The sequence below is a fragment of the Capricornis sumatraensis genome, chromosome 9 (genome assembly GCF_032405125.1).
Source record: "Capricornis sumatraensis isolate serow.1 chromosome 9, serow.2, whole genome shotgun sequence".
NCBI classification, from domain to species: Eukaryota; Metazoa; Chordata; class Mammalia; order Artiodactyla; family Bovidae; genus Capricornis; species Capricornis sumatraensis.
Window position 1 is genome coordinate 9,382,430 of NC_091077.1, and position 144,179 is coordinate 9,526,608.

Genomic DNA, 144,179 nt, shown 5'->3' on the forward strand with positions numbered 1-144,179 from the left:
TCCTTGGCACCCCAGTGGTTAAGATTACATGCTTTCAATGCAGAGGGTGTGAGATTAATCCCTGGTTTGTGCCATGGCCAAAAAAAATTGTTTTTAAAAAAGGAATGAAATACTACAACGTGAATGAACTTTGAAAACAGGCTAAGTGAAAGGAGTCAAACACAAAAGATCACATATTGTATGATTCCATTTATATGAAATGTACAGAATAAGTAAATCCATAGAGATAGATCTAGGAGCTGGAGGAGGAAACAGAGTGTGACTGCTAATGGGTACAGGTCTCATTTTCAGATAACAAAAATACCTTTGAACTAGATAGAGGACAGGTGGTGGTTGCACAGCACTATGAATGTACTAGAGGCATGGATTTGAACACTTATAATGCTACGGAAAACATCTATTTCTGCTTTATTGACTATGCCAAAGCCTTTGACTGTGTGGATCACAATAAACTGTGGAAAATTCTGAAAGAGATGGGAATACCAGACCACCTGACCTGCCTCTTGGGAAATCTATATGCAGGTCAGGAAGCAACAGTTAGAACTGGACATGGAACAATAGACCGGTTCCAAGTAGGAAAAGGAGTATATCAAGGCTGTATATTGTCACCCTGCTTATTTAACTTCTATGCAGAGTACATCATGAGAAACACTGGGCTGGAAGAAGCACAAGCTGGAATCAAGATTGCTGGGAGAAATATCAATAACCTCAGATATGCAGATGACACCATCCTTATGGCAGAAAGTGAAGAGGAACTAAAAAGCCTCTTGATGAAAGTGAAAGTGGAGAATGAAAAAAGTTGGCTTAAAGCTCAACATTCAGCAAATGAAGATCATGGCATCTGGTCCCATCATTTCATGACAAATAGATGGAGAAACAGTGTCAGCCTTCATTTTGGAGGGGGGGGCTCCAAAATCACTGCAGATGGTGAGTGTAGCCATGAAATTAAAAGACTTTTACTCCTTGGAAGGAAAGTTATGACCAATCGGGATAGCATATTAAAAAGCAGAGATACTGCTTTGCCAACAAAGGTCCGTCTAGTCAAGGCTATGGTTTTTCCAGTGGTTATGAATGGATGTGAGAGTTGGACTGTGAAGAAAGCTGAGCACCGAAGAATTGATGTTTTGAACTGTGGTGCTGGAGAAGACTCTTGTGGGTCCCTTGGACTGCAAGGAGATCCAACCAGTCCATCCTAAAGGAGATCAGTCCCGGGTGTTCATTGAAAAGACTGATGCTGAAGCTGAAGCTCCAATACTTTGGCCACCTCATGAGAAGAGCTGACTCATTGGAAAAGACCCTGATGCTGGGAGATATTGGGGGCAGGAGGAGAAGGGGACAACAGAGGATGAGATGGCTGGATGGCATCACCAACTCGATGGACATGAGTTTAGGCGAACTCCAGGAGTTGGTGATGGACAAGGAGGCCTGGTGTGCTGCGATTCCTGGGGTCACAAAGAGTCAGACATGACTGAGTGACTGAACTGAACTAAACTGAACTGAATGTCATGAATTTTGTGAATGTATGAATTTTATGTAAGTTTACCTCAACCAAAAATGCTATTTTATCTTCCATTTATCTTGTAATCTGGATTTTTCATATACTGATATATCATGAACATCTTTCCACGATATACAGTCATCATATTGGTGGTCTTTAAAATCTTTAAATGTTAAATATTCAAGCCATTCTTTATTTTTTTATCTCTTTATGAATTCTCTTAATGCACTTTGATGGCTTGACATATCACTACCAATTGTAAATTGAGTTACTCTTAATCACATAGCTTTTGGTGTAGAAATTTTATTTCTGTAGCAATATTTGCACATATATTCATGTAAGATGTGGATGTGTTTAAGCACTTTTCATACAGCATGTAAGGCTTGGTGACTCCACAGACATTGATGTTTTGGGTCCTATTAAAGAAGTAGACCGCTGAAAGGCAGAAGGCAACAACACTTCATCTTCCCCAGGTAAACACCAATTTCACCTCACATCAGTCTTATGGATTGGAGAGATTAAATCATTAGCTCAAGGTCATTCAGTTGATGGGTGACCTTATAGGTGAAGGGTACGTTCAGTCAGCTTGGCTTCAAATGTCATGCCTCACCTCCCAAGGAAGTGATTTTCAAGGTGTCTCAGCTCCACATGCATCAGGTCACCTGGAGAACACCTGTAGGCTTATCAGATGAGACTCTTTGCTGGGTAGTGCCTAACTTTTTTAATGCAATATTATTGACAGGGAATTCATTCACTCGTGTAGAAAATAAGATGCTCAGTGAAATATATTGGTCTTCCATCTGATGTTCATTTTCCCAGTTTTTTCATCTACACATTTTGTATATCATTTCATAGTGCATGCATGCATGCTCAGTCGCTTTAGTCATGTCTGATTCTTTCCAACCCCAAGGACTGTAGCCACCAGGCTCCTCTGTCCCTGGGATTTTCTGGGCAAGAATGGGTTGCCATTTCCTCCTCCAGGGCATCTTCCCAACCCAGGGGTTGAACTCAAGTCTCCTGCATTGGCAAGCAGATTCTTTACCCACTGAGCCACCTGGAAAGCCCATCACTTCACAGTATATTTATGCGAATAATATATATGCTTAGTTACCCTCAGCTTCTCTCAAAATTGTATGTAAATTTACAAAATTTACAAAAAGTAAAGTGTCAGTAATGTTTGCTCTATTTGGTGTACAATTCGGTGTTTTGAAATGTCTAGAGTCCTATAACCACCACTAATATGGTTAAAAATCTTTTTACCCAAACTCCTGCCAAATATATAGGACAATCTAGGAGCCGTGTCCAGTCATTTTGGGGCATATTGTGTCATGCTGAGGTGTGTCTAAGCTCATAAGGTGGTATCTGTGGGCTCTGCCTTTGCTTTATTCTGTCTTGCAGCCTGGTCTTATCCTCCCTCCTCCCTTTACCCTTCTTTCTAGTTTCCTGTGCTCTTAACCCCATTCCTGCCATGCTGGGCTTGGAGGGGGAATGCAGACTCCTGGCTGGGAGCCTCCAAGCAGCACTAAAATTCCCTCCCCTCCCCCTCTCTCTGGCCCTTGATTATTTTCATTCATGTCAGCTGCCATCACACCAAAGGACATGCTTTTCTACAACACTCTGAAGCCCTGGCTGGGTGAGTAATTGTGATTGAAGGGGGTTGGGGGTGACCCTGGGGACCCAGGAGAAGGTCTTCCTTTGCCCACTCCCTGTGGCTGTCTGTGCTAGGGGATGGGCTCCTGCTGAGCAGCCACCACCGCATGTTGACACCCGCCTTCCACTTCAACATCCTGAAGCCCTATATGAAGATTTTCACCAAGAGCACAGACATCATGCACGTGAGTCTCTTGAACCCAGGGTTCCAGCTGGAGTCTTAGGGATAATGAGGACTCAACAATGTCTTGTCTGGAATCTGACTATTGTGGGGTCTTTAAGGCCATGGCTCTTTCTTTCTGAGCCTTGGTTTCCACAGTTGAAAAATGAGGATTATGTGATCCCTCATTTTTGAGTGGCCAAGATGATGTAATGGGGTCATGTTCCTGGCACACAGTAGGTGCTCAGAAGGTGTTAGTTTCTATGTTTCCCTCACAGGAGGCTTGAAACCTTGAGACATGGTTGATGATAATGATGAATATCAGGCAGTCATTATTCCAGAGTAACAAATCACTTGAAAACAATAAGTGCTTAGTATTGACAAGTTTGTGAGTCAGTAGGCTGGTTCTTCTGGACATGGATGGGGCCACTCGTGTATCTGTGATCAGCTGGGGTGATCAGGTGGTCTGGTGGAGGTCAGATAGGAAGACTTACTGATCTGAGGTCAGTCCTCTCTCATCTCTGTGGCTTGGCTGACTGCAGGTTAATCTCAGATGACCTCAGCTGAGACAACTAGATGTCCCTTCATGTGATTCTCTCCCTTTAGAGACATCTCAGGCTTGCTCACATGGCAGAAGCAAGATTCCAACAGACTGAAAGGAAGCTGCAATTCTGCTTGGGGTCTAGGTTTGGGATGACCACTTCATCATTTTCATCAGTTTATTAGCCAAAGCAGGTCCAGAAGCAGCTCAGAATCAAAAGATAGTGAAAGAGGCCCCCACCTCCTAAGAGAAGTTACTGAAAACTTACACTGCAAAGGGTTTGGATATATATGTGGGAATGAAGAACTGGAGGCCAGGCTTTTGTGAAGTGCCTGGGATTTTTTCCACACCTGCAAGGTGATGAGAGAGCTTATTACTGTTTCATGGACTCTTCCAGGAGACATGAAACTCCTGGGTGAGAGACAAAGGGCAATTTATTACCCTCAGAAGGCAACAAAATGTGCTTTTTGTTGGTTTGCATTCTTCTTCCAAGTCACTAAATCACATGAGGGTGACAGAGGTGGGCTTTGATATATGACTGCTCATGTAGTATGCTGATGTATATGCCTGCTATTGTATTATGGTTGTGGGGGGGAGGTCAAGAGACTCTGTGACTTTTATAGCAATTAGAAGCAATTGCCCCTAATACCTGTCGAGGAGGAGAGATTACCTCACTCCTCAAGGTTGTTTGCTAAAAACACAACTCTGAGAAATGGCCCAGGTAAAGAATATCAGAGTCTTGCTTTTTTTTTTTTTTTTTGGCATATGAAGCAAGAAAGTACAAATGTACGCAGGACCCATGGAGGACTACCTCTCTCAACATAGGGGACCTTTCCCTCAATAATTTCTAACAATGAAGATGATGAGATCTGACATTTGCTGTACTTGTACTTGTTACTTTATGCAGTAAGCTGACCAACAGTGCACAAAAAGTAGTGGGAGGAACCAAAGTTATATTAATAGCAGGTCTCCTGACTCCCAGGCTGGGGACTTCATGGCTTAATGTAACAACTTCCACTCCCACTCAAGCCTGGTCATCTGTGAAGATCGGTGCCTAGGACCAGGAGGCAGGGTCTGGGGAGTGCGTCTTGGTGTTTGGGGTTAGGGAAGAGGCAGTTTCCAGCCTCAGCCATGTCCCCTTCTCTGTTCAGCCCAAGTGACAGCACCTGATTAAAAAGGGCCACACCCATCTGGACATGTTTGAACGCATCAGCCTCATGACCCTGGACAGTCTGCAGAAAGGTGTCTTCAGTTTCAACAGTAACTGCCAGGAGTGAATGCTCAGCCCAGGGCCTGGGAAGATGAGCCCTAGACCCAAAGGTGTAAATGAGTGAGACTGAGGTGGACAATCAGAAAGGTCTTCCTGGAGGAGATGGGTCAAACTGGACATTGAAAGACAGGAAAAGGGAAAGAGAAACAGCAAAGCTTACAGGCAGGCAGAACTGTTTAATAAATGCTAGGAGGTTAGAATGAGCAAAGTATGTGCAACACTAAGGAGACAACTTGGGTATGGGGTGGAAGGAATGTCTTAAGGACATTCTGAAGTCAGACAGAGGATATGAACTATATCTGAGGTTTCCTAGGAGCCGTAGAAGGTGTATGAGCAGATGAGGGTCGAGGTCAAAGCCGAGCTTGGACATCTGACTGGAGAGAAGACTGACCACAATGTAGACACTGGATGATGTTGACAACTGGATGTAAGGAGACTAGGGAAGCCATTGTCCTCATTAACCAGCTGGGAAAGGATAAGGTCTGAGCCAAGTGGACAGTATGGGGAAGGAGAAGCAGACAGATACTAGGAGAGAAAGAAAGGAGAGAAGCCTGATGTCTAAGCTGTGCTCTAGGTGCCTGGAGAATAGAGTCAGTTCATGAAGATGGGATGTGCGTTGAGAATAGTTTGAAGAGTCACATCCCCTGGCTCATCCCCACACTGTATCTGTGAACCATCTGTTTCTGGAGCCTCAGCTTCCTGAAAGGAGGTAGGCCCCCAGCTTCTGGGCTTCCGGTGTTTTAAGTGGTGGCTTCCCTTCATGCTCTCATCCTTCAGGAAGCCCAGTGAATATATTGCCGCCTTCTTGGAGCTCAGTGCGCTTGTGGCAAAGCGGAACCAGCAGGTCTTCCTGCACATGGACTTCCTGGGCTTCCTCACCCCAGACGGGCTGTGCTTCTGCAGGACTTGCCCTTGTGCACGGCTGCACAGATGTGGTCATCCAGAAGCAGCGCTGGCCCCTCCTCAGTGAGAGTATTGATGACTTCCTCAAGGTCAAGGTGAAGACCAAGACTTTGGACTTCATTGATGTGCTCCTGCTGACCAAGGTAAGCTGCTGTGGGATCTGAGTTCAAGAAGTAGAAATAACTTCGAACTGATCAGAGATCTTGGATGGGATGCATAGGGTACTGGAGAGCCAAAGGAAGTGTTGAGGAAGGGAGGAATGGGTCATGGATAAGTTTTAGACATGACCATGTGAAAATGGTCTGCAGGAGAGTGCTAAGTCTGAAATTGAGAAGGTCTGAGATTTTACTCTACTCCCAAGCTAATAAGTTATCTACCACAGAGGTAGACTGTATATATACATATACACATACATGCATACATGGTCTTCCCACATGGCTCAGTGGTAAAGAATCCACCTGCAATGCAGGAGCTGCAGGAGGCGTGGGTTCAATCCCTGGGTCAGGAAGATCCCCTGGAGGAGGAAATGGCAACCCACTCCAGTATTCTTGCCAGGATAATCCCATGGACAGAGGAGCCTGGTGGGCTACAGTGCATGGGGTCACAAAGAGTTGAACATGACTGTGTGACTGAGCATGCATGAGTGAGTGAGTGAGTGAAGTCGCTCAGTCGTGTCTGACTCTTTGCGACCCCATGGACTACCAGGCTCCTCTGTCCATGGGATTCTCCAGGCAAAAATACTGGAGTGGATTACCATTTCCTTCTCCAGGGGATCTTCCCGACCCAGGGATCGAACCTGGGTCTCTTGCATTGGAGGCAGACGCTTTAACCTCTGAGCCACCAGGGAAGACCGACTGAGCATGCATGCATACATATATATACACATATATGGGTGTGTACACACACATGCACACACATAGAGAGAAGGAAGCCTGGATCAGAGCAGCACATTTATTTCTCATAGTAGAAACAGTAGTCAGAGTAGAGTTGTAGCTCTGGTTCCATCCCCAAATTCCTTTGAGGGCACCATGATGCTTTTACCTGTACATGCAACCATGATTGCATCACAGAACAGGTACCTCTGGATTTTGAAATTTGGAACTTATATAGAACAGCTGATATATCTTCTCCTTCTTCCCTTCATCCCCTTTCCCTTCACCCTAGCGGGTGAGGGGCTTCCCTTGTGGCTCAGCTGGTAAAGAATCTGCCTGAAATGTGGGAGACCCAGGGTTCGATCCCTGGGTTAGGAAGTTCCCCTAGAGAAGGGAAAGGCTACCCACTCCAGTATTCTGGCCTGGAGAATTCCATGGACTGTATAGTCCATGGGGTTGCAAAGAGTTGGACATGACTGAGTGACTTTCACTTTCACTTTAGGGAGTGAGGGGAAAGGAAAGAGAGAAAGGGGAGAGAGAAATGGAGAGAGAGGAATGGGAGGGGAGGGAGGGAGAGAGGTTGTTCTAGAACTTAAACAAATCCTTATCAGTGAGAAGACAAAGTTTATAGGTTCTATAGGTTTCTAATCCATCCCTTATCTCCAAGAGACTAAAGAATCTCTGGATTTACTATCCTAGCCTGTGAGCAAATGGCTTTGGGACAATGTTTAAACTCTAGCTTCCGTGGCAAGTTGTCATTTAATCATCCTGTAACCTAGGTTGCATTATGTATAAACATCAAAATTTCTATGAATCTTTGATTCTCTTTACCATGGATGACATAGGAGGCAAGGAGGTCAAGGAGGAGATCTCTGGATGGGGCCTCTGGTGATAGAGTGAACAGGCAATCTAGCATTTCAGAGTTTCTGTATGGATAATGGAGTTTCAGAGATCGTCTCAGTTTAGGCTTAGGGACCCTCAGAACTAGTGTGAATCTGGGGATCTTGCTTTCTCTCCAGGATGAAGATGGGAAAGGACTGTCAGATGAAGATATCTGAGCTGAAGCTGATACCTTCATGTTTGAGAGTGAGGGTCCTAGTGTGGGACTACAGAGGGGAGCGTGGGTCCCTCCATTGCAGGGACTAGGTGTGGAGACCCTGAACCATCCCCCATGCCTTTCCATCCTCCCCATGGTCCTTTCTGTTAGGGTGCTGTCCACCCTCTGGTGCTGAAGTAGCCCAGGGACCCAACCGTGTCTGGCTACCCCTCAGGCCATGACACCATAGCCAGCGGCCTCTTCTGAATCCTGTACAACCTTGCAAAGTGCCCAGAACATCGGGAGCGTTGCTGGCAGAAGGTGCAAGAGCTCCTGAAGGACCATGAGCCTAAAGAGATTGAATGGTGAATTCAAGTCCTCATGGCATTTTTCTGAGTCCCTCTCTCTGGCTCTGCTCCCTGGCTGGGGAAGAGAAAAAATCTTTTTGTGGACTCTGTCATTATTTCTTCGTGGGAAGACCCAGAGACAAGGTCTGGTACACAGCATGTATAGAATGAGGAAGTTTGCAGGCTTTTGAAACAGAAAGACCTGGATTTCTGAAGTAATCAGTGACAATGTGTGAGGGTAGATGATACCACTTAGCACATATTCACTAAGTGAAATTTCCCTCTACTCTCTTACTTTTCTCTCTAAAATTACATGTTTTCAAACATCTCCACTCCCTGAGTGTTTCTTCATATCCTGCTCCTTAATTCCTCATATTATTTAGTCCAGGTTTCACATGGAACTCTTAGGAACTAAAGTCATTCAAAACCTGTCCAGGAATACCTGCATCTTCCTCCATCCAGTCCCCATTCAACAAACACTTCTTCCCTCTTCTCAGTTCTGTGACATCTCCAATTCTTCTCAGCCATTCTGTGTCCTGGAGACTCAGGAATAACCTAGAGCTGGCCTTTGCCTTCCAGGATCTCCTAGTCTCATGGAGGAATAGTCAAAAAATTTCCTGTATAAATGGGCAGAGCTAGAGTCAAGAAACTCCCTGTATACATGGACAAAGCTTCAGTTTAGAGTAAGACAGACAAAGTAGAGGGTAGGAAAAAATGCCTCATCTCAGACCCTGAAAGTTGATCAGTAGAGAGGTGGGTGCATTTGAGTTAAGGACAAAAAGGTAGCTGGTCAAAAATGAAGAGATGGAGGCAGAGAGGGAGAGAGACAGAGAGATAAAGGAGGAAAGGAGGGGGTTGATATATGATTGACCTATGGAGCATGGATTACTTCATAATGTTAATACACTGTCCCAGAGTGTGAAGCAGATATCCAATTCTGGATAGTAAAATAATACTTGGTCTTTTAGTAGAGTCTACAATTCTAGCATAGAGATCTTGAGCAGCTTTTGCTAAATAAACCCTTAGGTACTCTTGTTGCTATGGTGAATAATATACTCTATCTGGATTGAGAAACATTTACAAGTTCATTTTGAATACAGACATTCACATTTCTTGTTAAATTTAATCCATGTATTTTATATCATCATCTTTTCTATTTTTTCTAATAGAAAAATTAATAATTTATGGATATCAATTTCTTACTCAGTGAACTTAGTAACTGATAAATATGGAGTCCTATATCAATAGGAGAAATAAAGATCATCTTAATAATATAAACTTTTGCAATAACAGGGAAATTACATGGATAAAAAGTTAATTCAACCTGCTTCTCACGTCTGCCAAGAAAACAACATCTACACAAATCAAAGACTTAAAATATATAATAAGGGAGTCTTAAAGGCTCTATTTTGGGTGGCTCCAAAATCACTGCAGATGGTGATTGAAGCCACGAAATTAAAAGACGCTTACTCCTTGGAAGGAAAGTTATGACCAACCTAGATAGTGCATTAAAAAGCAGAGACATTACTTTGCCAAGAAAGGTCCGTCTAATCAAGGCTATGGTTTTTCCAGTGGTCATGTATGAATGTGAGAGTTGGACTGTGAAGAGAGCTGAGCACCAAAAAACTGAAGCTTTTGAACTGTGGTGTTGGAGAAGACTCTTGAGAGTCCCTTGGACTGCAAGGAGATACAACCAGTCCACCCTAAAGGAGATCAGTCCTGGGTGTTCATTGGAAGGACTGATGTTGAAGCTGAAACTTCAGTACTTTGGCCACATCACGCAAAGAGTTGACTCATTGGAAAAGACCCTGATGCTGGGAGGGATTGGGGGCAGGAAGAGAAGGGGATGACAGAGGATGAGATGGCTGGATGGCATCACTGCCTCAATGGACTTGAGTTTGGCTGAACTCCAGGAGTTGGTGATGGACAGGGAGGCCTGGCATGCTGCAGTTCATGGGGTCACAGGGAGTCGGACACGACTGAGTGACTGAACTGAACTGAACTGAAAGGCTCTAGAGGAAACTAGAGGAAGTTATATTACAGCTCCACAATAAGAAGGCTGTATCATGTCATAAATCCAAGAGGGTGTACAATAAGACATTGATATGCTATATAGTATAGAGTATGCTACTATATAATTTTTAATGAAACAGAGTTTTTGATATATACAATGGAGTATTACTCAGCCATTAAAAAGAGTAAAAAATGCCATTTGCAGCAACATGGATGGACCTAGAGATTGTCATACTGACAAAAGTAAGTCAGACAAAAGGAGAAATATATGACATCCTTTATATGTGGAATCTAAAAAGAAATTATATAAGTGAGTTTAATTACAAAACAAAAATAGACTCACAGACTTAAAGGATGAACTTATGGTTGCCAGGGGGAAGGATGGGGGAGAAGGATAGTTAGGGAGTTTAAGATGGACATGTACACACTACCATGTTTAAAATGGACAATACACAATGGTCTACTGTGTAGCACATGCAACTCTCCTCAATGTTATGTGACAGCCTGGATGGGAGGGGAATTTGGGGGAGAATTGATGCATGAATATGTATGGCTGAGTCCCTTTGCTGTACACCTGAAACTATCACAACATTGTTCACAGCTATACCCCAATGCAAAATACCCTAATGCCTCTAGGAAGATACATAACAATAACCACTAGGCAAACTGTGAGGAGAAATGAGTGCTGTTGGGCCATAGGGGTGATGTTTTGCATTGTTCCAACTTTGAACTATGTTAACTGTATCATCTATTTAAATCACCACACAAAAAGAAAGAAATTTTTTAAAAAAAGAATTCATCCCCGTTACTGGATCTTACCTTCAATGTTTATGAAAGTTTTCCAGTGATTTCTCTTCTCTTCTAAGTATAAAACCACTATGTGTGAAAAATGACACATTTTCCCCATGTTTCAAATGATATTACTCTTTTCCCCCTGTCTAATTGCATTAGCTAGTATGTCTAGTGCCATAACAAATGAAAATAAATATTGAATCTGCTTCTTTTATTTCTTATGCATTTGCCTTTTGATTTTGCAGTCTTGCCACACAGAATGTTTTGATTTTATACAATTTTGTAAATATTTTTATTGTTGGATTTTTGTAGTTTTTCTCAGAAAGGCTTCTAAAAATATGTAAGTAAATTTTGTCTGGTACTTCTGTGACACTACTTTTCTTTCTTTTTAAGAACCATTTTACTGAAGTGTGATAGACAAAGAAAAGGCTGTACATATTTAATGTGTACAACATAATGAGTTTGGAGCTATTTGGTCCATCTGTTATTTTGTTATAGGCAAAGGGGATCTTATAGGGCAGTAGGAAGGTTGGAGGGCCTCTGTTTTTGCTCCCTGGATGTCATATGGTTTCCTTAGGGATGGCCTTACCCTGCTGCCCTTCCTGACCATGTGCATCAAGGAGAGTCTGCGGCTGCATCCCCCAGTCACGGTCATCTCCTGCCGCTGTACCCAGGACATTGTGTTCCAGATGGCTGGGTCATCCCCAAAGGTACCCTAATGACTAGGGGAAGAGGTTCCTGGTGAGAAAGAGGGGCTCATCAGCAGGTTAGACTTAGTCCTAACTGGCCCCTCTTCTTCCACAGGTGTTATCTGTTTCATCAATATTTTCAGGACCCACCATAACCCATCTGTGTGGCCAGACCCTGAGGTGCTGCCCCCCTCTCCCCATGGGGGATGCAAGGAAGGGCAAAGAGTTCTGACTTGCATAGCAGACATCACCTCCCTCCATTATACACACATCTGCCTCTCTAAGGATGGACAGCCTGGGAGATCCCACACAGTAGCCCTGTCTTTTCTTGTCCCCAGGTCTATGGCCCCTTCTGCTTCATGCCAGAAAACAGTAAGGGGAGGTCACCTCTGGCCTTTGGTCCCTTCTTTTCAGGGCCCAGGTGAGGGTAGTGGGCATCTGAGGTAAGGATTTGGGGGGGGGGGTGCGGATCTGGGACTTACATTCCTGGCATAACTGTGGGGCAGAGAAGTGGGAAAAACAAAGATAGAGTTCTGGCTCTCCCCCTTCCACTCCCCTGGACATAATGGGTAAGAGTCTGGGAATGGTGGTGGGCCCAAAGAGGCTGTGTGGTGTGCTGAGAGCCCCATTTCCCTGTTCGCTGGTCTGAGTTCAGGACCAGAGCAGCGGCCAGGTTCATATTCAAGCCCACGGAGTGATCCCGGGCACAACTGGGCTCTACTTCTGCAGTCATGGAGGGGGGGTTGCAGGCCAGATTCCAGGTGCAATGAGGCCGGAATGATGGTGCAGTCAGAGCCCCCACCCTCACCCACAGGAACTGCATCAAGCAGACATTCACCATGACCGAGATGAGGGTGGTCCTGGCGCTCACCCTGCTGTGCTTGCGCGTCCTGCCGGACAAGGAGTCACTCAAGAAACCAGAGCTGATCCTGACAGCTGAGGGTGGACTCTGGCTGTGGGTGGAGCCACTGAGCACAAGCCAGTAGTGACCCAACTTCTTCTGGCCTGGTATCCAACAAAGGATATAGGGAGACCAATATTTTTCACTGAGCATCTTATTTTCTACATGAGTGAATGAATTCCTTGTCAAAAATATTAAATTTAAAACTTTAGACACCACTCATCAAAGAGTCTCATCTTGTAAGCCTGCACATGTTCTCCGGGTAATATGACACAACTGGGGCTGAGACACAGTAAAAATCACTTCACTTCCTTAGGAGGCTAGGCATGACCACTGAAGCCAGGCTGATAAAATGTACCCTCACTCCACCACTCATCAATCGAGTGACCTTGAGCAAGTGAGTTAATTTCTCCTATCCATAAGACTGGTGTGAGGATGAAATCAGTGTTCACCTGGGGGAGCTGAAGTGTCATCACCTTCTTCCTTCCAGTGGTCCACCTCTGTTAATAGGACCAAAAACATCAGTGTCTGTAGTGTTATGAAGCCCCCTATGTGTTGCATAAAAAGTGTTTAACCACACCAACATAAATGTATGTGTATCTATTGCTAAACAATAAAATTTCTACACTCAAAATTTTGTGATTAAGAGTAACTCAATATGTAATTGGTAGTGATATTTCAAGTCATCAAGGTGCATAAAGAGAATTCTTATAAAGTGAGACAAACTAAATTATTTTCTAACATAATGCCATTTACAAAAATAAACAATGGCTTAAACACTTAACACTTAAAGATTCTAAAGACCCCCAAGATGATGACTGTATGTTGTGGAAGGATGTTCACAATATATTATTATATGAAAAGTCCAGATTAACAAGAGAAATGTATAGTATAATAGCATTTTTTTCTTGTGGCAAAATTCACACTGCATAAAATTTACCATTGTGACCATTATAAAGTGTTTTGAGTCCATGCATCTAGTACATTCACAATGTTGTGCAGTCAACACTTCTACTAGTTCCAAGATATTTTTGTCATCTGAAAAAGAAACTTTATACCTAGTAGCAGTCACTCTCCATTTTCTCCTCCACCCTCCAGCTCCTGGATCTATCTCTATGGATTTACCCATTCTTCACATTTCATATACATGGAATTATACAATAGATGACATTTTGTATCCAGTTCCTTTCATTTAGCATAATGTTTTCAAAGTTCATTCATGTTGTAGCATGTATCAGTGCTTCATTCCTTTTTATGACCCAATAGTATTCCTTGTTATGGATACACCTCATTTTATTTATTTATCCATCTGTTAATGTATACTTGAGTTGTTTCCCAAATATCCAACTTTTGGCAGTTGTGGATAGTGCCACTACAGAGAGTCATGTAGAAGTTTTTTGTTTGAACACATTTTCAAGTCTTTGTGCATACCTAGGCATGAGATGGCTGAATCATATGATAATTGTAGGTTTAATTTACTGAGGAAAAATAAAATAAGAAAAAAAAGAAAAAAAATTTACTGAGGAAATACCATGCTGTTTTCCGCAGTGGTTGCACCATTTTACATTCTCAGCAACAATGAATGAGGTTTCCAATTACCCCACATCTTCACCAACACTTGTCTTCCATTTTTTTATATTCTTACCATCCTATTAGGACTTGTCTGGTAGCTCAGATGGTAAAGAATCTGCCTGCAAGGCATGAGATCCCGGTTCGATCCCTGGACCAGGAAGATCCTCTGGGAAAGGTTATGGCAACCCACTCCAGTATTCTTGCCTGGGAAATTCCATGAACAGAGATTACAGCCTATGGGGTCACAAAGAGTCAGACATGACTGAGTGACTAATGCTTTTACTTGCACCATTCTATTGGGTGTGAAGTGGTATCCCACTGTAGCATTGACTTGCATTTCCCTAATGACTAATGAAGTTTAACATATTTCCATGTTCTTGTTAGTAAAATAGCATTTTAAAAGGATATTACATGTAAATGTAATACACTTATATGTAAAATCAAACTTTACTTGTATAATTATTACATATAAAACTAAATTTGGCAGTATATGTGAGAGAATATAAATGGTGATTACTTTGACACTTTTCAGTTATAGATAAGACTTTTAATTCTTATTTTTTATTTTCTTCAATGACAAGGTATCATTTGGGGGGGAGAAAAACATTTTAAATAAGAGCTCTGAAGGCAAAGAAAAACGTATGCAATTTTCAGCTTAAAATATATTAAATATTTACTCATTTCATGTTACAGGATTTCTTTCTTACTTTGCCACCAGTAAGTCGTCTGGTCCCTGAAAGACTCTGAGAGTAGGACTCTATCCCAGAAACCCCTGCAGCCTCAGTGGGGCAAGTCTGCGGCAGCCACTGTCCCAGGTGCTGAATCAAGTGGCCCCCACTGCTGCCCCCTCCACCTCCTCTTATTATTGAGGACCCTCTTGATCTACATTTCCTAGAACATTTAGGTGAAAATGAAGCCCTGGATAATATCTTTTAGAGGGAAAAAAATTTTTTTTGGTTCCTAGCTTCAGACCAGCTTAACATCAGAGCCCCTTGTAATTATGTAATAGATGTAACTATGGAGACTTTGAATTTACTGAATATTTTAATGACAATTTTCTTCAGCAGTATTTCCACGTGTCTCAAATCTTTAAATATATCTTTTATGATTTTAAAACATTTTAAATTTGAGAAAGTGATGCAAAAAGAAGAGAGGAAATGAACCCTTATTGAGTACTGATGCTTACCAAATATCGTCAGTCATTTCACACATGCTTGCTTACAAATCTTCACAACATCGCAATTAAGAGGCTACTATTATGTAATAAAAGAAAATAAACGATTTTCCCCAAACCAAACAACTAGTCAACAGCAGACTAGGATGGCGACCTTTGCAGTGGGAGAGCAGTGGATCAGTGGGTCATCTGACCCTTATTGCATCTATCTCTCTGCTCCACCCTTCGCTAAAGAGTAGTCTTGTCCTCACGATCCAAGACGGATCTCCAGGTATCATACCAATATCCGCCTCCAAGCCCCCTCCCTCACCTTCCATCCCACCTCCCACGTTCACAGCCACCCCCACCCGCCTGGGTCCTCCCAGGGCCCAAGAGCCCCCTGCTGGCTCTCGATGAGACTGGGACAGACTCGACAGCACAATTTTATTCCTGGGGATCTGCAGTGAGGTGTCTGTGGTCAGGATGGATCCCAGGATAGAAGGTGATGATGGGTCATTACTGGCCTGTGTTCAGTGGCTCCACCTGCAGCCAAAGTCCGCCCTCCGCGCGCAGGATCAGCTCTGGCTTCCTGCGTGGCTCCTCCTCATCCGGCAGGATGCGGAACCGCAGTAGGGTGAGCGCCAGCGCCACCTTCATCTCGTTCATGGCAAATGTCTGCCCGATGCAGTTCCTGTGGGCGTTAAGTGAGGGCTCCGACTGTGCTGGGAAACCCTATCATGTTCCACCATGCCCAGAAACTAACTGGGACACCCCTCCCCTCTTCAGGGATGGACAGGGAGGCTAACGGTGTCTGAGACACCCCCTCCACGTGGGCTTGCATGTTCCCTGAGCCCCTGCACCATCCTCAAACCATCCCTACCTCACACACCAGCTGGCCTTACCTGGGCCCTGCTGAAAAGGGAATGAAAGCCAGAGGTGATCTCTTCTGGGGGGCTTCTGGATCAAAGCGGAAGGGGTTGAATACCTGGAGGACAGAGAGAGGCAGGGCTACTGGGTGGGACATCTAAGGATACCTGGACACCCCCAGATGTGAACAGAGTGGAGGAGTGTTTGATTTTCCCAGTGGAGGGCAGCACCTCAGGGTCTGGCCAGACCGATGGGTTGTGATGAATTCCAAAGATGCTGATGACGCAGATGTTCCCTATGGCAGAGGAGAGAGTGGTCAGGTCAAGGTCTCAGCTGATGGGACCACCAGCCTCCCTCACACCCATTGTTTTGAGCACCTTTGGGGATGACTCGGCCGTCTGGGAGCGCAACGTCTTGGGTACAGCGGCGAGAGATGACCGCTACTGGGGGGTGCAAACGCAGACTCTCCTTGATGCACATGGTCAGGAAGGGCAACTGGGCCAGGTCGTCCCTAAGGAAACCCCAGACAATTATCCAGGGAGTAAAAACAGAGACAAACCCCTAGCCCTCTTACTGCCCTAAAGACCCTCTTTCCACCTTCCTCTGACTCTCACTGCTATAACAAAATTAATTCCAGATGAACCAAAGATTTAAGACTAAGGATATCAATATTTCAAGTTACTATTAATAAAAGAAAACAGCCTGATATTTTTAGAAGAATTTCTGAGCAAAGCACAACACTCCCAATATACCCTTTAAAGTGTTAATGTATTAGCATTTTAAAGCTTTTTGAAGTTTATAATTAGTTTACAATGCAAAAAAAGTCTCTGTAATGGATTTATAAGTTTATTTGAGTAAGTTCTACTCCACGCTGTATAGTGAGACAACCTAATATTATTAAGGTGTCAAATCTTTCTAAATTAGTCAGCATATTCAATGTAATTAAATAAAAATCTAGTTGGTTGGGGGGGCACTTGGTAATCTTCAATTTGAAAGAATTGGAGTTCATCAAGAGCTAGGTCAATTTGAAAACAGAAGATCGATATGGGATCTAGGGGGCTTCCCAGGTGGTGCTAGTGATAAAGAACCCTCCTGCCAATGCAAGAGACATAAGAGACTCAGGTTCAATCCCTGGGTCTGGAAGATCCTCTGGAGGAGGGCATGGCAACCGACTCCAGTATTCTTGCCTGGAGAATCCCATGGACAGAGGAGCCTAGTGGGCTACAGTCCAAAGGGTCGCAAAGGGCCAGACACGACCGAAGTAACTTAGCATGCACGCGTGCATGCATAAAAATGGTACTGATTAGCCTATTTGCAGGGCCGGAATAGAGATGCAGATATAGGGGATGGACTTGTAGACACAGTGGGGCAAGGAGAGGATGGGAAGAATTGAGAGAGTAGCACTGACACACATACAGTACCCTGGGTAAAATAGATAGCCATTGGGAAGCTGCTGTATAACACAAGGAGTCCAGCCTGACGCTCTGTGCTGACCTAGGAGGGGTGGGATCGGGGGGTGGGAGGGAGGGGGGATATATATATATATATATATATATATACACACATATATATATGATTCACATTGTTGTACAGCAGAAACCAACACAACATTGTAAAGCAACTATCTGCCTATTTAATTTTTTTTTAAAGAGAAGAAAATAAAAGATAATAGAAGAACCCAAGGTTTCCCAGGTGGTGCTAGTGATAAAGAACCTGTCTGCCAATAAAGGAAACCTAAGAGACGTGGGTTCAACGCCTAGGTTGGGAAGGTCCCCTAGAGGCAGATATGGCAATCCACTTCAGTATTCCTGCCTGGAGAATCCCATAGACAGAGGAGGCTGGCAGGCTGCAGTCCATAGAGTCACAAAGAGTCAGACATGACTGAACCAACTGAACACACAGAAGAACCCAACCTATCAGATATTAAGAACTATTACAAAAATGTAGTAATTTTTAAAAAGTGTGGTATTGTTGCAAGAACAGTAAAACAGACTCATGGAACAGAATAGAGAACTTGGAGATCAACATGAGTTGGTGAAAACAGTATCTAGAAAGGAGGCCCTGTAAACCCCTGAGCAGTGGATGGGATCATTGGTAGAAGGTATTCAGACAAGTGGTGATGTAGGAACAGACCTAAATCCTCGGGAATTTCCTGGCAGTGTAGTGCTTAGGACTCTGCACTTGCACTGCAGGGGGCCTGAGTTCAAACCCTGGTCCAGGAACTGAGACAAGCCCTTGTGGGACAAGCCCTGTGGCCCTACCAAAAAAAAAAAAAAATTTAAGAACTAAGTCCTCATCTACTCAATATACAGAGTGGGGACTTCCCTGGTGGTCCAGTGGTTAAGAATCCACTTTGCAATGCAGGGGATGTGGGTTCACTTCCTAATTGGAGAACTAAGATTCTGTGTGCTGAAACTAAGACCCAACACAGCCATATAAATAAATAAATTTTTAAATATATACATGACAATATAGGAGATATCTTCATGATCTAGGCGTAGGAAAGAATTCTTAAAATCCCAAAAGTACAAACTGGAAGACAAAAGGAAATGGATAAATATGCACAGAATTAAGGAGCTCTTCTAGTTAATAAAACATACCAGGGGACCAAATTAACATTTATCACAGATGAGATATCTGCAATAAATATATAGGCCTAGAAAAATATCTTGAATATACACGGAATTCCCACAAATCGACAAGAGAGGTGGCAGGGTTCTGGGAGAAAAATAAGCAGAGGACATGATCTAGGAATTCATGGAATTTCAAACACTGAGATTTCAAACGAAGAGATGCTCAAAATAACTGGTATCAGAAAAAGGGCAATTATATAGCAAATAGATGTTCAGTTCAGTTCAGTTGCTCAGTTGTGTCCGACTCTTTGTGACCCCGTGGACTGCAACACACCAGGCTTCCCTGTCCAGCACCAGCTCCTGGAGTTCACTCAAACTCGTGTCCATCGAGTCGGTGATGGCATCCAACCATCTCATCCTCTGTCATCCCCTTCTCCTCCCACCTTCAATCTTTCCCAGCATCAGGGTATTTTCAAATGAGTCAGTTCTTTGCATCAGGTGGCCAAAGTATAGGAGTTTCAGCTTCAGCATCAGTCCTTCCAATGAATATTCAGGACTGATTTCCTTTAGGATGGACTTGTTGGATCTCCTTGCTGTCCAAGGGACTCTCAAGAGTCTTCTCCAACACCACAGTTCAAAAGCATCAATTCTTCAGTGCTCAGCTTTCTTTATGACTACTGGAAAAACCATAGCTTTGACTAGACCTTTATTGGCAAAGTAATGTCTCTGCTTTTTAATATGCTGTCTAGGTTGGTCATAACTTTCCTTCCAAGGAGCAAGCGTCTTTTAATGTCAAACTTCACATCTATTTGAGGCAAGAATTCACAGGGTGGGTAATGGTAAGGAGTGGCTGAGGTTGTGCGGGTAGAGTGCTGGGCACTGAAATGTGGAGGTGTGGACAGAGACCACCAAGCAGAGGGCATCAGCATTGTCAAGGAAAGGCAATGTGTCTTTTACAGCCCAGCAAGCTGGCTCCTGGGTAGATTCAGAGAGCTTCTAAGACAGGTAAATAAAGACACATACACAAAGATGTTTGTTGAGTAATGTGATGGGAACATCCTGGATATGCAGTACAAAGGGCTATTCTGGCCAACTGTGTTAACCAGATCTTCATTACTTTGAAATTCCACAAAATGAGGAATATTTGTATTCTTGCATGTGCGTTTTAGAGGTTTTGTTAATTATATAAAAAAATAAATGTATTCTTTGATATATTTGGTTGATGAATATTAATCTGAAGTTTTTCACGTTCTTTGCTATTTTGAGTTCCATTATAGATTCATGAATAAAGTCATTAGCAGAGGAAAAAGAAAAACAAATAAACGTAGGGACAGACTGAACAATGCCCGGAAGGACACAGGAAACCACTGAAGGATGGTATGGGATTGGAACACTGGCATATGACAGAGGTTTATATGAGGTGGTGGATGTGTTAACTACCCTATTGTAATCATTTTGCAATGTATACATACATCAGGTCATGTTGTGCACCTAAAATGTACATAATGTTATACATTGATTACGTCTCAATAAAGCTAGGGGTGGGGCTGATGGGAGGCTTAAGTTCATTGTAAATCTTTTCATGCCTGCTGTTTGGATTTTAACCAAGTGCATAATTTTTTGAAGTTGGGGGAAGCGCAAAAACATTTTTCCACCTTACAGGACTGCTATGCTGAGCAAAACCTTGAAGTTGAGGGCATGACCTCCTTTCTCTAGTCCTACACTTCCTCTCCATCCTTCAGTCCTTGGCCCAGAATCTTCCCCTGGACCCCCAGACTACAGCTCACCCCTTCCAGTTTGCCCCTGTAGCTGCAAAGAGATATTTCTTTCTATTTAAAAAAGATTTATTTTTGGCTGCATTGACCTCGTGGCACATGGGATCTTAGTTCCCTGACCAGGGATCAAACCCATGTCCCTTGCATTGGAAGGTGGATTCTTAACCACCGGACCACCAAAAAAGTCCCTACTAAGAGATATTTCTAATACTCATATCTGACCTGCCCCTCCCCTGCTCAAATATCTCCCAAGGCTCCCCATTGCCCTTCTGCATTAGTCATGGATCTCCCTTCAAGAAAGAACCTGCTGGAGAGCTATAAGGAGAGCTGTCAGCTGACAGCCTCCAGCTATATGGTCTCTGGGCTCTGCTGTAGCATTCAAGCCAAGTTCACACTTTCCTAGGCAGCTCACAGTCAATGACTGAGCACACTAGTGCCTGACTGACCATTTCTGCCCAACTTGACTTTTCCTTAATTGTGGCATACCTGCCCATTTCTATCTTTTATCCAATATTGGCTCCCTAAAGGACTTAAACTGATCCCTTAAAAATTCTTAACATGACTTTCAAAACACTTAAAGAAGAGCTTCCATTACAAATTCCAGCCTTACTGGGAGCCCCTTTGATACTCACACTGTATATTTCACAACTATCAAGCACTTTTACTTCCAAACTCAGGCTCACTCCTGGCCTTTGCACAAGATACCTCCTTGGCCTGGCACTGCCCACTACCTACACCCAGAGTGGTGAATTCATATTCACTGTTTTACTATCAAGCCTTACCTACTTTCCTCTCTGCCCCAGCAGAAAAATCCCTCAACTAAGATGGCGGAGGAATAGGACAAGGAGACCACTTTCTCCCCCACAAATTCATCGAAAGAACATTTGAACGCTGAGAAAATTCCACAAAACAACTTCTGAACGCTGGCAGAGAACACCAGGCACCCAGAAAGGCAGCTCAATTGTCTTCAAAAGGAGGTAGGACAAAATATAGACGATGAAGAGACAAAAGAGTTAGGGACAGAGATCCGTCCCGGGGAGGGAGTCATAAAAGAGAAGTTTCCAAACACCAGGAAACCCTCTCACTAGCGGGTCTGTGAGGAGTTTTGGAATCTCAGAGGGAAACATAACTGGGAGGGAAAATTAAATAAATAACAAACCCACAGATTATGTGCCTAATGGCAACTCCCAGCAGAGATGTAGCCCAGACTCTCGCATCCGCCACCAGCAAGTGGGGGCTGAACAGGGAGGTGCGGGCTGCATTGCTTAGGGTAAGGACTGGGCCTGAATACCCTGAGGGCAATCTGAGGGAGCTAATATGAGATAGCAACCCAAACTGTGGGATAGCCAGAGAGAGAGAGAGAGAGAAAGAGAGAGAGAACTTTCCCGCGAAAAGCCCTAACCTAAGGCACTGCCAGGCCGCTCACACAACAAAGGACTGAGCAAATACCAGAGGAGAGCTAGCCGCCAGCAGAACAGCCCATCCCCCACCGGAGGCAGGGAGGCAGGCAGGCGGCGGCCAGAGCCGGAAAGGGGCAAACTCAGCCCCAGAGATGGCATCCCCTACCAAACTGCGAACAGGCTCCCAGTTGCCAACCAAGTCTTCCTGGGATCCTGGACAGTTGACATCCATCAGGAGGGTCGCAGCCAGAGATCAGCTCCCCAGAAGAGACACACAGCACACCTGAGAGGGTGCTCCCACTGCGAACCCAGGAAACCAGGCATCTGGGATGGGGGAGGTGATAAGACACACCGCCCACCTAAGGAGAGTGCGCTCACCAAGCACCTGTCACCCGAGCTGCTCGGACCTGGGAAGGGCACAAAATGCAGGCCCAACCAAGTCTGTGTCTTTGTGGAGTACTCAAGAACCTGAACCTGAGCGGCTTAGACCTGGGAACTGCACGCAACCCAGGGCCTGCTTTAGAATGCAGAATTCCAAAGAACAGCAAGAAGAGATAAGAAGGCCTTCCTCAGTGATCAATGCAAAGAAATAGAGGAAAACAACAGAATGGGAAAGACTAGAAATCTCTTCAAGAAAATTAGAGATACCAAGGGAACATTTTATGCAAAGATAGGCTCGATAAAGGACAGAATGGTATGGACCGAACAGAAGCAGAAGATATTAAGAAGAGGTGACAAGAATACACAGAAGAACTGTACAAAAGAGAGCTTCACGACCAAGATAATCACGATGGTATGATCACTCACCTAGAGCCAGACATCCTGGAATGTGAAGTCAAGTGGGCCTTAGCATCACTATGGGGCAGCGGTCCTAAGATGGCAGAGGAATAGGACGGGGAGACCACTTTCTCCCTCACAAATTCATCGAAAGAACATTTCAACGCTGAGTAAGTTTCACAAAACAACTTCTGAATGCTGGCAGAGGACATCAGGCACCCAGAAAAGCAGATCATTGTCTTCAAAAACAGGTAGGAAAAAATATGAAAGATGAGAAAAGAGACAAAAGAGATAGGGAGGGAGCTCTGTCCCGGGAAGGGAGTCTTAAAAAGAGAGAAGTTTCCAAACACCAGGAAACACTCTTGCTGCCGAGTCTGTGGTGAGCCTTGGAAGCACAGAGGGCAACAGAACAGGGAGGAAAAATAAATAAATAATTAAAACCAACAGATTACGAGCCCAACGGTAACTCCCCCAGCGGAGAAGCAGTGCAGATGCCTGCACCTGCCACTAGCAAACGGGGGCTGGGCAGGGAGGCACGGGCTGCAGTGCTTTTTAAGAATTGGGCCGGAATGCCCTGAGTGTAACCAGAGCAAACTAACTTGGGCTAGCAAACCAGACTGTGGGATAGCTACCACGTGAAAAGCTCGAACAGAAGACACCACCAGGACCGCGCACAGAACAAAGGACAGAACAGAATTAGCCAGCTACAGACCATCCCCCTCCAGTGACAGGCAGCCAGAGCCGGAAGGGCTGGAAGGGGGCAATCACAGCCCCAGAGAGACATTAACTACCAAACTGCAAGCAAGCTTCTTTGCTAACTAAGACTTCTTGGGGTTCTGGACAGTCACCATCTGCCTAAGAAGGGGCGCCAGGCAGCCAGAGCCGGAAGAGCCGGAAGGGGTCAATCACAGCCCCAGAGAGACATTAACTACCAAACTGCAAGCAAGCTTCTTTGCTAACTAAGACTTCTTGGGGTTCTGGACAGCCACCATCTGCCTAAGAAGGGGCGCCAGGCAGCCAGAGCCGGAAGAGCCAGAAGGGGTCAATCACAGCCCCAGAGAGACATTAACTACCAAACTGCAAGCAAGCTTCTTTGCTAACTAAGACTTCTTGGGGTTCTGGACAGTCACCATCCGCCTAAGAAGAGGCGCCAGTTGTATACCCAGAAAACTGAGCAGCAGGGACGGGAAAGATGATAAGTCACAGCGACCACTCTCGCCAAACACCCGAGCTACTCAGACCTGGGAAGGGCACAAAATGCAGGCCCAGCCGAGTCTGCACCTCTGAGGACTACCTGAGTGCCTGAGCCTGAGCGGCTTAGACCTGGGAGGTGCATGCAGCCCAGGGCCGGCCTCAGACGGTTCCTGGCAGAGCAACCTAGAGCCTGAGCAGTGTGTGCCTTGATCGGGGGCAGGCCCAGCGTGGCTGAGACACTGTGAGGACATGCCAGTGTTATTTGTTTGCAGCAGCCCTCCCTCCCCACAGCACGACTGAACAAGTGAGCCTAAAAAAAGTGTCCACCACCGCCCCCCTTGTGTCAGGGCGGAAAACAGACACTGAAGAGACCAGCAAACAGAAGAAGCTAAAACAGAGGGTACCGCCTTGGAAATGACAGGTGCAATAGATTAAAACCCTGTTGGTACCGACTACATAGGAAGGGGCCTATAGATCTTGGGAAATATAAGCCAGACCAAGGAACTATCCGAAAATGAACTGACCCCACACTGTCCACAACACCACCAGAGAAAGTCCCAGATATACCTTTACTAATTTTATGATCATTCTTTTTGTTTGTTTGTTTGTTTTTTCTTCTTTTCTTTTTCTTCTTTTCTTTAACATTTTTTAATTTTTAAGTCCTCTATTTCTCCTTTAACTTTTATTTTTATAACCTACTATTAGTTTTCAAAAAAAAAGACCTATTTTTAAAGCAAACGCCATATTTTTTTTTGAGGTTGTTGTTGTTTAATAATTCTTGTGACTTTGTTTTTTTTTTTTCTCCTTCTTCTTCTTTTCTTTAATATTATATTTTTGAAAATCCAACCTCTACTCTAGATTTTTAATCTTTGTTTTTGGTATTTGTTATCAATTTTGTACCTTTAAAAACCCAATCTTCAGTACCCATTTTTACTTGAGAGTGAGATTACTGGCTTGACCGCTCTCTCCTCCTTTGGATTCTCCTTTTTCTCCACCAAGTTGCCTCTGTCTCCTCCCTTCCCCTTCTCTTCTCTTCTCTACCCAACTCTGTGAATTTCTGTGGGTTCCAGATGGTGGCGAACACTTAGGGAACTGGTTACTGGCTGGATCTGTCTCTCTCCTTTTCATTTCCCTCTTTTATCCTCCTGGCCACCTCTGTCTCCTTCCTCCCTCTCCTCTTCTCTGTATAACTCCGTGAACATCTCTGAGTGGTCTGGACAGCGGAGTGCACATAAGGAAGTGATTACTGGATAGCTTGCTCTCTCCTCTTTTGATTCCACCTCATCTCATTTCAGTCACTTCTAACTACCCCCTCCCTCTTCTCTTCTCCATGTAACTCAGTGAACTTCTCTGGGTGTCCCTCAATGTGGAGAAACTTTTCATCTTTAACCTAGATGTTTTATCATTGGTGCTGTATAGATGGAGAAGTCTTGAGGCTACTATAAAAATAAAACTGAAAACCAGAAGCAGGAGGCTTAAGTCCAAATCCTGAGAACATCAGAGAACTCCCGACTCCAGGGAACATAAATCTATAGGAGCTCATCAAATGCCTCCATACCTACACTGAAACCAAGCACCACCCAAGGGCCAACAAGTTCCAGAGAAAGACATACCATGCAAATTCTCCAGCAACACAGGAACACACGCCTGAGCTTCAATATACAGGCAGCTCAAAGTTACTCCAAAACCATTGACTTCTCATAACTCATTACTGGACACTTTATTGCTCTCCAGAGAGAAGAAATCCAGCTCCACCCACCAGAACTCTGACACAAGCTTCCCTAACCAAGAAACCTTGACAAGCCACTGATACAACCCCACCCACAGTGAGGAAACTCCATAATAAAGAGAACTCCACAAACTGCCAGAATACAGAAAGGCCATCACAAACGCAGCAATATAAACAAGATGAAGAGACAGAGGAATACCCAGCAGGTAAAGGAACAAGAGAAATGCCCACCAAACCAAACAAGAGGACAAGATAGGGAATCTACCTGATAAAGATTTCTGAATAATGATAGTGAAAATGATCCAAAATCTTGAAATCAAAATGGAATCACAGATAAATAGCCTGGAGACAACGATTGAGAAGATGCAAGAATGGTTTAACAAGGACCTAGAAGAAATAAAAAAGAGTCAATATATAATGAATAATGCAATAAATGAGATCAGAAACACTCTGGAGGCAACAAACAGTAGAATAACGGAGGCAGAAGATAAGATTAGAAGATAGAATGGTAGAAATAAATGAATCAGAGAGGAAAAAAGAAAAATGAATTAAAAGAAATGAGGACAATCTCAGAGACCTCCAGGACAATATGAAACGCTCCAACATTAGAATTATAGAAGTCCCAGAAGAAGAAGACAAAAAGAAAGACCATGAAAAAAATACTTGAGGAGATAATAGTTAAAACTTCCCTAAAATGGGGAAGGAAATAGCCACCTAAATCCAAGAAACCCAGAGAGTCCCAAACAGGATAAACCCAAGGTGAAACACCCCAAGACACATATTAATCAAATTAACAAAGATCAAACACAAAGAACAAATATTAAAAGCAGCAGGGGAAAAACAACAAATAATACACAAGGGGATTCCCATAAGGATAACAGCTGATCTTTCGATAGAAACTCTTCAGGCCACAAGGGAATGGCAGGACATAATTAAAGTGATGAAACAAAATAAATTACAGCCCAGATTACTGTACCCAGCAATGATCTCATTCAACTATGAAGGAGAAATCAAAAGCTTTACAGACAAGCAAAAACTGAGGGAATTCAGCACCACCAAACCAGCTCTCCAACAAATGCTAAAGGATCTTCTCTAGACAGGAAACACAAAAAGGGTGTATAAACCCGAACCCAAAACAATAAAGTAAGTGGCAAAGGCATCATACTTATCAATAATTGTCTTAAATGTAAATGGGTTGAATGCCCCAACCAAAAGACAAAGACTGGCTGAATGGATACAAAAACAAGACCCCTATATATATTGTCTACAAGAGACCCACCTCAAAACAAGGGACACATACAGACTGAAAGTGAAGGGCTGGGAAAAGATATTCCATGCAAGTAGAGACCAAAAGAAAGCAGGAGTAGCAATACTCATATCAGATAAAATAGACTTTAAAACAAAGGCTGTGAAAAGTGAAAGAAGGCCACTACATAATGATCAAAGGATCAATCCAAGAAGAAGATATAACAATTATAAATATACATGCACCCAACATAGGAGCACCGCAATATATAAGACAAATGCTAACAAGTATGAAAGGGGAAATTAACAATAACACAATAATAGTGGGAGACTTTAATACCCCACTCACACCTATGGACAGATCAACTAAACATTAAATTAGCAAAGAAACACAAGCTTTAAATGATGCAATAGACCAGTTAGAACTAATTGATCTCTATAGGACATTTCACCCCAAAACAATGAATTTCACCTTTTTCTCAAGTGCTCACAGAAACTTCTCCAGGATAGATCACATCCTGGGCCATAAACCTAACCTTGATAAATTCAAAAAAAAAAAATTGAAATCATTCCAAGCATCCTTTCTGACCATAATGCATTAAGATTAGATCTCGATTACAGGAGAAAAACTATTAAAAATTCCAACATATGGAGGCTGAATAACACGCTTCTGAATAACCAACAAATCACAGAATAAATCAAAAAAGAAATCAAAATATGCATAGAAACGAATGAAAATTAAAACACAACAACCCAAAACCTGTGGGACACTATAAAAGCAGTGCTAAGAGGAAAGTTCATAGCATTACAGGCATACCTCAAGAAACAAGAAAAAAGTCAAATAAATAACCTAACTTCACACCTAAAGCAACTAGAAAAGGAAGAAATGGAAAACCTCAGGATTGGTAGAAGGAAAGAAATCTTAAAAATCAGGGCAGAAATAAATGCAAAAGAAACAAAAGAGACCATAGCAAAAATCAACAAAGTCAAAAGCTGGTTCTTTGAAAGGATAAATAAAATTGACAAACCATTAGCCAGACTCATCAAGAAACAAAGGGAGAAAAATCAAATCAATAAAATTAGAAATGAAAATGGAGAGATCACAACAGACAACACAGAAATACAAAGGATCATAAGAGACTACTATCAGCAATTATATGCCAATAAAATGGACAACATGGAAGAAATGGACAAATTCTTAGAAAAGTACAACTTTCCAAAACTGAACCAGAAAGAAATAGAAAATCTTAACAGACCCATCACAAGCATGGAAATTAAAACTGTAATCAGAAATCTTCCAGCAAACAAAAGCCCAGGACCAGATGGCTTCACAGCTGAATTCCACCAAAAATTTAGAGAAGAGCTAACACCTATCCTACTCAAACTCTTCCAGAAAATTGCAGAGGAAGGTAAACTTCCAAACTCATTCTATGAGGCCACCATCACCCTAATACCAAAACCTGACAAAGATGCCACAAAAAAAGAAAACTACAGGCCAATATCACTGATGAACATAGATGCAAAAATTCTTTACAAAATTCTAGCAATCAGAATCCAACAACACATTAAAAAGATCATACACCATCACCAAGTGGGCTTTATCCCAGGGATGCAAGGATTCTTCAATATCTGCAAATCAATCAATGTAATTCACCACATTAACAAATTGAAAAATAAAAGCCATATGATTATCTCAATAGATGCAGAGAAGGCCTTTGACAAAATTCAACATCCATTTATGCTAAAAACTCTCCAGAAAGCAGGAATAGAAGGAACATACCTCAACATAATAAAAGCTATATATGACAAACCCTCAGCAAACATTATCCTCAATGGTGAAAAGTTGAAAGCAGTTCCCCTAAAGTCAGGAACAAGACAAGGGTCCCCACTCTCACCACTACTATTCAACATAGTTCTGGAAGTTTTGGCCACAGCAATCAGAGAAGAAAAAGAAATAAATGGAATCCAAATTGGAAATGAAGTCAAACTCTCACTGTTTGCAGATGACATATCCTCTACACAGAAAACCCTAAAGACTCCACCAGAAAATTACTAGAGCTAATCAATGAATATAGTAAAGTTGTGGGATATAAAATCAACACACAGAAATCCCTTGCATTCCTATACACTAACAATGAGAAAACAGAAAAAGAAATTAAGGAAACAATTCCATTCACCATTGCATCCAGATATATTTAGGAATATATCTACCTAAAGAAACAAAAACCCTATATATAGAAAACAATAAAACACTGATGAAAGAAATCAAAGAGGACACTAATAGAAGGAGAAATATACCATATTCATGGATTGGAAGAATCAATATAGTGAAAATGAGTATACTACCCAAAGCAATCTACAGATTCAATGCAATCCCTATCAAGCTACCAGCGGTATTTTTCACAGAGCTAGAATAAATAATTTCACCATTTGTATGAAAATACAAAAAACCTCGAATAGCCAAAGCAATCTTGAGAAAGGAGAATGGAACTGGAGGAATCAACCTGCCTGACTTCAGGCTCTACTACAAAGCCACAGTCATCAAGACAGTATGGTACTGGCACAAAGACAGAAATATAGATCAAGAGAACAAAATAGAAAGCCCAGAGATAAATCCACACACCTATGGACACCTTATCTTCGACAAAGGAGGCAAGAATATACAATGGATTAAAGACAATCTCTTTAAAAACTGGTGCTGGGAAAACTGGTCAACCACTTGTAAAAGAATGAAACTAGATCACTTTCTAACACCATACACAAAAATAAACACAAAATGGATTAAAGATCTAAACGTAAGACCAGAAACTATAAAACTCCTAGAGGAGAACATAGGCAAAACACTCTCCCACATAAATCACAGCAGGATCCTCTATGATCCACCTCCCAGAATACTGGAAACAAAAGCAAAAATAAACAAATGGGATCAAATTAAAATTAAAAGCTTCTGCACAACAAAGGAAACTATAAGCAAGGTGAAAAGACAGCCTTCAGAATGGGAGAAAGTAATAGCAAATGAAGCAACTGACAAACAACTAATCTCAAAAATATACAAGCAACTTATGCAGCTCAATTCCAGAAAAATAAGTGACCCAATCAAAAAATGAGCCAAAGAACTAAATAGACATTTCTCCAAAGAAGACATACAGATGGCTGACAAACACATGAAAAGATGCTCAACATCACTCATTATCAGAGAAATGCAAATCAAGACCACAATGAGGTACCATTTCACACCAGTCAGAATGGCTGCTATCCAAAAGTCTACAAGCAATAAATGCTGGAGAGGGTGTGGAGAAAAGGGAACCCTCTTACACTGTTGGTGGGAATGCAAACTAGTACAGCCACTATGGAGAACAGTGTGGAGATTCCTTAAAAAACTGGAAACAGAACTGCTTATGACCCAGCAATCCCACTCCTAGGCATACACACTGAGGAAACCAGAATTGAAAGAGACACGTGTACCCCAGTGTTCATCGCAGCACTGTTTATAATAGCCAGGACATTGAAGCAACCTAGAATGCCCATCAGCAGATGAATGGATAAGAAAGCTGTGGTACAAATACACAATGGAGTACTACTCAGCCATTAAAAAGGATACATTTGAATCAGTTCTAATGAGGTGGATGAAACTGGAGTCTATTATACAGAGTGAAGTAAGCCAGGAAAAAAAAAATAACACCAACACAGTATACTAACACATATATATGGAATTTAGAAAGATGGTAATGATGACCCTGTCTGGGAGACAGCAAAAGAGACACAGGTGTATAGAACAGTCTTTTGGACTCTGTGGGAGAGGGTGGGATGATTTGGGAGAATGGCATTGAAACATATATACTATCATGTAAGAAATGAATCACCAGTCTAGGTTCAATACAGGATATAGGATGCTTGGGGCTGGTGCACTGGGATGACCCAGAGAGATGATATGGGGAGGGTGGTGGGAGGGGGGTTCAGGATAGGGAACTCATGTACACCTGTGGCAGATTCATGTCAATGTATGGCAAAACCAATACAGTATTGTAAAGTAAAAAATAAAGAGCAAAAAAAAAGAAAGAAAGAAAGAAAGCATCATTATGAATAAAGCTAGTGGAGGTGATGGAATTCCAGTTGAGCTATTTCAAATCCTGAAAGATGATGCTGTGAAAGTGCTGCACTCAATATACCAACAAATTTGGAAAACTCAGCAGTGGCCACAGGACTGGAAAAGGTCAGTTTTCATTCCAATCCCAAAGAAAGGCAATGCCAAAGAATGCTCAAACTACCACACAATTGCACTCATCTCACACGCTAGTAAAGTAATGCTCAAAATTCTCCAAGCCAGGCTTCAGCAATACGTGAACCGTGAACTTCCAGATGTTCAAGCTGGTTTTATAAAGGCAGAGGAACCAGAGATCAAATTGCCAACATCCACTAGGTCATAGGAAAAGCAAGAGACTTCCAGAAAAGCATCTATTTCTGCTTTATTGACTATGCCAAAGCCTTTGACTGTGTGGATCACAACAAACTGTGGAAAATTCTGAAAGAGATGGGAATACCAGACCACCTGACCTGCCTCTTGAGAAATCTGTATGCAGGTCAGGAAGCAACAGTTAAAACTGGACATGGAACAACAGACTGGTTCCAAATAGGAAAAGGAGTACATCAAGGCTGTATATTGTCACCCTGCTTATTTAACTTATATGCAGAGTATATCATGAAAAACACTGGGCTAGAGGAAGCACAAGCTGGAATCAAGATTGCTGGGAGAAATATCAATAACCTCAGATATGCAGATGACACCACCCTTATAGCAGAAAGCAAAGAGGAACTAAAAAGCCTCTTGATGAAAGTGAAAGAGGAGAGTGAAAAAGTTGGCTTAAAGCTCAACATTCAGAAAATGAAGATCATGGCATCTGGTCCCATCACTTCATGGCAAATAGATGGGGAAACAGTGGAAACAGTGTCAGACTTTATTTTTTTGGGCTCCAAAATCACTGCAGATGGTGACTGCAGCCATGAAATTAAAAGACGCTTACTCCTTGGAAGGAAAGTTATGACCAAGCTAGATAGCATATTGAAAAGCAGAGGTATTACTTTGCCAACAAAGTTCCATCTAGTCAAGGCTATGGTTTTTCCTGTGGTCATGTATAGATGTGAGAGTTGTACTGTGAAGAAAGCTGAGCGCCGAAAAATTGATGCTTTTGAACTGTGGTGTTGGAGAAGACTCTTGAGAGTCCCTTAGACTGCAAGGACATCCAATCAGTCCATCCTAAAGGAAATCAGTCCTGGGTGTTCTTTGGAAGGACTGATGCTAAAGCTGAAACTCCAATACTTTGGCCACCTCATGTGAAGAGTTGACTCATTGGAAAAGACCCTGATGCTGGGAGGGATTGGGGGCAGGAGGTAAAGGGGACGACAGAGGATGAGATGGCTGAATGGCATCACCGACTCGATGGACATGAGTCTGAGCAAGCTGCGGGAGTTGGTGATGGACAGGGAGGCCTAGCGTGCTGCGATTCATAGGGTCACAAAGAGTTGGACACGACTGAGTGACTGAACTGAACTTTAGAGCAACCTGGAGCCTGAGCAGTGTATACTGGGAGGGCACACACACTGTGAGCAGGGGCAAACCCAGTGTGGCTCAGACACTGCAAGCATGCCCCACACATGCCAGTGATATTTGTTTGCAGTGTTCCTCCCCACAGCACAACTGAACAAGTGAGCCTAAAGAAGTGACCACCTTCGCCCCCTTGTGTCAGGGTGGAAATTAGACACTGAAGAGACTTGCAAATAGAAGAAGCCAAAATAAACAGAGGGAACCGCTTTAGAAGTGACAGGTGCGAAAGATGGCGGAGGAATAGGACGGGAAGACCACTTTCTCCCTCACAAATTCCTCAAAAGAACATTTCAACGCTGAGCAAACTCCACAAAACAACCTCTGTAGGCTGGCAGAGGACAGCAGGCAACCAGAAAAGCAGACCATTGTCTTCAAAAACAGGTAGGAAAAAATATAAACGACGAAAAAGGAGACAAAGGAGGTGGGGAGGGAACTCCGTCCCGGGAAGGGAAGCCCGTCCCAGGAAGGGAATTTTAAGAAGAGAGGTTTCCAAACACCAGGAAACACTCTCCCTGCCGAGTCTGTGGCGAGTCTTGGAAACCCAGAGGGCAACATAACAGGAAGGAAAAATAAAGAAATAATTAAAACCAAGAGATTACAAGCCCAACAGTAACTCCCCCAGCGGAAAAGCAGCACAGACGCCTGCATCCGCCATTGGGAAGTGGGGGCAGGGCAGGGACGCGCGGGAGGCGCGGGCTGCAGTGCTTTGTAAGAATCGGGCAGGAACGCCCCACGCGCAACCAGAACGATCTAACTTGCGCTAGCAAACCAGACTGTGTGATAGCTACCGCACGAAAAGCTCGAACATAAGACACCGCCAGGACCGAGCACAGAACAAAGGACGGAACGGAAAAAGCCGGCTGCAGACCATCCCCCGCCGGGGACAGGCAGCCAGAGCCGTAAGGACTGGAAAGGGGCAATTGCAGTACCGGAGAGACTTTACTTACCTAACTGCAAGCGGGCTTCTTTGCTAAGACTTCTGGGGGTGCTGAACAGTCACAATCTGCCTCACGGGGGACGCCAGCGGTCCACCCAGAAAGTTGAGCAGCAGCGACAGAAAAGGTGACAAGCCGCGGCGATCACGCTCGCCAAACTCCTGAGCTACTCGGACCTGGGAAGGGCACAAAGCGCAGTCCCAGCCGAATCTGTGCCTCTGAGGGCTGCCTGAGCGCCAAACCTGAGCGGCTTGGACCGGGAAGTGCACGCAGCCTAGGGCCGGCCCCAGACGGTTCCCGGCTGTGCATCGTAGAGCCGGAGCGGTTTGTGCGCCGCGAGAAGGGACAGGTCAAGCGGGGCTGTGACACTGTGAGCACACGACAGCGCTATTTGTTTGCGGCATTCCCCCTCCCCACAGCGCGACTGAACTAGTGAGCCTGAAAAACCAGCAAACGGAAGAAGTTAAACAGAGGGAACCACCTTGGAAGTGATCCCACACGGCCCAAAACATCAGAGAAGAGCCAGATATATTTTTACTATTTTAAAAATCATTCCTTTTTTTTTTTCTTTTTTTTTCTAACCTTTTTTTTTAATTGTTAAATCTTCTATTTCTCCTCTAATTTTTATTACTATAACCTATTATTACTATTTTTTAAAAAAAAGACTTTTTTTTTTTTAAGGCAAACACCATATATAGCCTTTGGATGGTTGTTGGTGGGTTTTTTTTGTTTGTTTGTTTTGTTTTTTTTGTTTGCTTGTTTTTTTTAATAATTCTTGGTTTTTTTTCTCGCTTTCTTTCCTGCTTTTTCCTTCTGCTTCTTTTCTTTAATATTGTATTTTTGAAAATCCAACCTCTACTCTAGATTTTTAACCTTTGCTCTTAGGTTTTTGTTGTCAATTATGTTCATTTAAAAACCCAAACTTCACTACCCAAGTTTACCTGAGAGCGAGATTACTGGCTTGACCACTCTCTTCTCCTATGGACTCTCCTTTTTCTCCACCAGGTGGCCTCTGTCTCTTTTCTCCCCCATCTCTTCTCTATCCAACTCTGTGAATCTCTGTGTGTTCCAGACAGTGGAGAACACCTAAGGAACCGGTTACTGGCAGGATTTGTCTCTCTCCTTCTCATTCCTCTCTCTTATCCTCCTGGTCACCTCTGTCTACTTCCTCCCTCTCCTCTTCCCTGTATAACTCCGTAAATACCTGAGCGGGCCAGACTATAGAGCGCACATAAGGAAGTGACTACTGCCTAGCTTGCTCTCTCCTCTTTTGATCTCACCGCATCTCATTCCAGTTACCTCTAACTACCCCCTCCATCTTCTCTTCTCCTTGTAACTCAGTGAACCTCTCTGAATGTCCCTCAATGTGGAGAAACTTTTCATCTTTAACCTAGATGTTTTATCATCGGTGCTGTATAGATGGAGAAGTCTAGAGGCTACTGTAAAAACTGAGGACCAGAAGCAGGAGGCTTAAATACAAAACCTGAAAACATTAGAGAACTCTTGAATTCAGGGAACATTAAGCAATAGGAGCTCATCAAATGCCTTCATACTTACACTGAAACCAAGCTCCACCCAAGGGCCAACAAGTTCCAAAACAAGACATATCACTCAAATTCTCCAGCAACACAGGAACACTCCCCTGAACTTGAATATACAGGCAGCTCAAAATTATTCCAAAACCTTTGATGTCTCATAACCCATCACTGGTCACTCCACTGCACTCCAGAGAGAAGAAACCCAGCTCCACCCACCAGAACTCCAACACAAGCCTCCCTAACCAGGAAACCTTGACAAGCCACTGATAGAACCCCACCCACAGTGAGGAAGCTCCATAATAAAGAGAACTCCACAAATTACCAGAATATAAAAAGACCACCCCAAACGCAGCAATATAACCAAGATGAAGAGACAGAGGAATACTCAGCAGGTAAAGGAACAGGAGAGTTGCCCACCAAACCAAACAAAAGAGGAAGAAGTAGGGAATCTACCTGAGAAGGAATTCCGAATATTGATAGTGAAAATGATCCAAAATCTTGAAATCAAAATGGAATCACAGATAAATAGCCTAGAGACAAGGATTGAGAAGATGCAAGAAAGGTTTAACAAGGACCTAGAAGAAATAAAAAAGAGTCAAAATATAATGAATAATGCAATAAATGAGATCAGAAACACTCTGGAGGCAACAAATAGTAGAATAACGGAGGCAGAAGATAGGATTAGTGAAATAGAAGATAGAATGGTAGAAATAAATGAATCAGAGAGGAAACAAGAAATACGAATTAAAAGAAACGAGGACAATCTTAGAGACCTCCAGGACAATATGAAACGCTCCAACATTCGAATTATAGGAGTCCCAGAAGAAGAAGACAGAAAGAAAGATCATGAGAAAATCCTTGAGGAGATAATAGTTGAAAACTTCCCTAAAATGGGGAAGGAAATAATCACCCAAGTCCAAGAAACACAGAGAGTTCCAAATAGGATAAACCCAAGGCGAAACACCCCAAGACACATATTAATTAAATTAACAAAGGTCAAACACAAAGAACAAATATTAAAAGCAGCAAGGGAAAAACAACAAATAACACACAAGGGGATTCCCATAAGGATAACAGCTGATCTTTCGATAGAAACTCTTCAGGCCAGGAGGGAATGGCAAGACATACTTAAAGTGATGAAAGACAATAACCTACAGCCCAGATTACTGTACCCAGCAAGGATCTCATTCAAATACGAAGGAGAAATCAAAAGCTTTACAGACAAGCAAAAGCTGAGAGAATTCAGCACCACCAAACCAGCTCTCCAACAAATTCTAAAGGATATTCTCTAGACAGGAAACCGAAAAGGGTGTATAAACCCGAACCCAAAACAATAAAGTAAATGGTAACGGAATCATACTTATCAATAATTACCTTAAACGTAAATGGGTTGAACGCCCCAACCAAAAGGCAAAGACTGGCCGAATGGATACAAAAACAAGACCCCTCTATATGCTGCTTACAAGAGACCCACCTCAAAACAAGGGACACATATAGACTGAAAGTGAAGGGCTGGAATAAGATATACCACGCAAATAGAGACCAAAAGAAAGCAGGAGTGGCAATACTCATATCTGATAAAATAGACTTTAAAACAAAGGCTGTGAAAAGAGACAAAGAAGGCCACTACATAATGATCAAAGGATCAATCCAAGAAGAAGATATAACAATTATAAATATATATGCACCCAATATAGGAGCACCGCAATATGTAAGACAAATGCTAACAAGTATGAAAGGGGAAATCAACAATAACACAATAATAGTGGGAGACTTTAATACCCCACTCACACCTATGGACAGATCAACTAAACAGAAAATTAACAAAGAAACGCAAACTTTAAATGATACATTAGATCAATTAGACCTAATTGATATCTATAGGACATTTCACCCCAAAACAATGAATTTCACCTTTTTTTCAAGTGCTCATGGAACATTCTCCAGGATAGATCACATCCTGGGCCATAAATCTAAACTTGATAAATTCAAAAAAATCGAAATCATTCCAAGCATCTTTTCTGACCATAATGCATTAAGATTAGATCTCAATTACAGGAGAAAAACTACTAAAAATTCCAACATATGGAGGTTGAACAACACACTTCTGAATAACCAACAAATCACAGAAGAAATCAAAAAAGAAATCAAAATATGCATAGAAACTAATGAAAATGAAAACACAACAACCCAAAACCTGTGGGACACTATAAAAGCAGTGCTAAGAGGAAAGTTCATAGCAATACAGGCATACCTCAAGAAACAAGAAAAAAGTCAAATAAATAACCTAACTCTACAACTAAAGCAACTAGAAAAGGAAGAATTGGAGAACCCCAGAGTTAGTAGAAGGAAAGAAATCTTAAAAATTAGGGCAGAAATAAATGCTAAAGAAACAAAAGAGACCATAGCAAAAATCAACAAGGCCAAAAGCTGGTTCTTTGAAAGGATAAATAAAATTGACAAACCACTAGCCAGACTCATCAAGAAGCAAAGAGAGAAAAATCAAATCAATAAAATTAGAAATGAAAATGGAGAGATCACAACAGACAACACAGAAATACAAAAGATCATAAGAGACTACTATCAGCAGTTGTATGCCAATAAAATGGACAATGTGGAAGAAAAGGACAAATTCTTAGAAAAGTACAATTTTCCAAAACTGAACCAGGAAGAAATAGAAAATCTTAACAGACCCATCACCAGCACGGAAATTGAAACTGTAATCAGAAATCTTCCAGCAAACAAAAGCCCAGGTCCAGACGGCTTCACAGCTGAATTCTACCAAAAATTTCGAGAAGAGCTAACACCTATCCTACTCAAACTCTTCCAGAAAATTGCAGAGGAAGGTAAACTTCCAAACTCATTCTATGAGGCCACCATCACCCTAATACCAAAACCTGACAAAGATGCCACAAAAAAAGAAAACTACAGGCCAATATCACTGATGAACATAGATGCAAAAATCCTCAACAAAATTCTAGCAATCAGAATCCAACAACATATTAAAAAGATCATACACCATGACCAAGTGGGCTTTATCCCAGGGATGCAAGGATTCTTCAATATCCGCAAATCAATCAATGTAATTCACCACATTAACAAATTGAAAAATAAAAACCATATGATTATCTCAATAGATGCAGAGAAGGCCTTTGACAAAATTCAACATCCATTTATGATTAAAACTCTCCAGAAAGCAGGAATAGAAGGAACATACCTCAACATAATAAAAGCTATATATGACAAACCCACAGCAAACATTATCCTTAATGGTGAAAAATTGAAAGCATTTCCCCTAAAGTCAGGAACAAGACAAGGGTGTCCACTTTCACCGCTACTATTCAACATAGTTCTAGAAGTTTTGGCCACAGCAATCAGAGCAGAAAAAGAAATAAAAGGAATCCAAATTGGAAAAGAAGAAGTAAAACTCTCACTGTTTGCAGATGACATGATCCTCTACATGGAAAACCCTAAAGACTCCACCAGAAAATTACTAGAGCTCATCAATGAATATAGTAAAGTTGCAGGATATGAAATCAACACACAGAAATCCCTTGCATTCCTATACACTAATAATGAGAAAGTAGGAAAAGAAATTAAGGAAACAATTCCATTCACCATTGCAACAAAAAGAATAAAATACTTAGGAATATATCTACCCAAAGAAACTAAAGACCTATATATAGAAAACTATAAAACACTGATGAAAGAAATCAAAGAGGACACTAATAGATGGAGAAATATACCATGTTCATGGATTGGAAGAATCAATATAGTGAAAATGAGTATACTACCCAAAGCAATTTACAAATTCAACGCAATCCCTATCAAGCTACCAGCCATATTTTTCACAGAACTAGAACAAATAATTTCAAGATTTGTATGGAAATACAAAAAACCTCGAATAGCCAAAGCAATCTTGAGAAAGAAGAATGGAACTGGAGGAATCAACTTGCCTGACTTCAGGCTCTACTACAAAGCCACAGTCATCAAAACAGTATGGTACTGGCACAAAGACAGACATATAGATCAATGGAACAAAATAGAAAGCCCAGAGATAAATCCACACACATATGGACACCTTATCTTTGACAAAGGAGGCAAGAATATACAATGGAGTAAAGACAATCTCTTTAACAAGTGGTGTTGGGAAAACTGGTCAACCACTTGTAAAAGAATGAAACTAGATCACTTTCTAACACCGCACACAAAAATAAACTCAAAATGGATTAAAGATCTAAATGTAAGACCAGAAACTATAAAACTCCTAGAGGAGAATATAGGCAAAACACTCTCAGACATAAATCACTGCAGGATCCTCTATGATCCACCTCCCAGAATTCTGGAAATAAAAGCAAAAATAAACAAATGGGATCTAATTAAAATTAAAAGCTTCTGCACAACAAAGGAAAATATAAGCAAGGTGAAAAGACAGCCTTCTGAATGGGAGAAAATAATAGCAAATGAAGCAACTGACAAACAACTAATCTCAAAAATATACAAGCAACTTATGCAGCTCAATTCCAGAAAAATAAACGACCCAATCAAAAAATGGGCCAAAGAACTAAATAGACATTTCTCCAAAGACGACATACGGATGGCTAACAAACACATGAAAAGATGCTCAACATCACTCATTATCAGAGAAATGCAAATCAAAACCACAATGAGGTACCACTTCACACCAGTCAGAATGGCTGCGATCCAAAAATCTGCAAGCAATAAATGCTGGAGAGGGTGTGGAGAAAAGGGAACCCTCCTACACTGTTGGTGGGAATGCAAACTAGTACAGCCACTATGGAGAACAGTGTGGAGATTCCTTAAAAAATTGCAAATAGAACTACCTTATGACCCAGCAATCCCACTGCTGGGTATACACACCGAGGAAACCAGAATTGAAAGAGACACATGTACCCCAATGTTCATCGCAGCACTGTTTATAATAGCCAGGACATGGAAACAACCTAGATGTCCATCAGCAGATGAATGGATAAGAAAGCTTTGGTACATGTACACAATGGAGTATTACTCAGCCGTTAAAAAGAATTCATTTGAATCAGTTCTGATGAGATGGATGAAACTGGAGCCGATTATACAGAGTGAAGTAAGCCAGAAAGAAAAACACCAATACAGTATACTAACACATATATATGGAATTTAGAAAGATGGCAATGACGACCCTGTATGCAAGACAGGAAAAAAGACACAGATGTGTATAACGGACTTTTGGACTCAGAGAGAGAGGGAAAGGGCGGGATGATTTGGGAGAATGGCATTCTATCATGTATACTATCATGTAAGAATTGAATCGCCAGTCTATGTCTGACGCAGGATACAGCATGCTTGGGGCTGGTGCATGGGGATCACCCACAGAGATGTTATGGGGAGGGAGGTGGGAGGGGGTTTCATGTTTGGGAACACATGTAAGAATTAAAGATTTTAAAATTTAATTAAAAAAAAATAAAAAAAAAAAAAAAAAAAGAAGTGACAGGTGCAACAGATTAAAACACTGTAGTTAGCACCAACTACATTGGAAGGGGCCTACAGATGTTGAGAAGTATAAGCAGAAACAAAGAACTATCTGAAAGTGAACTAACCCTACACTGCCCAACTCCAGAGAAATTCCTAGATATATTTTTACTATTATCATTTTTTAATTTTTTTATTTTTAAATCCTCTATTATGCCTTTAATTTTCATTTTTATAACCTTGCAAAAATAGACCCTATTTTTAAAGTAAACTTCATATATATTTTTTATAATCTTTGTGATTTTGTTTTGTTTGTTTTTTTAATATTGTATTTTTGACAGTCTAACCTCTCTAGATTTTTAAACTTTGTTTTTTGATATTTGTTATCAATTTTGTACCTTTAAGAACCCAATCTTCAGTACCCATTTTTACTTAGGAGTGTGATTACTGGCTTGATTGCCCTCTCCCCCTTTTGACATTCCTTTCATTCCCCTAGATCACCTCTATCTCCTCCCTCCCCCTTCTCTTCTCTACCCAACTCTGTGAATCTCTTTGGATATTCCGTGCTGTGGAGAACACTTAAGGAACTGATTACTGGCAAGATTTGTCTCTCTCCTTTTGACCCCTCTCTCTCCTCCTGATCATCTCTATATTCTTCCTCCCTCTTCTCTTCTCTATGTATCTCTGTGAACCTCTCTGGCTGTTCCAGGCTGTGGAGAGCACACAGAGATTTGATTACTGGCTAGATTGCTCTCTCCCCACTTTTGACTCCCCCTCTTCTCCTCCTGGTCACCTCTATCTCCCTCCTCTCTCTTCTCTTCTCCATGTAACCCAGCATACCTTTCTAAGTGTCCCTCATTGTGCAGAATCTTTTCTCCATTAACCTAAATGTTTTATCATCAGTGCTGTATGGATGGAGAAGTCTTGAGGCTACTAAAAGAATAAGACTGAAACCAGACGGGAGGCTTAAATACAAAACCTGAGTACACCAGAAAACTCCTGACTCCAGGGAACATTAATCAATAAGAGCTCATCCAAAAGCCTCCATACCTACACTGAAACCAAGCTCCACCCAAGAGCAAACAAGTTCCAGAGCAAGACATACCACTCTAATTCTCCAGCAAAGCAGGAATATAACCCTGAGCTTTAATATACAGGCTGCCCAAAGTCACACCAAACCCATAGACATCTCAAAACTCACTACTGGACACTTCATTGCACTCCGTAGACAAGAAATCCAGCTCCACCAACCCGAACACCAACACAAGCTTCCCTAACCAGGCAACTTGACAAGCTACTCATCCAACCCCACCCACAGGGAGGAACCTCCACAATAGAGAGGAACCACAAACTGCCAGAATACAGAAAGGCCACCCCAAACACAGCAATCTAAACAAGATGGAAAGGCGGAGAAATATTCAGCAGGTAAAGGAACATGATAAATGCCCACCAAACCAAGCAAAAGAGGAATAGGTAGGGAGTCTACCTGAAAAAGAATTCAGAATAATGATAGCAAAAATAATCCCAAATCTTGAAAACAAAATGGAGTTACAGATAAATAGCCTAGAGACAAGGATTGAGAAGATGCAAGAAATGTTTAACAAGGACCTAGAAGAAATAAAAAGAGTCAATATATAATGAATAATGCAATAAATGAGATCAAAAACACTCTGGAGGGAACCAACAGTAGAATAACTGAGGCAGAAAATAGGATAAGTGAGGTAGAAGACAGAACGGTGGAAATAAATGAAGCAGAGAGGAAAAGAGAAAGAAGAATGAAAAGAAAGGAGAACAACCTCAGAGACCTCTGGGACAATGTCAAACACCCCAACCTTCGAATCATAGGAGTCCCAGAAGACAAAAAAAAAGGCCATGAGAAAATACTTGAGGAGATAATAGTTGAAAACTTCCCTAAAATGAGGAAGGAAATAGTTACACAAGTCCAAGAACCCAGAGAGTCCCAAACAGGATAAACCCAAGGCAAAACACCCCAAGACACATATTAATCAAATTAACAAAGATCAAACACAAAGCAGCAAGGGAAAAACAACAAATAACACACAAGGAGATTCCCATAAGGATAACAGCTGATCTTTCAATAGAAACTGTTCAGGCCAGAAGGGATTGGCAGGACATACTTAAAGTGATGAAAGAGGAAAAACCCACAACCCAGATTACTGTACCCAGCAAGGAGCTCATTCAAATATGAAGGGGAAATCAAAAACTTTACAGACAAGAAAAGGCTGAGGGAATTCAGCACCACCAAACTAGCTCTTCAACAAATGCTAAAGGATCTTCTCTAGGCAGGAAACACAGAAAAGGTGTATAAACTCAAACCCAAAATGACAAAGTAAATGGCAATGGGATAATACTTATCAATAATTACCTTAAATGTAAATGGGTTGAATGCCCCAACCAAAAGACAAAGACTGGCTGAATGGATACAAAAACAAGACCCCTATATATATATTGTCTACAAGAGACCCACCTCGAAACAAGAGACACATACAGACTGAAAGTGAAGGGCTGGAAAAAGATATTCCATGCAAGTAGAGAACAAAAGAAAGCAGGAGTAGCAATATTCACATCAGATAAAATAGACTTTGAAATAAAGACTGTGAAAAGAGACAAAGAAGAACACTACATAATGATCACGGGATCAATCCAAGAAAAAGATATAACAATTATAAATATATATGCACCCAACATAGGAGCACCGCAATATGTAAGGCAAATGCTAACAAGTATGAAAGGGGAAGTTAACAGTAGCACAATAAAAGTGGGAGACTTTAATATGCCACTCACACCTATGGAGAGATTAATTAAACAGAAAATTAGCAGGGAAACACAAACTGTAAATGATACAATAGACCAGTTAGAACTAATTGATATTTATAGGACATTTCACCCCCAAAACAATGAATTTTACCTTTTTCTCAAGTGCACATGGAACGTTCTCCAGGATAGATCACATCGTGAGCCATATATCTACCCCTGATAAATTCAAAAAACTTAAAATCATTTCAAGTATCTTTTCTAATCACAATGCAGTAAGATTAGAAGTCAATTACAGGAAAAAAAAACTATTAAAAATTCAAACATATGGAGGCTAAACAACATGCTGCTGTATAACCAACAAATCACAGAAGAAATCAAAAAAGGAGTCAAAATATGCATAGAAACGAATGAAAATGAAACCACAACAACCCAAAACCTATGGGACACTGTCAAAGCATGCCAAGGTGAAGGTTCATAGCAATACAGGCTTATCTCAAGAAACAAGAAAAAAGTCAAATAAATAACCTAACTCTACACCTAAAGTAACTAGAAAAGGAAGAAATGAAGAACCTCAGGGCTAGTAGAAGGAAATAAATCTTTAAAATTAAGGCAGAAATAAATGCAAAAGAAACAAAAGAGATCATAGCAAAAATCAACAAAGCTAAAAGCTGGTTCTTTGAGAAGATAAATAAAATTGACAAACCATTAGCCAGATTCATCAAGAAACAAGGGACAAGAATCAAATCAACAAAATTAGAAATTAAAATGGAGAAATCACAACAGTCAACACAGAAATACAAAGGATCATAAGAGACTACTATCAGCAACTATATGCCAATAAAATGGACAACTTGGAAGAAGTGGACAAATTCTTAGAAAAGCATAAGTTTCCAAAACTGAACCAGGAAGAAATAGAAAATCTTAGCAGACCCATCACAAGCATGGAAATCGAAACTGTAATCAGAAATCTTCCAGCAAACAAAAGCCCAGGACCAGACGGCTTCACAGCTGAATTCTACCAAAAATTTAGAGAAGAGCTAACACCTATCCTACTCAAACTCTTCCAGAAAATTGCAGAGGAAGGTAAGCTGCCAAACTCATTCTATGAGGCCATCGTCTTCTTAATACCAAAACCAGACAAATATGCCACACACAAAAAAAACTACAAGCCAATATCACTGATGAACATAGATGCAAAAATTCTTAACAAAATCCTAGCAAACAAAATCCAACAACATATAAAGAAGATCATACATCATGACCAAGTGTTCTTTATCCCAGGGATGCAAGGATTCTTTGATATCTGCAAATCAATTAATGTAATACACCACCTTAACAAATTAAAAGATAAAAACCATATGATTATCTCAATAGATGCAGAGAAAGCCTTTGACAAAATTCAACATCCATTTATGCTAAAAACCCTCCAGAAAGCAAGAATAGAAGGAACATACCTCAACATAATAAAAGCAATATATGACAAACCCTCAGCAAACATTATTCTCAAGGGTGAAAAATTGAAAGCATTTCCCTTAAAGTCAGGAACAAGACAAGGGTGCCCACTCTCACCACTACTATTCAACATAGTTTTGGAAGTTTTAGCCACAGCAATCAGAGAAGAAAAAGAAATAAAAGGAATCCAAATTGGAAAAGAAGAAGTAAAACTTTCACTGTTTGCAGATGACATGATCCTCTATATAGAAAACCTAAAGACTCCACCAGAAAATTACTAGAGCTAATCAATGAATATAGTAAAGTTGCAGGATATAAAATTAACACAGAAATCCCCTGCATTCCTATACAGTACAACGAGAAAACAGAAAGAGAAATTAAGGAAATAATTCCATTCACCATTGCAATGAAAAGAATAACATGCTTAGGAATAAATCTACCTAAGGAAACAAAAGACCTATATATAGAAAACTATAAAACACTGATGAAAGAAATCAAAGAGGACACAAATAGATGGAGAAATATAACATGTTCACGTGGACTGTAGCCCACCAGGCTCCTCCATCCATGGAATTCTCCAGGCAAGAATACTGGAGTGGGTTGCCATTTCCTTCTCCAGGGGATCTTCCCGACCCAGGGATCAAACTCAGGTCTCCCACGTTGCAGGCAGACGCTTTAACCTCTGAGCCACCAGGGAAGCCCATGAAGAATTAGTATAGTGAAAAGTGAGTACACTAGTCAAAGCAATCTATAGATTCAATGCAATTCCTATCAAGATACCAACAGTATTTTTCACAGAACTAGAACAAATAATTTCACCATTTGTATGGAAATACAAAAAACCTTGAATAGCCAAAGCAATCTTGAGAAAGAAGAATGGACCTGGAGGAATCAGCCTGCCTGACTTCAGGCTATACTACAAAGCTGCAGTCATTAAGACAGTACGGTACTGGCACAAAGACAGAAATATAGATCAACTGACCAAAATAGAAAGCCCAGAGATAAATCCACATACCTACAGACACCTTATCTTCAACAAAGGAGACAAGAATATACAATGGATTAAAGACAATCTCTTTAACAAGTGGTGCTGGGAAAACTGGTCAACCACTTGTAAAAGAATGAAACTAGATCACTTTCTAACACCATACACAAAGTAAATTCAAAATGGATTAAAGATCTAGACATAAGACCAGAGATTTTAAAACTCCTAGAGGAAAACATAGGCAAAACACTCTTTGACATAAATCACAACAGGATCCTCTATGACCCACCTCACAGAATATTGGAAATAAAAGCAAAAATAAACAAATGGGGCATCAGTTCAGTTCAATTCAGTTCAGGCTCTCAGTTGTGTCTGACTCTTTGAGACCCCATGAATTGCACCACACCAGGCCTCCCTGTCCATCACCAACTCCTGGAGTTCACTCAAACTCATGTCCATCAAGTCGGCAATGCCATCCAGCCATCTCATCCTCTGTCGTCCCCTTTTCCTCCTGCCCCCAATCCCTCCCAGCATCAGAGTTGTTGCCAATGAGTCAACTCTTCACATGAGGTGGCCAAAGTATTGGAGTTTCAGCTTTAGCATCATTTCTTCCAAAGAACACCCAGGACTGATCTCCTTTAGAATGGACTGGTTGGATCTCCTTGCAGTCCAAGGGACTCTCAAGAGTCTTCTCCAACACCACAGTTCAAAAGCATCAATTCTTTGGCGCTCAGCTTTCTTCACAGTACAACTCTCACATCCATTCATGACCACTGGAAAGACCATAGCCTTGGCTAGACGGACCTTTGTTGGCAAAGTAATGTCTCTGCTTTTGAATATGCTATCTAGCTTAGTCATAACTTTCCTTCCAAGGAGTAAGCGTCTTTTAATTTCATGGCTGCAATCACCATCTGCAGTGGTTTTGGAGCCCCGAAAAAATAAAGTCTGACACTGTTTCCACTGTTTCCCCATCTATTTCCATGAAGTGATGGGACCAGATGCCATGATCTTCATTTGCTGAATGTTGAGCTTTAAGCCAACTTTTTCACTCTCCTCTTTCACTTTCATCAAGAGGCTTTTTAGTTCCTCTTCACTTTCTGCCATAAGGGTGGTATCATCTGCATATCTGAGATTATTGATATTTCTCTCGGCAGTCTTGATTCCAGCTTGTGCTTCTTCCAGCCCAGCATTTCTCATGATATACTCTGCATATAAGTTAAATAAGCAGAGTGACAATATACAGCCTTGAAGTACTCATTTTCCTATTTGGAACCAGTCTGTTGTTCCATGTCCAGTTCTAACTGTTGCTTCCTGACCTAATTAAACTTAAAAGCTTTTGCGCAATGAAGGAAACTATAAGCATGGTGAAAAGACAGCCTTCAACCTATTATGGGAGAAAATAATAGCAAACGAAGCAACTAACAAAAGAATTAATCTCAAAAATATACAAGCAACTCCCCCAGCTCAATTCCAGAAAAATAAATGACCCAATCAAAAACTGGGCCAAAGAACTAAACAGACATTTCTCCAAAGAAGACATACAGATGGCTAACAAACACATGAAAAGATGCTCAACATCACTCATTATCAGAGAAATGCAAATCAAAACCACAATGAGGTACCGTCTCACGCCGGTCAAAATGGCTGCTATCAAAACGTCTACAAACAAACACCTGTACACCCGTGGCAGATTCATGTTGATGTGTGGCAAAACCAATACAATATTGTAAAGTAAAATAATAATAATAAATTTTTAAAAAGAAATTTTAAAAAAAGGTCTACAAACAATAAAGGCTGGAGAGGGTGTGGAGAAAAGAGCACCTTCTTACACTATTGGTGGGAATGAAAACTAGTGCAGCCACTATGGAGAACAGTGTGGAGATTCCTTAAAAAACTGGAAATAGAACTGCCATGCTGCTGCTAAGTCACTTCAGTCATGTCTGACTCTGTGCGACCCCATAGACGGCAGCTCATCAGGCTCCCCCGTCCCTGGGATTCTCCAGGCAAGAACACTGGAGTGGGTTGCCATTTCCTTCTCCAATGCAGGAAATGAAAAGGGAAAGTAAAGTCACTCAGTCGTGTCTGACTCTTAGCGACCCCATGGACTGCAGCCTACCAGGCTCCTCTGTCCATAGGATTTTCCAGGCAAGAGTACTGGAGTGGGGTGCCATTGCCTTCTCCATATGACCTAGCAATCCCACTGCTGAGCATACACACCAAGGAAACTAGAATTTAAAGAGACACATGTACCCCCAATGTTCATCGCAGCACTGTTTTTTACAGCGAAGACATGGAAGCAATCTAGATGTCCGTCAGCAGATGAATGGATAAGAAAGCTGTGGTACATATTCACAATGGAGTATTATTCAGCCATTAGAAAGAATACATTTGAATCAGTTCTAATGAGGTGGATGAAACTGGAGCCTATTATACAGAGTGAAGTAAGTCAGAATGAAAAACACCAATACTAATGAATATATATGGAATTTAGAAAGATGGTAACAATGACTCTATATGTAAGACAGCAAAGAGACACAGATGTATAGAACAGACTTTTGGACTCTGTGGGAGAAGGTGAGGGTGGGGTAATTTGAGAGAATAGCATTGAAACATGTATACTGTAATATGTGAAACAGATCACCAGTCCAGGTTCGATGCATGAGACAAGGTCCTCAGGGCTGGTGCACTGGGATGACCCTGCGGGATTGGATGAGGAGGGAGGTGGGAAGGGGGTTCAGGATCGGAAAAACATATATACCCATGGCTGATTCATGTCAATGTATGGAAAAACCTACTACAATATTGTAAAGCAATTATCCTCCAATTAAAATAAATAAACTTTTTAAAAAAGAAAAATCCCTGGAATAGACTATTACATGGGAATCAGAGAAAAGAACAAAAAAGAGAAATGAGAGTCTTCTCAGGAAAAATGCAACTTCAGGCAGAAAAGTCAGAGAGGGGAAAAAGAGTTCATATACTGAGTATATATTGGGTGGCATCTGTTCTACACATATTATCAAAGTACTCCAAATAGCACTGTGGGGGAGAGATTTCCCATCCCATCCCCAATTTATAGAGGAAAAAATGGTTTTCATAAAAGGAAACTGATTCTATTAAAGTGACATAGCAAGTTAGTAGGGACATTAATGTGGATGCTCAGATCTTTCTGCCCCAAAGGCCTACAAACTTTCACCTGCTATTCAGACTATGTATCAGACCCTGCCTCTGGGCTCTGCTCCTATTCCCACTGAGCAATAATTATAGAATCAACAAAAAAGATCTTTCCCGGCTCCCACCTGGAGAGCAGAGACAGTGGGAAGGGTTCAGGAGCACGCCATGAGGACTTGCACTCACCATTCAATCTCTTTAGGCTCGCGGTCCCTCAGGAGCTCTTGTACCTCCTGCCGGCAGCACTCTTGCCATTCAGGGTGCTTTGCCAGGTTGTACAGGATCCAGGAGAGGCCGCTGGCTGTGGTGTCATGGCCTGAGGGGCAGCCAGATAGGCTTGGGTCTCTGGGATACTTCAGCACCAAAGGGTGAACCATGCCAAGCCACCCTTCCCCACCTCCCCACAAAGAAGATGGGAAGGATAGGCAAGATGGAGTGATCCAACACCCACCAACCCTGGGATTAAGAGACCCCTGCCCATTCTCTAGTCCCACACCGGGACCCTCACCCTCAAACATGAAGGTGTCAGCTTCAGCTCGGATATCTTCGTCTGACAATCCCTTCCCATCTTCATCCTGAACAGAAAGCAAGATCCTCAGAGTCACACCAGCTCTGAGGACACCTGAGCCTAACCTGAGATTATCCCTGAAGCTCCATTATCCAAGCAGGATCCTTCCCTCTTCATCTGCATAACCCACTCCACTCCAGGGGACTCCTCCTTGGTCTCCTGCCTCCTCTTTACTCCTTCCAGGCAGCTTTCTACACAGTCACATCGGAAACTTCTCTCTGACCTGCCCCTCCCTTCCTCAAGCATCCTCTGTGACTCCCTGGCACTCTCTGGATCAAGTCCAAGTTCTTTAATCAGACCTTTGAAACCAAGATCCAGTCTACATCTTGAATTGAGATCCCAGAGAAGCCCACCTTGAGGCTTTCTGGGTGCTTAGCAGTAAAGAATCTGCCTGCAGTGCAGGAGCTGCAGGAGACATGGGTTGATTTCTGGGTTGGGAAGATCCCCTGGAGGAGGGCATGACAACCCACTCCAGTATTCTTGCCTGGAGAATCCCATGGACAGAACCTGGTGGGCTACAGTCGATAGGGTCACAAAGAGTTGTACACGACTGAAGCGATTTGGCATGCACGCACGCACACAAGAAGCCTACCTTGGCCAGCAGAAGCACATCGATGAAGTCCAAAGTCTTGGCCTTAGTCTTGGTTTTGAGGAATTCTTGGGAACCCTGACTGATTAGAGTACGACGCCTCTTCTGGATGACGGCATCTGTGAAGTCGTGCACCAGGCGGCAGGCCCTGTAGAAGCGCTGCCCATCGGGGGTGAGGTAGTACAGGAAGTCCACGTGCAGGAAAATCTGCTCAATTCGTTTCGTCACCAGGGCACTGAGCTCCAAGATGGCAGCAATATATTCGCTGGGTTTCCTACAGGGTCAGACCAGAGAAAGCCTTAAGAAGTACTGAGGGACTTCCCTGGTGGTCCAGTGGTTAGGGCTCTATGCTTCCACTGCAGGGGGCACAAATTCCCCTGATTGAGGAAGCTACATGGCATGGCCAAAAAAAAAAGGACTACTGTATATCTGTGGGCCATCTCTTCTTAGAAACTGATTCCTAATAGGAAGTCTTGGGAACCCTGATAAGAGATATCAATAGCTGTGCACTTCTGGATTTCAGATGTTTTAAGCTATTGCCTCCCTTCATGATCCCATACTGCAAGAGCACTTCTGGTCAGTTACCCAGGACCACATCCCATTCAATCACATTTCTCTCGCTGACCCCCATCTCTGTGAGCTCCCTCATGTCCTAGACATCAGGGCAGAGCATGGGAATCACCCTCATCTCTCCTTTCTCCCACACAATATCTGGGCCTGCCAATATCTTTCTCAGTTTCCCCCAAATCTTCCCCATTTGATACACCAAGCTCAAACTTCCTCCCCTCTGTGGTCTCCTCACATCCTATGTCTACACAACAATCAGTCTTCTCTCCAGTCATATGTCCAAGCTCAACTTTGACCAAGATCCTCATGTACCCAAACATCTTCCATGGCTCCCAGGAAACCTCAGGATGAAGTTCATATCCTCTTTGTCTGGCTTCAGAATGTCCTAAAGATAGAACTCTGCCCATTCCTCCAACCTCAAGATGTCTCTCCCCAGCTACACACACAGGTTCTGCTCATCCTGGCCTCATGGCCTTTATCAAACAGTTCTGCCTACCTGCAAGAATCGCTCCTTCTCTTTCCCTTCCCTGTCCTTCAGGGTCCAGCTCTGACCTACCTCCTCCAAGAAGATCCCTTCTGTTCACCTTGGTCAGTCCTCCCTGACCCATCTACGCCCATGGATCTATGCCTCATGTTCCCCAGGCCCTGGGCTGAGACTCACTCCTGGCAATTACTGTCGTAACTGAAGACGCATTTCTGCAGACTATCCAGGGTCATGAGGCTGACGTGTTCAAACATGTCCAGACGAGTGTTGCCTTCCAAGGCCAGGCGTTGCCACTTGGCCTGGACATAAAAAAGAGCAAGGTTAAGGCTGGGACTTCCCACTCAAGTCCCTGCCCAATCGCAACCACCTGGCTGAATTCCCTGAGACCCAGCCTTCAGGTCCTGTGCTCCAAACACCCATCCCCAGGGAAGACCAGGCTTGAGTGAGAGTGGAGTCTCCTACTATCAAGACATGAAGACCCTACAGCTGGAAGTCAGGAGACCTGGGCTCAAGGTCCAGCTCTGCCTCTTCTGTTCTGTGTGTCCTGGGTTAACTCATTGCTTTCCATTTGGCTTTTCCACTATCCAATTTTTAGTAGCAGTTAAGATGGCCTGTTCAAACTACCTTGCAATTACACTCATTTCACATGCTAGCAAGTTTATGCTCAAAATTCTTCAAGCTGGGTTCCAACAGTATATGAACCAAGAACTTCCAGAAGTACAAGCTGGATTTAGAAAAGGCAAAGGAACCAGAGGTCAAACTGCCAACATTTGTTGGATCATAGAGAAAGCAAAAGTATTCCAGAAAGATATCTAATTCTGCTCCATTGACTACACAAAAGCCTTTGACCAGGTGGATCATGACAAACTGGAAAACTCTTAAAGAGATGGGAATGCCAGACTACCTTACCTGATGCTTGAAAAACCTATATGCAGGTCAAAAAGCAATAGAACTGGACATGAAATAATGGACTGGTTCAAAATTGGGAAAGGAGTACAACAAGGCTGCATAGTGTCACACTGTTTATTTAATTTATATACAGAGTACATTATGCCAAATACCAGGCTGGATGAATCACAAGCTGGAATGAAGATTGACAGGAGAAATATCAACAACCTCAGATATGCAGAAGATACCACTCTAATGGCAGAAAGCAAAGAGGAACTAAAGAGCCTCTTGATGAAGGTGAAAGAGGAGAGTAAAAAGCTGTCCTGAAACTCAACATTCAAAAAACTAAGATCATGACATTCAGTCCCATCACTTCATGGCAAATAAATGGGAAAAAGGTCAAAACAGTGACAAATTTTATTTTCCTGGACACCAAAATCATTGTGGATGGTGACTGCAGTGGTGAAATTAAAAGACACTTGCTCCTTGGAAGAAAAGCTATGACAAACCTAGACAGTGTGTCAAAAAGCAGAGACATCACTTTGCTGACAAAAGTCTGTGTAGTCAGAGCTATGTTTTTTCTTGTCAATTCAGTTCAGTCGCTGAGTCGTGTCTGACTCTTTGTGACCCCATGAACCACAGCACACTAGGCCTCCCTGTCCATCACCAACTCCCGGAGTTTACCCAAACTCACGTCCATTGAGTCGGTGATGCCATCCAGCCATCTCATCCTCTGTCATCCCTTTCTCCTCCTGCCTTCAATCTTTCCCAACATCAGGGTCTTTTCAAATGAATCAGCTCTTTGCATCAGGTGGTCAAAATATTGGAGTTTCAGCTTCAATATCAGTCCTTCCAATGAACACCCAGGACTGATTTCCTTTAGGATGGACTGATTGGATCTCCTTGCAGTCTAAGGGACTCTCAAGAGTCTTCTCCAACACCACAGTTCAAAAGCATCAATTCTTCTGTACTCAGCTTTCTTTATAGTCCAACTCTCACATCCATACATGACCACAGGAAAAACCATAGCCTTGACTAGACAGACCTTTGTTGGCAAAGTAATGTCTCTGCTTTTCAATATGCTATCTAGCTTGGTCATAACTTTCCTTCCAAGGAGTAAGCGTCTTTTAATTTCATGGCTGCAATCACCATCTGCAGTGGTTTTGGAGCCCAAAAAAATAAAGTCTGACACTGTTTCCACTGTTTCCCCATCTATTTCCCATGAACTGATGGAACCGGATGCCATGATCTTCGTTTTCTGAATGTTGAGCTTTAAGCCAATTTTTTCACTCTCCTCTTTCACTTTCATCAAGAGGCTTTTTAGTTCCTCTTCACTTTCTGCCATAAGGGTGGTGTCACCTGCATATCTGAGATTATTGATATTGCTCCTGGCAGTCTTGATTCCAGCTTGTGCTTCTTCTAGCCCAGCGTTTCTCGTGATATACTCTGCATATAAGTTAAATAAGCAGGGTGACAATATACAGCCTTGACGTACTCTTTTTCCTATTTGGAACCAGTCTGTTGTTCCATGTCCAGTTCTAACTGTTGCTTCCTGACCTGCATATAGGTTTCTCAAGTAGTCATGTACACATTTGAGAATTGGACCATAAAGAAGTCTGAGGGCCGAAGAACTGATGCTTTCAAATTGTGGTGCTGGAGAAGACTCTTAAGAGTCCCTTAGACTGCAAGGAGATCAAATTCATCAATCTTAAAGGAAATCAACATGAATATTTATTGGAAGGACTGATGCTGAAGCTGAAACTCCAATATTTTGGCCACCTGATGTGAATAGCTGACTCATTGGAAAACACCCTGATGCTGGGAAAGATTGTGGGCAAGAGGAGAAGGGGTTGACAGAGGGTAAGATGGTAGGATGGCCTCACTGACTCAATGGACATGAGTCTGAGCAAACTCCAGGAGATAGTAAAGGATAGGACAGCCTGGTATGCTGCAACCCATGAGGTTGCAAAGAGTCAGACCCAACTTAGCAACTGAACAACAGCAAAGATGACCTGTATTGGTGTTGCACAAACCAAGTTAGAATACCTGCCTCACTCCGCATAGCTCACTTACTAATGAGCTATCTTGGGCACTCTCCCTAACCTCTCTAACCTTCCATTTCATTATCCTTAAAGTGGCAAATATAACCATCTCTACCTCACAGGATTGTGAAAATAAATTAGACAACACCTGCCATGGACCTGGCTCACTGTTCCATTTCCTCCTCCAGGAGATCTTCCTGACCCAAGAATTGAACCCATGCCTCCCATATTGCAGGCAGACTGTTTACCCTCTGAGCCACCAAGGAAGGCCCTTCTGATATACAATAAGTGTTAAATAACTTTTAACTATCATCATCATCTTCATCACTATCATAGTGGAAGACAACTGTAAACAGGTCCCCATTTCTTCAACCTTCCCTTTATTTTCACTCTTTGCAATGAGATTTCACAGCTGTTTCATTAGGAGGTGCAACCTCTGTGTTAGTTTCCAAACTAGGTTTTAAGAGATATTGCATGTTTCTGCTCATTCTCTTGGATCCCAGCCTCCACCATGCAGTCAAGCTCAGGTGATGAGAGCTACCAGAAGAGACAAATGCAGGAGTTCATTATCCCACCAAGGCTATCTTAAACCAGCTGACAGCTAGCCAAGCTCCGAATACATGCCAAAGCTAAATCCAGAACAGCAGAGCTGTCTGCATAACCCACCCATGACCACAAATGCATGCATGATTCCAACCAGGATGAGAAGAATGACTCAACTGATGTATCATCTCATGAACAATAATAAACACTAATTCTTCCTTTCAAGTCCACGAGTTTTAAGGTGGTATGTAATGCAGAAAGAACTACTATGCAATGTTCATCATTTCTGTCCTGAATTTACAGAGCTTCCATGAAGCAGACTAGCAAATAAAACTTTCTGAGTACCTAATGTGTGCCAGGAACCTGATTCCATCACGTCATCTTGACCACCCTTTTATTGCTATTGTTCAGTCACTAAGTCGTGTCTGACTCTTTGCAACCCCATGGACTGCAGCACACCAGGATTCCCTGTCCTTCACTGCCTCCTGGAGTTTGCTCAGATTCATGTCCATTGACTCGGTGATGCTATCTAACCATCTCTTCCTCTGCCGCCTTCATCTCCTTTTGCCTTCAATCTTTCCCATCATCACGATCTTTAAAAAGGGGTACCTCAAGCGGTAAAGAATCTGCTTGCAATGCAAGAGACCCTGGTTCGATTCCTGGGTTGGGAAGATCCCTTGGAGAAAGGATAGGCTACCCACTCCAGTATTCTTGGGCTTCCCTAGTGGCTCAGCTGGCAAATAATCTGCCTTCAATGTGGGAGACCTGGGTTCGATCCCTGGGTTGGGAAGATCCCTTGGAGAAGGGAAAGGCTACCCACTTCAGAATTCTGACCTGGAGAATTCCATGGACTGTATAGTCCATGGGGTCACAAAAAGTAGGACACAACTGAGCGACTTTCACTTTCACTTTCATCCCAGTTTTACAGATGAGGAAACTGAGGCTTAGAGAGGAAAATCAATGACCCCCTTCAAAGTCATCCAGCTCAACCAAGATTGCAGACCATATGTGTTTGAGCCCATTCCCCCTTTCCCAACGCTCCAGCTGGGACCCTGGATTCAAGAGACTCACATGCATGATGTCTGTGCTCTTGTTGAAAATCTTCATATAGGGCTTCAAAATCTCGAAGTGAAAGGCAGGTGTCAGCAGGCGACGGTGGCTGCTCCACTTGTCACCAGCACTCAGCAGGAGCCCATCCCCTAGCAGAGACAGCCATGAGGAGTAAGCAAAAGAACCTTTCCCTGGGCCCCCAAGATCATCCCCTTCACTCACAGTTACTCACCCAGCCAGGGTTTCAGGAAGCTGTAGAAAAACATATCCTTGGGTATGATGGTGGCTGACATAAGAAATAGATCAGGGGCCATGGTGGATGAGGGGGAAGAAGTAACTTTTGCTGGGGGCTGGAGGCTCCCAGGAAGGGGTCTGAATTTCTCCTCCAAGCCCAGCATAGCAGGAATGGGGCCAAAAGTAGAGGAAGCTGGGAGTAGGTAGGAGGTGGGGGTTGAGGGGGAGGGGGACCAGACCAGGCTGCAGCACAGAGTGGACCCCATCGACACAACCCGATGTGCTTAGACACACCCCAATGTGACACAGCATGTCCCAGAACACATTGACATGGCTCCTACGTGGTCCAGCATGTCCTAAATCCCCAGGCACAGCACAGCACTCTACAAAATGCACTTTTAGGCACCAAAGACACCATGCTTGCCCCCGCATTCTCTGACCTCTCCTGGAACATCTGACATGGTGGACCAACAGTGTTGATTTTCCACCACCCAAAACTGAAAAAAGACTTCGGCAACCAGAGAGAACTGGAGACTTTCCCAGCATCACCCAGCAGGTCTCTGTCAATGCTGTCCATTCTCCTGCTCAACCTGGTCTGTCCAGGAGCGGGAAGGGGAGCAGGGGCCAGGGAAGAGGCTGGGAGGGAGTGCTCCTGGGAGAGATACCTGAGGCCTGGAGCAGAGGGGCAATGAAGTTAGGGTGAACAAGCCGCAGGATGGGGAAGAAGGGCCCCATCCACCAGAGGTGGACGTCGCGGAAGTGGTGGCCCAGCTCCTCCACCAGCCGCATGCCCTCCTCATTGCTCTGCGCCTGGGAACAGGTAGAGTAGAGGCCAGGCTTGGCAGGAGGCGCCAGAAGTTACACACTCCCACTTTATCCCCCTACCCACCACACCCACTCACCGCCTTATCCTCTTCTACCTGGATTGTTGATCTATACTCTCTCCATCCGAGTCAGCTTTTCTCTCTTGGCCTCTGTCTTTTTTCATGTCTCTCTATGTGCCTTTCTCTATCCCCTTATTCTCTTCATCTCTGTATTTTGACTGAGAGAGAGTGGGGAATGGTCGGGGAGAGAGAGAGAAAGAGGGCAGGGGCTAGAGGTGGGAGGAGATAATGGGTGGATGGATGGATTTAGATAGATAATCTACCTATCAATCATTAGATGATGGGTAGATAGATGGATGGATAGAAAGATGGATAGAAAGATGGATAAATGATAGATGGATAGGTACAGATACATGGTAGGTGACAGACAGATGACGGATGTATGGACAGATGGAGAATATATAGATGAATAAGCGGATATGACAGATGTGATAGGAAGTGGGTAGATGGACTGATAAATAGGTAGAAGATAGATATGTTTGTATCTATGTATATGTATTTTCTTTTGCTCCATTTTATGTCTCTGTGTGTCCTCTCAGTCTCTCTCCCTCACTCTTTCTCTGTATCTCTCTTTTGCTGCCCCTATTTCTCTGTCCATCTCTCTGACTCCCTATTCCTGTTCCTCCTCCTCTCCACACCTTCCCTGGCTCCCCACTGCTCTCAGAATCAATCCCTTGTTGCTACCTGGTCTCAAAGCCCTTGTCTCCCTACTCTCCTCTCCAACTTTTCTCTGCCTCTCACCTGCATCAATGTAGCTGCCTTGAACCCCTCCCTATGGCTCAAAACCCAGGTGCTCACTCTTTCACTTACAGGCCTTTGAGTGCACTAGTCCTCTCCACGGAATATACTTTCACTTTTTTTTCTTAAAAAAAAAATGCTTATTAATTGTTCCAGACCCACTTCCAACAATTCTTCCTCCAAGAAGTCCTTCAGCCTGCCCCAGTAGCAAAAGCTCCGCTTTCTCTCTGGGCTCCCCCAGCCTATGTCTCTCCCTCAGACCCACCCAGACCACATAGGATCAGGGATATCTCTAATCCTGTGTGACCAAGATTGGAGGGTCCGCCACAGCAGAGCCCAGAGCTCAGTCTCTGCAAAGATCCCCAAGCAATGTTCAGAACACCAGAATAGGGTTGGCAAATAAATGAAAGAGGAGGGGAAAAAAGATGACCAAAGGTGTCCAAGAGCAGGAGAGGCCCTGGGACCTGCAGGAAGTGAACAGAAGTTTGCCAGTGAGGGGCTCACTGCCCTCAGAAACTGCCGTGGCACCCACTACCACCTGTCCCAGGCAGACACCTGTGGTGTTGGTGACAGATCAGGCAATGTCATGGTGGCAGAAAATGATGAGGAAGATGATGGAGCCCAGCCAGATTGTAAGTCCCTGGGAGCAGGTGAGTGAAGTGGAGTGAAGTCCCTCAAGCCCTGCACTGTTAGGAGGACCTGCAAGCAAGGCAATAGCCATCACTCCCCCAGAAGAAGCTGCTGCAGTGAACAGTGTGTGGGAACCTGCACAGATGGAGGGAATCTCTGCTTCCCATGCTTGTTCGTGCCACAGATGGGAGGGACTCGGAGGCTCGCCAAGTCCCAAGGGGGCATCCCAGGGCAAGGGAGAAGACATTCTCTGCCTACAGGGAGGATGACCCTAGCTCAAAGAAATCATTTTTCTCATCCTGGGAGTGGTGCCAGCCCCAGGGGTGGACACATGAGAAGATCCTTATGGAGGAGGTATGTCAGTAGCAGGGTGGTCCCTGGGTTTTGAGTCCACATTCTTTCATGTTCTGGCCCATCCACAGAGCCTCAGATTCCTTCCATGGTTAAGGGTCTACAGTCCTGGGACTTTCCAGCCCTGGTTGACCCCAAGGGACACAGGTTAACTCTGTCCATCAATCAAGACAGCCCCTCTCACCTGTGAACCCCTTCTGCTGATGAGGCTCTATGCACAGTACATCCTCTCTGTCTGCTAGCTAGCTAGCTACTGGGTTGGCCAAGAAGTGCGTTCAGGTTTTCCATAACATCTTACAGAAGGCTTGAACGAACTTTTTGGCCAACCAAATATCTATCTGGATATAGATACCTATCTGGTACATCCTGTCTATTATTTCTCACAGCACATCCTAGCTATCTATCTCTTTCCTGAACCTATGGACACTCGCATGCTGCTACTATTGCTCTTTAGTCTCTCAGTGGTGTCCAACTCTTTATAATCCCATTTGGTGGACTACAGCCTACCACTATGGAGACTCCTCTCTCCATACAATTTTCCAGGCAAGAATACTAGAGTGGGTTGTCATTTCCTTCTCCAGGCGATCTTCCCACCCAAAGATTTTCCCAAGAAGCAGGGATAGAACCTGATTCTTGGACACTCCCATAAATCATGCCAATTACAAATGAAGAAACTGAAGCCATACCCCCCAAAAGAAGAAGAAGGGGGAGTTGCTTTCTGGTGAGGCACCCTCTCCAGTCCCTCAGGACACCCCATCCAAGCCCCCAGGTGCTCCAGGTAGGTGAACATAAGTCATTTTTACCTTTGTGACTGCTCCTCGCTCACTGGGGACTTCCCAGGTGGCACTGGTGGTGAAGAATCTACTTACAAATGCAGGAGACACAGGTCCAATCCCTAGGTCTGGAAAATCCCACTCAAGTATGCTTTCCTGGAGAATCCCATGGACAGAGAAGCTTGCTGGACTATAGTCCATGGGGTTGCAAAGAGTTGGACATGACTGAGTGACTGAGAACACACACTCTCTGCTCTCTAAGGACCCTGAGGCATTTGATAAGTTCAGCTCAGAGAGGGAGAGAAACTTAGCCAAAGTCACACAGCAGGAGATATTGGAGGAGAAAAGCATGACTAAGACCAGCCTCCACAGCCAAGCCCTGGGATGGGGAGTCAGAAGGGTAACTTTAGGGCTCTCTGAGAACATTCCAAGTGAGAGGGTAACAGGCAGGAAGGCCAGAGGTCTCCAAATGGAGGAAATAAGCTGCAAGTGTCAGACATGTTTATCTCTCTTAAGCGGCAGCAGGAAGCAAACTAGCAATAATTTTTTCCTTCTCTATAGAAATTTAAAAGGAGGTTTCTCTTAAAATCCTGTGTTACCATAATGACACCTGGTTTCACCTGAAGGTAACTATTCTCAAACCTTGAGTTAACCAATGCACTTTCCTTATGGAAATGATTGTCTTAAGCTATGTTAATATACTATGCATTTACCCCAGATTCTGTCTTCAAGTCAGTTCCACCTAATGGCTCAGAACCTACTTGACAAACCATTATGTTATACTCAGACATTGTTCCCCTAATCTATGTAAACGAAGCTATTTGTATGGTAATCTGCCCTTCTACAAGATTCAAGTCAATCAGGATGACTCGTCTGGTGCCAAGATTATCCCAAAATACATTTTATGGATGAGAGGCCTGATGCCATTCTGAGTTTTAAGACATTCCTTTCTTTCATTAACAGACTGCTAGTAACTATATATAACATCCAGCTAAAAACTAGCATGGGGGTATTCTTTCTGTTCCCTTCTGATGTCTATGTCAGAAGCTCTCTCTATCTCCTTTATACTTTAATAATAAACTTTATTACACAAAAGCTTTGAACAATCAAGTCTCATCTCTGGCCGAGGATTGAATTCTTCTCTGGAGGCCAAGAATCCTGGCGTCTTTTCATGATTCAGCAACAACCTTTCACAAGCCCTGTAATCTCAGGCAAGCCTTACTATGTGCTTGGCACATACTGTTCTGTGAGATGCTGGTCTGGGGGAGGAGGAGAGAGGAGCTGGACACCTGTGCCTTTGGCCTTGGATAAGAAAGGAAAGTGACGGCAAGTTACCCAGGCCTCCACCACAGTATTACCAAACGTTTATCAGACAGGCTGGGCCACTATATATACCATGTTTGTCCCCAGAGCAAACATCTAGGGTGACAGATGGATAATAAATAAGTAACGGGACAATTGACTATTTACTCATGAGCAGGGCCAAGTCCATAAAACTGTGCTCATTTCACATTCTAGCAAGGTAATACTCAAAATCCTTTAAGTTAGGCTTCAACAGTACATGAACCAAGAACTTCCAAATGTGCAAGCTGGATTTAGAAAAGGAAGAGAAACCAGAGATCAAATTGCCAACATCAGCGGGATCATAGAAAAAGCAACAGGATTCCAGAAAAACATCTACTGCTGCTTCTACACTAAAGCCTTTGACTGTATGGATCTCAGCTAACTGTATAAAATTCTTAAAGATATGGAAATACCAGACCACTTTACCTGTTTCCTGAGAAACCTGTGTGCAGGTCGAGAAGCAACAGTTAGAACCAGACATGAACAGAAGACTGGTTCAAAACTGGGAAAGGAGTACAACAAGGCTATATATTATCACCCTGATTTTTTAACTTACATGCAGAGTCCATCACGAGAAATGCCAGGCTGAATGAATCACAAGCTGGAATCAAGACTGCCCGGAGAAATATCAATAACCCAGATATGCAGAGGATACTATCCTAATGGCAGAAAGCAAAGAGGAACTAAAGAGCCTCTTGATGAGGGCGAAAGAGGAGAGTGAAAAAACTGGCTTAAAACTCAACATTCAAAAAATTAAGGTCATGAATTCTGGTCCCATCTCTTCATCTCAAAAAGATGTGGAAAAAATGGAAACAGTTTTCCAGGGCTCCAAAATCACTGCAGATGATGACTGCAGCCATAAAATTGAAAGATACTTGCTCCATAAAATTGAAAGATACTTGCTCCTTGGAAGAAAAGCTATGACAAACCTAGAAAGTATATTAAAAAGCAGAGACATCACTTTGCCAACAAAGATCCACATAGTCAAAGATATGGTTTTTTCAGTAGTCACGTACAGATGTGAGAGTTGGACCATAAAGAAGGTTGAGTGCCAAAGAACTGACACTTTTGAACTGTCATGTTGAAGACTTTTGAGAGTCCTTTGAACTGCAAGGAGATCAAACCAGTCAATTCTGAAGGAAATCAACCCTGAATGTTCGTTGGAAGGATTGATGCTGAAATTTTGAAGCTCCAATACTTTGGCCACCTGATACGAAGAGCTGGCTCATTGGAAAAGACCCTGATGCTGGGAAAGATTGAAGGCAGGAGGAGAAGGGGATGTCAGAGGATGAGATGACATCATCAACTAAATGGACATGAGTTTGAGCAAACCTTGAGATGATGAAGGACAGGGCAGCCTGCTGTGCTGCAGTCCGTGGGGTTGCAAAGAACAGACGTGAGTTAGAGATTGAACAATAGCAACAAATGCGCAAAGTCAGAGATCAGAGTCTGGGGGAGTCAAAGGAAGCTTAGAGAAGACAGTTATACTTGAGCCAGAAATGGAAGGATAAGGAGGAATCCAGGGGGTAAACACAGGAAAGGGAGTGCTTCCTGCAGCACAAGCAAGAACCCTGCAGTGGGAAGAGCTTGGTTCACCGAAGAGATAAAGCAGAAGCTCAGAGTGACCATGGCATGCACAAGGCTAAGGAGAATGGCGGGTGCCGGCCTGGAAACATTGTCTTTATCTTCAGAGCGATAGGCAGCCATTGAACAGTTTTCAGCCAAGAAACGGCATGACCTAAATGGAATTTCAGAAAAGTCTCTCCAGGGCTAAAAAGAGAAAGAGGATGGAGGCAACGCCAGTGGCAATAAGGAGACCAGAGAGTAGGCTTGGCAAGGATTCCTGGAGAAAAGCGATGGTGGATGGGGCCATGGGTGATAGAAGATGCAGAGAGGGGACAGACTGGGGACAGATTGTGGAGCCAGCACATTAGGATTGGGTGCATGGGTGAGGGAAATGGGCAGGATCAGGGGCCCCAGAGAATGGGATGTGGACGACTAGAAGGATGCACTAGACTGAGGGCAGAGGCAGGACTGGGGAGGGAGCCACGAGTTCAGATTCTGACCGAAGAACAAGGTGTTCATGAGAGCCTCCCCCTTCACGTGAGAAGAGGAGGAGGGAGCTGGATGACTTGGGGTCAGGAAAGATGTGAACTTAAAATTCACTTACGGAGGAAACTGATGGCCCCCTTACGAGCTGGAGTCCTAGGGGAGGAAATGTCGTCAGAAGAAGCAGAAGAAGGAGAAAGGGTTAGAATGCTGGGGGCAGAGAGCTCCTCACATGGAAAGATGGAGCGAAGGAGGAGCCAAGAGGAGACAGAGGAGCTATGGGGAGGTAGGGGAGAGACCAGAGGAGGCTGTGTGCTGGAACCAAGAGGAAAAGCAGGTTTCAGGAGGACAGGGTGGTTCACAAGCTCAGAGAGCTGCTGGGAGTTGGATGAGATGAGGCTGGATGGAGTCCATGGGATGTAGAGACCAAGAGATCACAGCCATCTGGCAGAATCAGATGCCAGATGGAGGTAGGGACCAGACTGGAGCAGGAGAAAGCAAACAGAGAAATGGAGGCAGTGAGTGAAAGCAGCTCTGAGACAGCAGATCAGAGGTTTTATTCAGAAGAAAGCCCACTGGGAATGGGTAGGTGGGGATGCTCATGTCATTTCTTTATCCTGTTTTGTGACCTCTAGCATCATCGTGGAGAAAAGATCAGAGTACTTGGAGGGTTTAGCTCTTATTCAAAGAGTCACAAAGGAAAGCCCAATTGACCAGACACCACAGCCCAAGTACAAAGGATGAGAATCTAAGCTAAAGATGTCCAAAGCAGTAGGATGGAAAGGAAGCCATTGGACTGGGGTGTAGAAGGCACTGGAAATCCTGGCAGGATCTAGGATGGGAGAGGAAGAAAACAGAAGTTCGAAGGAAGAGGAGTTGTGATCAGAGAATGCAATCCTCAGATCAATGGTTTTGGAGGTGGCGCCCTTACGGGTGATGACAAAATCCTAAGTGTGATTGTGGCAAAAAGGGGCCGACTCAACACAGCGGAAAAGCCTCTGAGGATAAGACTAGGAAGGTGGGCCAGAAGCCTCCTTCCAGGAAGTTTGACCATTAGAGCAGAGTGATTCTGAAAAAGAGAGTGGTCCACTTTTATCCAAGTTGGGCAACAGGGCTCACTGATGCATCTTGGGGGTGGAAGACAAGATAGGTAAAGGAAAGTGCCTGAGGAAAGGGAAAAGGGGAGACAGTCCACACATTCCTCTGACCCCATCGGGGGAAGATGGGGTGGGGGTCATAGTTAATTCCTACTGGGACTCAGAAGCCCGCAGAGGAGTAGACACTGGCCCTAGGCCCAGCTGGAACAGATCCTGGACAGTGGCTCCGAGGAGGCCTCAAGACCAGCCGTACAGTCTGTGGGGACACCACGGGGCCCAGATCTCTGCAGCCCACCCTGAGAGCCCCTCAAATGTGTACAAATGTGGGGAAGACAAGCAGCAACATGACCCAAAACAGGCTTGGGGTGAGGACAGCACTGGAGAACAAGAGAGGCACTTGGGGGACTTCCCCGGTGGCCCAGTAGCTAAGACTCCATGCTCCCTGTGCAGAAGGCCCAGGTTCGATCCTTGGTCGGGGAACCAGATCCTGCATTCTGGAATTAAAGCTCCCACATACAGCAAAGGTTGAAGATCCTGCATGCCACAACTAAGATCCAGTGAGCGAAATAAGTAAATTAAAAAAAGAAGAAGAAGAAGGAAGGCATTGGAGCATAGGATGGACAGAGAAGAGAGGACTGGACCCAGTGGGTGGGAGGTGAGGCAAGAGGTTTCCCTTGCCGCCACAGACCCCAGCCTAATCCCAGACTCCCAGCTCTCCGAGCCCCATTCCTGACCCTCAGGAAGTCTATCCACCCTGATCCCCCAGACCTATCCTGCTGCCCACACTCACCAGGCCTAGGTGACCCCAAAACCAGCTCCGTTTGGGAGGCTGCGGGAAACATCGGAGGCGACAGCAGTTGTCATAGAAGGCATAGATCCAGGCCAGGACGCGGGCCAGGAGCCAGGAGGCCCCGAGCAGCAGCAGCAGCAGCCACGGGGAGGCTGCCACCGCCCCGAGTCCCAGCCAGGACAGGCTCAGCTCCAGCATCCTGTGGTCAGATGGGGTGCAGGGTGAATCCTGAGGATGAAGGAAGAGACAGTGATGGTGAGCTGTGAGGCAGAGATGGAAAGAGGGAGAGAAGCAAGGGAGGCAGGGATAGGGAGGGCTGGGGACGGGCGAGAAGGGCTCAGAGACAGACAGACCGGGACTGGGAGAGGGGAGGGAGAAACAGAAATTCAGAGGAAGAGGGAGAGAGAAAGAGAGACAGAGAAAAAGAAAGAAAGAAAGAAAAAGGAAAGGAAAGAAAGGGAAGGGAAATGAAAGCAAGAGAGAGAAGAGAAAAAGAAAAAGACAGATGAAGAAAGGAATTAGTGGAAGGTTGCCAGGAGCTCCAGTTGCGAGGAAACCACCATCCCCGGTGGGGGGAAGGAGGGGATGTGCGGCTCTCTCTGTGGAGCCACCCCATCTAACGCAGCACCCACTTCCTACCCCAGGCCAGAACCCTCAGCCCCAGCAACACCAGCCCGGCACCTTCGGTCAGGAGCGGCTTGTCCCACACAACTTCCTCCGTCCTCCTTCTGGGAGGTCTCTTTCCCTCTGGCCCAATCTCTGAATCACAGGGAGGCTGGGCTTGGCTGACAGCCAGTCCCTGCTTGCCTCCTCCCCAAGCTGGCATCCGGCCCAAGACTTCAAACCGGAGGTGTCTGGCCAGAGAGACCAGCTCAGGGTCACATGGCACAAACCCTGAACTCTCAAGACTCAGCACCTCCCGCATGGGTTTGTTGGAGTGCGAGCAAAGGTGACTCTGGGCCCCCAAGTTTACAGCTGCCCTTGCCCTTCCAAGGCTAGGGTGTGGCACTCAAAGCATGAACGTTCAGGTGCCAGGTGAGCAGGGCCTGGCCCAGCCTTGTCCCAAACCATCTCTGCAGCTCCTCTCCCTGCATGTGCCAGGAGGGCATCACGTATCATTTTTCAGCACAGAATCAGGAAGCTCAGAGATCTGAAGCCTCTGCCCTTTAGGGCACAGGAGCCTGGCAGGAGTTCAAGTCCTTCTTCCCAACAGCCCAGGGTGTGTGTTGAGCCATGACTGTGGCAAGCAGGAACAGAGAATCCAGCCTGACTCGGAATTACCCACATTAGATTCAGAGGAAAAAGGATTCAGTCGAAGAGAGCACCTGGGAGCATGAGGTGTAAGGCTTGCAAGGCACTCGTAGAGAGCAGGGTTCACACAGGGGAAGGCAGAGCAGGGAGATCCCGAGTGGGGAGCCTCACTCTCACTGTGGTTTGTGCCCACTTTCTCTGGGCTTCCCTGGTGGCTCAGACGATAAAGAATCTGCCTGCAATGCAGGAGACCCAGGTTCGATGCCTGGTTCAGGAAGATCCCCTGGAGGTGGACATGGCAATCCACTCCACTATTCTTGCCTGGAAAATCCCATGGACAGAGGAGCCTGATGGGCTACAGTCCTGGGGTTACAGAGTCAGACATGACTGAGTGACTAACACTTTCACTTTCTCTGGGCTCAGCCTTCCCTTCTGGGACATGGGATGTAAGCGTTACAGGGGACACAAATTCTTCCAGATCCCATTCCCAAATTTCCCTGTAAAGTGGTCTCAGCACCCCATGAGCTCTCCTCATGGCCAGGCTAAAAGATGAGGGTGGGTTTGAAGGGTGCAGCTGCTGAATGAAAGAAGCTCAGACATTCTTCCTGCATCTCAGAAAGCTGGAGAGATGCCCAAATTTCCTCCTCCACCTCTGCTACCCCCTATTTCTTCCAGGTCTATCTGATCCAGCTTCAGGTGGCTTCAGGAGGCTTAATCCGGCTTCAGGTGCCTGGTCCTTGTTGTTGTTTAGTCACTAAGTCAACTCTTTGCAGCCCCATGGACTATGTAGCCAGCCAGGTCCTTCTGTCCATGGGATTCTCCAGGCAAGGATACTGGAATGGGTTGCCATGCCCTCCTCCAGGGGATCTTCCCAATGCAGGGATCGAACATGCATCTCCTACATTGGCAGGCAGATTCTTTACCACTGAGCCACCTGGGAAGCCTGGAGCCCCCAGCAAGCTTGGGTGCACTGTCCTAGACTCTTCTTCTCTGCTGAGGTGGATCCAGCCACTGACAATTCCATCCAGAAAAGAGCCAGGATCAAGGTGGGAGCAGGTGAGAAGCAGCAGGGCTAGCCAGAGAGGGGTGGGGAGAAGCAGGAAGAAAGAAGAGGAAACAGGGGTCCAGAGAAGTGCAATAACTCTCTCCAGCCACACAGAGAAGTAATTCAACAAGATAGGACTAGCGAAAGTGAATCTTGGCATATATTCAGAACTCATCAACTGTTTAGGGAAGAAAGGGACCTTTATAGCTACAAGCTGTAAAACCTGGCCAGCCAAAATGGGGTCCTCAGACCAGCAGCGCTGGCAATAGCAGCAACATCTAGGAAACGCAGAACTTTGGGCTCTAACACACCAAGGTAATGGCTGCAAACTTTCTTCCATTGTCCCCAGTAAGAGGAGGAATTATTTTGTCTTCTCCTGGAATCAGGCCTGACACTGTTTAACTAACATTGTGCGGTCAGGTGGTACCATGCCAGTGATGGGCCTTAGACTGGTTTGGCAGCTTAAATTTACAAGTTTTTTATGTATATAATTGTATTTATTTATTATTTTTGGCTGCGCTGGGTCTTCACTGCTTCATGGGCTGCATCGGCTTTTCTCTTGTGGCTCCCACGCTCTAGGGCAAAGGCTCAGTAGTCGTGATGCAGGGCCTTCGTTGCTCCGCAGCATGTGGGATCTTTCCAGACCAGGGATCAAACCTGTGTCTACTACATTGGCAGGCAGATTCTTTACCACTGAGCCACCAGGGAAGCCCTACGTGCTGTTCTTGAAACACAGTCCCTTGGAACTCAGTCACCATGCGATAGAGAAGCCCAAGCCAGGTGGAGAAGCTCTGATCAGCAGCCTTGGATTATCTTCCAGCCGACAGTCAGTGTCACCTGCCGGCCACAAGAGGGAGCCATCTGTACGGTCCAACCCGCTGAGCCTCCAGATGATCCCAGCCTTGGGTGACGTCACAGGGTTCCCAGTTGACAAAAAGAATCATAAGAGAAAATAAAGTAGCCATTGTTTTAAGCCACGAAGGTTTGGGGGCTGATTTCAAAGAACGACATAATGCCATCTGCAGCAACATGGCTGGACCTAGAGACTGTCATATCGAGTGAAGTAAATCAGGACAAACGTCGCATGACATCCCTTACAAGTGGAATCTAAAAAGACATGATACAAATGAGCCTACTTACAAAGCTGAAAGGGACTCACAGACTTATAGATAAACTTACGGTTGCTGCCGGGAGGGATCAGTGAGGATGGGGGGAGGGATAGTAAGGGAGTTTGGGGCGGACAGGTACACACTGCTATATTTAAAAGTGAAGTGAAAGCGAAAGTCACTCAGTCGTGCCCTACTCTTTGTGACCCCATGAACTATACAGTCCATGGAATTCTCCAAGCCAGAATGCTGGAGTGGGTAACCTTTCCCTTCTCCAAGGGATCTTCCCAACCCAGGGATCGAAACCAGGTCTTGCATTGCAGGTGGATTCTTTACCAGCTGAGTCACAAGATAGCTGGATTCTTTACCAGCTGAGCCACAGATAACCAAACGGACCTACAGGTTCAGTGTTATGTGGAAGCCTGGATGGGAGCGGAGTTTTGGGGAGAATGGATACATGTAGATGCCTGACTGAATCCCTTAGCTGTCTGTCTGAAACTATCACAACATTGTTAATCAGCTACACCCCAAAACAACATTTAAAAGTTATTGATTTAATTTAAAATAATTAGAAAAAAAGATTTTGCGAGTGTTCATTTCACAGTGACAGATCATTACTGTCAGATTGTACTTACCTAATCAGAATTTATGTGTTAACCAGATTCCAGGGATTCTTGTGCTTGTTAAAGTTTGAGAGTCACTGCTTTAAGAGACCTGGGTCAGGCTCTGCAATATATGTCAGGGAACCGTACCTCATTTGTCTCTCACTTTTTTTAATCTGTAAAATCAGGAGAAAAATCTGTCCTTGCCAGGCCTGGGTGGCTGTGGATTTACTGAGTGTCTATGTTCTAGAAACAACTCTAGAGGGTAGGTTGTAGCTATAAGCACAACAGACATTGTCTCTTCTGTCAAAGGACTCCTCTAAGGGGGAGAAGGGCGATGATCAGAGAAATGATCAAGAATTTCCAGATGGAAATAGGGACACGAGGGCTTCCCGGAGGAGGTGACCTTTGAGCGGGACCCAAATGAAGAGGGGAATTGGACTGCGTGGTTAAAAGGGCCCCACAGTCACAGAGTAGTTGCAAGCAAGCCTATCCTTGTCCTTTCAGCACCCACACTGTGAAGGCAGTTGCCAAATCCTTGCGGGAACCAGCTAAGGTGAAAATTTTGGTCCAGCATTCTCTCCAGAAGCCAGGATTAAAGACTGCTTCACCATGTGGCCAAGAATTCAAAATCCAGCAGGCCTAGGGCCTACAGGAGGGGCAGGATCCATCACCCGCTTCCTGGATCAAACGGTAGGAGAATAAAGGGACCCAGCATGGAAGGACAGGAAGCCTCAGATGGGGACCTTCTGTTCTGTGCCTGAGGAGACTGGAGCATCTCCAGTGGTTTCTCATCAAAGAACATCTCAGCTGCCAAATCACACAAGTCTGCCTTATAGGATGTCCCCCAGCCAGGGCTGAAGAAAGGAGCCAGTCTCCCTCTGTCCCTTTGCCAGGCGTCCTTCCACACCCATCCAGAGCCTGGCAGTGGGCAAGCCTATGCCAGACCAGCTGTGGTGGTTGCTCGGAATCACCAGCTACTGGCACAGTCCATCACCCCTCTGAACCTCACCTTTCACATCTGTTAAATGGGTTGATAGAACCTCACAGAGAGTTGCAAGCATCCCATTAGACACAGGCAGAAAGAGTAGGAGAAAGTATGTTTCAAAATAGTTTGCAGGTGGCACAGTGATTAAGAATCCACCTGCCAATGCAGGAAACGCAGGAGGCATGTGTTCAATCCCTTGGTTGAGAAGATGTCCTGGAGAAGAAAAGAGCAACCCACTCTGGTATTCTTGCCTGGAGAATTCGGTGGACAGAGGAGCCTGGCAGACTACGGTCCATGGGGCTGCTAAGAGTCAGACACAGCTGAGCAACTGAGCACAGCACAAAGGTGAGATTATAAACAACGCCTGTGAATGCATGTGTATGTGTGCACGTGTTTGTATATGCGATGAAAAAGTCCAGAAGAATCCACACAACACAGTGGGACTGAGAGAAGTAAATTGGAGTCTTGAATGCATTTTTCTCCCACATTGAGCTGCTAGAATGTTTATCACTAAAACACAATTTTAAAAAGAAATACGGATTTAGCACAGTGAAAGGCACATAGCTGGCCACACAAAACAGATGAGGAGTTTTTATTTGTTGTCATAATAAAGACACACCTCTCATGAACCAGCCTGGAGTCTCTCTAGAACAAGCCTGCAGGCTGCCTGCTGGCTGGCATTTCACCTCTCCTCCCTCAGCTATTAGGAAGGAACAAGTTCCGGACTCAGAAGAACTGACTGAGTTCAAGTCTCAGCTCTGCTACTCGCTGGCTGTGTGACCCTGGGCAAGTCAACTGCCCTCTCTAATCTTCATGTCCTCCTCTGCAGATGAAGAGAGGCTTTATATCTCTCCCAGGTGTCTCATTCCTCAACAACAAGCTGTACTTGCCCATCCACTCTATAGCAGGCACAGGGCTGGGACCCAGCACACGGGATGAACAAGACAGACAAGGTCTCTGGATCATTGAGCTCACATCTAGTGGAGGAAGTCGACAGGAAATAAGACCAAGTCGGGTGGTGGCAGGAATTAGGGAAATGAGCAGAGTGAGATGCACTAGAAAGTGACCGAGAGCACTCCTCTGGACTGGGCAGTCAGGGCAGGCCTCCCTGAGGAGGTGGCTTTTGGGCAGAAACCTGAATGACATGGAAAAGTGGGCCATGAATAAGAACCACCCCCTGAAGCCACACCAGGACTATAGAGATAGGGTGGGACACACATGTTCATTCTGCTTCTGTCTTCAAATGGGCTAAGATAATCAAGGCTGGCTAAGATAATCAATGGGCTAAGATAATCAATGTCACGAACCTCATTCCATAGTTCATCAGGCACTCTACCTATCAGATCTAGTCCCTTAAATCTATTTATCACTTCCACTGTATAATCATAAGGGATTTGATTTAGGTCATACCTGAATGGTCTAGCGGTTTTCCCTACTTTCTTCAATTTAAGTCTGAATTTGGTAATAAGGAGTTTATGATCTGAGCCACAGTCAGCTCCTGGTCTTGTTTTTGCTGACTATATAGAGCTTCTCCATCTTTGGCTGCAAAGAATATAATCAATCTGATTTCGGTGTTGACCATCTGGTGATGTCCATGTGTAGAGTCTTCTCTTGTGTTGTTGGAAGAGGGTGTTTGCTATGACCAGTGCATTTTCTTGGCAAAATAGCTATGAAGAGAAGAGAAGCGAAAAGCAAAGGAGAAAAGGAAAGATATAAGCATCGGAATGCAGAGTTCGAAAGAAGAGCAAGAAGAGATAAGAAAGCCTTCCTCAGCGATCAATACAAAGAAATAGAGGAAAACAACAGAATGGGAAAGACTAGCGATCTCTTCAAGAAAATTAGAGACACCAAGGGAACATTTCATGCAAAGATGGGCTCGATAAAGGACAGAAATGGTATGGACCTAACAGAAGCAGAAGATATTAAGAAGAGGTGGCAAGAATACACAGAAGAACTGTACAAAAAAGAGCTTCATGACCAAGATAATCATGATGGTGTGATCACTCACCTAGAGCCAGACATCTTGGAATGTGAAGTCAAGTGGGCCTTAGAAAGCATCACTATGAACAAAGCTAGTGGAGGTGATGGGATTCCAGTTGAGCTATTTCAAATCCTGAAAGATGATGCTGTGAAAGTGCTGCACTCAATATGCCAGCAAATTTGGAAAACTCAGCAGTGGCCACAGGACTGGAAAAGGTTAGTTTTCACTCCAATCCCAAAGAAAGGCAATGCCAAAGAATGCTCAAACTACCACACAATTGCACTCATCTCACATGCTAGTAAAGTAATGCTCAAAATTCTCCAAGCCAGGCTTCAGCAATACGTGAACCGTGAACTTCCTGATATTCAAGCTGGTTTTAGAAAAAGCAGAGGAATCAGAGATCAAATTGCCAACATCCGCTGGATCATGGAAAAAGCAAGAGAATTCCAGAAAACATCTATTTCTGCTTTATTGACTATTCCAAAGCCTTTGACTGTGTGGATCACAATAAACTGTGGAATATTCTGAAAGAGATGGGAATACCAGACCACCTGACCTGCCTCTTGAGAAACCTATATGCAGGTCAGGAAGCAACAGTGAGAACTGGACATGGAACAACAGACTGGTTCCAAATAGGAAAAGGAGTACATCAAGGCTGTATATTGTCACCCTGCTTATTTAACTTATGTGCAGAATACATCATGAGAAACGCTGGGCTGGAAGAAGCACAGGCTGGAATCAAGATTGTTGGGAGAAATATCAATAACCTCAGATATGCAGATGACACCACCCTTATGGCAGAAAGTGAAGAGGAACTAAAAAGCCTCTTGATGAAAGTGAAAGAGGAGAGTGAAAAAGTTGGCTTAAAGCTCAACATTCAGAAAACGAAGATCACGGCATCCGGTCCCATCAGTTCATGGGAAATAGATGGGGAAACAGTGGAAACAGTGACTGACTTTATTTTGGGGGGCTCCAAAATCACTGTAGATGGTGATTGCAGCCATGAAATTAAAAGATGCTTACTCCTTGGAAGGAAAGTTATGACCAACCTAAATAGCATGTTCAAAAGCAGAGACGTTCCTTTGCCAACTAAGGTCCGTCTAGTCAAGGCTATGGTTTTTCCAGTAGTCATGTATGGATGTGAGAATTGGACTGTGAAGAAGGCTGAATGCCGAAGAATTGATGCTTTTGAACTGTGGTGTTGGAGAAGACTCTTGAGAGTCCCTTGGACTGCAAGGAGATCCAACCAGTCCATTCTAAAGGAGATCGGTCCTGGGTGTTCTTTGGAAGGAATGATGCTAAAGCTGAAACTCCAGTACTTTGCCCACCTCATGTGAAGAGTTGACTCATTGGAAATGACTCTGATGCTGGGAGGGATTGAGGGCAGGAGGAGAAGGGGATGACAGAGGATGAGATGGCTGGATGGCATCACTGACTCGATGGACGTGAGTCTGAGTGAACTCCGGGAGTTGGTGATGGACAAGGAGGCCTGGCGTGCTGCGATTCATGGGGTCGCAAAGAGTCAGACACGACTGAGTGACTGAACTGAACTGAACATAATCAAAGCAGCCAGAACCAGCCATGCTGGAGACCCACAGTGGAGCTGATGCAATCTGACTCAACACTCCCAGCCCTGACGCAGGTTTGAGGTGAAAAAACCAACAGGTCCCTGAGGCCATGCTGTAGGGAGAACCAGATGGCAGAGCTGCCAGATTTCTGGCCCAGGTGGCAGCAGATCAAATAAACTGGCTTGGGAGCCAGAAAGCCTGGAGGAAAACTTCGGAAAAGTACAGAGAACACACACAGTGAGGAAAAGCCGCTAGGGCGTATTATTTTTGGCAATACAGTCATGAATAGTCTCCTTCCTCCCCACATCCCTCCTCCTGCCCTTCCTCCTCCTCCTTCTTCATCATCATCATCTGCCCTGTCTACTTACTGGGTAATGATTGTTCACAAAAACTAGCCTGACCACCAAGGACCACCCCAAGCCACAGAAGGGAGGCTTGGAGAAATGCCCCTTGGGAAGTGTAATGCTAAAAAAGAGGTCATTTGTCCCCTTCTAACTTCCCAAGTAGTAAATTAAAGTTAGCAGTAAACTCTTTGCCATCCCTCCCCTTAAGAGATTATGATGATTTTATTTTGTGTGTCAGCTAGACTAGGGCATTTGTCGTTGTTATTCAGTCACTAAATCGTGTCTGACTCTTTGTGACCCTGCGGACTGCAGCACGCTAGTTCCCTGTCCTTCAGCATCTCCCAGGGCTTGCTCAGATTCAAGTCCATTGAGTCAGTGATGCCATCCTACCATCTCATCCTCTGCCACCCTCTTCTCTTCCTGCCTTCAGTCTTTCCCAGCAGCAGGGTCTTTTCCAATGAGTCAGCTCTTTGCATCAGATGGCCAAAGTACAGGACCCAGTTGTTAAACCCTTATCTAGGTGTTGCTGAGAAGATGTTTTTTTAAGTTTGCCAGGGAGCTAAAGTTTATCATTTTAAATTACTAAACTTCCTGGAGGTTTATTATACAATAAAAGTTAACAAACAGATATATTTCCTAACATGTTTAGAGTCCTCAAACATGGGGATGGTAAAGAAATGCAAAAAATAGTTATGTGTGCACAAATGTGTGCCTTGAAAATGTTCTTGATATGCAGTTTTGTAAAATGAAAAAGAAATCACACCTCATTGCAGGGCTGGTGGTTGGGGAGTGGGAACAGAGTGAAAATGTTTCCCATGTCATACGTGGAGAGAAAGGAAGGGGGAGAGAGAGAGGAGAGAGGAGATAAATAATAAAGTGCTTCCAACAATGTTCCTTGACACACAGTCAGCGCCAAGCATGGTGTTTGCCATTATTCTTCTTATTTTATGACAGAATGAGGACATGAGCACAAGGCAACAGCTTTGGGTCCATCCAGCACACACATCAGTAACCTACCGGCTGTTTACGAGCCTCACCCCATTTATTCCCGGAGCCCTTATCAAGGAGGAGACTCCCAGAGGGGAGAAAGCCCTGGACTTGGGGTCAGACAGCCCATGGTGAGTGCCCACCTTTGCCTGATCTCCAGCTGTGTGACCTTGAACAAGTGATTTTCCTTCTCCTTCTTGGTAAGAAGAGGCATAAGATTAGGTCTACAGATGGTAAAGACTCCACCTGCAGTGAGGGATATCCGGGTTCCATTCCTGGATCAGGAAGATCCCCTGTTGAAGGGAATGGCAACCCACTCCAGTATACTTGCCTAGAGAATCCCAAGGACAGAGGAGCCTGGTGGGCTACAGTCCATGGGGTCTCAAAGAGTCAGACACAACTGAGCAAATAACACTCGCATGAGAATTAGGGAAGTAAACCCATATATGTGTCTTAGTTTGGGTTCTCCAGAATTTAACGCTGATGAAAAGATTCAAGTGAAAATACCTTATTCGGAAGTGACCTTGAGACAAAAATTCAACTGTAAGTTGTTTCTTTGGGAGGTGATTCTAGAAAATGCCAGTAAGACAATGGGGAAGTGAGACAAAGAAGAGAAGGCAGCAGGTAAAGGATGCTTTATCAGGGAACCTTACTCTATGAGTACCTGGGGCTCAGTCCCTTTGGGAGAGAGCAGAGAACATGTACCCGCCCCCCACCCCCCCAGTCCTTACTTAGGGCTGCTTCCAAAGGCATTATTTCTCCAGAATGTCCTGCCTGAGGGAAGTTTGAACAGCAGCTCCTGCGATAAGCCCAGCCTGATGTGAACAGTTGCAGTCATTCAGTGAGTGCAATTCTGCTCTTCGCTCTTCCCAACACACCCACCTACACACATGCACACACACGGATGCATGCACCCACCATCTCACACAGCACGCAATCACACACTGTGCACACATTTTGACTCTTACACACGTACACACCCTCACATACTTGCACACAGTCACATGGATGCTCGCATATTCACTCAAATGCACCCTAACATACCAAGTCACAGACGACCTCGCGTGCACTCACGCTCACACGTTAAACTAGTGGAGACCAGACGCTTTAGAGCCTGTTGTTCCCGAATCGTCCAGCTGAGGGAGCCTCCGACACACTCAGGAGAGGAAAGATTTGATTAAAAGCATCCCCGCACCCCCGGAGAAGGCAATGGCACCCCACTCCAGTACTCTTGCCTGGAAAATCCCATGGACGGAGGAGCCTGGTGGGCTGCAGTCCATGGGGTCGCTAAGAGTCGGACACGACCAAGCGACTTCCCTTTCACTTTTCACTTTCATGCATTGGAGAAGGAAATGGCAACCCACTCCAGTGTTCTTGCCTGGAGAATCCCAGGGACGGGAGCCTGGTGGGCTGCCGTCTAGGAGTCACACAGAGTCGGACACGACTGAAGTGACTTAGCAGCAGCGGCAGTGACAGCACCAGGCCTTAAGAATCACGCACAAGGGTGCACCTTCGTCTCGGGGACCTTCTCTCTTTCCCCTCCCCTTGTCTCTTTCATTCACCACCCACAGCCCTTAGCGGAAAGTCAATCTGCATTAATTGCATGGATGATGATCCTGTAAAATCCACACGATCAGGGAGAACGAAGCAGCAGAGAGGGGCAGTCATGCGCCCAAGCCCACCGCTAGGAGGGGGCAGAGCCGGGGTTTGAACCCACATCTCTTGCCTCCCAAGGCCAAGTTGTTTTTGCCGGTGGAGGACAAGGTGGCAAGGGAAAGGGTGGCGCGAAAGATGCCGTTGAGATATTTAGGGAATGGTATGCTCCTGGAGACCCTCAGCCTGAACAAGGATGTGGAAGACGGAGCATCATCAAAGCCGAGTGGTGCCTGTAGGGCCCGGAATCGCAAGTTCCCCGCTTAGACCTCTTGTAGCCTCTGACACAGGATTTCGAGCGACGACCCCACTTTACGCCACCTGAGGGCGCGCCAGGATCGGCTTCCCAGGTTTGCCTCCGCTCCTCCATGCCCCCAACCCCACCCCGTTCCCTAGCACACTCCTTTCCGGGAAAAGGGGGCTAGAGACCCCGCCAGGACAAGGAGCCCGAAGCACAGGGTAGAAAACGACTCCGGGCCCCCTCTAAGGTCCCAAGGACATCGTTGTATGATTCGGGGTGAGTCGTTTCATTCTGGGGAACTCAAGTTTCCACCTCCGTGAAACGAGACAGTGCGTGTGTGCACAGTTGCTAAATTGCCTGAGACTCTTTTGTGATCCCATGGATTATAGCCCGCCAGGCTCCTCTGTCCATGGAATTTCCCAGGCAAGAATACTGGAGTGGGTTGCCGTTTCCTCCTCTAGGGGAATCTTTCCGACCCAGGGATCCAACCCTTGTCTTCTGCTTGGCGGGCAGATTCCTTACCCCTGAGCCACCCAGGAAGCCCAAAAAGAGATAATAACAGCACCCTTGAGAACTAAATGAAAATATCTGGGAAGGGCGCACAAGAAGTATTCAATCGACTTATACCTCATTATTAATTTGGAGACACCAGGGCTTGGTCCTTGAGCCCCTCCTTCGTGTCCTCACAAGTTCGCCAGTGTGTAGAGGTGCAGACACAGGCACACACACACACCAAGGGATCCCTCCCGGCCCTGAGGCTTTCTAGACATCTAAACACTGAGCCTCCCCAGATGTACGTCACCAGCCCTGGACTTGTCCAGATTAAGAACCCATCTGCTCAACTGGCCAGGTTGACTTCTCCAACTACCCCAGCCCAAACAAACATGCTGATCTCAAACCACCTGCCGCTTCCCCGCTGTCCCCCCCAACCCGCCCCTCGCCAAAAAAACACGCCATTTGGGATTCTCCATCTCAGTTGGTAGAATTTCCATCTTTCCAGGTGCTCAGACCCAAACCTGCTCTTCCCTCATAGCTCAGTTGGTAAAGAATCCACCTGCAATGCAGGAATACACCTTCAATGCAGGAGACCCGGGTTCAATTCCTGGGTCTGGAAGATCCCCTGGAGAAGGAAATGGCAACCCACTCCAGTATTCTTGCCTGGAAAATTCCATGGACAGAGGAGCCTGGCAAGCTACAGTGCATGGGGTTGCAAACAGTCGGACACAACTTGGCAACTAAACCACCACAGACCCAAACCTGGTGTTGGCCCATTCTCCCAAACTTCACATTCCATTTATCTGCAGACCTCCCAGTATGACCATCATGAAACAGTCATTTCTCATCATAATCCAACCACCGCTAGTCGCCTCTACACCCCCATCTTGGGCAGAGCCACCATCATCTCACCACCCCACCACCCCCCACAACCAATATGATTTCCCTCATCCCATCCTCACCACAGTCTCTATTCAACATAGTAACCCACGACTGTCAGATAACATTTTTTTAATATTTGTTTATTTATTTGTCTGTTCCGGATCTTAGTTGCAGCACGTGGAATCTTCAGACTTCTGTTTTGTGGCATGCAGAATCGCTAGTTGCAACCTGTACACTCTTAGTTGTGGCACATGCTATGTAGTTCCTTGACCAGGGATCAAACCCATGTCCCTGCATTAGGAGCATGGAGTAGTCTTAGCCACTAGACCACCATGGAAGTCCCTGTAAGACAAATCTTGTCCCTCTTTTGCTCTGAACCCTCCATGGCTCCCGATTTCTGTCACAGTGAAATTCATAATCCATCCAGTGACCTCCAAGGCTGTGTGAATTTACTTATTTATTTGCTTATTTATCATCTGTCATCTGTTTCCCCCACTACCACCAGCACCAGAATGTCAGTGATGCAAGGACTCAAACACTCCCTGGCCCACAGCAGATGCTCAAAAAAATATGTGATGAATTAACGTGATCATTGCAGTCACTGTCATCATCCCACCTCTACAGGAGGTGGTGCAGTAGTAAAGAATCTGCCTGCCAGTGCAGGAGGCACAAGACACTTGGGTTCAATCCCTGGGTCAGGAAGATCCCCTGGAGTAGGAAATGGCAACCTGCTCCAGTATTCTTGCCTGGAGAATTCCATGGACAGAGGAGTCTGGCAGGCTACAGTCCATGGGGTTCCAAAGAGTCAGACACAACTGAAGCGACTTAGCGCGCGCGCACACACACACACACACACACACACACCCTCTGCATGAAACCTGTACTGTGACACGACCCACCCTTCCTCCATTCCAGCCCCACTCCCCAGATCCAGCCACCCTAGTCCCTTTGTGAGTTCCATGAGCACACCACACTCTCTCACCCCAGGACATTTGCAGATGCTGTTCCTGCTTCCTGGAAAGCACTTCGCTCCCTCCTCAACACTCAACTTCTACTCCAGGTTCAGCATCAGAGTAGCTCTCCTTGAGCCACCCTCCATCCCCTGCTATGTTTGCCCAGAACCAAAGCCTCTCTTTTGCAGCACTTCTCACAGGTTGCAAATACATTTACCCATGGAATTATTTGTCCAACACATGTCCCCCATCCTTCTGAGGGCAGGGATTTGCCTGCTGTCGTGCTCCCAGCCCAGTGCCATTGGACACTTACTAGGCAATATGTTGAAATAAGGGGCTTCCCAGGTGACACTAATGGTAAAGAACCCATCTGCCAATGCAGGGGACAAAAGGGGTTTGATCCCTGGTTTGCGAAGATCTCCTGGAGGAGGGCATGGCAATCCACTCATTATTCTTGTCCAGAGAATCCCATGGACAGAGGAGCCTGGCAGGCTACAGTCCATAGCGTTGCAAAGAGTCGGACACCACTGAAGAGACAGCACACACGCACATGTTGAAATAAACGAATGGACGAACTGTCCCAAAAAGCCCAAGTTTATGTCAGAGGACAAGCGTCTTCCCAGCCTCCTAGCCCACAACTTCCCAGCTGTCCAGGACCCCTCATTTCCTTGCTGGAATCCAGGTGTGAGGATCTGATCTGGCTAGGGAGTGGGTGACGGGAGCTGTCTGCACCTTTGCTTATATTCTACAAAATTCAGGACACTCGCCTAAGGGGTTTTGAGCAAGGGAAGAAGGAAGGGGCTTGAGAGGGAGAGTCTGGGCTTACAAGTCAACAACAAACATCCTGGGCTTGAGAGGGAGAGTCTGGGTTTACAACAAACATCCTGGGCTTGAGAGGGAGAGTCTGGGCTTACAAGTCAACAACAAACATCCTGGGCCCTGGGATGCAGCCTCGGGAGTTCATCCATGTGAGCTGGGGGCCTCAAGAAAGTGATGGTCAGGGTTCTGATCTCAGGCTCCAGTTTCCACGTCTTCAATTTAAAAGCGGCCGAGATCTGAGGTAGACTGGGCTCGTAGCCTAGAGGCCTGAGGTATCTAACCTTGGTCCTCAGAAGGTTCAGTTGGTGGGGCCTGAACATCGGAATCCGAGAGATGCTGGGGCGGGGCCTGAGCCCGAGGGAACGTGGCCAATCCTGGTTCTTCAAACAAGAGGGCGGAAACTGGCACTCAGGAGGGCGGGATCTCGACCTCGAGGGGCGGGATCAGACCCTCCAGAGGCGGGGCCTTGCCTTGAGTGGGTGTGACCTGCACCATCAGGCTGCTTAACGGTCCTCCAGGAGCAGAGCCTTCTGGGGGGCGTGGTCTATGCCCTCCTGCTCTTGGGGGCGGGGCCTGGTCCCTCGGGGGCGGGACCTAGGCCTCTCTGGGCGGGGCTTGGGCCCCCGGGATCCGCAGGGGCGCGCCGACCTTCAGGGGCGCGCCGACCTTCAGGCCCGCGGAGGCAGCGGCTCCACCTTGAGCCAGATGCCATTCTCCGTGCGCAGAATGAGCTCGGGCTTCCTCCGCACCTTGCGCGTTCGGTCCACGCTCAGGCGGAAGCGCAGTAGCGTCAGCGCCACAGCCACGCGCATCTCAGCCATGGCGAAGCTCTGTCCGATGCAGTTCCTGGTGGACGGAGGACAGGGGGCTCAGGCTCAGCCGCTGTGTGAGCGGGGTCCCTGGGATGGGGTGAAATGACCTCCCCCTTGGAGCCTCAGGGTTTCCTGGGTAGCTCAGATGGTAAAGAATCTGCCTGCAATGCGAGAGACCTGTGTTCGATCCCTGGGTTAGGAAGTTCCCCTGGAGGAGGGCATAGCAATCTACTCCAGTATTCTTGCCTGGAGAATCCCATGAACAGAGGAGCCTGGCGCGCTACAGTGCATGGGGTCGCAGAGAGTTGGACATGACTGAACGCCTAACACACACTGGGAGCCTCAACTCCCGGACAAAGGCATCATAGAGCCATTAAGAGCACGTGAGCCCAGAACTCAGGGCTTGGCACAGAGTAGACATCTGATACCCTGGATGATATCGTAGGGTCTGATTTGGGGGCTTCCTGATGTATTGAGGGCACGAAAAGGGTACCAGGTTGGTGGACAGGACACCCCCAGTGGTTTCTGCTCCTAACAGGCACATCCCTGACCTTCCACTGGCCTTGATGTTCCTCCTACACTTCACTTGGATTGGGGGAAATAAAAGTTACCTTGGTCCTGCAGAAAAGGGCACGTAAGCCAATGGGGAGCGCTGCTGTGGGTTGTCTGGATCAAAGCGATAGGGGTTGTACACCTAGGCAGAAGTAGATTGGGGGTGAGTTCTGGCTGTCCCAGCATGGTTCCCTCCCTCAGCCTGTGGGGGCCAGACCAGCTGGACTAAGAGGTCCAGCCACACCTGCCTCCCTTCCATTTCCCCCACAGGACCTTTGCACTGGCAGCTTCCTCCACACGGGACACAGTTTTCCCTGCTCCTCACGCTTTAAAGTGTGAACATTTTCAGTTTTAGCTCACCCATCTCTTCTTTAGTAAGGACTTTCCTCACTGTGTGAGCTAAACTGCTCTCCCCCAACTCAGGTCAGTTTTTGTTTCCTTTGTGTATGTATCACAGTTCAAAATGATCTTATTTATTTGCTTATTTTCCTCCTCCTCACTTCGCTGTCTGCTCTGTGAGGGCAAAGACAGAGTGCCCCAGAGGGCCCTCAGTGTCCCATACACAGTAGATGCTCAATAAAGGTATGTTGGGGTTTCCCTGGTAGTCTTGGACTCCAAAATTACTGCAGATGGTGACTGCAGCCTTGAGGTTAAAAGGTGCTTGCTCCTTGGAAGAAAAGCTATGACCAACCTAGACTATTAAAAAGCAGAGATATTACTTCACCAACAAAGGTCCATCTAGTCAAAGCTATGGTTTTTCCAGTAGTCGTGTATGGATGTGAGACTTGGACCATAAAGAAAGCTGAGCACTGAAGAACTGATGCTTTTGAACTGTGGTGTTGGAGAAAACTCTTGAGAGTCCCTTGGACTGCAAGGAGATCCAACCAATCAATCCTAAAAGAAATTAATCCTGAATATTCAAAGGACTGATGCTGAAGCTCCAACACTGTGGCCACCTGATGCAAAGAGCTGAGTCATAGAAAAGACCCCGATGCTGAGAAAGATTGAAGGCAGGAGGAGAAGGGGACGACAGAGGATGAGATGGTTGAATGGCATCACCGACTGGATAGACATGAGTTTGAGTATGCTCCAGGAGTTGATGATGGACAGGGAAGACTGGTGTGCTGCAGCCCATGGGGTCGCAAAAAGTCAGACACAACTGAGTGACTGAACTGAACCCTGGCGGTCCAGTGGTTAGGACTCTGCACTTCCACTGCAGGGAGCATAGGTTCATTCCCTGATCAGGAAACTCCCACATGCCACGCAGTGCAGTCAAAAACTTAAAAAAAAAAAAAAAAGATTTGTAGATATGATGAATTAACAATGAATGGGGGAATGAATGGTAAGTGAAGAGAAGAACTCAAGCCCTGCATTCAGCCCTACCATCTGGCTCCCTGGGGAGGAGGAGAGGGGAGGCCTTGCTGACCAAGGTCTTAGGAGGAAGAAGCTGAGAGAAGGGAGGGTTGGGGCAGGAGCTCACCTTGGAGTCAGGCCACACTTCAGGGTTATAGTGGGTCCCATAGATGCTAACCAGGCAGATGATTCCTGTGGGGAAGGGGAGGGTCAGTGGGGTCAGTGGAAATGAGGGAAACTAGGACCTCCTCTGGAGACCTATCCCTCCCCCGGTCTCTCCAGAGCCACACAATTCCCACAAGCCATCTGCCACTCTTTCCTGCCCATCCTTCCTTAAAAACTTTTGCTTCACCATCCACTGCCTTGCTTCTCCATTAGAGGTCCCCATAGCCTTCTTCCTAGCTGTCATCCTGGCCACACAGGGATCTTCCTCACACATCTGACATTGCTCCGCCACAGCTCAAATACCTCCCGTGGCTCCCTACTACCCTGAGGATCAAGTTCAAGTGCCTCAACTGTACATTCAACTTCTTTCACTATGTGTATTCTGAGGCTCTGCTCCATAAACATGTTCCCTCTTCCATTTCCCAAGGCTCACCTCTCATGTTCCCTCTTCCAGGCAGCCCTCCCTGCATTCCATGCCAGATACCGTCATTGCTTCTTATCTGGGGCTGCTCCAGTCCCTGTCCCTCCCTGTAGCCCATCCCTCACCCCATGTGACTGGGAACATCCATGCCCTGCTGTGTCTTCCCCAGACTGGCTGGTACTCAAGGCTTGGACCTGGGGATGAGGCTTCACTGCATGCCCAGCCTCACCCAGGACAGGACCTGGTCTCCAAGGGATATCTGGCAACAGAAAGAAGCCAACCCTTCTCTACCTGCACTGTCACAGAGCCCACGCCATCATACCTACTCCTTCCTTTCTGCTTGGATCCACCCACCTCTGCCTCCCCGATACACACACACAACTGGATCTCCCCACCAACCCCAGAAGCCACAGGCTATAAACTGCCTACAAGGATACCGCACCTGGGGCAGGCATGGCCAGACCCCCACGAGCGATAGAGCAAGCAGGCAACAGGGAACACAAAGGGGGCACCTTTGGGGATGATGCGTCCGTCTGGGAGCTTGATGTCCTCCGTGCAGCGGCGGGAGACCAGGGTCACAGGTGGGAACTGGCGGAGGCTCTCTTTGATGCACATAGTGGTGAAGGGCAGTTGGGTCAGGTCGTCCCTGGGGAATGTGGGACAGTGGGTGACTAGAGGCCAGGCCATGATGCCACCCCCTCCCCTAGAGACACACACACACGTGCAGAGGCTATTAGGAGCAACTGCAGGAAACCAGTCCAGGATTTCAGACTTCCCCCAACTTCCATTTGCAGTTATGCCCTGCACACACCTCTAATCCTCAACAGAAAAAATATCTGCCCCCTGACCAATCAGAGCAGCTCTAGCTGGATGTCTTTGAGCCCAGCATTAATTCTCTAACTGATGAATTGTGTGGAGGTCAGGGGGCACCCCTGCGGATGTGCCAGGACAAACAGAGCGACCTGGAGTAGCAACAGTTTACCAGCTTGAATGGATCAACTTCAGTATTTACAAACCCACACATCATCTCCTTATACTGCATTAATTTTTTTTCCTTTGGACTTTAGCGCCCAACATTAGATCAATTATAATTGTTCATGATCGAGATTGTCTTCTTTACACTAACAGGTTGTCTTTCAGAGAAATTTTATGCTGCTATCACGAAGGGCAAATGGCATGCCTGGTATAAAGAGATCCATAAATATAAACACCACTGGGAAAAGAGAAGAGAGGTGTTGAATTCTGGCTAGATACCACCTCCTGCCAATTCTCAGAGTCTGAGGCATCTTCTTCCTTCCTTAACAAGGCAGATTAGCAAGGATTAGCAAGGTGTAAAATGGCATCCATGTAAGATGGCATCGACTGAAAGTGTCTCCCTGAGTTCATAATCCAAATGACTGATAATGAGCCCAAAGGAACTTTCTAGTTGTTTGATGCTGCATAATGCTGGGTCATGTGCAGTATGTCTGCTGGTCTAAGGAGAATGAGGAGACATGTAGGACAGATCTGAATTCAAACCTGAGCTTGGAAACAAACCTATTCACCTCAGTGAAGCTCAGCAGCAGTAAGAGAAATATGCAGATGAGAGCAAAAAATATGTGCAGACAAGAGCAATAAAAAAATGCTTGCTGCAAACCACCGAGCTTAGGAACTCTTTGTTACACAGTATTCTTGCAACCTTTGCTGACTAAAACATTCCCAACTAAGAATTCCTGCACTATGAAGAATGCCTATGCATTACTGTCATCCCCATTTTACAGCTGAAGAAACTTAAATTCAAGAAGTTTAAGTGATTTGGCTAAGGTTAGTTAGACAGTAAGTGGTAGAGAGATGAATACTCAAGGCTCTAAACTCAACCTGCCCCCAATATCCCCAGGACCCAAGACTGACCACTCCAGTTCCTCCAGCTCCCGGCCTTTCATGACTTCCTGGATCTCTTCTCGGCACTTCTCCTGGTACTCTGGATACTTGGCCAAGTTGAACAGTACCCATGACAGCCCACTAGATGTTGTGTCATGACCTGTAGGCAGATGAGGAGCCTAGCTAGAGGCTGCCTGAAGGTAGCAGAGATGCTGTCCTCAGACAATGGGGCCCTTTTCCATCCTTCCCTAGCCTCACCCCACGTCCTCACCCTCAAACATGAAGGTGTCTGCCTCAGCTCGGATGTCCTCGTCTGAGAGTTCCTTTCCATCTTCATCCTGGAATGGGCAACAGACTGCTCAGCTCATTTTGTCTCACCCGCCACAGCCTAGGAGTTCTTCCTAGGACATGCCCTTTGGGACGTCCCTGTGGCCCAGTGGTTAAGAATATGCCTGCCAATGCAGGTGTCACGGGTTCAATCCCTGGTCCCAGAAGATCCCACATGCCGGGGAGCAGCTCAGCCTATGTACCACAACTACTGAGCCCACACGCCTAGAGCCCATGCTCTGCAACAAGAGATGCCACCACAATGAGAAGCCGACACACCCAAACGAAGAGTAACCCCTCGTTGCTGCAGCTCGAGAAAGCCCGAGCAGCAACAAAGACCTAGTACAGCCAAAAATAAATAAATAAAATTTTTAAAAAGATCTCACATGCTGCAACTAAGACCCAGCACAGCCAAATAAATGAACATATATTTTTTAAAGACACCCACCTCTTTCTGTTAAGCCAAGCTGCAGGGGAAAGGATTCCAGGTAGTTGTGTGTGTGTGTGTGTGTGTGTGTGTGTGTGTGTTAGTCACTCAGTCATGTCTTGACTCTTTGCCACCCCATGGACTGTAGTCTGCCAGGCTCCTCTGTCCATGGAATTTTCCAAGCAAAAATACTGGAGTGGGTTGCCATTCCCTTCTCCAGGGTATCTTCCTGACCCAGGGATTGAACCCAGGTCTTCTGCATTGCAGGCAGATTCTTTACCATCTGACCGTCAAGGGAAGCTCAAGCAGACAGAGGTATGCAACTTGTCCAAGAAAGAGGGAAAGAGAGCCAAAGGTGAGAGGAAGAAGGGAGTTTGCATTTCCTCGGCAGTTCCTATCACCAAGCATCTTGCCAGAAGCCTGACAAAATCCCATGATCAGATCTTATGATCGTCATGCTGTGAATGAGGAAACTGAGGCTCAGAGGGAAAACTAAGGTCAAATATGTATGAAGTGGTAGAGCTGGAACTAGCATCCAGGACCGTCTGAATCCAAAAGCCAGGCGCTGCTCAGAAACTCCACAGAAGCATCACAAACAGGTGACCACCCATCTCTGCAACTGTCATATTTCTTCAAGATCTTGTATTTCATCTTTGTTAGTGCCGTGGGCCGAATTGTGCCCCTCCCCTCCCCCACCCCAGAACCCAAGAGTTAAAATCCTAACCCCAAAATGTGACCTTATCTGGAGATAAGGCTTTTGCAGAGGTAATTAAGTTACAGTGAAGTCATTAGAGTGGGCCTTAATCCAGTGTGACCGGTGTCCTTATGAGAAGAGGAGATGAGGACAGACTCAGACAGAGGCGAGGCCATGAAGACACAGGTGAGGACAGCCAGCTGCAAGCCGAGGAGAGGGGCCTCGGGAGAAACCAGCACTGCCATCACTGTGATCTCAGAGCTCTAACCTCCAGACTGAGAAGACTGATTTCTTCCCTTTAACCTCCCAGTGCTGGGACTTCCCTGGTGGTCCATTGCATACAAATCTACCTGCCAGTTCAGGGGACAATTCAATCCCTGTTCCTGGAAGACCCCACATGCTCTGGATCAACTAAGCCTGTGCGGCAAAACTACTGAGCCCACGTGCTGCAACTACTGAAGGCCTCCCCTTAGAGTCTGTGCTCTGCAGCAAGAGAAGCCACCGCAAGGAGAAGCCTGCGCATGGCAATGAAGAGCAGCCCCTACTCGCCGCAACTAGAGAAAGCCCGCACACAGCAACAGAGATCAGCCAAAAAATAAGCAAATAAATAAACCACCCAGTGTCATGGTGCTTTTTTTTATGGCAAATCTGTGCTCAGTTGCTCAGTCATGTCCAACTCTTTGCAGCCCTATGGACTGTAGCCCACCAGCCTCCTCTGCCCATGGAATTTTCCAGGCAAGAATACTGGAGAGAGTATCTATTCCCTTCTCCAAGGGGTCTTCCCAACCCAGAGATCAAACCCGCGTCTCTTGCATCTCCTGCACTGGCAGGTGGATTCTTTACCTCCGCACCACCTGGGAAACCCCATTGCAGATCCAGCAAATGAATACAGTCTCACGTGTTCTACAGCTGCTTGCATTCTAGATCCACATTCTGTGTGTGCACTCAGTCACACCCGACTCTTTGCAACCCCATGGATTACAGCTGTCAGGCGCCTCTGTCCATGGGAGGGCCCAGGAAAGAATACTGGAGTGAGCTGCCATTTCCTTCTCCAGGGGATCTTCCTGACTCAGGAATCGATCCCGTGTCACTTGCATTTCCTGCACTGCAGGCAGGTGCTTTACCACTAATGCCTCCTGAGATCCACCTTAGTTCGGATTTTCCACAGTTGTGGCAACTCATGAGGAAGCTGTCCCAGGCAGGACTCCACCCTCCAGGGTCCCGTCTCACCTTGGCCAGGAGCAGCACATCAATGAAGTCCAAGGTTTTGCCCTGCTTGGCCTTAAACCAGGCTTCAGCCCCCTGTTGGCGTAGCGCCCGGCGCCGCTCTTGGATGACCTCTGTGGTGAAACCATGCACGGTGTTGCAGGCCTGCCGGAAGCGCCGTCCATCAGCCGTGCGGTAGTAGATGAAATCGAGATAGTGATGCAGGCGATACTGGCGCCGGACCACCAGGGCACTCAGTTCAATGATGGCCGAGATGTAATCGCTCATCTTCCTGCCAGGTAGAAAAAAGGACGTGAGCATAGGCCCTAAGACAAGCTTCCTCTCTCAACAGGCAGGTGACAGAGCTGTTGTTGTTGTTTAGTTGCTAAGTTGTGTCCGACTTTTTGTGACCCCATGGCTCATCTGTCCATGGGATTCTCTAGGCAAGAATACTGGAGTGGGTTGCCATTTCCTTCTCTGGGGGAATCTTCCCAACTTAGAGATTAAACCCATGTCTCCTGCATGGGCAGGCAGGTTCTTTACCACTGAGTCACCTGGGAAGCCCCCAGGTGACAAAGAGCAGCCCTGAATTAACTCTACTTTCTCATTTCCTTGTTTGTTTTGGCTGCACTAGGTCTTAAGCGCTGCATGCAGACTTTCTCTAATTGTGACAAGCAGGGAGCTACTCTTCATTGAAGTGCACAGGCTTCTCACTGTAGTGGCTTCTCCTGATACACAGAACAGGCTCTAGGCCCACCGGCTCAGTAGTTGTAGCACAGAGGCTTTGTTGCTCCAAGGCCTGTGGGGTCTTAATTTCCAGACCAGAGGTTGAACCCCTGCATTGGCAGGTGGACTCTTAACCTCTGGACCTCCAGAAAAGTCCATTTCCTTGTATTCTAGATGTTCTTCCATCTGGAGCCTCACTGACTGGACAGATACCACCCCTCTCAGGACTAGCTGTTTCTTAGAGGCAGCAAATGACTCCCCCAGGAGCATGCCCTTCTTTTGCAAACTAACCAATCCAGAGTCCATACTCCAAACATTATTGGGCTGAGCCACTATATACCCCTACCTTAATTATCCCAGGGCCAAGCACTGGATAACTTGGGGCACCTCTCTGCCCCAGAGCCAGCTGAAATTATTCAAAGTTAGCCAACCCTAGGAGTTGCCTGGTGGTTCGGTGGTTAAGAATTTGCCTGCCAATGCAGGGGACACAGGTTGGATTCCCCGGTCCAGGAACTAAGATCCTACATGCCTCAGGGCAACTAAGGGCATGTGCCTCAACTACTGAAGCCTGCTGTCGGGAGCCTGTGAGCTGCAACAAGAAAACACACTATCACAAGAAAACCCACCTGAATAAGAAGCCCACACACCACAGCAACTAGAGAGTGGCTTCTGCTCACAGCAACTAGAGAAAGCCCACACGCAGTAACCAAGAGCCCACATCAAAGGCTCATCTCACCTATAAACAAACTTTTTTAAAAACTTAAAAAAGAAAAACTACCCAGTCCTAAGGCTGCATACCCTGCCTTTCTCATTGCTTCCCGTAGAAGACCCCCTGAAAATGTTCCTGCCATGCCCCTCCTGGTGCTTCTCCAGGTAGCCTTGTGTCTTGTGGCATACCCCACCCACCCCCATCTTGGAAATGGGAAGTAACAAACTATCTTTTCAATGGCAATTGCTTCCTCATCTGTAGTCCTCACCATAACCTGAATAAAACTAAATTCCAGGTACATTTTAAAACAGGCCCAAAGAGAGATGAGGACTTCCATATAAAGAAAGCATCACTAAATTACTACAACCCACAGTGCGGGAGTAAATATTTGCAAATCATGTATCTGATGAGGAGCTTGTATCTAAACTATGCAAAGCACTCTTCAAAGTCAATAATAAGGACTTCCCTGTGGTCTCATGGCTAAGACTCTGCCCTCCCATTGCAGGAGGCTCAGGTTTGATTTCTGGTTGGGGACCTAGATCCCACGTGACTAAGAGCTCACATGTGACGACTAAAAGGTTCTGCACACCGCAACGAAGACCAAGGATCCTGCATGCTGCAACTAAGACCTGCCACAGCCAAACAGATAAATACAAGCTCAGCAATAAAAAAGACAAGCAACCCAACTTTAAAATGGGCAAGGAATATGAAAGGACATTTCTCCAAAGAAGACATACACCTGGCCCATAAGCACATGAAAAGATGCTTCACAGTATTAGCCACTATTGTTGTTTTCAGTTGATAAGTTGTGTCTGACTCTTTGTGACCCTATGGACTGCAGCACGCCAGGCTTTCCTGTCTCCTGGAGTCTGCTCAAATTCATGTCCATTGAGTTGGTCATGCTATCTAACCATTAGGGAAATTAACCATTATCCATTCAGTTCAGTTCAGTTCAGTCGCTCAGTTGTGTCCAACTCTTTGAGACCCCATGAACCGCAGCACGCCAGGCCTCCCTGTCCATCACCAACTCCCTGAGTCCACCCAAATCCATGTCCATCAAGTCGGTGATGCCATCCAATCATCTCATCCTCTGTTGTCCCGTTCTCCTCCTGTTCTCAATCATTCCCAGCATCAGGGTCCTTTCAAATGAGTCAGCTCTTCGCATCAGGTGGCCAAAGTATCGGAGTTTCAGCTTCAACATCAGTCCTTCCAATGAACACCCAGGACAGGTCTCCTTTAGGATGGACTGGTTGGATCTCCTTGTAGTCCAAGGGACTCTCAAGAGTCTTCTCCAACACATTATCCATTAGGGAAATGCAAATAAAAACTATAATGTAATACCACTTAACCCAACTAGGATGGCAATAATAAAAATGATAGATAATAACAAGTGTTGCTGAGGGTGTAGAGAGACTGGAGCCTGCACATACGGCTGGTAGGAATGTAAAATGCCACAACCAATTTTTGGGAAAAGTTGCCAATATCTGCTGGATCATGGAGAAAGCAAGAGAGTTCCAGAAAAACATCTATTTCTGCCTTATTGACTATGCCAAAGCCTTTGACTGTGTGGATCACATTAAACTGTGGAAAATTCTGAAAGACCACCTGACCTGCCTCTTGAGAAATCTGTATGCAGGTCAGAAAGCAACAGTTAGAACTGGACATGGAACAACAGACTGGTTCCAAATAGGAAAAGGAGTACGTCAAGGCTGTATATTGTCACCCTGCTTATTTAACTTATATGCAGAGTACATCATGAGAAACGCTGGACTGGAAGGAACACAAGCGGGAATCAAGATTGCCGGGAGAAATATCAATAACCTCAGATATGCAGATGACACCACCCTTATGGCAGAGAGCAAAGAGGAACTAAAAAGCCTCTTGATGAAAGTGAAAGAGGAGAGTGAAAAAGTTGGCTTAAAGCTCAACATTCAGAAAACGAAGATCATGGCATCTGGTCCCATCACTTCATGGGAAATAGATGGGGAAACAGTGGAAACAGTGTCAGACTTTATTTTTGGGGGCTCCAAAATCACTGTAGATGGTGACTGCAGCCATGAAATTAAAAGACGCTTACTCCTTGGAAGAAAAGTTATGACCAACCTAAACAGCTTATTCAAAAGCAGAGACATTACTTTGCTGACTAAGGTCTGTCTAATGAAGGCTATGGTTTTTTGGGTAGTCATGTATGGATATGAGAGTTGGACTGTGAAGAAGGCTGAGTGCCAAAGAATTGATACTTTTGAACTGTGGTGTTGGAGAAGACTCTTGAGAGTCCCTTGGACTGCAAGGAGATCCAAACAGTCCATTCTGAAGGAGATCAGTCCTGGGATCTCTTTGGAGGGAATGATGCTAAAGCTGAAACTCCAATACTTTGGCCACCTCATGCGAAGAGTTGACTCACTGGAAAAGACTTCGATGCTGGGAGGGATTGGGGGCGGGAGAAGAAGGGGACGACCGAGGATGAGATGGCTGGATGGCATCACTGACTCGATGGACGTGAGTCTGAGTGAACTCCGGGAGTTGGTGATGGACAGGGAGGCCTGGCATGCTGCGATTCATGGGGTCGCAAAGAGTCGGACACGACTGAGCGACTGAACTGAACTGAACTGAACTAGGCAGTTCCAAAAAAGATTAAACAAAGAATTATCATAAAGACCGATGATTCTATGATTAGATATGTACCCAAGAGAATTTAAAATGTTCACACAGAAACCTGAACACAAATGTTTATAGCAGCATTGTTCATAATTGCCCCCAAAATGGAAATAACCCTGTCTTTCAACAGATGCTTGGATAAGCAAAACTGGGTATTATATGGTAATACCATTTAACTTCTCGGTCATGTCCAACTCTTTGCAACCCCATGGACTACACCACACCAGGCTTCTCTGTCCGTGGGAATGTTAGAGTGGGTTAACATTTCCTTCTCCAGAGGATCTTCCTGACCCAGAAATTAAATCCACGTCTCCTATATTTCCTCCACTGAAGACGGATTCTTTACAGCTGAGCCACATTATATGGTAAATGAAATGTTTTTCAACAATTTTTAAAATTAATTCTTGATAATTCAACTACAACATGGGTGAATCTGGAAACAATATATTAAAACCAGACATGAAATTCTGTATCTATGTGAACTTTATGGAAATCTACATGAAATTTCAATAAAAGACAAATCTACAGAGACATAAGGAAGATCAGTAATTGCCTAGATCTGGAGGGCAAGTGGGAAGTGGGGGATCAAAGAATAATACAGTGATACAGGGTTTCTTCTCAGTGAAAATATTCTAAAATCAATTATGGTGAGGGGCGCACAATTCTATGAACAGACTAAAAGCCACTGGTTATATAATTTGAACAGGTGAATTGTGGGGTATATCAACTACATCTCGGTAGAGTAGTTATTTTGAAAAAAAGAAAAATGAAACCTCAAGGGGCCAGAGCTGCCAAGAGCTGTCCTTAGTTCTTAAGTGTGCTTGTCGTCTTCATGCCTTTATCACCAGCTGCCATTTTCTTGCTTATTTGTTCCTGGTTACTGCCCCTCTTCCCACTAAAATGTAAGTTCCTTGTCTGTGTTGCTGACCACCGTGTTCTACTCTAGAGTTGGGGCATAGCAGGCACTCAATGTATATATTTTTGGATCAACTGATGAATTAATTATGAAGGCCATCTCCACCTTACCTAACTGAAACAATACCGCTACAAGGCCCAGAGTAACAGAGTCAGCAGCTCATTGTTGAGGACCTACTATGTGCTATAAACTTGGCAGTCATTATGTCCCGTATTCCCTATATCCCTACTTAGACTAGAAGCTCCAAGGAACCAGGACTGAGTGCTCACCACCATATCCCCCATAGCTAACATAGTGCCAGGCACGTAGTAGGTGCACAACAAACATTTGATGAATGAATGAATGAACAGGGCAATGGATATTTTACTTATTCACTCAACAAATATCCACTTATCACCTACTGTGTGCCAGGGCAGTGCTACATCATTCTAACCTTTAAGTATGTCTCAGATCAGGGACTGTCATTCTTATTTTACAAACAAAAAACTGAGGCTCAGAAGGTGTGGGGAGGGACTCTTTCCAAAGACCACATACTTTCCATGGAAGAATAAATTAAACTTAGCACTCACTGAGCATCTACCGTGTGCCAAGCCATTGACCCATATTATCTCATTTAATTCCCCTACGACGACTATGAGGACCAGGAGGAGATGTGCATTTGGGGGCTAAGGAAGCAGGCTGAGAGGTGATGTCAGTTTCCCATAACCACACAGCCTGTCAGTGGCAGAGCACCAACAGCCCAGGAGTGCCTATCGGCTAAGCGTTTTCTCTCTCCTCTCATCACCTTGCCCCTGCAGCAGCTGGCGCTATGTTCCCTAGGGAGGCCATACTCACTCCTGGCAGTTGCTGTTGTAGCTGAAGACACATTTCTGAAGACAGTCCAGGGTCATGAGGCTGACATGCTCACACATGTCAAGGGAGACCTCTGAGCCCCCTGCCAGGCACCGCCATTTAGCCTGGAAGACAAAGACACGTGACAAATGGGCATGGAGACCGCAGAGTTTCAGCCAGGTGGACAATAACCCAGTTGCAAGCTCACTACAAGCCCACTTCATAAGTAGAGGAAGTGAGGGCTTTCCTGGTGGTTCAGTGGTAAAGAATCGGCCTGCCGATGCAGGAGATATGGGTTCAATCTCTGGCCCAGGAAGATCCCACATGCCTCAGAGAAACGAAGTCTGTGCACCACAACTATTGAGCCTGTGCTCTAGAGGTCGGACGCGCAACTACTGAGCCCACGTGCCACGATTACCGAAGCCCACAGAGCCTGTCCTCGGAAACAAGAAGCCCCCACCGTGAGGAGCCCACGCACTGCAACTAGAGAATAGCCCTGTTCTCCACAAGCAGAGAAGAGCCCAGGCAGCAGTGAAGACCCAGTACAGCCAAAAATAGGTAAATAGTTTGTTTTAAAAAAAAAAAAGGAAGTAAGGCTTCCGGACGTAGGCTTCCTGACATCACAGGACTTGCCACGAGCTGGAGTCTGGACCAGCCCCACTTCCAGATACCCTCTTCCCGAGAAGCCTTGGGACTCACGTGCATGGTGTCAGCGCACTGGTTGAAGATCTTCATGTAGGGCTTCAGGATGTCGAAGTGGAAGGCAGGCGTCAGCAGGCGGCGGTGCCGGCTCCACTTGTCACCTCTGCTGAGCAGCAGCCCATCTCCTATGCCCAGGAGACCGGGTTAAGGACCTCTCCAGGAAACCTCACGCCCCGCCTCCTCTTCCCTGAAGCCCCAGCTCCAGCCTACCCAGTCCCGAGCTCACCCAGCCAAGGTTTCAGGAAGCCATAGAAAAGGTCATCCTTAGGGGCAACGGCAGCTGTGGGGAGAGAAGAGGTGACGATGCCTCAAAACAAGGTTCTGACACTTGACCTCTGCTTACGACCTCCTTGGGCCCCTCCACTCTGGGCTCTCACCTCCCACTTCACCCCTCCAGTCTAATCCTCCACACCTGCCCCAGGGAGATTCTTATAACACCCTGATCTGAACATGAGCCTCCCCTGCTCAAACACCTCCCATGGCTCCCTATTGCCCTTGTAAAACATTTCAAGCTCAGGCTAGCACTGAAAGCCCAGCCCCATCTGGCTGCCATATTCCTCTCTCTTTCATCCTTCAGCAAATGCCAAATAACCCCACATGCTGACCCCAACTTCCAAACTTTTGCCCAGACTGTGCACTCTCTCCAGCATGGCTTTCTTCACCTGACTCTTCCCCTAATTCACCCCTTCTTTTCTGCCAACTCAGGCCATCTGAACCATACCTCCTGTGCTCCCAGCCTCCAGCCTCTCCCTTTCGAGTCTGCCCTGCACCCTAGATCCAGGAGGATCTTATCTGCCTCTCGATCTGACCATGTCCCTTCCCGCCCACACACCTGTCAGTCTCAAACACAGCTGCTCAGCCCATTTCCAGTGCTCTGAATGACCTATCCCAGTCCACACCACTCTCAGAATACCTCTGCCCTCCACCTCAACCATCCCTCAGCCCACACACACTCAACTTGCTAACGTCATGGAACTTTTCTCAGCTTCTTGAAAAGCTATGTTCTCTCTCAGTTCTGAGTCTTTCCACCAGGCACCCTCTGTCTCAAAAACTCTTTCCTCGTTCTTCCGGTCTCCACTTGGATGCCATTCCCTCTCCCATCAGTCACTCTGGATGAGGGGAGGGATCTTGTTGATCACTAATATATTGGTGCTAAATAAATTTTTACTGTATGAAGGAATTAGCCAATTAAAGGATGAATGAATGAAAACTATCAATGGTTGGATGGATGAATGGATGGATCATTGGATGGATGAGTGGAAGGATGGGTGGATGGAGTGAGTGAATTCCTTTTCTATGTGCTAAATAGAATTGGGACAGAATGGGCAGGGTGCAGGAAGGAAGTACCTGAAACTCAAGTGATGTCACTTTTACCTGAGATATTACTCAGCCACCTACACACACATTCCCTAGGAATTGGCCAATTGTATGCACAACCACCTGTCCACTCATTCTCCCATTCAACACACCTCTTCCACCACCCTTTTGTGCCCAACCCATGATGAGCGATGCTGAGGACCCAGAGATGGCTCAGCTCCACGCCCTGCCTGGTGGAGCTCTGGGTGTGGTAGAAAAGGGAAGCAGAGGCACGCCACGTAACTAGCAAGCAGGTAGAATGTATGCCAAGAGCAGAGGGAGGCACAAAGAAAGGGCTACTCGAAGTCAAGGCAGACTTCTGGGAAGAGGCAGCTTTGGAGGGGGAGGTGGAAGTCTCGTCTCTCCTCTCTGGGCTCTGGGCTCCAGGCTAGGCCCTTTAGAGCTCTTTCTGACACATGAACCTGTATAATGGCCGTCCTGCTCAAACACCTCCCATGGCTTCCTAACACCCCCAGGATAAAACACAAGCTCCTTCACTTTGTACACTGGTGCTCTGAGTCCCACTCCTGTCTCATTTCCTACTTCTCCCCACACATCATCTTCACTCCAGACACCCCAAGTCACCTGAGTTTCCCTGACACTTTCACACATCTGCACTTTCGCACTTGGGACCCTCTACCTGGGACCTCTCATCAGGCAAACTCCTATGCATCCTTCAATGCCCACTTTCACTGATGCCTCCTCCAGGAAGCCTTCTCCAGACCTTCTCCCCACTGAACCCTTGCTCTGCCATCCTCAGATCCTTCCTCAAATCCAGCCCTGACCACTTGATGCCAGAGGGGCTGTGTCCAGTTTGCCCCTCCCATCACTTTTCCCTCCAGCAACAAGGAGATGGTAACATCTACCCTGGAGGAGGTCATATAAGAAAAGCTCTCCCAAGGTGCCCAGTAGGAAGCTGCATATTACTGTGGTTGAGACTTCAGCCTCTGGGATGGCCACAAATCCGGTGGCCGGTTCAAATCCCAGGACTACCACTGACTGGCTGTGTAAACTTGGGCAAGAAAATAGAGCAGTCCTGCCTGCCTCGTGGCAACCCTACAAAAACTCAAGGAATTAGTGCTCCTGGCACTCAGTAGGTACTCATTAAATATTTCTGCATATAAATGAATTAACCAACTGTTGGCTACTTTTCATGGAGGAGGAAATGGCACCCCACTCCAGTATTCCTGCCTGGGAAATCCCACGGACAGACGAGCCTGGTGGGCTACAGTCTATGGGGTCTTAAAGAGTCGGACGTGACTGAAGCAACTTAGCATACGTGGCTGTTTTTACTGTGTGTGTGTGCTCAGTTGCTCAGTTATGTCCGACTCTTTGCAACTCCATGGACATAGCCTGCCAGGCTCCTCTGTCCCTGAGATTTCCCAGGCAAGAATACTGGAGTGGGTTGCCATTTCCTCCCTCAGGGTACCTTTCTGATCTAGGGTTTGAACCCATGTCTCCTGTGTCTTCACATTGGCAGGTGGATTCTTTACCACTGAACCACCTGGGGTACTACTGTGATCATAATTATTGCACAGTGGTATCAAGAATTTGTGAGATGAAAAATCTCAGTCCCCAGCTCATAGGAGGACCCTGATAGGGAAAAATGAATGCATAGGAACCATGGAAAACAGTTTGGTGGCTCCCTGAAAAGTTAAACATAGAATTCCCATAAGCATACATGCGTGCTTCATCATGTCTGATTCTTTGCGACCCCATGGTCTGCAACCCCCCTGGCTCCTCTGTCCATGGGATTTTCAGCCAAGAATACTGGAGTGGGTTGCCACTTCCTTCTCCAGGGGATCTTCCTGACCTGGGGATTAAACTCGTATCTCCTGTGTCTCCTGCATTGGCAGGTGGATTCTCCACTGAGCCACCTGGAAAGCCCCATATGACCCCACAATTCTACAACTAGGTATCTGCCCAAGGGAAATGAAAACATATGTCTAAAACTTGTACACATATGTTCATAGCACCCTTATTCATAACAGTCAAAAGGCAGAACAACCCAGATGTTTATCAGCAGATGAATGGATAAACAAATGTGGTATATCCATATATCCATAAATGAAATATTACTCAGCCTTAAAAAAGGAATGAAGTCTTAGTCATTGCTACCATGTGGCTGAACCTCAAAAACATTATTCAGCATAAAAGAAGTCAGTTACAAAAGACCGCATGTTGTATAACTCCTTTCTTATGGTATGTCCAGAAAAGAAAATCCATGGGGATAGAAAGTATGTACCAGTGGCCAAAAAGAGAAAGGAATGAGAGATGACAACTTCATGGCTATGGGGTGTTTTATGGGGTGATGAAAAGGTTTTGAAACTAGGGAGGGTGGATGGTTGCACAACTATGAACACACTAAATACCTTCCACTTTAAAGTAAGTAATTATACAGTATGTGATTTCAGCTCAATTTTAGAAATGAGTATATAAAAACAAAGCTACAATTATATGGCTATATATCCTGCTTTGTTATTCTAGAAAGCATTTTTCCTACCTTCTCTATCACAAACATCTCTTGGAAGATAAAGAAACAGAGGTTCAAGGAGGAGCCATGCCTTTCCCAGAGTCCATCAGGTGTGGTTTTAAGACCAGAAGAGCAAGCCCCTCTCCACCCTACCAGATGTGGTCCCTAGACATTGGCATCTAAGACTTGGGGCCAGGCCTGTCTAATATGAGATAGGCAGGCACAGAGGGGCCCAGACACCCTGGGGCCAGGAGCCCTGACTCCAGGCTGCTTCTCCTGACTCACAGCCCCTCCCTCCCTGAGATGCAGTCTCCCATCTGGCTCCTCCTGTTGGGGAGGCAAAGGATTTCCTGCCAGTCCTGAGAGGCGAGAAGCGAGAGGAAGGGAAAAGACCTGAGCATCGGCTAAAGTGCTAAGCTTAATTTTTCCTTTGTTTCCTTTTGGCTGCTCTCCACTGCATGTGGAAACTTTCTTCCCTGACTGGGGATTGAAGCCACGCCCCCTGCATCGGAGGGTGGAGTCTTAACCGCTGGACCTCTGGGAAAGTCCCATAAAGTGCTAAGCTTATGATGGGGGCTCTACTTCCTGGTCTATTTGCGGGGGCGGGGGGGGGGGGGGTCTCACAATCATGCAGGATGACCTTCAGAAAACAGATGCTCTGAGTTGATAGGGAGAGGGAGTGGGAAAGAAAGGGGAAGAAAAAGATTTAAAAGGCAGATTCATGTTGATCTATGGCAGAAACCAACACAATATTATAAAGCAATTATCCTCCAATTAAGATAAAACTTTTTAAAGGCAGAAGAGAAGAAAGCCTTATTTAGGACCTACACAACACTATCTTACTGAGTCTTCACAGCTGCCCCATTTAATAGATCAGAAGCTGAAGTCCTGAGAAGCTACATAAATCACTGGGTCACACAGCACATGCGTGCACCAGCCTGGATTCAAACCCAACCCACCCAAGTCCTGGTCCAGGCCTCCTTTCCACAACTTGGTGTCCAACCCTTGGAAGTGTCATTGCCCCCCCGCCCCGTAGAGTCTGGGTTTCCCTCTTTGTTCTATGGGGATGGTTATTCCCCTACAAGAGGCTTCTCCGGTGGCACAGTGGTAAATAACCCACCCGCCAATGGGAGATGTGGGTTCAACCCCTGGAAGAGGAGATGGCAACCCACTCCAGTATCCTTGCCTGGGAAACCCCATGGACAGAGGACCCTGGTGGGCTACAGTCCATGGGGTTGCAAAGAGTCAGACACGACTGAGCAACTGAGCGCACTCCCTCACACATGCAACAGTGGGGGACCCGGAAGCAGGAGAAGGGCAGAGCTGAGAAGAACAGAATGACAGCCCCTTTCGCCTTCGTGGCCCCGGGGGCCACCTTGAAGGTGGTCTCCAGAAGTGTGTTTGCAGAGGCCAAAGCTGAAGCCAGAGGGCTTAAAATTCCTGGAGCTCTTTATTTCCCATCCCTCCTCTCTCAAACATCCCCTGATGCCTCTGGAGATGCCCAGGTACATGCGGGGCCACCTTGGGGGCCTAGAGACTCACTTATGAGGAAGATACAATGCTGGACACAGATAACTCAGCCCTAAATGGTTAGGAGTGAGAACGGAAGAGTTCAGAGGAAAGAGCTGTGGTCTGTGTGGGGAATCAAGGGAGGTTTCCAGGAGGAGGGGGTTATTCGAGCTGCATGATGAAGGCTGAGCAAGAGCTCCCCAGGAACACTTGGGAATCCTAACCCTGGGATGGATGTGGAATGCAGAAGGGAGAGGCAATCTTTCTACATTTCCCTCTCCACCAGTCAGCCTAGGTTAACCGAACAGGCTGCAGATTTGGATAGCCGCAGTGGGAGTGTCAGAATCCAAGTGATGGGAGTGCCATGGCTTAAAATTAAGCAACAACCATTTAACAAAAGCTTGGGCAAAACAACTGCCTATCTGAACATGTTTGTTCTGACCCTGAGAAATAAACAGCCTGTCAAAGTTCCTGGGACTTTTAGATATTGTCGCCTCTTTTCCCTTGCTGTCTTCATAATCTGTGTTGCTGAGTCAGCTCTGGTAAACTCCTATTCATACTTCAAAGCCCTGCTCAAATGGCCTTTCCTCTGGATAGCCCACCTGCTTAGAAACCCAGGTATGCCGTGGGAGTTGAGGGTTTACTCATCAATCAGAGGCCCAGCACACCTACCTGAGGCGCCCACCAGGGGCTTGATGTAGTCAGGGTGCACCAGAACCACGAGTGGCAGGACGGGCCCTAGCCACACGAGGACCACGTGGTGCATGTTGTCCAGCACCTTCTTCTCATCTTGGAGGCCTCTCTCATTTGGGAGATACTGCAGGTGGTGGTACAGAAAGGTAGTGAGATGGTTCCCAGCCCTGGTTTCCCTTGGCCCTCCCCTCCTACCACTTCCTCTGCCCTCAAAAGAAGCCAGGAAGGGCTGTGTGATTGTAAGCAGTCAGCTGCACCCCAGTGAGCCTCCATTCCCTCAGCTGAAAACCGGGGCGGGGGGAATCAACTCCCCTTCTGAGGACAATTGAGACAATTTATGAAACAGCAACACGAAAGAGTCCTAGCACAGGGCTTGACACACGGCTGGTGCTCCAGAAATAAAAGCAGTAACAGCAAACACAATAACGCTAATGATTAGCATTTATCGAGTATTTCTGTTTGTGATAAAATATTACTGGCATTGTTCTAACACATACACATGCCTTGCAGTGTTGGGCACTGCCATGGGCATTTTTCATATATTCATATGTTCAACCCACACAAAAACCCTATGATGTAGTTGCTACTATTTCCCCCATTTTACTTTACTCAGTAGGGTCAAATGACTAGTGTCAAGTTACAGGTGAGTAAGGGATTGTCTTCGTGTGGGCTCCCCTAGAAGCAGAAAGACAAGGGTTCTAGAGCAAGCAGTTTACTTGGGAGGGTAATCCCCCAGAACATGGGTGAGGAGAGGGGGAGTGAGATAGACAGAAAAGGCAGCCAGTAAAGAGTCATCAAGGGAATTATCCCCATGGGCAACTGGGGCTCATTCCCACTAGGGACCTCTGGGGGGACATCCGTCTCAGGGTCAACCCACCAACCATTTGAGGGTGAGGGGGCAGGGATGCTTTTATACCAGCTCCTTTAGTCTCATAGTCACCGACTGAGGGCTATCCTGGGGCATTAATTCACAAGCTAACAATCCACCCGGGCAGAGTGGGTTACAGCTAGAGAAAGGCCTAGAACTCAGGCAAGTCAGCCCCTTGCAGCCAGAAATGGGCAGAGAAATGTGAACAGACAGTGGCGTCACCTGCCACAGTGGTGAAGGCAGGATTTGAACCCAGGCCCCCCAAGCTCCAAAACACCTGCTCTTAACCAACATGCTCTATGAGGCAGAGCTCTTCAGGCTCAGTATCAGGTGGATCTGAGCTCAAACCCATCCTCAGCAGCTGTGTGACCTTGGGCAAGTCACTGGACCTTTTTGATTCTCAAAGATCAAATCCAAAATGTTGGACAGGTCCATCCCTATTTCATAAGCTATGAGAACTGGGAGAGCTCAAATACAAAAGACCTAACCCAGTGCCTGGTGAATGACAGGGTCCAGAAATTGAAGAATGAATCAATGAATGACTCTTCTCTGGTTTCTGCCTCTCCTTCTGGATCAAGTTCAGCCCTGAGCCTGTCCACACCCAAGGGAGACTATGGCATCATCCAGATCGCTCGGCCCCAGGATGGGCCCATGGGATCGAGGCTGAACTTCAGAGCTGGCCCTGGCCTACCACCTGTGGCAGGAGGGCCTGGCCGCCACTTTCAGCACCACCAGCATGCCGGAGGGCTTCCTGGAGTAAGGCTGGATATGGGGCATGGCGAATGAGCAGAAGTTCACCTGACAGGAAAAGATATTCTGGGCAGAGGGCAGTTTCGGCAAAGGTCATGGAGATGGGAAGTCAGAGCTTGTTCATGGAGCAGAAAGTCATTCTATGAGACCAGAGGGAGACAGCGGAACAGGTGAGGAGGGTGAGGGTTAGAGTCTAAAGGGACTTGAGCTCCAGCTGAGGAGTTAGGAGTTTCTCAGGACAGCAGTGGGGAGCCTTGGAGGGTGTGTGAGCAGGGAAGGAACACGGTGCGATTCAAGAATCTTTCTGGAGCCTGGATGAGGCATGAACCAGAAGGGTGAGAATGAAGGCAGGAGCCCGGGAAGGAGTCTGGACCATGGAACAGCAGAAGAGGGGAAAGGAGGCCTGAGCAGGGCTCGGAGAACAGAAGAGAGGGAGATGATTCAGGTACAAAGAGGCAAAACTTGGTGAGTGCTGGCTCCAGGAAGGTAACTCCCAAAACTGAGCAAAATGAATGTATTTTGCACTATTGAATGGACATGTGTTTCCTCCTTCCTTCTCCTGAGACACTCACTCCAAGCAGTATCTAAAAGACATCTAGAATCACTTGTTCCTTTCAGTCTCTGCAGGACCCCGGGGTGAAGTGCAGACACCCACCTCTGTGGAGCAGGCCCAGCACCAAGCATGCCACAGAAACAACTTCAAGAATCATTGGAACACTCTCACGGGGTTATCAGGGATGATCCTATTTCCACAATGCAGATGAAGTACAGGGAGGAGAAGAAGCTTCTCAAGGTCACACAGGCAGCTCATGGTCAAGACAGGCAAGTCCATGCTGATGACCACAGCCCCAAACTGCCTCCCCAAAGTCCTCCAAGTTCAGCATAAGGCTTTAACTCGGAAGGTCTCCACAACTGTCCCTCAGCTTCATTTAGGGCTAGAAGGGGAACCAGGTGAGTCCAGCAGGGAAATAGGGGCTGGACTCTGGGGCCCCCCACAGTCTCGGCACCCTCAGGGATCTGAATTTCTCTCTTACAACCTCTGAAGCCTATTTAGAAAAGTCCAGCCTTTCTCATCCAGAAGACAGACGGGCAAGGGTAGAGAGCTAAGATCAGGTGTGCTGGGACCAGACAGCGTGGGTTTGAACCCAGACTCTGCCACTTACGAGCTGTGTGGCCGAGGGCCAGCTACTCAACCTAACCTCTCTGTGCCACAGTATTCTCCAGAAGAAAAAAAAAAAAAAAAAGGAGATAGTTGCTGGACCTACCTTCTAGAACTGTCAAGAGGACTAAATGAGTAAATATTTATAAAGTGCCTGAACTAATACTCAGAATATATATGTGAAATAAGAAAATATTTATATTTAAAAAAAAAAGAAACTCCATATTGGATGATTTTTTAAAAAAAAAGAAAAGAAAGAAAAAGGCTGAAATCCTCACCTGGGACCACAGCATTATAGAGGATGAGAGAGTTTGTGAAACCACACTGGGGGACAGGTGAAGCAATGAAATCTACAAGGATACCTCCCACTCTCCCTCCCTTGGGATTTCATAAGCACTGGTGCCTGTTGCTATAGCAATAGCCCGGAATTATAGAGAGAACCTTAGAGTCAGCTCTGCCTCGTCAAAGCTGTGCGACCTTGGGTAAACTGCTTGCCCTCTCTGAACCTCAGTCTCACTCAGATCCTGTAAAATGGGTCTGTTCATGGCTACAACCAGATTCTTGAGGGGATAAGGGAAGCCAGCAGAGCCATCATCCTTACTGAATACCTGTACCTGCCCTGGCCCGCCCGGCCCACCTGTCCAGCCACACCCACCATGCCCAGGTGGCCCAGCAGCCAGTTGCGCCGGGGTGGCTGGGGGAAGCAGCGTAGTCGGCGGCAGGTGATATAGAAACCCCAGCAGAGCCTCAGGAACTGCAGCAGCAGACGGAAGAGGAAGAAGAGCAGGGTGAGAAGGAGCCCGGACACAGCATACAAACGGAACGCCGTCTTCTCCAACCCCAGGAGGTGCAGCAGTTGCTCTGTGATGGGCAGCATCCTGCGGGGGGACACATGGGATGGGGGTCAGTGAAAGTGGGAACCACCCTCCGGCCATGGGTGCGCCATACACACCCTGTGGAGGTGTGTATACCTGTGGAGCCAAGCTGTGGAGCCAAGCATGATATGCCTGGCACATTAATACATGTAAGTCCCAGGCGCCAAGGACGCTTCCTCCCCCAAGGAGGAGGAACTACCCAGTTGGCCCCTCCGTATGCCCTCAGCCTTAACTTTACAGAGTATCCTTCCTGACGCCTCTGCCAGTGCACAGCTGGCCAGAGTGTTAGAAAATTAAAACACACTCCCTCCCCTCCTCCCTTCTGAAAGGAGCTCTCAACCAATGACTGATGAGCATTGCTGATGAGTCTCAACCAATGACTGATGAGCTTTGCTGATGAGTCTTAACCAATGACTGATGAGCTCCAGCTCTTTCTTTCTGGTGCAATGACCGATATGTGGTTCTACGTGTGTTACTAAGGTTCTCCAGAAGGACTCCAGCTCCCCACGAGAAAAAACTTTCTTTTTAAGCTGCCTCCTTTCCCCTGTCTTACTTCTCTCTTCATCTTTTAATTGAAGTGAAATCTAAATGATATAAAATGAACCATTTTAAAGCGAGCAAGTCACTGGCATTCACAGCGCTATGCAACCATCACTTCTAACCTAGTCCCGAAACACTTCCATTACCCCAAAAGGAGACCTCGTCCCCATCAGCAGTCCACTCTCCCCTCCCCCCACCCCTGGCAATCACTAATCTCTCTCTCTCTTTTTTTTTTTTTTGCCTCTACGACTTTATCTGTTCTGGACATTTCATATAAATGGAATCAAACACTGCAACCTTTTACATCTTTAGTAGCTCCGTTCACTCAGCACAATGTTTTCAAAGGTCATTACCTTGTAACATGTATCAGTACTTCATTTCTTGTACTGCTAGCAATACTCTTGCCTGGAAAATCCCATGGACGGAGGAGCCTGGTGGGCTGCAGTCCATGGGGTCGCTAAGAGTCGGACACGACTGAGCGACTTCACTTTGACTTTTCACTTTCATGCACTGGAGAAGGAAATGGCAACCCACTCCAGTGTTCTTGCCTGGAGAATCTCAGGGATGGGGGAGCCTGGTGGGCTGCCATCCATGGGGTCGCACAGAGTCGGACACGACTAAAGTGACTTAGCAGCAGCAGCAGCAGCTAGTAATAGTTCTTTGTAAGAATGTAGCACATTTTGTTTATCCATTCAACTGTTGGACATTTAGGATGGTTTTTGTTTTATTTTGTTTCATTTTGGCCACACTGGTAAGCATCTTAGTTCCCCCACCAGGGATCCAACCCTTGCCCGCTACATTGGAAGCAGAGTCAACCCCTGGACCACCAGGGAAGCATTCCCTGTTTCCACCTTTCTGGCTACTGTGATGTGTGCTGCTATGACCATGGGTGTATACGTATGTGTTTGAGTCCCTGTTTGCAATTCTTTGGGGTTCGCTTCCTCCCCGCTTTACTGGTCTTTTCTATGATCACTTCTCAAATAAACTACTTGCACTCAGATCCTTGCCCTGAAGAACCCAAAGCAGAGTGGGTGGGTAGCAGGAATATTAGTAACAGTGAGCAGGTATGGAGCCCGGACTGTGTGCCATCTGGGTGGTGCCTCATTTCTTGGAACCTTAATGCAATCCTTGGAGGCAGGTCCTATCATTCTTTCCATTGTCCAGACAATTCAAGCTCAGTGCCTCTAATTCAAGGGAGACAGGGAGCAGGCAGAGGTCCCCTGAATCCCCCACCAAGGCCAACTTCAATCACGTTTGAGGGCCCATGGATCTCAGACAACACCAAGGAGATCGCTGAAAATGCTCAGGTCCTGCTCTCATCAATCTCTTCCACTCTGTCCTATGAGCCAAAGGTTCCGCCTGTGCTCCTACCTCCTTGGACAACACTGCTAAAGGAACCCTTCAGCGCAAGTTCTCACCTGTGTCCTCAACCTCCCCCACCTCTGCCGGGGGTACCCCCCACTAGGGGCTCTGACTGACTGGCTCTTCCACCAGCCAAAGTGTTTGCAAGGATGTGAAGAAATTGGAAACCTATGCATTGCCGGAGGGAATGGAAAATGGAGAACATTATGGTTGTTCCTCAAAAAAAATTAAACATAGAATTACCATATGTTCTAGCAATCCGACTTCTGGGTAGATCCTCAAAAGAAGTGAAAGCAGAGACTCAGATAGATATATGTACACTCATGTTCATGAAGGAACTGTTCACAATAGGCAAAAAGTGGAAGCAACCCAAGCATCTGTCAGTGAAAGAATGGATAAATAAACTGTGGTCCATTCACATGTACACTCTGCTGTATTTAAAATGGACAACCAACAGGGACCTACTGGGTAGTACATGGAACTCTGCTCCTAATGTTATGTGGCACCCTGGATGGGAGGGGAGTTGGGAGAGAAGGGATACATTGTATGTATGACTGAATCCCTTCCCTGTTCACCTGAAACTGTCACAACATTGTTAATTGACTATACCCAAACACAAAACAAACTGTGTTGTTTTTTTTTTAACGTGGTCCGTTCATACAGCAGAATATTGCATGTGTGTGTGCTGTCTCTTTAGTCATGTCCCATCTTTGTGACTCCGTGGACCATAGCCCGCCAGGCTCCTCTGTCCATGGAATTCTCCAGGCAAGAATACTGGAGTGGGTTGCCATGCCCTTCTCCAGAGGATCTTCCCAGCCCAGGGAATGAATCTTAATCATTTATGTCTCTGCATTGGCAGGCAGGTTCTTTACCTCTAGCACCACCTGAAAACCTCACAGTAGAATATTTATGCAGCCTTTAAAAGGAAGGAAATTGTCACACGTGCTTTAACATCAATGAACCTTGATGACATTATGCTAAAGGAAAAAAGCCAGACACAGAAGGGCAAATAATGTATGATATCCTCAAATGAGGTTCCCTGTGGGGTCAAATTCATGGACACGGAATATAGGATGGTAGTTGCCAGAGCCTGGGGGAGGGGACAGAAAGTTAGTGTTTAATAGATCCAGGGTTTAACTAGGGAAGATGTAAAAGTTCAGGAGATGGTTGGTGATGATGACTGCACCGCGATGTGAACGTACTTAATACCACTGAACTCTACACTTAAAATGATTAAGATGGTAAATGTTTTGTGTATTTTACCACAATTAAAATTCCTTTCAAATATACAGGCAAGGACTTCCCTGGCAGTCCAGTGGTTAAGACTTTGTCTTCCAGCACACGGGGTGCAGGTTCAGTCCCTGGTCAGGGGCCTGAGATCTCACATGCCTCATAGTCAAAAAACCCAAATAGGAAACAGAAGCAATGTTGTAACAGGGGCGTCCACGATGGCTCAGTAGGTAAAGAATCCACCTGTAATGCAGGAGACACAGGAGATGCGGGTTTGATCCCTGTGTTGGGAAGATCCCCTGGAGGAGGGCATGGCAACCGGCTCCAATATTTTTGCCTGGAAAATCTGATGGACAGAGGAGCATGGTGGGCTACAGTCCAAAGGGTCACAAAGAGTCAGACACAATTGAGCATACACACACGCATGCAATTTTGTAACAAATTCAATAAAGACTTTAAAAATGGTCAGAATCAAAAAATTTTTGTTTTAAAAATACAGACAGACTGATGTAGGCAATATGTCCTCTGGAAGGCTGAGGAGGTAGAGAAGAAGGGAAAGAGGGAGGGGTGGGGAGTAAGCAACCCTCCCTAGTGAAACACAGAGAGCTCTGAGTCACAAGTCCCAGGCACAAGCTCTAAATTAAGGCCACTAATGTGGGCCACCACTCCCATGGACGACTGGAGGTGACTTGCTCCGCAGGAAGGATCCATGGGTATTTATTTCTTTACTGATTTCACTGGTTAATGATTTTTCCCAGTGATACAAGGAAGCCAGCTAGTGGTTGAGTACATGCATGCTAAGTTGCTTCAGTCATATCCAGCAGTGGTCCAGGAAGGCCTTTCAGTGGAGGAATATCTGAGAGGCCTTCACAAAGGCCAGATTGAAAAGAGGAACCTAGCGGGGGGAAAAGGGGGGCTTTCTTACTACACATGTGTGTGTGCGTGCACGCACGCACACACACACAGACACACTCACACCCACGCTCACACACACACACTCACATGCACACACACTCACACATGCACACACATGCACATGTATGCACACACACACTTACACACATGCATGTGCGTGCACACATTCACACACATGCTCACACACACACTCACACACACACTCACACACACACACACTGTAAGCAGCTGGGTTCTAATCCTGAATCTCCCACTGCCTGGCTTTAACTGTCACCCCAAGTTCCCCCATCTGGAAGTGGGGGTGGCTGTAAGAGATGATCTCTGAGTCCATCAGGTTTGACCACTCCTGTGTGTAGTCTTGAGTGGAACGCTGGGGTCAAAGTCACCATCCTGGCAGGTCCAAGACTTCTGGGGGTGGGGTGAGGATTCAATATATTCAGCTATGGACATCAGCTGAAGCTCCAATACTATACTCCAATACTTTTGCAACCTGGTGTGAAGAGCCAACTCACTGGAAAAAAATTCTGATGCTGAGAAAGATTGAGGGCAGGAGGAGAAGGGAGTGACAGAGGATGAGATGGTTGGATGGCATCACCAATGCAATGGACATGAGTTTGAGCAAATTCCAGGAGATAGTGAAAGACAGGGAAGCCTGGCATGCTACAGTCTACGAGGTCGCAAAGAGTCAGATACGACATCATGATTGAACAAGAACAATGATGGACACCAAAGAGGGAAGGGGAGGTGGGATAAATTGAAAGATTGGAATTGACATATACACACTACTACATACACAGTAGATAACTTAGAAGGACCTACTGTATATCACAGGGAACTCTACTCAGTGCTCTATAATGACCTATATGGGAAAAGAGTTTTAAAAAGAGTGGATTGACATATATGTATCAATATAACTGATTCACTTTGCTGTACAGCAGAAGCTAACGCAACATTGTAAAGTAACTATGGTGGTGGTTTAGCCACTAAGTCCTGTCCAACTCTCTGCAACACCATGGACTGTAGCCCACCAGACTCCTCTGTCCACAGAATTTTCCAGGCAAGAATACTAGGGTGGGTTGCCAGTTCCTTCTCCGGGGGAATCTTCCCCACCCAGGGATCAAACCCTCATCTCTTGTGTCTTCTGCTTGGCATGCAGATTCTTTGCCACTGTGCCACCTGGGAAGCCTTAAAGTAACTATATTTCAATAAAAGGTTTTATATATATATACATATAGTCAGCCAACAGGCCACCTGGGCCACATCTAACACCTGGTTGCAGTCTGCCTCCCATCCCAGCCACCATACACACACCCTTTCTAAAGGCTTGTCATGCCCTTGGCCTAATTCTATCTTTGGCTCCCCACTCCCCAACCCTGGCATCCAAAACCCTTTGGGAGGTGAACCCTGCGCATTCTCCACCTCAGCCACTAAGATTCCCCTTCTCAATCTGTTTTGGACCTGGCCCCTGCTTTCCTCACTCGGTTTGTAAACGCTGGTGTTCCTTAGAGCTTGGGCCTGGGTCGTCCTCTCCTCACCTTCTGTGCACACCTCCTGAGACTTTCAACCCCTCCCTTGGCCGCCAAGATCCATCTCTGAAGTCCCTCCCGTGTCTCAGTGGCCCCCCGCAATAGGTCCAGCCAACTCCTGGATATTCCCCCAAAGGTACCCCCTAGACCCTCAGATTCACCTCACCTCCTACCTCCCTCCTTCTTCCTCCATCCAATCTGTCATCATCTCCACCCTAAACATCCTTCACTTCCATTCATTTCTCTCCTTTGCCATCTTTCCAACCTGTGTCACCACTGTGGTAGCCTCCTCCCGTTGGCCCCCTGAGTTCCCTCCTTGGCCGCCAGCAGTCTATTCACACAGCAGCCAGGGGCTCTTTCTAAAATTAAATCAGACATGACTTTCCCCGTCCTCCTATGCTCCCCCTATTTTACTCTGAAAATAATTCAGGCTCCTTTCCATGGATCCCAGGGCCCTGTATGGTCTGCCCCTACTGACCCCCTCCAATTGTGCCTCCCACCACTTTCCCCGTGACTCACTCAACTCTGGCCACAGCAGCCACAGGCCAAGTCCATTCCTACCTCCGAGCCTTTGCACATGCTGTTCCCTCCACCTGGCATGTCTTTCTCCCAGCTCTGCCCATGCTGGCTTCCCCGCACCCTCCAGGCCCAGCCCTGCCCCTAACAGTTCATTTTACTGCAGTCCTCCACCTCCCCTCCTTTGTTCTTGACAGCATTGATGAGTACCTGCTGTATGCAGTGGCTTTCACAGTCAGGCATGTCTTCCATCTTTCTAGTAACCCTCAGAGGAAATTGTGGGGTTCTTTAGTAGAGTAGCAGCAAAAGCTGCCTCCTCCACCCAGGAAAATCCCAGCTGATACCCCAACCAACAAAATGTCTTCCTGAATTGAAATGGGAAGAAATTGGAACAAGATAAAGTATGATCCCTGGAAAAGTGGTCCCTGCTCCAGGTGGGTTGCTGGAAAGGCAGGACCAGAGAAACCCTGTGCCTACTTCATCATCCCCCAGGCCAGGTACAGGCTGCAGTCTTTCCCAGGGCAGACATCAGCTCTACTCCTAGCAGAAAAAAAACACACATGCTGTGAATCCCCAACTGGTTCTCACCCTGGGAGCCTCAACATTCTCATCCACATAATGGGAATAAAAGAAAGAGGTCTATCTGATGCTAATGGGAAGAGCTCAATAAACGGGTGCATTGAGGAATTCCTCTACTTTTTTCAGCTGGGTTCCTCAAACAAGAGCACTTCTGTCCAATGCCCCTCCCCTAAAAGAAGGTGCTACAAAAAGTTTTGAGATGCTGCAGCTGCTGTAGGAAACAGTTTGGTGGTCTCACAAAAAGTTAAATACAGAATCACCCGATGACCCGGCAATTCCACTCCTAGTGAACTGAAAGTCACTCAGTTGTGTCTGTTTGTGACCCCATGGACTATAGAATCAGTGGAATTCTCCAGGCCAGAATACTAGAGTGGGTAGCCTTTCCCTTCCTCAGGGGATCTTCCCAACCCAGAAATTGAACCCAAGTCTCCCACACTGCAGGAGGATTCTTTACCAGCTGAGCCACAAGGGGAGCCCAAGAATACTGGAGTGGGTAGCCTATTCCTTCTCCAGTAGAGCTTCCAGACCCAGGAATCGAACCAGCGTCTCCAGCATTGCAGACAGATTCTTTACCAACTGAGCTATCAGGGAAGCCCGAGGTGTATAGCCAAAAGAATTGAAAACAGTGACTTAGATACTTGTGTACAAATATTCATAGCAACACTTCACAACCACCAAAAGATGGGAGCAACCCAAATGTCCATCAGTTGATGGTGGATAAATATCATATAGTGTATCTATCTATACAGTGGAATATTATTCAGCCACATAAAGGAATGAAGCACTGACACATACTACAACATGGATGAACCTCAGAAATATCATGCTGAGTGAAAGAAGCAAGACACAAAAGCCCACGTATTGTAGAATCCAATTTATATGAGATATCCAGAGTAGGTAAATCCATAGAGACAGGAAGCAGATTCATGGTTGCCAGGGGCTGGGGGTGGGGAAGGGGAAGTGACTGCTAATGGGTATGGGGTCTCCTTTCAGGCTGATGAAAATGTTTTGGAAATAGATACATGCAATGATCGCACAACACTGTGAATGTATTGATACTAAATGCCACTGGATTGTTCCCTTTAAAATAGTTATTTTAGGGACTTCCCTGGTGGTCCAGTGGCTAAGACTCCAAGCTCCCAATGCTAGGGGCCCCAGGTTCAATCCCCAGATGGGGAACTAGATTTCATATGCTGCAGCAAAAACATCCTGCACGTTGCAATGAAGATCAAAAATCCTGTGTCCAGCAACTAAGACCCAGCGCAGCCAAATAAATGCCTAACTAAACACAAAAATATTCTTAGTTATTTTATACTAGATGAATTTTGCCTCAATTTTTAAGTGCAATACAAAGTTTGAGGACCCATGAGAAATTTATCATGGTGGCTGCTCCTGGAAGGAAACTGGCAGAACTGGGAGCAGGACTGAAAGAGAGATTTACCTTTCCTTCTCCAGCCTTGGGGGCCTTTCTGACTTTCTATGCCCTGAGCACATATTAAAGTAGCAGTAGTAGAAGCAAACATCTACTTCTGCTTTATTGAGAGCCTTTATGCCAAAGCCTTCGACTGTGTGCATCACAATAAACTGTGGAAAATTCTGAAAGAGATGGGAATACCAGACCACCCGACCTGCCTCCTGAGAAATCTGTATGCAGGTCAGGAAGCAACAGTCAGAACTGGACATGGAACAACAGACTGGTTCCAAATCGTGAAAGGGGTGCGTCAAGGCTGTCTATTGTCACCCTGCTTATTTAACTTCTATGCAGAGTACATCATGAGAAACACTGGGCTGGATGAAGCACAGGCTGGAATTAAGATTGCCGGGAGAAAATATCAACAACCTGAGATATGCAGATGACACCACCCTTATGGCTGAAAGCGAAGAAGAACTTAAAAGCCTCCTGATGAAAGTGAAAGAGGAGAGTGAAAAAGTTGGCTTAAAACTCAACTTTCAGAAAACTAAGATCATGACATCCAGTCCCATCACTTCATAGCAAATAGATGGGGAAACAATGGAAACAGTGACAGACTTTATCTTTTGGGCTTCAAAAATCACTGCAGATGGTGACTGCAGCTATGAAATTAAAAGATGCTTGCTCTTTGGAAGAAAAGTTACGACCAACCTAGACAGCATAGTAAAAAGCAGAGACATAAATTTACCAAAAAATGTCCATCTAGTCAAAGCTATGATTTTTCCAGTAGTCATGTGCAGATGTGAGAGTTGGACTATAAAGAAAGCTGAGCACTAAAGAATTGACACTTTTGAACTGTGGTGTTGGAGAAGACTCTTGAGAGTCCCTTGGACTACAAGGAGATCCAACCAGTCCATCCTAAAGGAGACCAGTCTGAATATTCATTGGAAGGACTGATGCTGAAGCTCAAACTCCAATACTTCGGTCACCTGATGCAAAGAACTGACTCATTTGAAAAGACCCTGATGTTGGGAAAGATTGAAGGCAGGAGGAAACGGGGACGACAGAGGATGAGATGGTTGGGTGGCATCACTGACTCAATGGACATGAGTTTGGGTAAACTCCAGGAGTTGGTGATGGACAGGGAGGCCTGGTGTGCTGCAGTACATGGTGTCGCAAAGAGTAAGACATGACTGAGCAACTGAACTGAACTGAGCACATATTGACCACTCAAAAATGTTTTAACTGTGAAAATTAGTGAATTGTACAACCCAAAGAATGAACTCTACTTTAAACTGTGGACTTTGGTTAGTAATAATGTTCTATATTGGTTCATCAATTGTAACAAATGCACCATGCTGATGGGAGATGTTAATAACAAGGGAGTTGCGGGGGGCAGGTGTTGGAGCTCTGTACTTTCTGGGTAATTTTCCCTTAAACCTAACACTGCTCCTAAAGGTAAAGTCTAGAACTGAGAGGGGAGCATTGAAATACATATATTACCAAATGTAAAACAGAGAGCTAATGAGAAATTATAACAGGGTGTTCAACCTGGTGCTCTGTGACAACCTAGACGGTAGGGATGGGGTGCAAGGTGGGAGGGAGGTTCAAGATGGAAGGGACATACATATACCTTTGGCTGATTCGTAATGATGTATCGCAGAAACCAACACAACATTGTAAAGCAATTATCCTCTATTTAAAAAGAAATAAATTAAATTTTAAAAATAAAAATATAATTCTTTATTTTTAAGAAAAATTAATTGATAGCACAGTGAACTACATTCAATATCCTATGATAAACCATAATCAAAATGAATATAAAAAAGAACAGAGAAGCATGTTTGGGGATGCAGGCAGCTATTCCTTTTCTTAATATGGGTGTTGGTGACATGTGGGGGTTCACTGTGAGGAAACACCAGTTCTAGAATGTGCACTTTCTGGTATATATATTGTACTTCAACTAAAAAAATTAAAAATAAAATGAAGAGGTGTTAGGGGGTTGCATTATCCTTCAAAATGCATTTTGGGTTCAAATCACAGCTCTGCCCCTCCCCAGTTAAGCAGCCTGCAGGGGGCCCAGTCCCCATCCTTGGCTTCCATTTTCCAATCTATAAAATGGTTAATAACAACAGGACCTACCCCTTAAGGATGTTTGGAACACTTCAGTGAGATAAGGCTTGGCACATAGCAGGCATTATTCTTCAAATTTCAGCCATTATTATTTCTGTTGGCATTTTATGGAAGTGAGAAAAATTCAAAGCTGACACTCTCAAGACCATGTGGGAAGCTGGCATGCCTGTTCCTATCTGCACCAGCCCCCAGTCTCATTCCAGAAGCCAAGAAAGGCCTTCAGCAGACCTGCCCTGGCAGAGGTGACCCCGCCCACCCTACTTGGGCAGTCATTATCTGGAGATGGAGATGCCAGAGACTGGCTCCAAGGCCAGCCCACGCCCACGGAGTGCTGGTTTGTCAGGTTAGCCCAGCCTGCAAATGGGGACTCGTCATTCAAGGCGTGCGGACTCCTGAGAAGGAAGGCAGTAATGTGGACCCCGACCCACCAGAAACCATATGTCTGCCTCTCTTTAAACCACAGGTACTACGCATCCTACCTCTGCCCCCACCCACAAAGTGGCCCGACAAACAAGTACCCAACCCTGACTGTCCCCAATACCTCACATCCCAGCCCTGCTCTCCATCCTGTCTCGAAGCCTGTAGTCAATACAGTCTGTCCCTGTGACCCCCCTCTAGCCAAAGAGCTATCCCAGGCACAACTCTTATTTTTCCAAAGTGCCAAGCCCCAGATGGTACGAGCCAGAAGGGGGCCTACCCTCAAATTTCTGGGGTTCTGAGAAAGAGACTGAGGGGGCAGTTACGAGGGCAGGGCCAAGTGGGCAGTTCAGGGTGTGAAGTCGGGGAGTCTCAACACAGCTTTGTACATATTGTAGGCATTTGCTTGCAGTTACTTTGGCCCAAAGGAAATCCTGACAGAAAAAGAAGCTTAAAAGACACCAGTAATCTAGCCCATTCCAGGGCTGCAATTGTCTCTGTCCATCCAGAGTGACCATACTTGGATGTGCACCTTGAAAAGGACTCCATGAAGCTCTGCCTCGTAGCTGTGTGACCTCAGGGGAGTGTCCGTACACCTCTTGGAGCCTTCATTTCCTCATCCAAAAGACAGGAACCATATTATCCACCTCCTGGGGCTGAGATGACATTTCCACAATTTTTAATCGGCTCAGCTCAGTTCTTGATCAAGGACAAGAAGTCCTTGATCAAAGGTATCTCTCATGGTGGTTGGTACTGCCATCACATTCATTATTGTTGTCCTGCCATTCGAGGATTTAGAGAATCATGCCCACATCTTACTAGGGAGGAGAAATGGGGTCCCTTTCTCTGAATGTCCCCAGAGTCATCCAAGCACCTCTGCAGATACAAACTCAGGTCACGGCGGGACACTAGTCTGGATCTAATGTTACTGCTCCGAAACCCAAGCTGGGCTATACCGAGAGGCAGCAGCCATCGGAAAGTACCCAGGATTTGGGGGTCAGCCAGGGCTGGTTTGTTCAAATCCCAGCTCCTCAACTGTTTCCCTCCTACCTCCATCCTGAGACTTATCAGCTGATGGGCCTCAGTTGCCTTGTGGTGCTTCCAGCTGGCTAGCCACCCTGTGGTCCAAGCGGGCCGGTTCTGACACAATGGAACATCATTTCTTCATCATACGACAGACATCAGCTGGGAACATTAGCAGAACCTCACACAATCCTCACAGCCAACTGTGGGGACCCAGGCAGGCATCTTCTTTTCATAGAGGGGCTCTTGGAGGCTCTATGCCTGCAAGGTGTGTAACCCAGGTGGGACCACAAGCCTAAAGTTCACCAGCGTCATGCAGGCTTCCCTTTAAGACAAGGTGAAGTGAAATCCCAGTGACCCCACTCAGTCTTAAGGAGGCGTCATACGGCTGGGCTTGGATGCGTCTACGATGACCTGATGAGGAGTCTGTGCCTTCTTAAGATCTGGGTCTGCACGGAAACCCGGAGAGAAGCATGTATCCAGGACTCCCAGGCTCACAACAGGAGAAACTTCTCACAGATGCACAGACGGTCGGAGATATGGTCGGGGATACACACAGACACACACACACACACACACACACACACACACCAGAGTCCCTTACAGGCAGTCCCGTCTTGGGTCCTGGGGATCCCTGGGGCCCACGGTGCCCCCCCAGCCGCCGCGCGCAGCCGCTCGCACCCGCGGTACCAGCCCGAAAGCTGGTGCACCTCGGGTTACCGCGCCGGGCTGCCGCCCCTCTTAGGTTACAGCCCGCCCCTCCCGACACGCACTCACCCTGCGGGTCTCGGCCTCCGGCCCTAGATCCGGATCTGCCTGAACCGCAACCTCGGCTCTGCCCGCGCAGTCAGGCAACCCAGCCCTTTAATCCGCCCTGCCAGCCGCCCGGGACGGGAGGCCCGCCCCGGGCACGCCCCCGATCTCAACAGCCTCTGGGCGGGGACCGCTGCGCGGCCCCCAGAGACGGGAGAAAATGAGAGACGTGGAGACATGGAGGCGTGGACAGGAGCAGAAAGGGAAGACACCGGAGGCCCCAGTGAGAGAGAGTGACAGGTGGAAAGATGGAGAACAGGATGCTGAGATAGAGAAAGAGACAGGTGAAGAGACAGACTTGACCCAGAGGCCCAAAACCATCAGGCTTCCTGCCACCCTGACTGCCTTTGGCGCCTTTATTCCCCTCTGGACCACTCTCTAGGACTCACCGCCCACACCAGCACCCCTCATGGCCCCCAATCCAGGGCCTGCTCCCAAGCTGGAACTGGGGTCCCTAAGCCAGCACCCGCAGGCCCCCAGGACCCTCCTCTGGGATCCCCAGAAATCCTCAAACTCCAACAGCCCTTGGGAGCCAGCTCTCTTTCTCCCTCTGGATCTCGGGTCCAGCCCACCCGCCGGGGGCTCTGCCATCAGGAAGATTTCCGGATTCAACAGGCACCACAGACTTTTTCTGCTCCTCCCACTCCACCCGTCTCCTGCCAGCCACCTTGACTCCTCCAGCTAGGATGTCGTGGTTGGCCAGCCCGCCTGCTCCAGATGTGCCCGGATGGAGTCAGGCAGCCTCCAGACTTGCACACACCATTGCCTGATCTGACCTGGGCAAGAGGGCAGGCAGATAGGAGGACTCACAGGTGGTCTCCAGCTCCCCACAGTCTCCCCAGGGCAAAGCAAATGAACTTGTACATACTGGATGCCCAAAACTATCTGTCAAAGGGGGGAGAAAAAACCCTGGAGAGCAAAGGCCCAAGCTCTTATTTCAGGGCCATCTAGGGAACCTGAGGCACAGGCTGCAGGCTCGAGGGGAGATATCTCCCCTCAAGACTGTCCAGATTCAGGCAAGGACCAGGTCAAACAGAGAAGCCGGAAGCTATGAGAAAATAATGATGCCCTTTTAATGAGCTCCAGAGTTAAAACTATAGTAAACCATAACGAAATTGAAGAAAGGGCAAACACGTTCAGATTTCATCCACCAGAGGACCACTATTCCGACGCCTTTTGATTTATCAAATAAAAATAAGTTCTGGATGCAGTTACAGACTTAGTGAGGGTCACGTGAGCCAGTCCCGGCTCAGGGGGCTGATGAGGCAGGAGGTCTGATTAGCCTGGTGGAAGGGCCGAGAGATGGAGCAGGCCCAGAGCAGTGCTGGACTCTCAGAAGACAGAGCCAGGGACCAAGGTCAAATGCAACGCTGTATAGCACAGTGGTAGACTGTGAACCCTGAAGGAAGAGTTCAAATGGCTTCTTCACTTACTATATGCCCACCTCAGAAGGCTGTCAGAATGCTTTAGGGAAGCTGTTCACACCCAAGGCAATTCTGCCGCCCACCCCCCACCCCCCACCCCTGCTCCTTAGACACCTTTGGCAATGTCTGGAGAAACGTTTGATCATCACATCTGGGAGCTGGGGTACTATTGGCATCTTGTGAGTAGAGGCCAGGGATGCTGCTAAACACCCTACGATGCCCACATCGGAGAGCCTCTCACAGCAGAGGAAGTCAACAAGGCCCAGGTTGAGAAACCCTGTTTCAAGATGTAAGGAGCACTTTTGTTTTTCCCTTGGGTTGCAAGGAGATCCAACCAGTCCATTCTAAAGGAGATCAGCCCTGGGTGTTCTTTGGAAGGACTGATGCTAAAGCTGAAACTCCAATACTTTGGCTGCCTCATGCGAAGAGTTGACTCATTGGAAAAGACTCTGATGCTGGGAGGGATTGGGGGCAGGAGGCAAAGGGGATGACAGAGGATGAGATGGCTGGATGGCATCACTGACTGGATGGACGTGAGTTTGAGTGAACTCCCAGAGTTGGTGATGGACAGGGAGGCCTGGCGTGCTGCAATTCATAGGGTCGCAAAGAGTTGGACACGACTGAGTGACTGAACTGAACTGAACTGAAGTACTATGTAAGCGCTGACTGCTATTATTAACCACTGGGAAGCTTCCAGCCTTCTCCCTCACCAGCAACTCCTGATTGCTAATTCCATGTCCTGGTTCAGAGACAGCCAAGACTTCCCTACCCGGTCCACGTGCAGGTCCCACTTTAGCTTGGCTCTGTCTCTCCTTGAGATTGGAGTCTTCCTAAGAGTGCCCCACCCCCCCAAGACTAGCCAGTGCTGAGCTGAGCAGCCATTGGCTCAGAATTAGTCCAGACAACAGTGAAGTACCCACTGTATTCTAAGCATTGTTTTAGAGCTGGGAATATGGCAGAGAATAAAACAGACCAAATATCTGTCCTCATGGAACTGAGATTCAAGTGGGGGAAATAGCTACAGATATTTCCACCAGTAAAGGGATATAACACAGGGTTTTACCGTGAGGTAGAAAAGGGTCTACTATATGAGGTTAGGTATCAGTTTTCCAGCTAAACTCTGAATAATGAGAATAAATGTCAAATCACATTGAACATCCTGAATATACACAAGTTTTATTTGTCAATATACTGAAAGCAAGCTAGGAAAAGAATACACTTTCAGTGAATGAATGAATGAATGAGTTTTTACAAGTCTGAACCTTACAGAAAGTACTCTGACTGGTTTCCAAAGCATGATACAAGTATCCTTAGCTATTCAGTCTACTAGTCTTATTTTTATTTTATTTTCTTTTATTTTAGGCAGAGAAAGGTTTGTTGCAGAGCCAAGCAAGGAGAACAGGTGGCTCATGCTGAAAAAGAACCTGAACTCAAGCCTGGTAATTTTATCTGTCACACAGAGGAACATTTTCTATTCATTTTCTATTTTGTATATTTATATTAAATGAGAGATTTGTTTTCATATGTAGAAGAAAAAATACACTTGGCCTGAACATTGAATCCCCAGTCTCATGGATGTAATAACAGCAATATGAATTTTGCTTAAAATAAATAAGGCTTAAAAGGAAAAGCACTGAGAGAAAACTATTAAGTAATAGAAAGGTAAGACCTAGTCTGGGCAAAAATGGTGACAGGTGATTGTGAATGGCTGAAATTTCAGAATCCAAAACCATCTGTCTGGATTAAGATGAAGACAAAGGAGGAGGCTGAAAATCCCTGAATTTGAGTTTTGGAAAAATTAGGGCACTGGTCTTTCCCAAATTCCAGAAAGAGGCAGAGGGCTCAAAACTTGAAGGAGAGAATTCTAGAACAAATGTAAGATGCACCACTTGCCCCAGAGGGTGGTAAATGTGGGTGATTTCTTTCTGTCATTTTCATGAAGTTCTCAGTAGGTGGCGAGAGTGGGAGGGGGTAGGGTTTCGAGGTGAAGGAGAGGATATACAAATAATTGAAGCTTTGTGGCTAGGAGGAGGCGGAAGGGAGGCCAGAGGAGGCAACGTGAGGGATGTGACATCTGAGCCAGGACTTCAGGGAGAGGTTGGATTTCAACAGGCGCGGGAGAGGGGGTGGGGCTTCAGCACAGAGACACCAGAGGAGGTGGCTGGGCAGGTGGGTTTCCCTGGCCTTGGGGTGTGAGCGACAGGCAGGCTGGAGATGTCCCGTCCGAGTGCCTGAGGGTTGACCTGGTGAGCAATGGGGAGCCGCAGATGGTACTGGAACAGGGAAGAGCCCTCCATTGGTTGTTTTGTTTAAGGTTTATTTATTTTGGCTGTGCCGGGTGCACTGAGGCACAGGCTCTTCTCTAGTTGCAGCCCGGGGGGCTCCTCTCTAACTGTTTGACACAGGCTTCTCATTGCAGTGTCTGCTCCGTTGTGGAGCACAGGCTGTAGGCACTCCGGCTTCAGTAGTTCTGGCTCCCGGGCTCCAGAGCGCGGCCCAGCAGTCGTCTGGCACAGGCTTGGCTGCTCCGTGGTACGTGGGATGTTCCCGGATCAGGAGTCAAACACTTGTCTACTGCATTGGCAGGCAGATTCTTTGCCAGGGAGCCACCAGGGAAGCCCTGGTTATTGTTGCTGTTGTTTTTAATCTTACTATTTTTTTTTTTTTTTTTTGTCTGTGCTGGCTCTGTGGCTTGTGAGATTTTAGCTCCCTGACCAGGGATTGAACCTCAGCCCTTGGCAGTGAGAGTGTGGAGTCCTAACCACTGGACCACTAGGAAATTCCCAGTTGGTTTGTTTTACAGCACATTGGAGCTTTTCTTTTATTATTTAATTTTACTTTTAATTGGAGGATAATCACAGTATTGTGTTGGTTTCTACCGTAAATCAACATGAATCAGCCATAGGTATATGTGTGACTCCTCCCTCCTGAGCCTCCCTCCCAATTCCCATCCCATCCCACCCCTCAAGGCTGTCACTGGTGAGTGTCCTCACTGGTGTCCCGCAGGATGTGGGTTTCTAGGGGACTGAGGAGGAGAGGAGAGGGTGTCAGCCCAGCTTTTCTGCCCTGAGAGATGGAGGCAAGGAAGGAGGACCAAGCTGAGAGGCCAGGGGATGCGGAAGCAGTGAGAGTAGGCTTCCTGGCTGTGCGACCTCAGGCAAGTCACATGATCCCTGTGGTACTCCATCCCTGGACAGATAAAATGCAGGCAGTGACCAGGAGATGAGACGGCGTTTGCAGTGTCCTCAGCGCCATGCGTGGTACAGAGCATGGGCTGGAAAAGCGTTAGCACAAGTTTCAGGATTGAGTTGGGCTATCCTAGAAGGAAATGGCAACCCACTCCAGTGTTCTGGCCTGGAGAATTCCAGGGACGGGGGAGCCTGGTTGGCTGCCGTCTATGGGTTTGCACAGAGTCGGACACGAATGAAGCGACTTAGCAGCAGCAGCAGCAGTTCTCAACTGGGACAGATTGTTCCCCCAGAGAACATTTGGCAATGTCTGAAGACACTTTGGGCAGACTGCAGAGTGGGATGGATCCCTGTAGGGATCCATCTAGTGGGTGGAGACCAGGGATGCTGTTCAGCATCCTATGATACAAAGGAGGTCCCCCACAGCAGAGAACGATCTGGCCCCAAATGTCAGCAGTGCCAAGGCTGAGACACCCTGACTTGCCTTGAGTCTGAAAAAGACCTCTTGGTCATGCATGCAGACACCCAGGAGGCAGCAAGAACTATCGTGAGCAGTGTGTCTGTGACTCACCTGTATTGGGAAGACAGTAGATTCCAATGTGATGTGTCACTGACATTACTCCAGCAGTTGGACTGAGAAGAGGACGGAAGAAGTGTTGATCACAGCTGTGTTCAGAAAGACGACAGGCAGAGACATGGAGCTGGAGGTCACATCGGGAAAGTGGAAGAAGCCAGGTAAGAAGCAGCATCCCCTGTGCCAGAGGTCAAGAGGCCCAGGCACTGACAAGAGTCAGGACTGTGTGGTTACCAAGTCACCAGAGTCCTCAGCCAGGCTCCACAGACAAGTCCGAGTAGGAGGGGAGGAAGTGGAGGCAGTGATCGGACTAGGGAGATGGTGCCAGAAAGACACCTGGAAGTGAGTAAAGGTGAAGCGTGGCTTGGTACGGGGAAGGGCTCCAGAAGCCCACAGCAGACTTTAAGGGGCAGAGGTGAAAAGAAGAGAGCTTTCCTCATGGACTGATAATGGGGATGTAAGGTGATGCAACCACCATGGGAAAACGTTTGGGCATTCCTTTTTAGAGGAATAAAATTACCATATGAACCAAGTTCCACTTCTAAGTATATGCCCCAAAGAACTGAAAACAGGGACTCACACAGACATATGAATATATATGTTTATAGCAGCATTATTTACAGTAGTCAGGAGGTGGCAACAATCCACGTGTCCATCAGTGGATGAATGGATAAACAATTATGGAGTATTTGTATGATGGAGCATTACTCAGCTAGGAAGGAGAGAGTGGGACAAATGGAGAGAGTGGCATGGAACATATACACTAACATATGTAAAATAGATAGCCAGGAGGAACTTGCTGTATGACGCAGGGAACACAAACAAGGGCTCTGTGACAACCAAGATGGGTGGGATGGGGTGGGAAGAAGGAAGGAGGCTCCAGAGGGAGGGGACATGTGTAGACCTATGTTGATGTATGGCAGAAACCAACACAATATTATGATTATCCTTCAATTAAAAATAAATAATTTTTTTAAAAAGAACAAAGAAGCATTGATTCATTAACAGTGTGATGAACCTTGAAACAACTATGCCAAATGAAAGGAGTCAGACAGGAAAGGCCATGCACTGTATGATTCCACTTATATGAAACGTCCAAGAATAGGTAAATCCATAGAGACAGAAAGCTGATTAGTGGTTACCGGGGGCTTGATGAAGGGGCAATAAGGAGCCAATACCAAACAGGGGATGGATATAAGATCTCCTTTTTGGGGTGATGAAAAATTTTGGAACTAGACTGAAGTGATGGTCACACAATATTTGTGAATATACTATGGTCACTGAATTGTACATTTTTAAGTGATTAATTTTTATTGTTATTGATCACTAGCTAAGTCATGTCCAGCTCCTTGTGCACCCATAGGCTGCAGCATGCCAGGCTTTCCTGTCCTGCTTTATATCCTGGAGTTTGCTCAAATTCATGTTCATTGAGTCAGTGATGCCATCCAACCATCTCCTCCTCCTCCTCCCCCTTCTCCTCCTGCCCTCAATCTTTCTCAGCATCAGGGTCTTTTCCAGTGAGTCAGCTCTTCACGTCAGGTCGCCAAAGTATTGGAGCTGCAGCTTCAGCATCAGTCCTTCCAATGAATATTCAGGGTTGATTTCCTTTAGGACTGACTGGTTTGATCTCCTTGCCCAAGAGACTCTCAAGAGCCTTCTCCAGCAACACAATTTGAAGCATCTATTCTTTGACACTCAGCTTTCTTTATGGTCCAACTCTCACATCTGTACATGACTACTGGAAAAACCATTGCTTTGACTAGACAGACCTTTGTTGGCAAAGTGATATCCCTGCTTTTTAATATACTGTCTAGCTTTGTCAGAGCTTTTCTTCCAAGGAGCAAGTGTCTTTTAATTTCATGGCTGCAGTAACCATTTGCAATGGTTTTGGAGCCCAAGAAAATAAAATCTGTCACTGTTTCCACTTTTTCCCCTTCTATTTGCCATGAAGTGATGGAACTGGATGCCGTGATCTTAGTTTTTTGAATGTTGAGTTTTAAGCAAGCTTTTTCACCCTCCTCTTTCACCCCCATTAAGAGGCTCTTTAGTTCCTCTTCCCTTTCTGCCATTAGAGTGGTATCATCCACATATCTGAGGTTGTTGACGTTTCTCCTTGCAATCTTGATTCCAGCTTGTGATTCATCGATCTTGGCATTTCCCATGATGTACTCTGCATATAAGTTAAATAAGCAAGGTGACAATATACAGCTTTGTCATACTCCTTTCCCAATTTTGAACCAGGCTGCTGTTCCATGTCCAGTTGTAAGTTGCTTCTTGATCTGCATACAGGTTTCTCAGGACACAGGTAAGATGATCTGATATTCCCATCTCTTTAAGAGTCAAAGGCTTTAGTGTAGTCAATGAAGCAGAAATAGATGTTTTTCTGGAATTCTCTTGCTTTCTCTGCGATCTAATGAACGTTAGCAATTTGATCTGTGTTTCCTCTATGCTTACCTGTGCTTCTTGAGTTTTCTAAACTCAGCTTGTACATCTGGAAGTTCTTGGTTTACGTACTGCTGAAGCTTAACTTGAAGGATTTTGACCATAACCTTACTAGCATGTGAAATGAGTGTAATTGTGGGTGGTATGAGCATTCTTGTTCACGATTTGGGATGTTGGAGAAGACTCTTGAGAGTCCCTTGGACTGCAAGGAGATCCAACCAGTCCATTCTGAAGGAGATCAGCCCTGGGATTTCTTAGGAAGAAATGATGCTAAAGCTGAAACTCCAATACTTTGGCCACCTCATGTGAAGAGTTGACTCACTGGAAGACTCTGATGCTGGGAGGGATTGGAGGCAGGAGGAGAAGGGAACGACCGAGGATGAGATGGCTGGATGGCATCACTGACTCGATGGACGTGAGTCTGAGTCAACTCCAGGAGTTGGTGATGGACAGGGAGGCCTGGCATGCTGCGATTCATGGGGTCGCAAAGAGTTGGACACAACTGAGCAACTGAACTGAACTGAACTGATGAACATTCTTTGGCATTGGGATGAAAACTGACTTTTTCCAGTCCTGTGGCTGCTTCTGAGTTTTCCAAATTTGCTGACATAGTGAGTGCAGCACTTTAACACAATCATCATTTAGGATGTTAAATAGCTCCACTGGAATTCCATCATTTCCACCAGCTTTCTTTGTAGTAGTGCTTCTTGTGACCCACTTGACTTCACACTCCATGATGTCCAGCTCTAGGTGAGTCACCACACCATCCTGGTTATCCAGGTCATTAAGATCTTTTTTGTACAATTCTTCTGGCTAATCTTACCACCTCTTCTTTATCTTATCTGCTTCTGTTAGGTCCTTACCATTTCAGTCCTTTATTGTGCCCATCCTTGCATGATATGTTCCCTTGCTAACTCCAAGTTTCTTGAAGAGATCTCTAAGCCTTCCAACTCTCTTATTTCCTTCTATTTATTTGCATTGTTCACTTACAAAGGCCTTCTTAATCTCTCCGTGCTTTGCTCTGGAACTCTCTGTTCAGTTGGCTGTATCTTCCCTTTCTCCCTTGCCTTTCAGTTTTCTTCTCTTCTCGGCAGTTTGCAAGGCCTCCTCAGACAACCACTTTGCTGTCTTGTGTTTCTCTTTTTGGGGATAGCTTTGGTCACTGTCTCCTGTACAGTGTTACAAATCTCTGTCCATAGTTCTTCGGGCACTCTGACTACCAGATCTAATCCCTCGAATCTATTCGTCACTGCCACTGTATAATCAGAAGGGATTTGATTGAGGTTAACTTTATATTATGTGAATTTAACCTCAGTCTTAAAAAAGAGAGAGTTCTGAAACAGAGTACTCAAATGGGGTAATTTGAAAAGGATTTAATAAAAGCACTATTTTCAAATGGATAATACAGTACCCCAGAATGGTTCCTGGTGACGGCTCCCCTGGGACTGGAGCCAAGGAGTACGTGGTTACTACAACTCGAACCAGATCAGGCTATGTGGAAACGACTGTCTGGCAGGGGTCATGAACCTTTGGCCAAGAGCCTCAGCCTGCTTGCACAAACTACAAGGAAAGGGGATGAGGTAAAAATACACTGATCTCACTCTCCTCCCTCCCATGCCTGCTGTGGCTCCGCATTTTGAACCCACCTGTAAGTCACAAGGCAAAAGAGCTGCTTGAGTTGTCCTTAGCAGTCTCTCCTAGGACACAAAATAGGGCACAAAGACCTGGGGAGATCTGAAGCCAAGATGAGAGCAGTTCAGGAGTTCTGGGTGAATAAGGGAGCAAACCGCCCTTTCCCACTCATCACTCACCACTTTCTTGCTCGTAGTCCATACACCAGTCACTTGAGACCATTTTTCACCAAACTCGCCAAGGCCATCTCCCACTTCAAAGCCTGTGTACATGCTGTTCCTTCTGCCTAGAACTCTGTTCCTTCTCACCTGCTCAGCTAACTTCTATTTATCCTTTAGGTCTCAGCTCTGAGGGCTTCCCCAGCTTCTGTCTTCAGTTCAAAAATCATACTCAAGGCAGCCATAGCTCCTACGCATCTTCAGTCACAGAAAAATTATTCTTGAAATGGTCTGTTTAGTGACTGTCTCCCTCTGGACAGGACTGAACTCCAAGCAAGGAGACATTCTTTTTCATTCCATGCCTCTCCCAGTCCCAGCTGGCAGAGAGCACATGTTTATTCAACAAACAAGTTCGGGTTTTCCCTAGCAGTGTCGTGGTTAAGACTCTGCACTTCCAATACAACGGGAGCAGGTTTGATTGATTGTCAGGGAACTAAGATCCCATATCCTGTGCAGCACAGCCAAAACATAAAAATAAATAAAATAACAGTAAGAATAATACAATAAATTTTTAAAAGTAAAGAAATACTTTAAAAAGTCCCCAGAGAGTACCAGGTGTTGTTTTACAGTGAATAAAACAAATCACATTCCCAATCTCTGGATATATATATATATATATATATGTATTTATTTATTTAATTTATATAAATTTATATATATTTAAAGCATGTGATCAGCAGCATATAATTTTTTATATAATTTTACTTATTTATTTATTTTATCTCTGCTGGGTCTTCATTGCTGTGCAGGCTTTTCTCTAGTAGCAGGGAGTGGGAGCTACTCTCTAGAGCATGAGCTTATCATTGCAGCGGCTTCTCTTGCTACAGAACACAGACTTTAGGGCACACAGGCTTCAGTAGTTGCAGTTCCCGGGCTCTAGAGCACAGGCTCAATCGTTGTGGTGCAAGGGCTTAGCCATGCCACGGCATGTGGGATCTTCTAGAACAGAGGTCAAACTTGTGTCTCCTGCCTTGGCAGGTGGGAGTCTTCACTACTGAGCTACCAGGGAAGCCTGCAGCGCATAATTTAAGGGGGTATTTTATGTGATATATGTTTCCTATGGAGGAACAATCTAGTGAGGTAAGGAAAAGAGAAAGGCCTCTCTGAAAGTGAAAGTGTTAGTTGCTTGGTTGTGTCCAACTCTTTGTGATCCCATGGACTGTAGCCCACCAGGATCCTCTGTCCATAGATTTTCCAGTCAAGAATGCTGGAGTAGATTGCCATTTCCTTCTCTGGGGGATCTTCTCGACCCAGGGATCAAACCAAGATCTCTCACATTGCAGGCAGATTCTTTACCATTTGAGCCACTAGTCTTCTCTGAGGAAGTGACATTTAAGCAGAGACCAGAAGGAAAGGGGGAATTCCAGGTGGTAAAGAATCTGCCCACCAATGCAGGAGATGCCAAAGACATGGGTTCAACCCCCGGGTCAGAAAGATTCCCTGGAGCAGGAAATGGCAACCTACTCCAGTATTCTTGCTGGGAAAATCCCATGGGCTGAGGAGACTGGTAGGCTACAATCCATGGGGTGCAAAGAGTCAGACACAAGTGACATGCATGAATGTTCATTCAGAAGGGAAGAAGGAAGATATTTGGAGAAAGCTTACCAGGCAGAGGGCACAGTCTGTGCAAAGGTCCTGAGGGTGGACTGTGTCTTAAGAAACATCCAAGAGACCCATGAGTCTACAGCAAGTTGAGTGTGGAGGAGAGTTGGAAGAGAAGAGGGTTGGGAGGTGACAGCACAGATCGTGCGTATCCTGGCGGGCCCCTGAAAAGATCTGCTGACAGATTGAATGCAGTGTGAGAGAAAGAAAAGTCATGGGTAACTCCAGAGTTTTTGGCCTGGGCCCATTTAGACTGGAATTTTCAGTGGAGAATGCGAAAGAAGCTTTTTAGTTTCAGGTCTTGCATTTAGGTCAACATTGAGTTTATTTTTGTATACGGTGTGAGGGAATGTTCTAACCTCATTCTCTTACATATAGCTTTCCAGTTTTCCCAGCACCACTTGCTGAAGAGATTGTCTTCTTCATTGTATATTCTTGCCTCCTTTGTTGTAGACTAATTGGCTATTGGTATGTCGGCTTATTTCTGGGCTTTTTATTCTGTTCCATTGATCTATGTGTCTGTACTACCATGCTGTTTTGATTACTGTAGCTTTGTGGTATACCCTGAAGTCTGGGAGGATTATACCTCCAGCTTTTTTCTTTTCTCTTTTTTTCTCAGGATTGCTTTGGCAATTCCAGGTCTTTTGTGGTTCCATATAAATTTTAGGATTGTTTGTTCTAGTTCTGTGAAAAATGTCATGGGTATTTTTATAGGGGTTTTCGGCTTCCCTGATGACTCAGTGGTACAAAATCTGCCTGCAGTGCTGGAGGCACAGGAGACATGAATTCAATCCCTGGATTGGGAATATCCCCTGGAAGATGAAATGGTAACCCACTCCAGTATTCTTGCCTGACAAATCCCACAAACAGAGGAATCTGGTAGGCTACATGGGGTCACAAAGAGTTGGACAGTGGCTGAGTGCACACATGCCCTGAATCTATAGACTGCTTTCAGGAGTATGTATGGCCACTTTAACAATATTGATTCAACCCTCTTTGCAACCACTAGCCAGTTCTCTGTGTCTGTGACTCTGTTTCACACATGGGTTCATTTGTGTCATATTTTAGATTTCATATGTAAGTGATATCATACAGTATTTGTCTTTCTCTTCCTGACTTATTTCACTTAGGATGGCAGTGTCTAGTTACATCCATGTTGCTGCAAGTGGCATTATTTTGTTCACGTTGTTTCCATGTCTTCACTATCGTGAAGCTTTTACACTATTGTGAAGAGTGCTGCTATGAACATAGGGATGTATGCACCTTTTTGTCCAGATACATGCCCAGGAGTACATGGGCATGTATGCCATATACTCATGCCCATATGATTGCTGGATCATGTGATAATTCTATTTTTAGTTTTCTGAGGAACCTCTATGCTGTTTTCCACAGTGCCTACACCAAATAACATTCCTGCCAATGGTGTAGGAGTATTCCCTTTTCTCCATACCCTCTCTAGCATTTGTTGTTTGTAGACTTTTTAATGGAGAAGGCAATGGCACCCCACTCCAGTACTCTTGCCTGGAAAATCCTATGGATGGAGGAGCCTGGTAGGCTGCAGTACATGAGGTCGCTAAAAGTCGGACATGACTGAGCGACTTCTTTCACCTTTCACTTTCATGCACTGGAAAAGGAAATGGCAACCCACTCCAGTGTTCTTGCCTGGAGAATCCCAGGGACAGGGAAGCCTGGCGGGCTGCCGTCTATGGGGTCACACAGAGTTGGACACAACTGAAGTGACTTAGCAGCAGGCTTTTTAATGATGGCCATTCTGACCTGTGTGACCTGTGTGAGGTTGTATCTCACTGTAGTTTTTTATTTGCCTTTCTCTAATAATTATAGGCCAATATCTTTGCTGAATATAAGATCCAAAAATTCTCAACAAAATATTAGCAAACTGAGTCCAACAATTCATAAAAATGATCATACAGCATGGTCAAGTTGGATTTATTCCAGGGTCACAAGAATGGTTCAACATATGGAAATCAGTCAATGTGATATACCACATTTTAAAAAGGAAAGATAAAAATTATACAACCATCTCAACAATGGAAGAAAAAGCATTTGACAGAATTCAGCATTCATTCATGATGAAAACTCTCATTGAAGTGGGTATAGAGCTAAGGTCTCTTTATGATAAACTCACAGCCAACATAGTGCTCAATGGTGAAAATTGAAAGCCTACATACTAAATTCAGGAGTAAGACAAGGATGTTCACTTTTGCTTCTGTTTAACATAGTACTGGAAGTCCTAGCCATGGCAATCAGAAACGAGAAAAAGACATAAAGTGTATCCAAGTTGGAAGGGAAGAGGTAAAGCCATCCCTATTTGCAGATGGCACGATACTCTATATGCAGAACCCTAAAGTCTTCATTCCAAAACTTTCAGAACTAACAAATTCAGCAAGGTTGCTGGGTCCATGATTAGTAAACAGAAATCTGCCGTGTCTCTATACACTAATAATGAAATATCAGAAATAGAAAGTAAAAAAAAAAATCCAATTTAAAGTTGCATCAGCTTTTATATATAGATTGGATAAACAAAGCCCTGCTGTATAGCCCAGAGAACTATATTCAATATCCTATTATAAAACATAATAGAAAAGAACATTTTTAGAAAAGAATATATATATATATGCATAACTAAATCATTTCACTGTACAGTAGAAATTAACACAACATTGTAAATCAACTATACTTCAATTTTAAAATATTGATAAAAACAATAACAAAACAGACACTGGCCTGTAATTTTCTGTTTTGTGTCTTTTTGTTGTTGTTGTCTTTGTCTGGTTTTTGGTATCAGGGTAATGGTATTCTCCGAGAATGAGTTTGGGAGTGTACCTTCCTCTTCAATTTTTTGCTGTAGTTTGAAAAGGCTAGGTATTAGTTTTTCTTTATATGTTTGGTAGAATTCCCCTGTGGGATTGCCTAGTCCTAGACTGTTGTTTGCTGGGACATTTTTTTTTTTTTTAATTTCAGGTTCAATCTCATTTCTGGTGATCAATCTGTTCAAATTGTTTCTTTTTGACTCAGTCTTGATAAAGTGTATGTTTCAGAATGAGAGGGATGAATGAAAGGGAGAGAACTTCAGGGAAGACAAGGACTATAGCAATATAGGCCCAGGTGGAGATGCTTGCCAACAAAGGTCCGTCTAGTCAAAGCTAATGGTTTTTCCAGTAGTCATGTCTGGATGTGAGAATTAGACCATAAAGAAGGATGAGCGGGTGCTGAAGAATTGATGCCTTCAAATTGTGGTTCTGGAGAAGACTCTTAACCATCTCTTAGACTGCAAGATCAAACCAGTCCATCCTAATGGAAATCAACCTTGAAAATTCATTGGAAGGACTGATGCTGAAGCTGAAGCTCCAATACTTTGGCCACCTGATTTGAACAGCCAACTCACTGGAAAAGACCCTGATGCTGGGAAAGATTGCAGGCAAAAGGAGAAGGAGGTGGCAGAGGATGAGATGGTTAGATAACATCAGTAACTAAATGTACATGAATTTGAGCAAACCCCAGGAGATTGTGGAGGACAGAGGACCCTGGCTGCAGTCCACAAGGCCACAAAGAGTCAGACATAGCTTAGTGACTGAACAACAACAATTGCTTTGAGGTGGGTGGAGGGAGGACAAGCCTTGGTCCTCAGAAACCTCTCTCTGATTGGCTTGCTGCTACTGCAACAAGAGAGAGGTGGACAGCATGTTTCCCTAAAACTAGGGGTGTTGTCAGGGAATGTGGGAAGCTCAGAGGATCAAGAACTTCACCTTCTGCGGGTGGAGGGTTAGCTTCACTCTTCTCCTGCCTGGACAAGAATCCTAGTAATCCAGTCACTCTGGGGACGGCAAGATGAGCAGTAGGGAACAAGGTGTCTTCTCTGGCCTTTGCCTAGAGTGACCCAGCCCCCTCCCTTCCTCCACACACACCTGTCTCCATTTCCCCATAGTTTGGGGCGGGGCTTAATCTCCACCTCCCCATACCAGAGCCTAGGGATAAAGGACTTATGAAACAGAGGGTAAATGATACTGCTGATACTTCATTTTGACCTCCCCTAAGCCAATCAGTCGTGTCCAACTCTTAGCGACCCCATGGACTGCAGCCCACCAGGCTCCTCCGTCCATGGGACTCTCCAGGCAAGAGTACTGAGCGACTTCACTTTCACTTTTCACTTTCATGCATTGGAGAAGGAAATGGCAACCCACTCCAGTGTTCTTGCCTGGAGAATCCCAGGGACGGGGGAGCCTGGTGGGCTGCCGTCTATCCGGTCGCACAGAGTCGGACACGACTGAGACGACTTAGCCGCAGCAGCAGCAAGCCAATCAGAGTCTATCCTTCTACACCTTAGCCAATTAAATGCTCTCCTGTCCTTCAGCTGGACAAATTCCAATCTCCTGCTTCTTATCCAATTAGACTCCACCCCCTCCCCTCGCCCCCCCAGCCCTCAGCAAATCAGACTCTACCCTCCCTCCCTTCAGCCAATCAGACATTCTCCCGCATCTCACACAACCAGACTCCACGTTCCCACCTCAGCCTATTAAAAACAACCATCTTGTCCCTCAACCAATAAGAATACCTCTTTAGGAGAAGCCAGCAGTAATCCTGTTCTAACAATTACCAGCTCTGTGAACTGGTGTGCTCTTCTTAGCTCTGTGCCTCCTTCTTCTCAGCTGTAAAAGGAGGGCAATCATCTCCTTTCCTGTTAGGGTGGACCTGAGAATCCAACCCAAAAATGGACTGTATGCTGTATAAATATGTGTTATTATTTCTCCTCCCTCCCTTAAATCCCCAGAAGCTAGCTTGCCTCTGCTGGAATACCCATTTCTGGCAAACTAACTCCTATTCATCCTTCAAAGCCCAGCTGCAGCAGCCCCTCCTCCACAAGCCTTTCTATGCTTCATCCCTAGGCTGTACTCAAGCTCCCACTGTGGGCTCTCCCAGCTAGCTCATGACTAGGTCTTTTGGGACCCCAGAATCTCCCAGCATGAGGCTAAGCACAGACTATTGATATTATTTAACTAGCTGCTGACCAGTGAGTCCTCAAACAAATCAATTTTGATACTGATTATCTGGAGAGTGAAAACTCAGAATTGGACTCTGGGCAGGGCATTAGTAAATCCCTTAAAATCATGTACCAAATCATGAGTTCAGTTTACCAGGGGAGACTGGGAGCCACAGCTTTCGCCAGCTTTTGAAAAAAAAAAAGGGGGGGGGGAGTAGTTAAGAGTTAAAGACTTTATTTGACAAATTGGAGGCCAGTGACTTGCCCAAGGTGACACTTCTGGTGGTGAGAACAGAATCAGGATTTTAATTGCTGAGACCCTGTTGAGAGTTCCAGAACTTGAATGCTAAGCATGAAAAAGGTCTTCACATTCGTCCTCCAATTTGGGAGGAAAAATAATTCATATTTATGATAAGGAACCTTGTGGCCACTCCGTTGACAGACATTTTTGAACACCTGAATACTATGTGCAAGGCACTGGTCTCAGCCTAGAGATACAGTACTGAGCAAACAGGTTCCTGCCCTGATGTAGTTTACATTCAAGTTGCCAAGGCAGCAGTAAATGAACAAATGAGGGCCTTCCCTAGTGGTCCAGTGGTTAAGACTGTGCTTCCACTTCAGGGGACATGAGTCCCATTCCTGGTCAGGAGCTAAAGATCCCACATGCTGTGCAATGTGGCCAAAAAATAAATTTTTAAAAAATTTAAATAAACAAATGAATACAATAATGTCTGGTAAGGATCTTAGTAAGTAGGATGTGCTCACAGGAAGGACAAGGAACCTAGTTTAGATAAGGTGGTCAGAGCAAGGCCTCTAAGGGGAAGTGATGTTTGAATGATCTCAGAATGATAGGAAGACAGGAAGAAGAGCATTCTGAGCAAAGGGAACAAGTGCAAAGGCCCTGGGGCTGAATGAGGGGAGGCTCCTCAAGGAGCAAGAGGTCAGTGGGCTGGAGTGGGGAACCCAAGGGGAGAGGAGACCAGAGGTGAGGGAAGAAGTCGACTGGGAAGATTCTAGAGTATGCAGGGCAGAAATGAAAGGCAAGGGTGATGGGTGCCTCAAGGCAGAGGGACCAGCGGGTTCCAATGCCTAGAGGCAAGGAAGCACCTGGGCCAGCCTGTCTGGGGCACCAGAAGTCATCCTGCCTTCGGCTGTGCTGATATAAAGTGTAGAACAGGAAAGAGGAGTGAACAGTTAGGGGCAAAGGTAACCTCCCCCGGGGGAACCAATTGTCGCTCAAGACCACAAGCCACCCCAGGCTGATTCAGCAAGATTCTCTGTTATCAAAGTTCAGCTCCCCAAAGAACAAAGCAACACAGCAGCAAGTCCCTCCCCCCAACACAAGAGAACCTGCCTTAAGGATCTCACCTCACCAGCTTCCAAAGCGGTTCAGGAAACCTCAAAAATGCTTGCAGGCTGGATCTAGCCACCAATTGCTATGTGATTTTAGCAAGTTACTCACCCTTTTGAGCCTGAGTCGATCACTTTTTTGTTTGATTCATCTTTAAATCAAAAGCCTGCTTTATTTTTTGGCCATGCTGTGTGGCTTGTGGGATCTCAGTTCCGGGACCAGTGATTGAACCCAGGCTCTCAGCAGTGAAGGTGCAGAGTCCTAACCACTGGACCACCAGGGAATTCCCTCAAAGGTTTATTTAACGCAAGCCCCATCGGCTGCCTACATTCTCCGCATTCATTCTGCATGTTAAGATAGGGACTGAGATAATAGAGGGGCTTCCCAAGTGGCGTTAGTGGCAAAGAACCCGCCTGCCAACACAGGTGAACATGAGAGATGCTGGTTCGATCCCTGGGCCAGGAAAGATCCCCTCAAGGAGGGCAAAGCAACCCACTCCAGTATTCTTGCCTGGAGAATTCCACAGACAGAGGAGCCTGGCTGGCTACAGCCTGCAGGGTTGCACAGAGTCGAACACAACTAAAGCAACTGAGCATGCATGCAGATGAAAGAGGGAGATGGAGATCCAGAGTATACCTTGCCCAAGTTGGGAGTTAAACCCAGATCTATCGGATTCCGGGGATGGTGAGGCTATGGGGGTACAATTCTAAAACCCTCCTTAGCAAGTGTGTGGCACCCAATGGTCACGAAGCAGATGGGAGCTATTCTGTGGTGGTGTGGCACCTCTCCCAGCCTCAGTTTTTTTGGCTGCCAAATGGAGACTTAGAATTCTCTCCTCGCTGGCTTTGGGAGGCATCAGAGATCCCAAGTGTGTAAAAATAAACAGTGGAGTTTCATGATCTCTCAAAAAATTAAACATCCTAGTAATTCCACTCCTGGGTGGAAACCCAAAAGTACTGAAAACTGTACTCAAACAAGTGCAAGCACACACTCACGTTCACAGCAGCACTATTCAAAGCAGCCAAAAGTGGAAGCCACCCAGATGCCCATCAAATGACGACTGGAGAAACAAAATGTCAAATATCTACAGAAAAGAAAATTATTCCTCCACAAAATGGAAGGAAGCTCTGACATACGCTACATGTAGATGAGCCTCAAAAGCATTATGTTGAGTGAAAGAAACCAGACACAAAATGTCCCATAATGTAGGACTCCATTTTTATGAAATGCCCAGAATAGGTAATTCTTACAGACAGGAAGCAGACTGGTGGTTGCCAGAGGCTGGGGAGGGAGAGGGGAAGGAGGAAATGGGGAGTGATTACTTAATCAGTATGAGGTTTCCAACTAGGGTGATGAAAATGTTTTGGAACTAGATAGAGATAATAGCTCAGAGAAGGCAATGGCACCCCACTCCAGTACTCTTGCCTAGGAAATCCCATGGACGGAGGAGCCTGGTAGGCTGCAGTCCATGGGGTCGTGAAGAGTTGGACAGGACTGAGCAACTTTACTTTCATTTTTCACTTTCATGCACTGGAGTAGGAAATGGCAACCCACTCCAGTATGCTTGCCTGGAGAATCCCAGGGACAGGAGCCTGGTGGGCCGCCGTCTATGGGGTCGCACAGAGTCGGACACGACTGAAGTGACTTAGCAGCAGAGATAATAATTGCCCAACATTGTGAAGGTACTAAATGCTACTGGATTGTTCACTTTGAAATGATTAACTTTATGGTACATGGATTTCACCTCATTAGTAAATAAATTAGATATAAATCATAAGTAGGTTGATGTTATTTCATATCACTCATACCTTTGCTCCAAGCATAAGATAGACACATTATTATTCACATTTAGAGATGGAGGAATTAAGGCATGGAGAAAGGAGGGGCTCCACCCAGGGAGTAGGGAGGCCTGAATTGGACCTGGGGTCTCTCTGCCTTCAATCATGCTCCACTCCTCTGCCTGGAAGGTAACCTCTAGACAGGTAACAGACTCACAGTGGACACATCAGCCTTAGAGCACAGGTGACTTAGCAAGAGGGCAAACAGGAGAATCCAGAATACTGGCTAGCTTGGCCTAGTTCTTTTCCTCTGGCCCAGGAGGACTCAGCCAGAGAGGCCCAGAGCTAAGGGACTGTCCTATGTTCAGGCAGAAAACCTTCTGTTATTGTCACCTTTCTGTTCTCAGTCTTGTGCTGAATGCCCCTAGAAGACTCAATTCTGGAGCCAGCACTCAAGGAGCTCCCAGTCTGGAGAATATGGAGCTTGAGACACTCTCAGCCTCTCGATGTCAGGACTGAACCAGAGGAAGGACTCTGGAGCTGGGAAAGGCAAGAAGGGAAAGCCTGAGGAGAAGGGAAGTCTTCCTGGATGTTGGGGATGGGTTTTAAAGTATGTATAGGAGTCCACCAGGGGTCCCAGGTGGCACTAGTGGTAAAGAACCCCCCTGCCAATGCAGGAGACACAAAAGACATGGGTTCAGTCCTTGGGTTGAGAAGGTCCCCTGCAGAAGGAAATGGCAACCCACTCCAGTATTCTTGCCTGGAGAATCCCATGAACAGAGGAACCTGGCAGGCTGTGGTCCATAGGGTCACAGAGAGTCAGACACGACAGAGGTGACGTAGCACACACGCATGCATAGGAGTCCATCAGGTCAAATGAAAAAGCTTGTGAGTATTTTACACATTCACATACTTTACTAGGGAGAATGCAAAGTGATATGCGTCCTGGAGGGGGGAAATTAGTAAATATCTGGCAAAATTACACATGTATTTATCCACTTAGAGGAATATACCCCAATAAAAGCTTTTTCACAACAAAGGAAACTATAAGCAAGGTGAAAAGACAGCCTTCAGAATGGGAGAAAATAATAACAAACGAAGCAACTGACAAAGAATTAATCTCAGAACTATACAAGCAAGTCCTGCAGCTCAATTCCAGAAAAATAAATGATCCAATCAAAAAATGGGCCAAAGAACTAAATAGACATTTCTCCAAAGAATACATACAGATGGCTAACAAACACATGAAAAAATTCTCAAATCATTCATTATCAGAGAAATGCAAATCAAAACACAATGAGGTACCATTTCACACCAGTCAGAATGGCTGCTATCCAAAAGTCTACAAGCAATAAATGCTGGAGAGGGTGTGGAGAAAAGGGAACCCTCTTACACTGTTGGTGGGAATGCAGACTAGTACAGCCACTATGGAGAAGAGTGTGGAGATTCCTTAAAAAACTGAAAATAGAACTGCCTTACAACCCAGCAATCCCACTGCTGGGCATACACACCGAGGAAACCAGAATTGAAAGAGACACGTGTACCCCAGTGTTCATCACAGCACTGTTTACAATAGCCAGGACGTGGAAGCAACCTAGATGTCCATCAGCAGATGAATGGATAAGAAAGCTGTGGTACATATACACAATGGAATATTACTCAGCCATTAAAAAGAATACACTTTAATCAGTTCTAATGAGGTGGATGAAACTGGAGCCTATTATACAGAGTGAAGTAAGCCAGAAGGAAAAATACCAATACAGTATACTAACACATATATATGGAAATTAGAAAGATGGTAATGATAACCCTGTATGCGAGACAGCAAAAAAGACACAGATGTATAGAACAGTCTTTTGGATTCTGTGGGAGAGGTTGAGGGTGGGGTGATCTGAGAGAATGGCATTGAAACATGTATATCATCATATGTGAAACAGATCGCCAATCCAGGTTCGGTGCATGAGACAGGTGCTTGGAGCTGGTGCACTGGGATGAGCCAGAGGGATGGGATGGGGAGGGAGGTGGGAGGGGGGTTCAGGTTGGGGAACACCTGTACACCCATGGCTGATTCATATCAATGTATGGCAAAATCAATTCAATACTGTACAGTAATTAATGGAATTTAGAAAGATGGTAATGATAACCCTGTATGCGTGACAGCAAAAGAGACACGGATGTATAGAACAGTCTTTTGGACTCTGTGGGAGAGGGAGAGGGTGGGATGATTTAGGAGAATGGCATTGAAACATGTATAATATCATATATGAAATGAATCACCAGTCCAGGTTCGATGCATGATACTGGATGCTTGGGGCTGGTGCACTGAGACAACCCAGAAGGATGGTATGGGGAGGGGGGTTCGGAATGGGGAACACGTGTATACCTGTGGCGGATTCATGTTGATGTATGGCAAAACCAATACAATATTGTAAAGTAATTAACCTCCAGTTAAAATAAACTTATATTTTAAAAAAAGAAAAGAAAGGATGAGTGAAAAAAGTTTTTCATAGCAACACCATTTAAATTGTCAAAAGATCGGAAAGTTCCATATGTCCAACAGCAGGGAGCAGTTGAATAAGCTGTGGCACAATCACATGGTGGAGTACTATGCAGCTGTTAAAAAAGAAAGAGGAGGCACTCTGTATACAAGAAAGGGAGAGAAAAACATGAAAAATTGTAAATTGTTACTGAAAGGAAGGGAAAGAACATGATGGAGGGTTCTCCATCCAAGAATAGAAGCTAGATGTCTCTCTATATATCTTATTCTGTACATCTGATTTTGGAACCATACAAGTATTTTGAGGGCAAGAGGAGAAGGGGGCGACAGAGGATGAGGTGATCGGATGGCATCACTGACTCAATGGACATGAGTTTGAGCAGACTCTGGGAGATGGTGAAGGACATCTGAGCCTGGCCTGCTGCTGTCCATGGGGTTGCAAAGAGTTGGACATGACTGAGCAATTGAACAACAACAAAATGATATTAGATTTAAAAATCAATCCCCTCACTTCATACCCATTAAGATAGCTAATATATAGAAAAAAGAAAATAACAAGTGTTGGTGAAGATGTGGAGAAATCAGAACCCTGTACATGGTTGGTAAAATGTAAAATAGGGCAGCCACTCTGGAGAACACAATGATGTTCCTCAAAAAAGTAAACATACAATTACCACATGCTCCAGCAATTTCACTCCTGGATATACACCAGAAAGAAGACAAAGCAGGAGCCTAAATAGATATTGTACATGCATATTCGTAGCAGAACTAAGCGGCATTTGTTATAGCACAATATTCACTTTTTGTTCAGTTGCTCAGTGGTGTTGGACTCTTTGCGACCCCATGGACTGCAGCATGCCAGGCTTCCCTGTCTTTCACTATCTCCTGGAGCTCGCTCAAGATCATGTCCATTGAATCGGTGATGCCATCCAACCATCTCATCCTCTGTCATCCCCTTCTCCTCCTACCCTCAGTCTTTCCCAGCATCAGGGTCATTTCCAATAAGTCAGTTCTTCACATCAGGTGGCCAAAGTATTGGAGTTTCAGCTTCAGCATCAGTCCTTCCAATGCATATTCAGGGTTGATTTCCGTTAGGATTGACTGGTTTGATCTCCTTACAGTCCAAGCAACTCTCAAGAGTCTTCTCCAACAGCACAGTTCAAAAGCATCAACTCTTCAGCACTCATTCTTCTTTATGATCCAACTGTCACATCCATACACAACTACTGGAAAACCACAGCTAAGAATATACAGAACTTTGTTGGCAAGGGGATCACTGCTTTTTTTTTTTTTCTTACTATCTAGTTTTGTCATAGCTTTTCTTCCAAGGAGCAAGTGTCTTTTAATTTCATGGCTGTAGTGATTTTGGAGCCCAAGAATACAAAATCTGTCACTGTTTCCATTGTTTTCCCATCTATTTGTCATGAAGCGATGGGACTGGATGCCATGATCTTAGTTTTTTGAATGTTGAGTTTTAAACTAGCTTTTTCACTTTCTTTCTTCACTTTCATCAACAGGCTCTTCAGTTCCTCTTCACTTTCTGCCATAAGGGTGGTGTCATCTGCATATCTGTTATTGGTATTTCTCCCAGGAATCTTGATTCCAGCTTGTGCTTCTTCCAGCCCAGCATTTCACATGATGTACTCTGCATGTAAGTTAAATAAGCAAGGTGACAATATACAGCCTTGACGTACTCCTTTCCCAATTGGGAGCTAGTCTGTTGTTCCATGTCCAGTTCTCACTGTTGCTTCCTGACCTGCATGCAGATTTCTCAGGAGGCAGGTAAGGTGGTCTGGTACTCCCAGCTCTTGAAGAATTTTCCACAGCTTGTTGTGATCCACAGTACTCAGAGACAGCTTTAAATGGGGTGGTGGAATAGTGATGTGAATGTTTTAATAATAATAGCAGGCTAATAATTATCATTATAACATAAACCCTGTTACTTGAGATGTTTTCTAATCACACATTGTTTCCAGTTGCACAATCTTATCATGCTGGTTTTTTATGGTTTAAAAAAATAAAAACTTTCTATCGTTATAAAGAAATTTCCTAAAAATAGAAAGCTTCAAGTTAGAGACATAACCTTACGAAATGAAACTATCTCAGATGACATTGCATGCATGCTCAGCCCCTCAGTCATGGCCGACTCTTTGGGACCCTGTGGACTCTAGCCCCCATGCTCCTCTGTCCATGGGATTTTTCAGGCAAGAATACTGCAGTGAGTAGCCATTTCCTCCTCGAAGAGATCTTTCTGACCCAGGGATCGAACCCTTGTCTCCTGTGTCTCCTGCATTGGCAGGCAGATTCTTTACCACCGAGCTACTAGGGAAGATCCTCAAGTGACAATGCAGGACAGTAACTTGGCAGCACATTCCCAGTGGGATATACCCAACGGACAAAAAGGAGAAGAAAAAAAAAACAGAAAAAACACTTCAGTGGATTTTCAATAATCATACTGTTTCAGGCACTGTTTTGTTATTCTGAGATGATATATGTGCCTTGTGGAATAAAGGAAATGTCAGTGTCATTGAGAATTTGAATTTTCAGCGTGGGGAATACAGGTATAAGATTTATCAGCTGAAGTAAGTCATATAACCCTAAATATGAATTAGAAGTATCGATATAAGTTCATGATGTATTTTATTTTTAAAAAAATAGTGAGGAATTTCCTATTTCTGTCCAATGAAAACACTAGAAAAAACTAATAACCCATTATTCATGAGCACCCTTGACTGTGGTGTTAGACCACTTTCCAATCAAAGGAACAAGATCTCCTTGGAGAAATGGCTGATTCCATGCTTGAGGCAAAAAATGTATAAGATGTCCCTTATCTTGTTACATCCTATAGCAAGGAAGCTACCTAAGTGTCCTGTCCAAAAGAGCTCAGGAGTCAATGTGAAGAGCCTCCTACTGACCAGAGAAGGGAAAATAATTTGATTAGTCAAAGCTGTGTTTTTTCCAATAGTAATGTATGGATGTGAGAGTTGGACTATAAAGAAAGCTGAGGGCAGAAGAATTGATGCTTTTGAACTGTGGTGTTGGAGAAGACTCTTGGAAGTCCCTTGGACTGCAGGGAGATCCAACCAGTCCATCCTAAAGGAGATCAGTCCTGAATATTCATTGGAAGGACTGATTTGAAACTGAAACTCCAATGCTTTGGCCACATGATGCGAAGAACTGACTCATTTGAAAAGACCCTGATGCTGGAAAGGATTGAGGGCAGGAGGAGAAGGGGACGACAGAGGAAGAGATGGCATCAATGGACTCAATGGACATGAGTTTGAGCAAGCTCCGGGAGTTGGTGCTGGACAGGGAAGCCTGGCGTGCTGCAGTCCATGGAGTCGCAAAGAGTCAGACACGACTGAGCGACTGAACTGAAACTGAAACTGCATGATAAAGACTGCAATGTGTGTGTTTGTCAGCGGCTCAGTTGTGTCCAACTCTTTGCAACTCTATGGACTGTAGCCCACCAGGCTCCTCTGTCTGTGGAATTCTCCAGGCAAGAATACTGGAGTGGATTGTCATTCCCTCCTCCAGACGATCTTCCTGACTCAGGCATCAAATCCAGGTTTCCTGCATTTCAGGCAGATTCTTTACCACTGCACCATTTGGGAAACCAATGAATTAATAGATCTAGGCAATAATCATTGATAGCAGATAGCACTGCAGAGGAGAGACAGTGAGTGGAGGTTATGGAAGTAGAAGATGTCTCATGAGTCAACATATATCAACTGGGTGATGGAAATTCATGGAGGTTCATTATACTGGGTTGGCCAAAAGGTGTGTTCAGTTTTTTCCATAAGATAGCTCTACTAGCACTTTATTGTCTTTAATTTTTTTTGGAACAATTTTTTATTGTATTGTGACAGCTGTCATATCAGCCTGCCTTTAAAATTTAACATCAAAATTGGTGAAGTTCATGTAGCCATTTTAATATTGAAGATGGGAAAGAAAAAAGCAACATTTTGGAATATTATACTTTATTATTTCAAGAAAGGCAAAAATGCAACTGAAACCAAAAAAAAAAAAAAAAGATTTGTGCAGCGTATGGAGAAAGCGGTGTGTGTGTGTGTGTGTGTGTGTGTGTGTGTTTAGTTGCGCCCGACTCTTTTGCAGCCCCATGGACTGTAGCCTGCCAGGCTACTCTGCCCATGGGATTATCCAGGCAAGAATACTGGAGTGGGTTGCCGTGGCCTTCTCCAGGGGATCTACCCAACCCAGGGATCAAACCCAGGTTTCCAGCATTGCAGGTGGATTCTTTACCATCTGAGCCACCAGGGAAGCATGGAGAGAGTGCTGTGACTGACGAAGCACGTCCAAAGCAGTTTGCGAAGTTTTGTGCTGGAGATTTCTCTCGGGATGACACTCCATGGTCAGGCAGACCAATTGAAGCTGATAGCATTCAAATCGAGACATTCATTGAGAACAGCCAATATTGCACCACGTGGGAGATAGCCGGCATACTCAAAATACCCAAATCAAGCACTGAAAATCATTTGCACCAGCTTGGTTATGATAATCACTCTGATGTTTGGGCTCCACATAATTTAAGTGAAAAAAACCTTCTTGATCCTATTTCCACATGCGATTCTTTACTTAAACATAATGAACAGGGCTTTCCTGTTGCTTCAGCGGTTAAGAGTCCACCTGCCAATGCTGGCAACACTGGTTCCATCCCTGGTTAGGGAAGATTCCACATGCTGTGAAGCAGCTAAGCCCCTGCACCACAACTACTGAGCCCATATGTAGCAACTACTGAACCCTCGGAGCCCTGGAGCCACTGCTCCACAGCAAGAGAAATCACCACAATGAAAAGCCCATGAACCACAGCTAGAGAGTAACCTCCACTCTCCACAACTACAGAAAGCCCGCGTGTAACAGCAAAGACCCACAGTAGCCAAAAATACACGAATAAATTAAAACTACCTTATTTTTTAAAAAGCATAACAAAAATGTTCCATTTTTTAAAACAAATTGTGACAGGCAATGAAAAGCAGATACCATATAATAATGTGAAACAGAAGGGGTCATGGAGCAAGTGAAATGAACAGCCGTCAACCACACCAAAGGCTGGTCTTCATCCAAAGAAGGTGATGTTGTGTATATGGTGAGATTGGAAGGGAGTCCTCTATGATAAGCTCTTTCTGGAAAACCAAACGATTAATTCCAGCAAGAACTGCTCCCAGTTAGACCAACTGAAAGCAGCACTTAACAAAAAGTGTCCAGAATTAGTCAACAGTAAACACATAATCTTCCACCAGCATAATGCAAGACCTTTTATTTATTTGATGACAAGGCAAAAATTGCTACTGATTGACTGGGAAGGTCTGACTCATCTGCCATATTCGCCTGACATTGTACGTTTGGATTTGCATTTATTTTAGCCTTTAAAATACTCTTAGTGAAAAAAAGTTCATTTCCCTGGAAGACTATAAAAGATACCTCAAACAGTTCCTTGCTCAAAAATATAAAAAATTTTGGGGAAGATGGAATTATGAAGTTGCCTGAAAAATGGCAGCAGGTAGTGGACAAAATGGTGAATACATTGTTCAAGAAAGTTCTTGGTAGAAATGAAAAATGTGCCTTTTTTAAACTTAATAACTGAAGGAACTTTTCGGCCAATCCAATGCAATTCTCTCTACTTTTAACAAAATGTATTTATTTTTAATTGGAGGATACTTACTTCACAATATTGTGTTGGTCTCTGCTGTCCCCTCCCTCTTGAACCTCCCTCCTGCCTCCCACCCCATCCCACCCCTGTAGGTCGTCACAGAGCACCGAGTTTGAGTCCCCGCGTCACACAGCAAACTCCCACCGGCTATCTGTGTCACATACGGTAATGTATATGTTTCAGGGGTGCTCCTCCAGTTCGTCTCACTCTCTCCTTCCCGTGATGTGTCCACAAGTCTGTTCATTATATCTGCATCTCCATTGCTGCCCTGCAAATGGGTTCATCAGTTCCATCTTTCTAGATTCCATATATATATACTTTAGTAAATTATATTTGTTTTTCTTTCTGACTTACTTCAGTATATAATAGGCTCGAGGTTCATCCACCTCATTAGAACTGACTCAAATGCGTTCTTGTTTATAGCTGAGGAATATTCCATCATATATATGTACTCCGACTTCTTTATCCATTCATCTGTCGATGGCTATCCAGGCTGCTTCCATGGACTGGCTATCGTAAAGAGTGCTTCGAGGAACACTGGGGTACAGGTATCTTTTTCAATTTTGGTTTCCTCACTGTATATGCCCCATAGTGGGATTGCTGGGTCATATGGTAGTTTTATTCCTAGTTTTTTAAGGAATCTCCATACTGTTCTCCATAATGACTGGATCGATTTACATTTACACCAGCAGTGCAAAAGTGTTCTCTTTTCTCCACACCCTCTCCAGCAATTACTATTCACAGATTTTTTGATGATGGCCATTCTGACTGGTGTGAGGTGACACCTCACTGTAGTCACATTTGCATTTCTCTAATAATGAGCAACGTTCAGCATCTTTTCTGGTGCTTGCTAGCTATCTATACATCTTCTTTGGA

At 45.5% G+C, this 144,179-nt stretch overlaps 2 protein-coding genes and 1 pseudogene across 2 annotated transcripts; 1 reads left to right on the plus strand and 2 right to left on the minus strand.

Annotated features, from left to right (window-relative positions):
• The first annotated feature begins 3,070 nt into the window (after positions 1 to 3,070).
• On the plus strand, positions 3,071 to 12,757 carry LOC138085593 (prostaglandin E2 omega-hydroxylase CYP4F21-like; annotated as a pseudogene).
• Positions 12,758 to 15,913: 3,156 nt separating this feature from the next.
• LOC138085265 (cytochrome P450 4F6-like) lies at positions 15,914 to 64,703 on the minus strand. The gene is made up of 12 exons (XM_068979519.1): positions 64,500 to 64,703; positions 56,515 to 56,653; positions 55,848 to 55,901; positions 55,637 to 55,764; positions 51,270 to 51,391; positions 50,045 to 50,315; positions 49,393 to 49,459; positions 49,071 to 49,200; positions 16,642 to 16,775; positions 16,495 to 16,559; positions 16,300 to 16,382; positions 15,914 to 16,088 (listed from the first exon to the last, which is right to left on the minus strand). Exons 1-12 carry the CDS (start codon positions 64,701 to 64,703, stop codon positions 15,914 to 15,916), a joined length of 1,572 nt encoding a protein of 523 aa, XP_068835620.1.
• A 15,385-nt stretch (positions 64,704 to 80,088) lies between these two features.
• On the minus strand, positions 80,089 to 103,464 carry CYP4F22 (cytochrome P450 family 4 subfamily F member 22). The gene is made up of 12 exons (XM_068979712.1): positions 103,243 to 103,464; positions 99,790 to 99,934; positions 94,006 to 94,059; positions 93,777 to 93,904; positions 93,081 to 93,202; positions 87,262 to 87,529; positions 84,855 to 84,921; positions 84,614 to 84,743; positions 83,236 to 83,369; positions 82,265 to 82,329; positions 80,844 to 80,926; positions 80,089 to 80,266 (listed from the first exon to the last, which is right to left on the minus strand). Exons 1-12 carry the CDS (start codon positions 103,462 to 103,464, stop codon positions 80,089 to 80,091), a joined length of 1,596 nt encoding a protein of 531 aa, XP_068835813.1.
• Positions 103,465 to 144,179: the final 40,715 nt, after the last annotated feature.

Bases quoted from the DNA above. Each gene is read 5' to 3' on its own strand.
- LOC138085265 (XM_068979519.1), bottom strand. From the start codon at position 64,703: ATGCTGGAGCTGAGCCTGTCCTGGCTGGGACTCGGGGCGGTGGCAGCC. The intron at 49,460-50,044 runs GTAGGCTTCTTG...CTTTCTGTTCAG, and splicing joins ATGTGCTTCTGCTGGCCAAG to GATGAAGATGGGAAGGGATT. The intron at 49,201-49,392 runs GTGAGGGTCCCG...GCTGCCCCTCAG, and splicing joins TGACACCTTCATGTTTGAGG to GCCATGACACCACAGCCAGC.
- CYP4F22 (XM_068979712.1), bottom strand. From the start codon at position 103,464: ATGCTGCCCATCACAGAGCAACTGCTGCACCTCCTGGGGTTGGAGAAG. The intron at 93,203-93,776 runs GTGAGTCCCAAG...TTTGTCTTCCAG, and splicing joins AGTGCGCTGACACCATGCAC to GCTAAATGGCGGTGCCTGGC. The intron at 83,370-84,613 runs GTCAGTCTTGGG...CACATTCCCCAG, and splicing joins GAGCTGGAGGAACTGGAGTG to GGACGACCTGACCCAACTGC.